The sequence below is a fragment of the Tamandua tetradactyla genome, chromosome X (assembly GCF_023851605.1).
Source record: "Tamandua tetradactyla isolate mTamTet1 chromosome X, mTamTet1.pri, whole genome shotgun sequence".
Classification (NCBI taxonomy): Eukaryota; Metazoa; Chordata; class Mammalia; order Pilosa; family Myrmecophagidae; genus Tamandua; species Tamandua tetradactyla.
Window position 1 is genome coordinate 5,001,766 of NC_135353.1, and position 144,179 is coordinate 5,145,944.

General features: G+C 41.1%; 3 protein-coding genes, 2 long non-coding RNA genes and 1 pseudogene across 7 annotated transcripts; 3 read left to right on the top strand and 3 right to left on the bottom strand.

Moving 5' to 3' along the window:
- Nucleotides 1–9,310: 9,310 nt before the first annotated feature.
- Nucleotides 9,311–12,771, bottom strand: LOC143670446 (PWWP domain-containing DNA repair factor 3B-like). The gene has a single exon (XM_077145244.1). It carries the CDS (start codon nt 12,663–12,665, stop codon nt 10,602–10,604), a length of 2,064 nt encoding a protein of 687 aa, XP_077001359.1. The 5' UTR covers nt 12,666–12,771; the 3' UTR covers nt 9,311–10,601.
- A 24-nt stretch (nt 12,772–12,795) lies between these two features.
- LOC143670447 (uncharacterized) lies at nt 12,796–18,056 on the bottom strand. The gene is made up of 4 exons (XR_013169360.1): nt 17,946–18,056; nt 14,975–15,045; nt 13,539–13,689; nt 12,796–12,886 (listed from the first exon to the last, which is right to left on the bottom strand). It is a non-coding gene; the product is annotated as an uncharacterized LOC143670447 (long non-coding RNA).
- A 6,586-nt stretch (nt 18,057–24,642) lies between these two features.
- Nucleotides 24,643–64,840, bottom strand: LOC143670290 (uncharacterized). The gene is made up of 3 exons (XR_013169318.1): nt 64,519–64,840; nt 25,363–25,512; nt 24,643–25,034 (listed from the first exon to the last, which is right to left on the bottom strand). It is a non-coding gene; the product is annotated as an uncharacterized LOC143670290 (long non-coding RNA).
- LOC143670289 (synaptonemal complex protein 3-like) lies at nt 64,699–76,360 on the top strand. 3 transcript variants are annotated; one of them, XM_077144990.1, is made up of 9 exons: nt 64,699–64,846; nt 66,132–66,382; nt 66,837–66,906; nt 67,083–67,117; nt 71,434–71,551; nt 72,433–72,532; nt 73,193–73,291; nt 75,698–75,802; nt 75,930–76,360. In XM_077144990.1, exons 2-9 carry the CDS (start codon nt 66,160–66,162, stop codon nt 75,981–75,983), a joined length of 804 nt encoding a protein of 267 aa, XP_077001105.1. In that variant the 5' UTR covers nt 64,699–64,846; nt 66,132–66,159; the 3' UTR covers nt 75,984–76,360. The 3 variants fall into 3 exon arrangements, with proteins under 3 accessions (XP_077001105.1, XP_077001107.1, XP_077001106.1); XM_077144992.1 differs by having other exon boundaries at nt 66,167–66,382; XM_077144991.1 differs by having other exon boundaries at nt 66,205–66,382; nt 75,930–76,359.
- Nucleotides 76,361–80,527: 4,167 nt separating this feature from the next.
- LOC143671079 (zinc finger protein 410-like) lies at nt 80,528–95,546 on the top strand. The gene is made up of 4 exons (XM_077146035.1): nt 80,528–80,770; nt 81,542–81,631; nt 83,975–84,217; nt 93,940–95,546. Exons 1-4 carry the CDS (start codon nt 80,528–80,530, stop codon nt 94,948–94,950), a joined length of 1,587 nt encoding a protein of 528 aa, XP_077002150.1. The 3' UTR covers nt 94,951–95,546.
- Nucleotides 95,547–118,069: 22,523 nt separating this feature from the next.
- LOC143671093 (histone-lysine N-methyltransferase SUV39H2 pseudogene) lies at nt 118,070–118,761 on the top strand (annotated as a pseudogene).
- The last annotated feature ends 25,418 nt before the right edge of the window (nt 118,762–144,179 follow it).

Sequence of the window (144,179 nt, forward strand, 5' to 3'; positions counted from 1 at the left end):
TACTTTTCAATTATCTGCTTAATGTACTCTGGGTTATATCTAGGCATTACATTAAACTATACAGGCTAAAAAGGCTTTCATTCATAATCTGGGCTCCGTGTGTTCAAATTGCTTAAATGAGCTATCCAGACAGGGTGAGTTAGTTTATATGCTACTGAAATTTAGGTTCTGGAGAAAATAAACCTTTCTTCCTTTGGTCTCAAAGAGTAGAGGAAGTTCTAAAATATAGACAATGTTTTCTTTATCCTGTTTTCTGAATTACTTTAATCCCGACCTGATTGGCTTCATTCTTATCTCTAAATACCAGGTTATACATAAATCAAATAGCTTCTGGAAATCCAGAAATGAGAATTACCACTCAGGACTAAATGTTACTGCTATAAGAGCTTACAGTGTAGGCCCCCGTTTTCTTGTAAGTATTTTCTAAATGAGACCAGACAATTTTGTTCTTTCGTTTCTGGCTTATTTTGCCTCACCAGATGTCCCCCAGGTTCATTTACAATGTTGCATGCCTTACAACTTTGTTCTTTTTTGTAGCAGCACAATATTCAATCATATGTATACACCATCATTTGCCAATCTACTTCTCAGTGCATCCTTCAACCCCCTGCATTCATTGGGCATCATGTACAATGTCCAAACTCAAAAGTCCATCAACACTCTCAATTTTAGATAATTTCATTGTTTCCAAGAGAAAAATAACCAATAAGCACACCCTCACCAAATAGAAAACCTAAACTTCCCCTTAACTTTTGTCCCTCTCCCCATTATTTACCCCTCATGTTGCCGTGGTACTGTTGATGTTTTCCTGTTAAATATATCCCATAGCATGCAAGGGCAGTTTTCCTCCTATACCCCGAACTTATACACTCTTTGTACAAGATTCATACATTTGCAGTAGTTCATGCAAGAACCTGTTTATATTTGTAGTGTTAATCAGTGGGACACATGGGTCTATACAACCCATTTCAATCATGTTTGCCTTCAATATGGTGATATTACTTATAGACCCACTAGTGAACTGCCTTCATTTCTATCTATTCCCTTACATTGGAGTTCAACCTCACTAGCTAACTGTTCAACCATCTCTAGCTTCTCTGTTTCTCTAGGTCCCCCTATATTTTATATTATAAGCTTCTGATGTTACCTTTACCATGGTCATAAAAGTGGAATCATACAGTATCTATCTTTTTGTGTCTGGCTTATTTCACTCAGCATTATGTCCTCAAGGCTCATCCATCTTGTCATGTTCTTCAGGTTTTACTGCTGCGTAATATACTGTCATATGTATAGACCACATTTTGTTAATCCACTCGTCTATTGATGGGCACTTGGATTTTTTACATCTTTTGGAAATTGTAAATAATGCTGCTATGAACATCAGTGTGCAAATGTCTGTTTGTGTCACTACTTTCAGCTCTTCCAGATATATACCAAGTAGTGGTATTGTTGGGTCACCACTTGATATTTAGTTTCCTATGGAACCATCAGACTGTGTTCCATAGTGGCTGCACCATTATACATTCCCACCAGCAGTGCATAAGTGTCCCAGTTTCTCCACATCCTCTCCAACATTTATAGTTTCCTGTTTGTTTAATAGCAGTCATTCTTATAGGTTTGAGGTGGTATCTCATTGTAGTCTTGATCTGCATTTCCCTTATAGCTGATGAAAATGAGCATCTCTTCATGTAGTTTTTAGCCACCTGTATTTGCTCTTCAGAAAAATGTCTATTCTTATCTTTAGCCCATTTTATAATTGGGTTGTTCAATCTTTTGTTGTTGAGTTGTGTGATTTCTTTATGTATACAGAATATCAGACCTTTATCCAATGTGTGATTTCCAAATATTTTCTCCCATTGAGTTGGCTGCCTCTTCACCTTTTTGACACAGTTTTTTGAGGAACAAAAACATTTGATTTTGAGAAGTTCCCATGTATCTGTTTTTCCTTTTGTGCTTGTGCTCTGGATGTAAAGTTTAGGAAGCTACCGCCCGTTATTAGGTCTTAATGATGTTTCCCTATATTTTCTTCTAGGAACTTTATGGTACTGGTTCTTATATTTAGGTTTTTGATCCACTTTGAGTTAATTTTTGTATAGGGTTAAGATAAGGGTCCTCTTTCATTCTTTTGGCTATTGATATCTAGTTCTCCCATGCCCATTTATTGAACAGACTATTTTATTCCAGTTCAGTGGATATGGGGGCCTTGTCAAAAATCAGTTGACCATAGATTTAGTGGTCTATGTCTGCACTTTCAATTCTATTCCATCGGTCAATACTTCTATCTTTGCGCCAATCACGTTGTTTGGACCACTGTGGCTTTATAATAAGTTTTAAAATGAGGAAGTCTTAATCCTTCCACATCGTTCTTCTTTTGAAAGATGGTTTTAGCTATTCGGGGTCTCTTTCCCTTGCAGATGAATTTGGTAACTAGCTTTTCTATGTCTTCAGGTAGGTTGCTGGAATTTTTATTTGTGATGTGTTTTATCTGTAGACCAATTTGGGGAGAATTGACATCTTAACTATATTTAGCCTTCCTATCCATGAGTAAGGAATGTCTTTCCACCTATTTAGATCTTCACTGATTTCTTTTAGCAATATGCAGTTTTCTGCATACAAGCCCTTTATGTCCCTAATTAAGCTCATTCCTAGATACTTGATTCTTTTAGTTGCTATTTTGAATAGAATTTCTTTCCTTAATTGACTCCTCAGCTAGATCATTGCTTGTGTATAGAAATGTTACTGATTTTTGTATATTAGTTTTATATCCCATCACCTTCCTGAATTTGTTTTTTAGTTCAAGTAATTTTGTTGTAGATTTCTTAGGATTTTCCAAGTATAGTATCGTGTCATCTGTAAATAGTGAAAGTTTTACTCCTTTCTTTCCAATTCGGATGACTTTTATTTCTTTCTCCTGCCTGATTGATCTAGCTAGAACTTTTAGCACAATGTTGAAGAATAGTGGGGCAGAGGGCATTCTTGTCTTGGATTTAAGCAGTTTTTAAAGTTATGTCCAGTAAACTTGTTGCCTAGGTACCAATAATTATATTTAGCATTAACATACTATTTGTGTAAGGAATAAGATGCTGGGTTTGATAAGAATGTACTTTCTACAGATAAGAGATATTAGTTATCTCTAGTCCTATAAGACTAACACATTATCCCAACAAGAATGTAATTTACCTTTCTTCTTTTCAACTATTTATTCTAATATTTTCTAATCATCTTTAATTAACTAGTTACTCATCTGTAGTATATAATAAGAAATTAGAACTCAGAGTTGAAAAGAATCCACTTTTTAGTGTACAGGCTTCAACTAGATCATTTGTTTATGTTCAGTTAGTTTATTTAAATCAAAAGAATGCAACTCTAGCTATGTATCATATTAACTAATATTCCAAAATGAAATAAGAATTTAGATTTGTGGTAAATATTTTGTACACCTGTTTGGAATAAATCATTCTTTCAAGTTGTTTCTACTGAACTAGATACAAAAGTACCACCAATATGAAGAGTACTAACACATTATTTCAACCAGAAATAAGGATCAAGAGTTGAAAATAATGCGTTTTCTAGTACCTGGTTTCAATTACTTAGCTGTCATATTCTCTAGCTAACTAATGACTTTAGTACCAGTATTCTTCTCTAGTACTAAGGCACTATCTCAAGAAGAAATTAAAAGTAGAGTTTAGGAAAATGTATTTACAACCTCCTTGACTCAACCTGTTCTACTTATCTCTCATAAACCAGTGACTGAAGTACCACTAGTTATCTACAGTACTTGCACATTATTCCTAAAAGAAATAAGAATTTGAAAGTCACAAGTAGTGTTTTTCACTTCTTGGCATCAACTATTGACACTACTTAACTCCAGTTACATTTTTTACCCAGCTATCAATAGCTATCTATAATACAAACTCATTATTCTTACATGAAATAGGATACAGAACAGCAGGATATTTTTCAATATTCCAGTCTCAAATGTTTATTCTAGTTACCTCTTCCCATCTCTAGCTAAATATTTACTTAAGTGCAATTTATCATCTATAAAACTAAGAATTTAGAGTTGAGATGTATGCATTTGTTTCTTTTTGCTCAGTTTTCAGTAATTCAATACACCAGCAATGGTTTGGCTTTTACTGTGGGGATTTAGTAGGTTACAAATTTACAGTTCTAAGGCCATAAAAATGTCCAAATGAAGGAATCAAGAGAAAGCTATGCTCTCTGTAGAAAGGCTGCTGATATCTGGAGTTCCTCTGTTACATGGAAAGGCAAATGGTCTGTGTCCTTTCTTAGCACCTCTGGGTGTTTCTAAGCTCTCACTCTCTTTTTCTGCCTTTTATCTTCTCACAAAGGGCTCCAGTAAAGGATTAAAGCCCATCTTGAATGGGGTGGGTCACATCTCAGTTGAAACAACCTAACCAATAGGACCCAGCCACAGTAGGTCTGCAGCTGCACGAATAGATTAGAAAGAATATGGCCTTTTTCTGGGTTACATAACAGCTTTAAACCAGCACATTGATTTTCAGCTCCCTGGCTTCAACTAGTGATTCTTGACATGTGGAGATATCTCTGTTTAAAACTTACCAGGGACATATAATTATCTATAGTACTAACTCACTATTCCCAAAAGAAATATGAATTTAAATTCGAAAAGAATTTGTTTTTCAAATTCCTGTATCAACCATTATTCCTATTAATCATTCGTTACGTCTACTAAATGTCTATACTAGGCACCCATTATCTCAAAAACAAATAGAAAGCTAGTGTTGAGAAAATGTATTCTTTTAGGTCCTGATTTCATCCAGTTCTCTCTATCTGGAGTTTACTAGCGACTTGAGTAACAATAGATATTTCTTGTCCTACTATTATTTCCAACCAGAGAAAAGAATTTTGAGTTGACGAAAATGGTCACCCAGCTTCCTGGATTCTCCCAGTTTTATTTAGCTTCCTGCTTCAACTATCTATATCTTCAGCTATCTCTAATTATCTCTAGTGTACTAATTACATAGTTATCAGAAGATAGCTGTGGTAATAATTCATTATTCCAAGAAAATAAAAGACTTTAGAGATGAAAAGTATGCGTTTTCCACTTCCTGTATCAAATAATTATTCTCTAGTTCTCTCTACTTAACAATTTACCTAGGAAAAACTAATCATCTGTAATATTAACTACTTATTCCAATAAGAGATAATTTATAGTTAAGAAGGATTGGGTTTTTAGCTTCCTGGCTTCAAACAAGCTATTCTAATTATGTTTAGCTGTTTTTATTTTTCTAGTTACCTAAAAACATCTAGTTATATAGAACTAACTCATCAATGCAGCAAGAAAAAGTAATTTGAGGTTGTGGATATGTTTTCTACTTGCTGGCTTCTACTTGTTATTCTGTTGTCACTGTTGTACAACTTACTTAGGTACCTTTTCTTATCCATTGTCATAATTAATTATTCCTATAATAAATAAGAAATGTTGAGAAGAAAGTAATTTTTAGATTTCTGGCTTCTACTAGTTTTAACTATATTAGTTATCTCTAATTCACTAATATCCTATGTACCTCTGATTTATATTTATATTTGTATAGATATATATATGTATTTGTATATATATATACACACAAATATACTCTATATGTATATTATGCATATATATAAATTATTACTGAGAAGAATCTAACATTTTGGCTTCTTGACCTCTTAGTTATTCTAATTATCTCTAGTTATGTCTGATTATCTACTTACCTAGGTCCCACAAGTTATATATAGCATTAACTCAATATTTCATCAAGAAATAAGAATTTGGGTTTTGGAAGTATGTGTTTCCACTTTCTCTCCTCACCTATTTATTTAAGTTGTTTCTAGTCATCTCTAGAAAACTAGTTGCATAGGTACCACTGATTATCTGTAGTACTAATTCAATGTTACAAGAAAGAAGAATTTTGAATGGGAGGAATTTTCAGCTTCCTGGTTTCAACTAGTCATTCTAGCTATGTTTATTTTTCTCTGTTTAAATCTTATATGGTTACTTTAGTCAGGGTTCTCCAGGCAAACGGGATCAATATATTTATTTATTTAAAGAAATTGGCGTAAATGACCATGGGAGTTGGTATGTCTGAGCTCCACAGGTAGACTACAAATTGGAAATTACGATAAAGGTAATGCTGAAGATGTTCGTCCGAAATCCCCAGGGAAAGCTGGCTGCTGGAAATTCTGGCAAGAACCAAGCAGAAATACTTCTTCTGCGGCCTCTGGAATCTTCAGTTCTGGGTTTGAAGACCTCCAGGTGATCGCATGTGAGACTCCCCACATAGCTGAGGGCAATTCTTTTTGTTGATTGTAGAAGCAATCAACTGAGCCTATATGCAAGCCCCATCTATGAAATATCTTCACAGTGACCATCAGGCAAATACTTAACCAGACCACTGAACACCATAACCTAGCCAAGCTGATACTTGAAATTAACCATCTCAGCAGGTAATTCCAGTTGTTTGTCATACTAATTCAAAAATCAAAAAGAAATTAGTTTTTTCCCACTGCCAGATAACCCATTTTTCAATTACATCTAGTAAACTAGTTAACAAGGTGCCACTAATATTTCAAAAAGAAATAAAAGCAGTTGAGAATATTGTGTTTTCCCCTAACTTGCTTTGACATGTGATCTCTGGTCATCTATAGTTCACTGATGCCTAAGTAACCGCATTTATCTTTTGTACTAATACACTATTCTAACGAGAGATAACAATTTAGAGTTGAGAAAAATGGATTTTTGACCTTCCGAATTCAACCTGTTTTCCTAGGTGTCACTAGTAAATTAGTTACTTACGTAACACAAGTTATCTATAGTACTTCTTATTTTCCATGTACATGAAATATCCCTACAGGCTAACCCATACAAATGCAAGGCAGATTAATTGTCGCCAACACCGGGGACATAGGGGAATGGGAAGTGACTGCCTAATGGATACAGGATTGTGATGGTTGCATATCATTGTGACTGTACTTAAATCCATGGAATCATCCAAGAAATGGATGGTATTGCTAATCTCGGGAATTTTTCAATATAGAATCAGTATTGCTTCTATTTTCCTATCTTGTCAGGAAAGAGAGCAGCTTCACAGGCTTCCATGTGTCCCTTCCTCTATCATGTCACTTAAACCAATATGAAGATTTTGGCAAATATTCCTAATAAATCATCTGTAATGAGGGTCTGGGGAAACAAACTACTGTTGGGTCCACAGAACCACAGGGTCTGCTGTGAAGTGAACTTGAGATAGAACTTCATTACATGGATTTCATAAGCCCCATTTTAACCTAGAAACACCATTCAATATTCTTTTAAAATTGCTTTTCAGTAATCGCATTAAAAGAGATTTATGCATGGTCTCCTGGACAGAGAGGCTCCTCTCCATTAGCAGCGGTTTGGGGGCTGGCTCTGAAGGGGAATTTAGGTATTTCGGATACTCATGCCATCACCTTTCTAGGTCTCAGGGTTCCACTCCTTATCAGGATCCATGTATTGATATGGACTCTAGTAAATGCTGGGCATGCGGTCTCAGTGCAGCTCTGCCCACCTTCCCATCAGAATGCGGGCCCGATATTTGGCAGCCTGCCATATGGCTGCAGGAGACAAGGTCTTTTTATCCAGTGGGTCAGGGTGGATGGCAGCTTGGGCTTTCCCAGCAGACACACACACACCTGTGTGAGAGGGTGAGCTAGGGCAATCTCTGAGGTGGCCTTAACAACTGCCCAGGGTCCACACACAGCCACAAGCCCGCCCCCACACCCCAAATGTCATTCAGTGACCCCAGATTCAAAGAGGAAGAGAATAGATGCATGTCTGAGGCACGTCTCCCTCTATTCAGTAAATTCCACAGACGTACAACATCCCAGAAGCGGTCAGATCCATCCCTTCCACCCTTAAGCTAACACTCTACCCACAATCTCACAGATACAGAGAAAGCTGGGGCTCTGGTTTTCAAATACAGACATCTCCTTCTTATGGAACCTGATATTCATCCTCAAAGCAGAGCCTTAAGCCACATTTCACTTGTTCTCCTGATGCACAAGGCTATGAATGAATGAGGAAGTCTCTGAGTGAGGTGGAGTAATGGTGATGTGCTGCTGTCAGCCTGGCCAGGTGAGGATGCCCAGGTGTCTGGTCTGACCATTGCTGCAAGGACATTCTAACTGGTTGATAAACAGGAAGGCTGGTGTATTAAGTCATGTCAGTTGATTGCACCTGTGGCTGATCACATCTGTGATCAAGTAAGGCGTGTCACCCACTGTGCTGGTTTGAAAGGATGACGTCCCCGAGAAAAGCCATGTTTTGATAGTGATCCAATCTTGTGGGATAAACCGTTTCTTTTAATCCCTATTCAGCTCTATAGGTTGGAAACTTGATTAGATCATCTCCATGGTGATGAGATCCGCCCAATTGTGGGTATTAACTTGGATTAGAGAGAGATGGACTCCATTCATTCCAGGTGGGTCTTGATTACTTTACTGGACTCCTTTAAAAGAGGAAGCATTTTGGAGAAAGCTTGAGAATGGCAAGAGCAGCAGAGACATGAGAATCAGAGTCTACCAGCCAGCGACCTTGGAGAATGAAGAAGGAACATGGCCTTGGGGGAGCGTCATGACACAAGAAGCCTGGAGAGAAAGCTAGAAGATGTCACCACGTTCACCATGTGCCTTTCCACTTGAGAGAGGAACCCTGAACTTCCTCGGCCTTTCTTGAGAGAAGGTAACCTCTTGTTGGTGCCTTCGTTTAGACATTTTTATGGACTTGCTTGAATTAAGATATATTCTTGGCCTTAGAACTGTAAACTGGCAATTTATTAAATTCCCCCTTTAAAAAGCCATTCTGTTTTTGGTATATTGTATTTCTGGCAGCTAGTAAAGTAGAACAGCCACCAATGAGATTATCCAATCAGTTGAAGACGGAAGTTTCTGTTGACTCTGTCATTTCTGAGGTTTCTCCAAAATGTTTCCCTTTTCAAAGACTCTAGTAAACGAATGGAGACCCACCTGGAATGGGAGGAGTCACCTCTCCAGCTAATCCAACTATCACACCCACAATTGAGCATGTCACAGCTCTGTGGAGATAATCTCATCAAAAGTTTCTGCCCTACAATATTGAATTAGGATTAAAATGCGGGGATGACTCCATAAGATGAATTCAAGATGAAAACATTGGCTTTTCTGGGGTACATAATATTTCCAAATCAGCACCCACATGAACACATAACTCAAGGCGATGAGTGACGGTTGACTCCTTCTAAGAAGTAAAAATGAAGTCAAGTCCATGTGAAATATTTAGACTTTATTTTTCACATCAAGCTTTAAAAATAAACCAGCTTTTAAAGCGTTTATTTTGAAAAAAATCCTTGTTTCAAGTAAGAATAACAATGAATTGGCTTTAGAATTTATTTGTGCATGTTTAATTATATCCCAACATTTGCTTAAGTATATTCCAACAATAGCTATACTTAGATGAAGCAGACTTTTCCTGTAACCCATTTCTGAATTCCCAGACCCTTTGTCCCTGACTCCTTCAATCAGCCGGGATGACTTACCGGTCTGCATGTGTACTGCTGGAACCTGTTGGAGTTACTTGAATGAGTCAAAAGCTAGAGCTCACATGGCTTGAGACAAGTGACAACCTTTGTGGTGATACAGGAAACAGAACCAAGAGCTTCTTTTCCTACATTTTATACCAAATTAGATGGGCTCCTAAGCAGTCAGCTTGGACTAGAATAGCTAACCTGTAAGCACAACGACTCTGGCTGCCTTTGGCAGGGGCACAGATGGCTCGATCAAGAAGATGCAGTCACTGTCAGTTATGAAGACAGACAGAAGAAACCACTCAGTCACTGAAGAAGAGACAGTCCCACAACGGAATTTCAGAGAACTGTAGCTTGAACATTTTTGTTCAAGGCTGAAGAAGCGTTTTTCTGCACACTGAGATACCATTCACTCACAGACGTAGATAATGCGTTAGCTTTATGTTTGAATTTCAGGTTGCATCTGAAGAAGGCTTTGGAAGTAGTGATAATATACAGGAATGCCTGTCAGAAATTGGGTTGGTGTCTCAGAAGTGTTTTTCCAAAAATAAATATGCATAGCACGGAAAACCTGGAATTATCTTAAGCAAAAATCTAATACCTAACGTTTCTTAAAAAAAAAAAATGGAAAAACGCATTTGAAGTTTCTGTAAAAATATATGCTAAAGTTTAAAATTATTGTAGCTTAATATCTGATACCAATGCCTTTTTATGTAAAGAGAAGAATGCAGTCTACATTAAAATATTAAACAGAATCACAATAAATGTTATGAAATACAATGGTATTTTCCTTTGAAAATATCTGGGGAATTACACATTCCGAAAAAAAAAAAAAATAGGTGATAGTATACTTGTTTGCAATATTTTAACAAGATCGCTTGTGACAAAATGTGGGAACAAGATGTGATGATGAATTTGGCCCTGACAAAAGCTAGAGATGGATCAAAAATGAATTAGGCACATTCCCCCAGTCTCCCATTTCCAGGTATACATTTGCACAGTATAGAGAACAGATCACGAATTTCACACAGATGGGTGTTATTATTAATCACGTAAATGTGAAATGAGCATGGGCCTGGGGCGAGATGTATAATTAGCTTCCCCCATTGCTAACTTCCGCCTCCTCTCTTTTATGACCTTTCTATCGAATAGTTCTTTTTCTCTGTAATGAACAGGCGGCCCTTCCAGGTACTTGGCTTCCGCTCTCTTGTAATCTAACCCGTCAAGGGCAGAAATCGAACAAATGATGGCTTCTGGCAGCAGGACCTCGAGAATAAAGTTTACTTTGTCATTTCTTATCAAGCTCAGCATTTTCTTGTCTATTTGCTTGTAGATTTCCTGCAAATGTTTGACCACAGCATCCAACTGCTCGTCATCTTCAAGGTACGTTTCGATGCAGACCATGTACTTATTGGAATCTAAAAATGATTTCAGCCAATGGGACGGTTTCCTGCCTTGTAAAATGTCCAGCAGGTGGTCGTCGGCCCCCTTTCTTTGCACGATGAACTCCACGAGCTTCTGGTTGGCTCGGGCCCAGGAGGCCCTCATCCGGTCGGGGAGAATCCTCTTGCAGCGCCTCTTCCCGTCCTGGGAAGTCTCCTCCTCGGACTCCTCCAGGTCGTCGTACGTCACCCTAGGAAAGGCGTCCCCCACGTCGCCCTCGGGAGCGGCTTTCCGAATTGGAAAACTGATGTCAGCCGCGTAATACTCGAGGAAAGAGCCCACGAAAGAACCACGGCCGACGCGGCCTCTGTAGTCAGAAATCAGGGAGCAGCACCAGTGAACACTCTCCTTGTGCCCCTTCTCGGCTCTCTTCACTAGTTTTTCTTTCTCTTTACAATCAAAACGCTTTAATCTTCGGAGGGGAACTCTCAAGCCACTCTCTTCACCGTTCATGTCTGCTTCGATCAAGAGCACCCTGGCAGTCTTCTCTGCGTCCTGAACGCTCGTTACCACTGCTGGCCAAAACGGATACTCCTGGTATTTAAACCAGACGATCATTCCTCTCGCAATGGAACGCGGCTCCTGCGCAAAAGCGATGCCTGCAGGTTGTCCCCTTTCTTTACCATCAACCATTGTAACGGCCTTGTTAGCATGAACAGCTTCTGAGTCATCCAAAGATTGAAGTGCCTGCAGCTGATTCTGAATATCTGGGACTTGGAGCTTCCTTCTTCTATTTGCAAGACGGAGTGAATAACGCAGGCCAAGTTGAGAGGAACTGGAGGATGTGGCTGCATCTTCAAAGCCTGGCTGTGGGCGACCCTCTCTAGGGCCCTCAGTATTCTGAGAGAAGGTAGAACATTTAGAAGAATTAGCCACGTTCCTTGGGCAGGAGCCCTGCGCCTCTTCTTTCAAAGTTTTGGTCCCGGAGAGGATGAAAGGTGAAGGCAACATTGGGGTGTCGTCTTCCTGGGGAGCGCCGGCCCCCTCCTCCGTGGCGGGGGGCTGCGTGGACATAACTGGCGAGGTGGCCACCTTTTCCTTGCCTTCTTTCTCAGCACTGTGTCGTGAAAGGGGAGGGGAATTTTGACACAGAAAGCAGATTTGGGACGGCTTTCCTTCCCTACGTCTTCGAGTAGGAGCAATGGTTGTGCGTCTCTGCGCGTTGTCACGGCACTGGGGAACATGGCTCTCCGAAGGTGCCACCAGGGATGTTGGATTTTCACTTTTGCCAAGATTCTTCGCCAAGTCCCCTTTGCATGTCTGACGGTTTGGATGACGGAGTGAAGCAGATCGCTTTGGTGGTGGATTTTGAGACAGTGTAGTGGTGACTTCTTCACCTGATGTGCCTTTCTGAATCAAATTTGCTCTTCCCCTTGCACTATTCCAGGCCGCTCTATGTGATCTTTTGTGGGCTGTTTTCTCTCTCCGTGGACCGCTGGTCGCTGACTGTGTCAGCAGAGAGGAGGCGAGGGCTTCCCTTCGAGACTTACTCAGGATCTTTATTTCTGTGCTCTTCACTTTAATTTTCTCATTGACTGAAAGTATTTGAACTTCTAGAAAAAGTGCTTTCCTTCTCTTATTTTTTGCTGAAGCTCCAGGTCTGGACAGCACCTTGGCTGGCCATAGCTGGCCTTTCCACTTGCATAGGACATAGTTGGTGTCCATGCTGGTTGAGGTATTTGTGCCAGGAGGTGACGATCAGAGGTGGAGGTGTCTGGCTGCCATCCCCACTGCGAAGGCAGGTGCTGCCGAAAGCAATGTTCTTTATGAAGCGCCTTTAGCCTTAGATCTACAGAGAGTTTACAGCTCGGGTGGCATGTGCTCCTCCTCCCCAATCTCTCGGGGATGCTTGGACTCTTGTTTTGAATGGACAATAATGGAGGATACTGGAATAAGGAAAAGGAAAAGAAGAAAAGTGTCAGGAAAAATCTCCTTTTGCCAAAGTAGAAATACAACGGTCAATGAGGACTTCCAAGAGTGACCACAAGGAAAAAGAGAGTGGGTGCCAGACGGAGGGAAGAGTTTCATAACCCCCCAACCCAAATCTTGTCCTTTTCATCATGATCACATATTAAAGAGCATCTCTGGGTGTGGTGGGGGTGGCTGGGTGTCGTGTCCGGGATCCCATGTCATTGGATAATTTGTACCTTTTGGGCTCCTCCAGGTTCAACCTAGAGGGTTGCTTCTTTTTCCTTTCCTAAACTCCCAGTGCTCACCCCAGGGAGCCAGAGGCCATATCATGCAGTGACTGGTGTCATCAACATGGTGTCCTGTTGAGGAGCGTGAGCCCAGGATTCAGGGGTTCGTGGTGAATGACTGCATATCATGGTCACAAAGACTGCTGGACGGGCAGGCCGCAGGGTAGGGCATGCCTTTCTCCATTTCCACGTTGTGCTTTAGACCTTTTGTTCCCCAACCCCAAATCTGTGGCTCTCGTGATAAAAGGAAGTGGCTTAGAGCAAGAGCAAAATAAATTGTTCCCCCAAACCCAGCAGATGGTGAGTGAAAGGAAGTGTCGTAAGACGGGAGCAGTCTCACCCAAGGGCACACGGACGGCGCCGGGTTGGCGCTGTGGCCTCACGCTCCGCCTGGAGGTCCAGCAGACCTGCCCTGCTTCGCGCTCCTCGCTGCGCTGCCCTCCCAGGGCGCGGACGTGGACGCTCAGGTGCTCTGCTCCTGCAGCGGGAATCTAGCCGACACAAAAGCACACAGGGATCAAACTCACTCGGTGGTGATGAAGAGTTTCTCCTTCCCTGCACTCTAGAGTGCAGCTCTTCTGAGACAGAAGTGGTGTCTTTCTCTCATCCAGATGGTGCAGGTCAGGTTTCTGTCCCCCTTCCGCTGCCTTTGGAAATGTGCCTATGTCGTGACGCTCACTTACGCTGGCCTCGCTCCTGTTTCAAAACACAGGGAACTATCGCTGTCGTGACAGCGGCTGTTCTGGGCACAGATTTCCCGGTAATGACCTTCGCGTCCGCGTGTGTGCACCTGGGCTTGTGATTGTAGGGTTGCGTGTGTGAAAAAATGGTGCCTTTAATGTTCATTTGTTTGCGTCTAATATGACATTGAATGGGCTTATGGAGAATGTAACTTATGTAGGAACACGTGTTCCTGTGCCTGTGTACGCTCACACACGACAGCGCTTATAGAAGTTCCCTGTGGATAGGAGGCGTGTGTTTCTAGCACATCGTGTCTGAGTCGGTGCTCACACACACGCACGGATTGCACACATTTGTGTTTCCTCACCAAGGAGCACATCTGAGCACTCTGTCTGGTAAATACATATTTTTTCTACATTGTTTTTGTGTATCTTTTTCCAATAAGATTTCATGAATGTTTCCCACTTTTATTTAAGGACATTTCAAGCATTATGCAAGTGAATAATGCAGAAAACGAAATTATTTTCCCATTTCCTTTCTTTCCAGCTTCCCATCTAGAAACACTCTGTTCACCTGTTGGCATACATTCCTCCAGTCCTGTATACATTGTACGAGTATGCATTGTAATTTGTGCGTGTGCCTTAGCGCATGCACTTTTAACTTCAAATTTTCTGTTTCATTCCATAAAACTTATTTTCCTAAGAAATGCATACATGTCAGTCTTTGATTGCACAGACTGTACATGTACTCTATAATACAAGACACATCACGATAATGAAACCTACGTATTTTCTTTTGTGACGCACAAAATAATTTTTCCTGGACCGGGGTGTATGATGACAGAGGTTCGGTGGCCTCTGCTTCAGAGCATCAGCCACTGCACGGCTCTCAAATCCTCTATTCTGAGGACACGGAACAAACGGGAGGTGGAGTAACAGGAGCCTCTGCCGCAAAATTGCAGGGATCCAGCCCCTCACCCCAGGCCGCATACCCACCCACATCCCCAGTTCACATGTGAACACTCACGGTTGCACGCGCACACGCTCACAGTCACGGCCGTGTTAGAAACCATGGAAACTCACGGCCTGCACCCACCTTGCAGGTGTTTCTGCTTCCAGTGGAAAGGTTATTTGCAGCTCACTTTTCTTCTATATTAAAAAATACACCTAGAAAACCGAGAAATGACGTCTAATTGATGAAATAGGAAATATAATAAGCATGAGTAATGAAACCACTCAGAAATGTTTACAGAAAATGTGTGAATTCACAGAGTCCAGAATTTTAATGTTTTATACATATAATCCGATATGATATTATCACCAATTCAAAAATTGTAGTACCGTCTATTTGAACACTCTTAGGTATTCCTATTTGCTTCCATCTTTTTAAGTGTGAAATATTTGAACAGCGAGTTCTCAACAGATAATCAAAACATCACTTACAATTATTTTACAGATTACCAAAACAATGTGTGCTTTCAGAGCAAGAACCAGAATAGAAATTATTAGAATAAAAATGTTGCATTGTCCTCTCGTTCCATACTTTGGCTTGTTGTCCAAATGGCCTATCTGAAAGGGTTTATAAATAATTCTGCCTAGAGTTTTCTTTTCATATTTTGTACTGATAGGAATACAACCTTTTTCCTCTAGTGAGCTAGATATGTAGAGGGACCACACACAGACAGGCAGAGATGCACAGAGAGAACACACGTCAATATTATTCCTCTCCTGCACGCGAATAGCATTGTCATGGTAACGGAACATTGAACAGCACCAAACCAATCTTTAAAATTACCCCAAATTACCGGTGGGCCTTGGGCATGGAAATGTACCCAGTATCCTGGTGAGAGTCAAATCAAACACTATGTGAAGAGTGAGGATACCCAACGGATTAAAACGAAAGAGAAATGCTGAGAATTAGCAAAGTCCATAATCTCTAACTTCAGAGCCCATTTCAGATCATCAAGAAATCAAATTGTCAAACGGAAGTCTTGGGAGGACTCTGGGTCAGTACGTTTTCTCTTTAGTTGAAGAATGAAAGAACAAGATGACAAGCAGCTTTTATTTCTCGAAACAGACATGATTTCTGAAGAATTAGTCTGGAATTTTTCTCTGTTTTTTCACTTCCTTCCCAAGTGAAGGCTTTATTTACTTCTGAGGAAAAAAGGATGATAATCCTCAGGCAGTTCTTCCAAAATAAGGGTACTTTTCTTGCGGCACATCGCACCGCACATTGCCCAGAAGCAGTGATCCGTTTTCTCTCGCCTTTATCCTGACACCACCTCCCTACAATTACTAGCTATTTACTGGACCCATTTTGTTTTTCTGAGATGCCCAATGAAATATGGGTCATAAGAGAAGGAAAATGAGGCAGAAATCGGAAAACGGCACCATACAAAAGAGAGAACATGATGAAAGTGCCTTTGAAAGGTGCTAAGAGGGATATTTTGTATGGATCAAAGGAAATAAATGTATATACATAACAACAAACGAGACCCTCAGTCGGAGTCCAGGAGAAGAGTCTGGAGAAGCAGAACATTGAAAGGCGTCATAGCTGAGACTTTTCCGAAGCAATGAAAAATCTCAAGTGGCAAATTCCAACGAGCTAATACACTCTAGAGAGCCCAAGTCCGAGGAAAACCCTTGAAGCAGAGTAGAGACAAGCTAAGATGATTAACACGATTGCCCAGATGTTAATGTCTGGGATTATTTGGGGCCTGCAAAAGGGGAGCAAAGATGTCCCAAGGAGAGATGTCCCAAGGAGGGAGCAGTGCTGGGCCGGAGCAGGCCCTTCTGGGGAAGCCAGGGCAGTTCTGAGACCCCATAAGCTTGGAGGAGTGCACCCTCAGGGTGGGGCGCTGGCCTCCAAAGAAAGGGCCTGGCCCCCGGTAGATGATGCTTCTGGAAAAGGTCAGGGGATAGGCCCCAGGTACCTGAGACCCCTCCCGCGGACGACGGTGAGTAGGACTGCTCAGCTCCCGCCACAGGGTCAGGAGCCCAGAGAGGGCCGCCCTCACAGGTGGGACACTGAGAGGACGGGCGTCCTCCCGTCTGCTGGCCATGGGTCTTCCTGAGGGGACACCGCGAGCAGTGTCCGTGCAGTCTGGAGACAATCGAACCTATGGACCGTTGGCTCCTCCTGTAATCCCAGGGCCCCGCTTGGGTGAAGGGCCTCTTCTGGGGCGACCCGGGGGAACAGGGATGGAGAGGAAGGAATGGACTGCTTTCCTTCCCTCCAGACCTCCTGTCTCCCTCTGGAGACCCGACTGGTAGCCCCTAACAGGGAACCAGTTGGTCAAGGCAGAATGGGGTGGCCGAGGCCCCATCTCAGTGTCACAGGGTGTGGGGGCCCGAGACTTGGGTTTACCTCCCCCCGTTTCTCCCTTGAAGCCCGGGTGCTGACAACGCAGCAGCAGGCCCATGAGGCACCATGCCTTCTCTTTGAAACATGAGGAAAACAGAAGTAAGTATCACTTCAGCAGCCTCCACTGGCAAACATACAACACAACTGTTGAGGAGCTTGTAGTGTCGGGTATGCAATAACGGAAGGCATTCACTGTTTTTAATGAAAGGCTTGATCACAGGGGGTTTAACTTTTAGAGAAGACGTTTCTTAGTTTGAGTCAGTTAATCAGGTTAACTGAAATATCCTCCCACGGTATCCAAAAAATTACATCTGAACCTCCATCCTACTCATTTCGTCTCATCATCTGACAACCTCAGAATCTCTCTAATAGCACACACATAAAATATTTTACTGTAAGTAGGTGGAAAGGCATAAAATTGTATGTTTAAAGATACACAGCAAAGTCTTTGTCAAGCAGAGCTGCGAGACTACGAAAAGTGTGGGGAAAAGCCTGCTTTAAAGAACTCAGGTAAGTCTGCCATCCAACAGGTGTCATCCCAGAGAAGAGGCGAGGCGGAGGAGAGAAAGGGGCTCCCTCGTCTCATGCCCCCGTCCCAAGGAGCTGCCTGCTTCTCTAACAAAACAGAAGGGATACAGCCCTCACGTTCAACTAGAGACCACGCTTCCAAAACACACACCCACACCCACACAGACACACTCACATGGTAGTAGACACCCACTAGTCCTGCTACTGCTGTGGTTAGTCCATCCTTCCACTCAGTAAATGTCCTCGTGAAATGTTTCTGCTGCCAGGAAAGAATGGTACGTCCCGGTTGTCATAGAAACCAGAGGGTCATCAACCGCTCTCCTCGATGCTAGCTTTCCATGGAAACCAGGAAGTACTAATACATCTGCAGAGGCAGAGCGTCAATCTTCATCTCAGCCATTTCTAGCCCACCCCATCCGATGAATAAATGAATGAATGAACTATTAGAGACCATACCCCAAGTTGTCATGGCATTTGTGGGCACAGGAGCCTTTCACACAACCGGCCATGGGGGAAGTAAACCGAAAGATGAGCAGGTTCTGTTGTCCCTTGAGACCCAGCGTCTGCATCTGGTTGTTCTGACTGGCCTTTCACCCAGCCATAGCACCCGAGGCAGGTACATTGTGCAGGTGGGAGCCCATAGACCCTCGGTCACTTTAAATGGTGGGCAGAGGAGAAAACCTGTGAGGATAAAGAATCCGCATGGCAAGGGGAAGCAGATTAGAAACTCAGGTTGTGCCAGGACCGAAGGGCCCTGGGTCTACATTTGGACAGCTGCGTATGACTAGGGTGAGGAAGATGGAATGGTTCCTGAGAAGGGAATGGACCCCCACACAGTGACCCAGGATGAGAGCGAGGAAAGGTTGAGCCTCACACGTTTGGGGTCCCTGTCCTGTTCCCAAGCAATGCTGAGGTCACACCGCCAGTGAGTATTAAGCTCAGAGACAGATCCCTTACAACAGGCTCAGATGTCAAAACCCAAACACTGAGTCCTGTTGGTGAGTTCCGCACACGCTCATCATGAGGGCACACACACACACAGTGCCACAGTCATTAACCATAACCACGTATCATAAACATTCATCATGTGGGCACACACACAGCAGGATGACACTCGGTCGTTCACCACAGACAGACGGACTTGCCATCTGATGTGGCTCTTCCGATTGACCGGCTTGGAGATGGCTGTCATCGGTCGGTCCTGGGCGCTGTTGCGTGGGAAACACACCCGCGGGTGGAGAGGGGTGTGGTTCTGGTTTCCAGGTTTCCCCATTTCCATGGTGCCAATCTCCCCCCATGGCCTGTTTCGAGCCCCCATCGTGAGGTGACAGAACACGGAGAGGGCAAGTGTTACTCAGAGTCAGCTCTCGGGCGCCAGTGCCCGCCAGCTCCCGCACTCCGTCAGGCCCGGGGACTCCACAGCAGGACAGTCATCCCGTCCCGTCAGTAAGCCACAGGGCAGGGCCGAGCTGGACTCGACGTGCCCCTGGAAACAGATATACACCTGTGTGCCAACTGAAACTGGTTCTTAGAGGGCAGGGAACAGAGGTAGGATCGAGACCCACTATCTAGCTTGTCTGGGTTCTCAGGGAGCACAGAGGGGGGTGTTTCCATGCTCAATCTTTTCAAATCAGACAGACTTCCAGAAAGACACATGTGGGTTCGAGTCTCGGCTCTGCCACTCATCAGCTGTGTGACTTTCATCAGAATAGTAACCTGTCTGTTCCCTAGTCCCCATTTTTGTCACATAAAGTAATAACCTTCAAAGGGTTGATAAAAAATCAGAAAAATAAATCTGTCCCTCAGCACTTCGAACATGGTCATTTTAAGATCTCTGAGGAGTAGATCCCCTTTTATGGGGCCAGTAAGGTCTTCCTTTTCCAACACAATATTTGGGAAAGCAGATTTCTTCATCTCCTTCCCCCAAACCCATAGTTTGCAAGAGATTGAATAAAGAAGCAAGGGAAATCTCCTCTTCAGTTGGATATTAAACAGATTTTCAAAAATGTAAAATAATGCCACTCATTTCACCATTGCAACTGTTGTTTTGGATAGTATAGTTAATTTTATAGAGTACATATTTTCATGCAAGCATGGAATGGGTTAGAAATTATTATTTTGAAAAATAAATATGTTTTTTATAAATAGCTTAATTTTAGCTTTTATTTTGATAACTATTGGGATATATGACTATGACAAAGAAACTTTTGGGGGTCTCCAGTGTAAAAAGTTCGAGAGTGGGTGTGATTATAGAGTCGAAGAAGGCAACTTTTACTCTGCTGACTTTGCAAACATCAAATCTCCATCTTGCAAGCTGACTCCATAAAGCACCAGACACTGATGCCGGAACTTCAAAGTGTAAAGTGCAGCCAGCCGGCAAGGTGGTGAGAATCAGAACAGGGCCTCCCATCCTCCACATGCCTGGCATCTGTATCCACTGACGGTACAGAGGATGTGCCCTCTGTAGCTACTGACAAGGAGGTCCATGTGGGAGCACCCTATTTAAGCAGCATTTTCTCCAGAAATCACGTCATTCAATGCATACCATCTTGAATTTTCTTTTCTCATGCAAACTGACCTCATTCCACATCACTACATGGAATTCTACCTCATTTTTATAAACCACATTATCATTCCTCTCTGTGAATGAATTGAACATATGCTCATATTGAGCCTTTCACAGTATCATAGGCATTCTTTGAAGAAATTGCTTATTTCTCTCCTCTGAGAAATCACAGACACCCACATAAGTGCCACCTGCTGGCCAGAGCTCGCTGTCTGCACAGTGAGATTCAACATGGAATATACCTGGACCCTCAAGCAACTACAGACAGGCTTCACAGGCAAGACTCTTCAGTCCATAGGTGTTTCCACCCTCATTTAAAGACATGGTGAGGCTGTGTGTCTGTGTGCCCTCCCTTAAAAAATGTTCTGTGTAACACAATGGGATGTAATGTTTTCAGCTGTTTTTTCTTCTCATGATAGGAACATACGTTTTTTTTTTTTTTTTTAACATGGGCAGGCTCCAGGAATCAAACCCAGGTCTCTAGCATGGCAGGTGACAATTCTGCCACTGAACCACTGTTGCCCGCCCTAGGAACATGCATTTTAAACTCAAACAGGTGGTTGGAAGTTTCTGTGTAAAGATGGGAGACAATTGACTGGACTAAGGGCATTAGATAGTGTAATTTCCATGGATTATCTGCTTCTCAAGGGGAATGGCTTTTCATTGCCTCCGATTGCTAAGCTACTTTAGCATTCTGTAAGGAACAGAAGTTAACTTGAGGATACTGATATGCCACTCTTTTGTGTCCATAACAGTGCAAATAACTATTGTTCATAGCAATGCACATATATTTTGTCCTATAGAAAATAATAAACTTACTCCATTTCTAATTTGAACAGCATTTAATACTTGACTGATCTCTCCATTGATTATTGAGATAAATAATGTCCTTGACAAGTGCTCATTTAATAATGGCATTACAATCATGATTTTTCTTTTTTGAGAATTAGACTTTATTGATTTCATCAGAACATGGCTGGGACACGGAAATCAAGTTTTTAACCACCTTTGACAGCGCACCTCAAATGGAAAACTATTATCTTGGTGCTTCCTATTGGATGTAGCCTTGGAAATTTAAACACACTCCAACACTCATAGTTCCGAGAAAAAAAAATCCCTTTAAAGCTATGTGTCCTTTACAAATATTACTGTATATGTAACAAACCTTCTTGCCTACCTGAAACATATCCATCCCCACTTGAGATTTTGAATAATCTGGACACAAATGTCTATATTGTATGTTTTCTTTATTTGAAATGCCCAGAATAGGCAAATATATAGAACCAGAAAGTAGATTAGTGGTTTCCAAGTTTTTGGAGGAGAAGGGAATAGGGAAACTAAAACACTCTAACTGGGTGTGGGTTTTCCTCTTGTAATGATGAAAAATTTGTGGAACTACATAGTACCGATGTTTGCAAATACATGAATATACTAAGTTTCAGGTTATTTCACACTGTAAAATGATTAAAAGTGTAAATTTTTTGCATCTTTTACCAGATAAAGAATAACAAAACGGAATGATTTGATGAGAGTCCATTAAACATTATTTTTCAAGAATAACTGAAATTATGACTAATAACACTACTATTCTCCAATATCAGGCAGATGAGTGCTGGGACATCTCACAGACAATGATGACCTTGATAAATCTCTAGGAACTTTGTACAATTTCTGAAATATTTACATTAATAACATTTTATCCTACAAATTTAACTAACAATGTTAGAGAATTGTTTTTAATTCGACACCACTTCCCATGCAACTCTTGTCAAAATAAATCTATTTCTAGAACCTCTCTATTTACAAGGTGAAAGAACAAATCCTTTGTGATTTTCTAGCATTCCTCTGGAAAAAATCCCCAAAACAATTTAAGATCAATAAGACGTCATTTAGGGTTTGATTGGGGGAAGGCAAAATGTCAAATTTAAGGAATGGGAAGTTAAGGCTTAAAATGTACAGTGTTCCTATCTGTAATGATGGAAATGTTTCCTTAGTGGAAACATTCACAACTTTGTGAATGCAATATATCCCCCCTCCAAACATTCAGAATCTGAAAGTTCCAGAAGCAAAATTTGAGGGAACATGTGCATGACCCGCTAGTAATAACTTGTAATAATAGTTTATCCAGTGAACAGAGCTAGGCTCCTTGCTCGCCTTCTAAGTCCCTCTTTTCTTTACTTTATCTAAGGCTTTATGTCAGTTTGCATCTGTTATGTACTCCAGAAAATGTCATATTTTTAAAATTCATTCCTGTGGGTGCAGACCTATTGTGCATGGGGAATTTTGATTGTGTTGTTTCAACTGAGATGTGCCCCCCGCCCCAAATTTAAGGTGCATCTTAATCTTTCACTGGAGTCATTTGTAAGGAATAAAAGAAAGAGCTCAGAGAGAAACAGCCCAAGAAGTTTGGAGAGAGCTTAAAGAAAAGGTCCCAGAGAGAGCTTACATGAAAAGCCCCAGAGAAGCTCAAAGAAAAGGCCTCTGAAACCAGGAGTTGAAAGCAATGAAATCTGGGAATGAAGGACAAGCAGACATCAGCCATATGCCTTCCCATGTGACAGAGAGACCCCGGATGCCAGCTGCCTTTCTTAGAGAAGGAATCGTCCTGTTCGTGCCTTAATTTGAACATTTTCATGGCCTTACAACTATAAATTTGTTCATTAATAAATCCCCATTGCAAAAGTCAACCCATTCCCAAGATACTGCATTCTGGTAGTTTTAGCAAACCAAAACAGGCTTGTACTCATTCAAACATATGAAAAGAGGCGTGATACCCAGGATGAGCAACTGATTAACACAGGAGTCCTCTATCATCCTGATTTATTATTATTATTTTTTTTTTTGCATGGGCAGGCACCAGGAGTCGAACCTGGGTCTCTGGCATGGCAGGCAAGAACTCTGCCACTGAGCCACTGTCGCACTGCCCCCAGATTTATTTTTAAAAGAACAGTTGCCCTCTGGTCCAGTTAAGATCACTATGTGTCTAACTTCCTTCCAAGTCACATTTGGATTAAACAGGAGGCCTCCATTTCTGCTGCATTTCAGTGTGACGCATCTTACTGCTTACAACCTCATAGAAGCTCCTCGTTGGGGATTGAGTTCCACAGTTCTCTATGTGTTCGGTAGCATGCAAAGTCAGGGACACTAGTGAAGCAGTGGCAGTTGGTAGTTTCCAGGTATTCTATTGCAAGAGCTTGGTTAGCCCTTATTTTGGGGAACACACTTTTCCTTCTCCTATAATTTCTCTTTTTGGTCCTCTTTTCTCTCCAGCAGTGACTCTTTCTTGCAGCAGGGCAATGTAAGTCCTCTTTCTCCCATGAATAGCACACTACTGAGTGATTCTCACTGCCTTGACACAGTCTCCCTGGTAACAAAGTTCCCTCTCAGTACTGCTGTCTTCCCTAAAAGGTTGCATGACCAATGTCTTCAGTCTTGGAAGTGCCATGGGCCGCACCAACACCTTTCCTCCTGGATGAGTGACCACCAGAGTGACTATTCATGGGTCACGTCTCCCTTCCTTCAAAATAATCCTCACTGTGTTGTGAGAGAGACGACTCATGCACCCCAGGAAGCCCAATCCTTTGAGCCAATAAGGATTTCTCTCCTGGCTGAAGTTCCAAATGGGCAAAAAACATCTATTAAAGGCATCCAGGTTGGACAGGAAGAAGTAAAACTGTTTCTATTCACAGATGACATGATTTTTTATAAAGAAAAATCTCAAAGAATCCACAATAAAAGTGTTAGAGCTAATAAATTCAGCAAAATTGCAGGGTACAGGAACAACATGCAAAAATTACTTGTGTTACTGTACACTAGCAATAAACAATGTGAAATGGAAATTACAAAAACAATTCCATTTACAATAGCACTCAAAAGAATAAAATATCTACGAATATATTTAACCAAGAAGGACAATGACTTTTGTAAAACTCTGCTGGAAAAACTACAAATCTCTGCTGAAAGAAATTTAACAAGACCTAAATCAATGGAGACTTAATATTAAGATGTTAATACTATCCAAAGGGATCGACAGAGTCAGCACAATCCCTATTAAAATTTTAACAGCTTTTTTCTCTTTGTTTTACAAAAAAGCTGAGCTTAAAATTTATATGAATTTGGAAGACTCATGCTTCCTGACTTTAAAACTTACTATAAGGCTACAGTAATCAAAAGAGTGTGGTACTGGCATGAGGATAGGCCTTTTGACTAACAGAATAGAATTAACACTTCAGAAACAAACCCACCCATTTAGGACAACTGACTTTTTCTTAAACTTTTTTTTTATTGTTAAATATAACAGATGCAAACCAAAAAAAAAGAAAAAGCAATGATTTTCAAAATACACTTCAAGAAGTAGTTACAGAACAGATTTCAGAGTTTGCTATGGATTACTATTCCACTATTTCATATTTTTTCCCATTAGAGGCAGGATCTCCACCTGACTCAGATTAGCCAGCTCTCAGTAGGGAAATCACTGCAGGTTGAACACACAGCTGTGAGGACTCTGGGATCGTTCTGCAGTTGATGCCTGCTCTGATAGTCACCTGAAGTGGAGGGCTCTGGGGTCTCCTGGGCCTCCTTGTGACAATCTTCAGATAGGGCTGACTGGCTAGCATCCTTAGGGGTGGCCATGTTCAGAGAGGCCTTTTTCATAGAACTCCTTGGAGGAGGTCTTTTTTCCATGGTTTTCTTCAGGAACTGGAAAGACAATAGGGAGAGCACAGAGAACATGGGGTTGGAGAAAGACATCAGGGCTGGATGGAAATGGGAGCGTCACAAGAAGAGGTATGAGCTGAAGAGAGGTTTGTGCCAGGCAAGGACAGGAAAGGAGTCTCTGGGGGTTCCATAGGGAAGAAGAAGGGGAACTTGGGCAGGGTCAACTCAGGTTAATGGGAGTGGGGGCTGCAGGAGAATTGGTGTGGAGTGAAGAGGGAGATTGTGCCAGGCAAGGACAGGGAAGGAGCCTTGGGGAAGTGTAGGGGAGTCAGTGGGGAGAAGAGGAGGAGCTTGGGTGGGGCCATCTCACACAGATGATGTCTCTGAGCTTGGGTTTACATGAGACCTTCCCCTTCTTCCTCACTTTACTGCTTGGATCCAGAGGCACTTCCTCTTTCCCTGTTGTCTTCACCATATTGAAGCCTCCTGGTGATCTACCTGAGACCTCCCTTTATATACCCTATGGGACAATAAGAAGCCACATTGTTAATCAAGGTGCTCCCCCCAGCCAATGGTAGCCTTTGTAGGCTGAGGTGTCACAAGGCACCATCCTGACACCTCGGGGGGAGGAGGAGCTGGGGAGGCCAAGATGTTCTGGTTGGAGAAAAGGAGCATTTCCTTAGGAACTTAAAGAGGCCTCCAAACTGAAGTGCCAGCCCTCCTCATCTCCCCGTGTTCAATTCTGGTGGTGCACATGGCAGGGGGAGGGTGACTCTTCCAAGCCTTTTCCCAAGACCTCCCCCACCGCCCAATTCAATGGTTCATTCTCTTCTCTCCCACCCTTCACTGTTACCTAGTTTGTCTTACCTAAAATCCTTCAAAGTAATGTGGCTGTATTTACATCTCCGTGGAAATGTCAATCATCCCTCTTCCTTCCTGCAAATTTCTCTTATGCATCTTGAAGTCCTTCGACTTCATACTTACTACTAGGAATGCTTCCCAGTCACCTCTTTTCACAATGTCCACATAGATCTTCTCAGATTTCTGCCTCCCAGGAGGAAGTCACTGCCTTCAGGCTGTCAGGACTTGAGGGAATAAACTTGCTTTATAGGGGAACCTAGTGGTGTTTCCAGTCTGGGGGTAGTGTGCATCCCAGTCAGTGGAGTGTCCACATGTGGGTTTCAACACAGTAGGGGGGATAATCTGTACATTGCACTACACAGAAGTATGATTCAAAAGGAATCACAAACCAGCATGTAATACTTAATCTTTCAGCCTCTAGAAGAAACACAGAAGAAATATTTAAGGCCTTAGACTGGTCAAGATTTGTATTAGATGAAACAAAGAAGTGCCCCCATAATGAAAAAAATTGATAAACTGCAGTTCATCTAAACTGTGGTCTTTGGCTCTTCCTAACCAGAGTTAAAGAGACTGAAAAGGCAAGCCACACATCAGGAGAAAGTATTTTCAAATCACCTATCTGACAAAGGTCATAGATCTAGAATATATAAAGAACTTTCAAAACTCAATAAGAAAGAATTGAAAAAACCATGTAAAAAGTGGGTAAAAGGTTAAACATACATTTCCCCTAGAAGACATACATATGGCAAATAATCACATGAATAGAAGCACGACATCATTAGTCACGAGGGAAAGGCATTCAAAACCAAAATGTGATTCAACTGCATATGAGACTGACTATCCCAAGTGTGGGCAAGGATGTGGCGCACTGGAACGTGACACTGTGCAACCATTTTCAAAAGTGTGTGGCAGTTTCCTAAAAAGTTAAACACACATCTGCCATATGATAGTTCTCCCACTCCTGGGTGTGTATGGATAGTGAGTATAAATATATACATACATGTACATACACATGCATATATATATAACTTTTTACACTTTGGAATAATCTTTCAGACAGAAATGAAATTGTTGGATGCTTGGGGGACAACATGCAGGGAGGGGGAAGCCACCATGGGCTTTGGGGGCTGATGGATTATTCACTATCTTGACTGTGGTTTCCTGCTATACACAGGTGTCAGAATTTATCAAATGGGGAAGTTTGTTGCACATCAGTTATTCCTCAAAAAAGCTGTTTTGTAAAAGGTATATTCTCTGCTAGAAAAAAAAAGTTTTGGAAACAACAGAGAAGGAAGACATGGGGAAGGGGAGCATTTTACTCCCAGGGCCATTCACAAGCCTCAGAAATGTAGTGGCATATTGGCCTTGCTTGCCTTACCCTAGTCCTTGCCCCCCTTCTAGAGCTTTCATCACCTGAAAGTTTGGAGGGTTTTACATTTTATGTACATTAGATAGGATGCTCCTTTACAAGAGCCCTGACTTTGTGCATTATACTTAAGAGCATAGCAAGCTCGCTGAAAAAGGAAAGGAGTTGATAAAAAGGAGATATACTGGATTTAAAACAAACCAGCCTACAGAAAGCATGATAAGAAATCTACATCATTGTCTTTTCCTTATATTCTTGCCACAACGAACTTTACTTTGTAGCGCCAAGGCAATTATAATCTGAATGATTTAAATAGGCAATGAACCATTTCTTTAGGTCTTCTTGACTCACTCAGGCATGGTCTTTTTTAGCTTAGCGTGTCAGCAGGAAAAAGCTACATGTTATTCAATGCTCTTTGGCACGGGGGAGGCTGGGGGCCGTCTGGCAGGGGCAGTGGCCATTGCAGTCCTGAGCACGCAGAGAGGCTCAGTTGCGGCCATTGCAGTCCTGAGCACGCAGAGAGGCTCAGTTGCGGCCATTGCAGTCCTGAGCACGCAGAGAGGCTCAGTTGCACGCGGGTTCCCCATGCACTGGATCCCGGCGTCCCCAGCAGCGCTACCGGAGTGTCCTGAGGCTGGGCTTGGCCTGGGGTGTGTCCAAGACGCTGACCTCGAGCAGGCAGACAGCAGGCTCTAGCTCCTTGGTGGCCTGGAGCAGGAAATGAACCCGAGCGTGGTGAGCAGGTGGACGGAGAGGCGCAAGAGAGTGGTGGAACTGGGTCCAGCAGCGCTGCTGCCAGGCGCAGCAGGGAGACCTCAGGGCTCTGTGGCGTCTCCCGCAGCTCCACACAGCGCTGCGCTCAGCACCGCGGCCAGTGCCTTCAGTCCGCGGGGCCCCTGCCTGCCCTGGCTGCTGGCACCTGAGCCTCCTGCAGTTCCCGCGGGTGCGAGCAAGGCGGCCTGAACCGGGCAGCTGGGCCTGGAAGAGGCTGAGTAAGGGGCTGCTTCAGCCTGGGTGGTGGCGTTCGCAGGTTTGCTCCCGCTCTGCCAGGTCCCAGTCATACCGAGTCGCCCTGGTTCTGTGGGAGGGGTCGAGGGTGAGCCCGGCGTGATGCCAGGCAGAGTTGGAGGGCTCTCACGGTGCACCAGGCCCCCGTTGGGGCCCCCAGCACTAACTTTCTCATTAGCACCTGAAGGTGCTTCTGAGGTCACAGTTCTTCCAGGTGAAGTCTCCTCGCTGGCTGTACAGTCCGGAAGCTACTGCTCTCTCTTACGCTCATGCACATAATTCAGTTTTCCTAGCGTGTGTAGGCTCTGGCCTCTGGCTAACCACTGCAGGACACGAGCTGCCTGCAGAACCCGGTGTGCTTTTGCCAGCCAGCCCCCGTCTCCCAGCTGTCCCCACTGCAGCCTCCTCCTGCAGCACACCATGAGGCCTCTCAGGTACACATGTGTGGACATGCCCGAGCTCTTGTCACATGCCCCACACCTCCACCCCCTGGCCAACAGGTGTCTCTCGGCCACCCCTTAGGTCACAGGACAAGTGCTGGCCACATGGGTCTTCCTTGGGGGTGAGGACCCAGGGAGAATGCCCACAGAGGCTCGAATAGTGGGTTTGAGTGCAGTCTCTAAGAGGGGAGAGGGACTGTGAGTTTCCCCGGAGTGAATCATCTTGGTTCCGTGTACTGTGTGCCTCCTTCAGGGAGATGTGGCTGGAAGAGGGCCTGAGTGAGGCTCTCTAAAGTGCAGGGGTCACTCTTGCCCAGGCATAAGGCTGGTTCCGAGTGGCAGAACTGTCTAATGTTCACAATTTTAAAAGTGGCAGCTGAGGAGCGAATCTGTAGCTTTGGAGCCTGAAAGACCTCAGGTCCACACTTGTCAGGGAAATGTCAGGGTCACCTGCCCTTGAGTGGAACATGCTGAGTTAGACCACAAGCATCTGGGAACTCACCAGGATAGACTGCGGTACAGAGTCCGTTGTGGTTTTGTTGTTATTGTTGTTGGTTTGTTTAGCTTAGCTCTGATTTTACTTTCTGGTATTCAAGGAAACCTCTAGAAAGTATGAGCTGAACACAAGCAAAAGCAATAGGTCACATCTGTGACCACATACGTGAAGAAATACAGTTTAGAAAAAAATAGTTTGTAGATGTCACTGAACAAGTGGACAAGTACAGGCTTCAAATATGGGTGTTACCAAATTACATGGACTCTTGAATAGGGCGTGAGATCTTGTTGGTTTGTACATGTTAATGCGATGCCCTAATACATCCCAGTGTAATTTGGGCAGAGAATAAAGAAGTATTTGCAAAGTCCCCTTGGGGACTGGGGATAAAGGAGGAAATATTAAACTTCCCTATCTGGAGAATTTCTGATATTCTCACAAAAAGTGGGGACAACCAATTCAATAGGCCGAGCCCTCAATCTTGGGGTTCTCCCCTATGAAACTTATTCCTTCAAAGGAGAAGCTAAGCCTATTGGTAATTATGCCAAAGGGTCACCCCCAGAGAACCTCTTGTTGCTCAGATGTGGCCTCTCTAAGCCAACTTGGCAGGTGAACTCACTGCCTTCCCTCCCCATGTGGGACATGATTCTCAGAGGTGTCACTCTCCTGGACAACATGGGACCTGACACTGGGGATAAATTGGGACCAAACATCCTAAGAATGAGAAAGCCTTATTGACCAAAAGGAGGAAGAGAGAAATGAGACAAAATTACTCAGTGGCTGAGAGATTTCAAACGGAGTCAGGAGGTTATCCTGGAGGTTATTCTTATGCATTCTATAGGTATCACTTTTTAGGTTTTGGTGTATTAGGGTGGCTAGAGGGAAGTACCTAAAACTGTTGGGCTGTGTTCCAGTAGCCTTGATTCTTGAAAAAGACTGAATATCTATATAACGTTTACAATGTGGCTGTGTAATTCTGAAAACCTTGTGTTCAATGATCTTTCTATCCAGGATATGGACAGATTATTTAAAAAAATAAGGTAAAAATAAATAAATAGCAGGGGGACATAAAGTACAAAAATTGGGTAGATTGAAATACAGTGGGTCAATGAGAGGGAGGGATAAGGGGTATGGGATGTATGTGTTCATTTTCTTAATTTCTTTTTCTGGAGAGATGCATATGCTCTAAAAAGGATCATGGTGAAAAATATACAACTATGTGATGATATTGTGAATCACTGATTGTAAAATATGGTTGGACTCAACATGCGTAGATATTTCTCAACAAAAATGTATTTTTTAAAATGGGTGTGAAAAAATCTCATACACTAGAGTAGGACCATAACCTGATTTTGAAAGTCACCACATTTTGATATTCTTATGTCCAGTTTTCAATGAAAAAATTACAAAGCATACAAAGATAGGAAAGGACAGTGTGAAAAAGGAACAAAATTGAGCTATAGAAACCAATCTTGAGAGGAACTACAGGTTGGACTTACTGGACAAAGACTTTAAATATTTTGCTTTTTTTTTTTTTTTTGCATGGGCAGGCTCTGAGAATCGAACCCAAGTCTCCAGCATGGGAGGTGGACAAAGACTTTGAAACAAATATCTTAAATATTTTTAATTGGCAAAAGAAAACCATGGAGAGACAAATGAAGGAAATCACGAAAATCATATATTAACAAAATGAGAATGTTCATAAAGAAATTGAAATGCTCAAAAGGAGCAAAACTGAAATTCTGGAGCTGAAATGTGCAATAAGTAAAAAAATCACTAGAGGTATTTGTTATGATTAATTCCAAATGTTAGCTTGGACAGTTTTGCCTGGTAGTTTGGTCAAGGAAGTACTAGCCTGATTATAACTAGCAGGATATTTCATGGACTTGAATCATCAGTAAGGTGATTGTATCTATGGCTGATGACACCTACAATCAACTGAGGAGATTATCTTCAACAATTAAGAGAAGTCTTTCAAATAAGTTGAAGACTTTAAAGGAGAAGTGATGATTTCAGCACTCAGAAGAGAAAATTTCCACCTCTATTTCAGCTGGCCATTTTCTCTGGGGGACTTGTGCTGGTTTGAAAGGATATATATCCCCTAGAAAAGCCATGTTTTGATCTAAATCTCATTTCATAAAGGCAGAATAATCCCTATTCAATACTGTATGTTTGAAACTGTAATCAGATCATCTCCCTAGAGACGTGATTTAATCAAGAGTGGTTGTTAAACTGGATTAGGTGACGCTGTGTCTCCACCCATTTGGGTGGGTCTTGATAGGTTTACTGGAGTCCTATAAAAGAGGAAACATTATGGAGAATGAGAGATTCAGAGAGAGCAGAGAATGCTGCAGCACCATGAAGCAGAAAGTCCATCAGCCAGCGCTTTGGAGATGAAGAAGGAAAATGCTTCCCAGGAAGCTTCATGAAAAAGGAAGCCAGGAGAAGAAGCTAGCAGATGACACCATGTTCGCCATGTGCCCTTCCAGCCGAGAGAGAAACCCTGACTGTGTTCACCACGTGCCTTTCCACATGACAGAGAAACACTGACTGTGTTCGCCAACTGCCTTTCCACTTGAGAGAGAAACCCTGAACTTCTTTGACCTTTTTGAACCAAGGTATCTTTCCCTGGATGCCTTTGATTGGACATTTCTATAGACTTGTTTTAATTGAGACATTTTCTCAGCCTTAGAACTGTAAACTAGCAATTTATTAAATTCCCTTCTTTAAAAGCCATTCTGTTTCTGGTATATTGCCATCCTGGCAGCTAGCAAACTAGAACAGGACTTCATCGAAAATCTTCATCGGAGTTCCCAGCTTGCAGTCTGCCCCATGCAATTGAACCTCACAGTAGCGTGAGGCAATTCTTATAAAAGTTGTATGTTATTATGGAGATACCTCTGTCAGTTCTGTTTCCCTAGAGATCCCTGACAAATAAAGTACTCAAAAACAGATGTAAAAAGATAGAACAAAGAATCACCAAAGTTGAAGAAAAGACCATTGTTATAATTGTCTGAGGATCAGAAAGAGAAAAGAAAGAAGAGTGCATAAAACCGAAAGAATCTGTGGGACTTCATCAACTGGAACAATGTATGCATTGTGGGAGTCCCAGAAGAGAGGTCCCAGAGAGAAAAGGAAAGGGGCAGAAAGTATATTTGAGGAATAAGGTCTGAAAAAACTCTCCAATATGACACAAGACAGTAATATACACCTTGGAGAAGCTCAAGGAATTCCAGAGAGAATCATCTCAAAGACATGCAAACCCTGACATATCATAATCACAGTACAGAAAGCCAAAGTCAAATATGGAATGTTGAAAGCAGCAGGAGAGAAATGAATCACCATGTCCAAGGGATCTTCAGGACAATTCAGAGCTGATTTCTCAGCAGAAAATATGGGAACCAGAAAGCTATGGGATGGCATGTTTAAGTTGCTGAATTGAAAAGTACTGCCCCAAAGAATTCACAAGAAATCTACTCCAGCTAACAAATGAATTTAAAAAAAGTTTGTGGAGCAGTGTGCACAACCAAAGCTATAGGCTAATCCCCCCAATCTTCGGGTTTGTTCATATGAAACTTAACCCCACAAAGGATAGGTCAAGCCTACTTAAAATTAGGCCTAGAGTCACCCCAAGAGAACCTCTTGTGTTGCTCAGATGTGGCCTCTCTCTCCAGCCAACACAACAAGCAAACTCACCACCCTCCCCCTGTCTACGTGGAACATGACTCCCAGGGGTATGGACCTTCCTGGCAACGTGGGACAGAAATCCTAGAATGAGCTGAGATTCAGTATCAAGGGATTGAGAAAACCCCTAGAATGAGTTGAGACTCAGCATCAGGGGATTGAGAAAACCTTCTCAACCGAAAGGAGGAAGAGTGAAATGAGACAAAATAAAGTGTCAATGCCTGAGAGATTCTAAACAGAGTTGAGAGGGTTTCCTGGAGGTTATTCCTATGCATTAAATAGATATCACCTTGTTAGTCAAGATATAGTGGAGATGCTGGAGGGAACTGGTTGAAAATGTGGAGTTGTGTTCCAGTAGCCATGTTTCTTGAAGATGATTGTATAATGATATAGCTTTCACAATGTGACTATGGGATTGTGAAAACCTTGTATCTGATCTCCTTTTATCTACCTTATCAACAGACGAGTAAAACATATGGAATGAATATGAATAATAGGGGGAACAAATGTTAAAATAAATTTAAGAGTGAAATGCTGGTGATCGGTAAGGGGGTATGGTATGTATAAATTTTTTTCTGTTTTCTTTTTATTTCTTTTTCTGAATAGATGCAAATGTTCCAAGAAATGATCACAATGATGAATATGTAATTATGTGATGATACTGTGAATTACTGATTATATATGTAGAACGGAGTGATCAAAAGTTACAAATGTTTGCATTTGTTTGGTGTTTTTTGGTATTTTATAAAAATTTAAAAATTAATAAAAAAAGAAAAAAAAGTTTGTGGGGTATACTAGCAATAAGCTGAAAAGAAAACCAGCTGTGTTTCTATAAATCACTAGTGAACAATCCAAAATGGAAATTAGGAAAACAATTCCATTTTCAGTAACGTCTAATAGAATAAAATCACTAGGATTATATTTAACAAGGGAGGTCAAAGATTTGCATGTTGAAAATTACAAAACATTGCTGGAAAAATTAAAGAAGTCTTAAATACATGTAAAGAGTCCATGTTCACAGATGCAAAGACTTAATATTGTTCAGATGACAATAAAACCCAAAGTAATCTACAGATTCAACAAAATCCTTATCAATATTCCAACAGCCTCTTTGCAGAAATGGAAAAGCCAAATCTCGAATTCATATGAATTACAAAGGGCCCTGAATAGTGAAAAAATACAAAAAAAAAAAGAAAGAAAAGAAAAAGAATTTTGGAGAACTCACACATCCTTATTTGAAAACATACTCTAAAGGTGCAGTAACCAAAAGAGCATGGCACTGGCATAAGGAGTGACATGTAGACCAGTAGAAAAGAATTCAGACTTAAGAAATAAACCAATACATCTATGGCCATGTGATGTTCCCCAAGGGTGGTCATGTGGTGGGGAAAGGTTAATCTCTTCAGTAAACCATGTTGATATCATCAGTTGTCCCCCCAAAATAAAAATAAATTAAAAATAAAATAAAAGAATGTACCCAGATACCTAGCTCATGCTATATATGAAATTAATTCAAAATAGGTCAATGACCTAAATAAAGAGTTAAAACAATAAAAGTCTTAGAAGAAACTTGGGGGAAAATGTTCATTGCCTTGGGATGGGTCATGGATTCTTACATAAGACACCAGAAGCACAAGGAACTGAAAGAAAAAATTGATAAATTGGAATTAGTCAAAATGAAAATGTCCAAGGGACAAAGACACTATCGTGAAAGTAAAAAGAAAACCCGGAAAACAGGAAAACACGATTACAAATCATATGCCCAATAAGGGTTTAATATTCAGAATATATAAAGGCCAGCTACAATTCAATGCTAGCTACAATTCAACACTAAAAGGCAAATGTCACTGATGAAAACTTTGACAAGGCACATCGTGCTGGTTTGAAAGTATTATGTATCATAAAAAAGCTGTTTTAATTCTGATCCAATCTTGTGGGAGTAGCCATTACTTTTAATCCTAATTCAACACTGTAGGTTGGAATCTCTTGATTCGATTATCTCCACAGAGATGCGCCACGCTCAACTGTGGGTGTGACCTATAATTAGAAACAGATGTGACCCCACCCACTCCAGGTGGGTCTTGATTAGTTTACTGGAATCCTTTAAAAGAGGAAACATTTTGGAGAGAGCAAGAAATGACAGAAGTCTCACAGCCAGTAGAGAGAGCAGATGTAGGTGCTTGGAGAATAGTTGCTTCAGAGAAAAGAGACACGGATTTTTGGAGATGCTTGGAGCCCAGCAGACATGACCATGAGATGTAAAGCAAGCCAAAACCTGGAGAGAGCCAAGGGAAGCCAAGAGATGAAAGCCAGCCCCAGAGAAGCAAAGTGAAGACTCTCCACAGGAGCAGAGGCTGAAAGCAACAGAGCCCAGGAGCAAGGGACCAGCAGATGCCAGCCACATGACTTCCCAGTAGACAGAGGTGTTCCTGACCCATCAACCTTCCTTGAGTTAAGGTATCTTTCCCTGGATGCTTTAGTTTGGATATTTTATAGGCTTAGATCTGTAAACGTGTAATTTATTAAACTCCCCTTTATAAAGTCATACCGTTTCTAGTATATTGCATTCCGGCAGCTTGCAACCTAACACAGATTTTGGTACCAGAAAAGTGGGGTGCTACTGTGGTTTGCAAATACCAAACATGTTGGAAGGGCTTTTTAAATGGATAAGGGGAAGATTCTAGAAGAGTTGTGAGAATCTTGATATAGGAAGCCTGAATTGCTTTGAAGAGACTGTTGGTAGAAATGTGGACCCTAAAAATACCTCTGACAAGGCCTTAGACACAAATGAGGCATGTGACATTGCAAATTGGAAGGAAGGCAACCCTTGTTTTAAAGTGGCACAGATCTTGCAAAATTGTGTACTGCTGTTGAATGGAAGTTAGAATTTAAAGGCGATAACTAAGGATACTCAGCTGAGGAGATTTCCAAATTAAATATGGAAACGAGTAGCCTGGTTTCTCCTTGCAGCTTATAGTGAAATGTGACATGAAAGAGATAATTAGAGAACTCAACTCTTGGGTACAAAGAAACTAGAAATAGGTGTTCTTGAAAATTCTGGATTTCCAGAAAGTTGAGACCCCAGTGACTAGGGCTCCACATGAGGATTTATCCAAGCATGCAAGTAGTCAGCCATTACAGGACAAGGGAGGATTGGAAAAGGAGTTATCCAGAAAGAATTTATGGAAAGTCCTTTGGTCTAATGGGCATGACCCCAGTATATTACATAAAAAAACAAGAGTGTTGTGGGATCTGTATAAACGAAAACTACCAGTCCGGAATAAAATGGACAGAAGGACAAAGTGAAGGAAAAATGACTTCAGAGGCAGAACCATGGAGGCTAAGGTCTGGAAACAGGAAACCTTGGGTAAGGAGAGCAGACCCACCAAAGCACTTGGAGAGGGTGTGTTTGCCCCAAAAGCAGAGGGTGTGCCTTCTGCTTTGTTGTTCAGGAAGAGTTGTGACACCCTAGGCATTGGAAAGGGCAGAGTGCATAAACCGGGGATTGGGGGTGCTGGTTGCCACCCCGTTATTCTGGAGGGGTTGAATGTATGTCCTGGAATTGGCAGAGAGCCCAGGTGTGCCCCAATGCTTGGAGAGGGTGGAGCCAAGAAAAAGATGGTCTCCTTAATGTACCCCAAGGGTGCAAACTCCACGCCAGCATTTGGGGTGAGCAAGGCCATTACATAGGCCCTTGGAAAGGGTGGGACTGCCACTTTCTAAAGCCCTGAGCATAAATGACTCTCAGACTTTGAAATCCAATGGAGTTTGCCCTGCAGGTTTTAGGAACTGTATGGGTCCGGTGACCCCTGTGTACCTTCCAATTTCTCTCTATGGAAATGGGAACATGTATCTTATGACTGTCCCTCCTTTGTATATTGGCAGCAGATAACTTGACTGAGTTTCGCAAGTCCAGAGCCAGAAGAAAAAACTTTGCCTTACAACAGACCATGCCGGTAGCTGACTTTGATGAGATTTTGTTTGGTTTTTAACTTTGTATTGTGTTTATATTGTTACTGAAATGTTTTAAGGCATTGTGATATTGTAATGGAGTGAACGTATATTGTATAAGGAAAAAAGATGTCTTTTGGGGGGAATCCAGAGGATGGAATGTGCCATATTGAAAGAATTATGTACCCCCCCCCAAAAAAAACCCATGCTTTAATCCAATCTTGTGGGAGTAGCCATTTCTTTTCATTTCATTCCTATTCAGTACTATAGGTTGGGGACTTGATTAGATTATCTCCACAATGATGCGACGCACCCATAGGCCCTGCTGCTTTCAGCCTCTGTGGGTGATAATTTTTTATTAGATGGAGATATGAATCCACCCATTCCAGGTGGGTCTTGATTACTTACCATAGACTTCAAAAGAGGAAACATTTTGGAGAAACTTCAGAAATGACAGAGCTGACAGAAATGACAGAGCCTATAGAAATGACAGAGCTGATAGAGAGAAAGAGATGACACAGATGTTTGGAGCCCAGAAGATGTCACCATGAGATGTTAAGCATGTCAGAACTTGGAGAAAGCCAAGGGAAGCCAAGAGATGAAAGCCAGCCCTGGAGAAGCAAAGTGAGGAACCCCCACAGGAACAGAGGCTGAAAGCAACGGAGCCCAGGAGCAAAGGACCAGAAGATGCCAGCCACATGACAACTTAGGTGACAGAGGTGTTTATGACCCACTGGCCTTTCTTGAGTAAAGCTAACCTCTTCTTGGTTCCTTAATTTGGACACTTTACTTCCTTGGAACTGTAAACTTGTAACTTATTAAATTCCCCTTTTTATAAGCCATTCCAGTTCTGGTGTATTGCATTCCGGCAGCTTGCAAACTAACACACACGTTTGGACTTTTCGCAAAGAACATATGCAATGGTCCATAAACTCGTGAAAATACACTCAACATTATTAGCCACTAGGGAAAAGCAAATCATAAATTCAATGAAATACCACTTCACACTGACAAAAACGGTGAGTATTTTAAAAGTACATAAAAGAACAAGTGTTGGAGGAAATATGAAGAAACCTGAATGCTTGCACATTATCAGATTTCTAAAATGGGGCAGCCAGGAGAAAAACAATTTGGTGGTTCAACAAAAACTTGAACATAGAATTACCATAAGTCCTGGAAATTCCCCTTCTAGGTACCATACAAAATTACTGAAAGTAATAACTCAGACACTGGTAGAGCAATGTCACAGCTACATTATTTGCCATACCCAAAAGGTGGAAACAACCCAAGTGTCTCCCAACAATCTGTGGTAAACCCACAGAATGGAATATTATTCAGCCATAAAAATTATTTAAGTTCTGGTACATGCTACAACATGGATGAACCTTGATAGAATTATGTGTGGGGTGAAGTATGCCAGATGAGAAAGGATAACTAAATGTATGGCTGCACTTATAGAAAACATCTGTTTTAGTTTGCTAATGCTGCCATAATGCCACACATGAGAGATGGGTCAGCTTTTAATAAGGCGATTTATTTCATTATAAACTTATAGTTCTTCAGAAGAAAGGCAGCTGGATTTCTCTGTCACATGGGAAGGCACACAGTGCATGTCTATTGGGCTTCCATCCTGGCTTCTGGGTTCAAACAACTTTCCCCAGTGTGATTCCTTTCTGCATCTCCAAATGTCTGGATCTGAATTCCAAGTGCTGAGATGAGGCATGCTGAGTTGCTGAGTTCTCTTCTGACCTCTCTCTTGTGAGCCTCCAGCTAACTAAATTAAACAGCACTCATTACAGACGGCACTCCCCTTAGCCACTGCGGATGTAATCAGCCATAATGAATTTCACATGCTGATGATTTACGACCATGGTAACAGAACAACAGGGCATCATCACCTGGCCAAGTTGACACCTGAATCTAACTATCACAACATCTAAAGTAAGCGAATGGATGGATCTGAATATAGATTAGAGATTACCAGGGACCAAATGAAAGGGGCATGGGACATTAGTGCTTAATAGGTACTGAGTTTCTGTTTGGGGTCATGAAAAAGCCTTGGTAATGGATGGTGATGATGGTAGACCAACATTGTGAATGTAATTCACGCTGCCAAAGGACGCAGAAAAATGGTTAGAATAAAAACACATTTAATGACCAATTCTAAGAGTTCAGTGTACAGTGTTTTCCACTTTCCTATAAATGTGAAAAAGTTCATAGTATGTTACAATAAACAAGGAGAGAGCAGTGCTGGGTCGGAGCAGGCCCTTCTAGGGAAGTCAGAGCGGTTCTGAGACCCCATAAGTCTGGAGAAGTGCACCCTCAGGGTGGGGCGCAGGCTTCATGTGGAAAGGGCCTGACCCCCAGTAGATGATGCTTCTGGAAAAGGTCATGGGTGGGACCCCAAAAACCTGAGACCCCTCCCGTGGAGGATGGTGAGTAGGACTGCTCAGCTCCCGCCACAGGGTCAGGATCCCAGAGAGGGCCGCCCTCACAGGTGGGACACTGAGAGGAGGGGCATTCTCCCGTCTGCTGGCCACAGGTCTTTCTGAGGAGACGCCATGAGGAGTGTCCTTACAGTTTGGTGACAATCAAGACTACGAACCGTAGGCTCCTCCTGCAATCCCATGGCCCCGGTTGTGTGAAGGGCCTCTTCTGGGATGACCCAGGGGAACAGGGATGGAGGGGAAGGAATGGGCTGCTTTCTTTCCCTCCAGACCCCCTGTCTTCCTCTGGAGACCCAACTGGTGGCCCCTAACAGGGACCCAGTTGGTCAAGGCAGGATGGGGTGGCCGAGGTCCCATCTCAGTGTCACAGGGCAGCTTCTATGATTTGAAACGAGAGATCTAGGTCTCCTTTACCTAGTCCTGCTCACCCCTAAACCACACATAATGCCTAAAGTGCAGTGTTACATCCTTTAGATGCTGGGCATTTTGTCTGAAACAGCAGAGAATCATAAATAATGCTGACATCAGAATCAACCATTCCCAGTCATCCAGTAACAAAAGTTAAAACTTTCACTAAGAACTGGCATTTTATGCTTATTTGATAAAGATTTTCTTTGATAAGTACCTCATCTGGGACTTAAAATTCCCTGTAACACTTCACATTTCTAAGTACTTCTTATCTTAGAATTGTTATATTTCCCATTCAAAACTCATATTCATTAGTACAACTTCAAATCTGATTCTTAGAAGATTTTGTTGTTTTTATGCTACTAAAGATGTCTTGAACTGTGAGCATTCATGTGCCAGCTAATCGGGGCAGAAAGAAATGTGGGTTTTATTTTTTTCTGGAGATGAGTAGCAGGGAGAGGCAATGCAGGGCTGGTATCTCAGCTGAAGGTCAGAGGCTGAAGAGGAGCCTGTTATAATAATACAGTACCATTGCAATGCTAATTAGGGAAGTTATAATATCCACAAACACTAACATTGTTATAATTTTAACAATATCCATGTTGGAGCTCTTGTTGTGTGTCACTGAATGCCAACAACATGTCCCATGCATTATTTAACTACATTTCATTCATGCTTCTGAGATGGATACCATCATGAAGTCTTTTGTGTCAGTGAAGAAAGACACTGAAGTTCTGAGAAGTCACCTAAATTCTTATTCTCTTCTTCCTGGGCCTCCAGCTAGGTGTTGTCCCTCCATGAGGTTAAGGGTGACCAGTGGCTGGGCTCCAGCCAACGGAACATGAGCGTAAAGAATGAGTGACACCTCCAGGCCTCGTCCAGAAGAAGCCCCTACCTGACAGTGCTCCACACTCTTTTGTTCTTCCAGCTGGCTGGAACAGAGACCACCTCCAGGGCAACCTTGGAACCACATGTTGTATGCAGTTGGCATGAATTGCGAGGACAATGGAATGCAATAGAAAGTCCAGAAGTAAACCCGTCTACCTAAGGACATCTCATGTGGCATACACAATTGAGTAGGGAGAGGTGGACTTTTTAGGAGATGTAGTTGGGATAACTGGATAGCCACTTGGAAAAAGGTGAAATTAGCTCTGTTCCTCACGCTGTCATCGATCCCATTTGCCTTTCAGAGTTGATATTCTAATGAGGAGGAGGGGAGACAACAAAGTAAATGCTTAAACAAAGTGTCATAACAGAGAGTGCTGAGTTCTTTGGAGAAAGGTTTGATGAGGAAGGGCATTAGGGGAAGTGAAGAAATATGGCCGAGAGTTGGCTATGACAATATTTAAAATTCTGGGCAGGAAAGGCCTCGCTGAGCTGGGAGTGATGTGTGACCAAAGTCTTGAAGTAGGCGATGGAGCAGGCCAAGTGCATGAGCTTGATTCCAAATCCTATAAAGACAGAATGAAAAGGCAAAATGACAGACCAATGTCGGTCATGAATATGACCACCAAAGTGCTGAAGAAACCAAACCCAGCAATACTTTAAAAACTTAAGCCACTGTGATCAAGCTGGGATTTTCACTGGAAGGTAAGTTCATTTTCACATTAGGTTACAGGACAAAGCAGTGGATTCTTTTGCCCGATGTGCTCAAATGACCAATTCCTGAGACACCGGGGATTTCAAAGGGAGAAAAAGGTTATTAATAGGCATATAACAGGAGAGCAGCACAAAATCTGTCTCCCCAAACTGCAGTAATTCTGATAGTTTTATAGTATCAAAAGATGGATAGGTTTTAGGATAATGCACACAGTGGCCCCAGATGATAAAATTAGAGGTGATTTAATCATTAGGTATGCATAGATTGATTATATTCTTAGTCACAGAACGTATGTAAGAAAATTACTGCCCTAATATGATGATGGACATGATTTTTAGAATTATGAAGTATAAGTCACTCATAGGTGAAAGTCTAAGGGAGTGTGTATGTCAGATGGGCCCATTTTAGTTAGATCCATCTTTGGCTATAAGGATAGCTTTGGACATGGGCTGGGTTGGTTCTGGGCTGACCCAAGGCCCTTCATTAATATAGATTAGGGGCTGTCTTTGTGATCATAGGACTCCAAAGTCAAAGAAGTGGATAAAATGGGTACAAGTGAAGGTCAGTCACAATGTTTTTACAATCACAAGTATGCAAGAGAAAGGCTACAATGACCATTGCAATAGTAAGTATACACAAGGGTGAGACTAGACAGGAATGACCATTACAATAGTAAGCAATGAAGTGTGAAGCTAGGCTAGAATGACCATTACAATAGTAAGTATAAACAAGCACGAGACTATGCTAGAATGGCCATTACTCTAGTAAGTGTACACAAGGGTGAGGTTAGGCTAGAATGAGCATTACAAACATAAGTATACAGAAGGGTGAGACTAGGCTAGAATGAGCATTACAACAGTGATGGCTTAGGACAGACCATGCCTGTAAGTGACTTTGATGAAATGTGTACTGTTTCTGACTTGTACTGTATTTGTGTTATTACTGAAACGGCTTAAGGCTTTCATGATATTGTGATGAAATGAATGTATTTTGTATAGGGAAAGAACATGTTTTTGGGGGGTCCAAAGGGTGGAATGCGACAGTTTGAAACTGTCATGTGCCCCAGAAAAGCCGTTTTCTTAATTTTTATTCAATATTGTAGGGTGTGACCTTTTAATTAGATTACTTCCATGGGTGATGTAGCACACCCAGTTGTGGGTGTGACATTTTGACAAGATGGAGATGTGACTCTGCCCATTCAAGGTGAGCCTTAATTAATTTACTGGCGTATTTAAGAAAGCTCATGGAAAGGGGAAGGGAAAGAGCTCAGAGCAAACATTAGACATTTAGAGATGCTTGGGGTGCCGACAGAGAAAAGATGCCTAAACACGGATGTTTGGAGATGCAGAATCCAGCAGATATCTCCATGTGCCTTCACATGAGATGCTAAGCAAGCCAGGACCCAAAGTTGTGTCCCAGAGGAGCTAGGTGAAGGCCCAAAGACACTTAAACAATAAACCACTGGCATTCAGAAGCTGGAAGCAAAGGAAGCAGGAACAAGGACCAGCAGATGTTAGCCACATGCCTTCCCATGTGAGAGACATCTGTCTTTCTTGAGTCAAGGGATCATTCTCTGGATGCCTTAGGTAGTAGGACACACCTCAGTGGAAACAACCTAATCAAAACTCCCCACCCAAAATCTAATCCAATCTGCATGTACACAACTGGATTAGAAGAACATGGCTTTTCTGGGGTAGAAGATCATGGTTTTTCTGGGGTTCTTAACAGTTTCAAACCAGCATATTCCACCCTCTGGAACCCAAAAAGACATTTTCTTTCCATACACAAAATACATTCTTTCCATCACAATATCACAAAAGCCTTAAACCATTCCATTAACAATATGTGGTAGTTAGATTCAGTTGTCAACTTGGCCAGGTGAAGGCACCTAGTTCTGCTGCTGCAGACACGAGCCAATGGTACGTGAACCTCATCTGTTGCTGATTTACATCTGCAGTTGGCTAGGAGGTGTGCCTGCTGCAATGAATGACGTTTGACTTAATTGGCTGAATGCTTAAATGAGAGAGCACAACGTAGCACAGCCAAGTAGCTTGGCATACCTCATCTCAGCACTCGCAGCTTAGCCCAGGCCTTTGGAGATGCAGAAAGGAATCACCCCAGGGAAAGTTGTTGGAACCCAGAGACCTGGAGAGAAGGCCAGCAGAGATTACCCTGAGCCTTCCCACGTGAGAAAGAACCTCAAATGAAAGTTAGCTGCCTTTCCTCTGAAGAACTAATGAAATAAATCCCCCTTTATTAAAAGCCAATCCATCTCAGGTGTGTTGCATTCTGGCAGAAGCAAACTAGAAGACAATACAAGTCTAGTACCAAGTCTAGGACAGTACAAAATCTCATCAAAATTATCTACAGGCATGTTTGACTTATGGGAAAATCCTTGTTCAATAACTCAGAACAAATGATCTGATTCCAATATACAAACTAGACACAGTCTTAGGATAAACATTCTTATTTCCATATGGAGAAATTGGAAGGAAAACAGGAGTCCATGTTCCCTAATAGTTCCTTAAAACCTGCGGGACAAATGCCATTAGACTTTAAGGTCTGAGGATCATTTATAGAATGATGTTTTAACCTTGGTGAGAGAGAAAGTGGCAGTCCCACCCTTTCCAAGGGCATAAACAGCAGCGCTTCTCTCTCTCCAAACACTGGAATGAGGGTTGAAACATTGGGGAGCATTGGAGAGACCACCTTGTTCTTGGCCCTACCCTGCTCAAACATCTGGGTGGCACCTGGACTCTCTGCCATCTCCTGAGCACACATTCAGACCCTCCAGAACAGTGGCCAGGCCCTCCCCAATCCCCCAGAAACGTGTTCTACCATCTCTGAGGCCTGAAAGGGCAACACTCTTCCCAAGCAATGAAGAGAAAGGCCCTTTCTCTGCCTCCAGGAAAAGTTCAGCACCTCCAAATGCATGGATGGATCCACTCTCCTCGCCCAAGATTTCCTGGCCCCAGATCTTAGCTTCCAAGGTTCTGCCTTTGAAGTAATTTTTCCTTCAATCCATCCATTTTCTGTCCCTTTTATTCCAGACTGGCAGTGGTTCCATTCATACAGATCTCACACAAAAAATTGTTGGCTTGGCATGCAGCACACAAGGGTCACAACCATTAGACAATAGGACTTTCCACAAATCCTTTCTGGATAACTGCATTTCCAATCCTGGCCTTTTCTGAAATGGCTGACTGGTTCCATGTTTGGTTATATCCACACATGAGGCACTAGTCTCTGGTGTCTCACTTTCCAAAAGCTCAGAATTTTCCAGACCACTGATTTCTGCTTTCTTTGTACCCAAGAGTTCAGTTCTCAGCTTATCCTTTTCCTGTCACATTTAACTATAAGCTGCAAGAAGACAGGCTCCATTTTACATATTTAGTTTAGAAATTTCCCCAGCTACATAGCCCATCCATCCAACACCAGAACTCAATTTTGCCAAATTCTCTGCCACTTTAAAAAAAGGGTCAACTTTCTTTCAGTTTGAAGTCACACATTCATCATTTCTGTCTAAGGCTTCATTGAAAGTACCTTTAGAGTCTACCAATAATTTTTTTAATAAATTGTTTTTTCTATCTAGCACCTCACAATCCTTCCCAAATCTTCTCCTTATCCATTTAAAAAGCTGCTCCAGCATTTTTTGTATGTTTGCAAATCACAGTACGCCACTTCTCTGGTATCAAATTCTGTTTTGGTTTGCTAAAGCTGCCAAAATGTCCTATACCAGTGTGTTAGTTAGATTCAGTTGTCAACTTGGCCAGGTGAGCATACCTAGTTCTATTGCTGCGGACACAAGCCAATGGTACGTGAATCTCATCTGTTGCTAATTACATCTGCAGTCGGCTAGGAGGCGTGTCTGCTGCAATGAGTGACATTTGACTTAAATGGCTGGTGCTTAAATGAGAGAGAGCAATTTAGCCCAGCCTAAGCAGCTCGGCATTCCTCATCTCAGCACTTGCAGCTCAGCCCAGGCCTTTGGAGATGCAGAAAGAAGTCACCCCGGGGAAAGTTGTTGGAACCCGGGGGCCTGGAGAGAAGACCAGCAGAGATCATCCTGTGCCTTCCACGTAAGAAAGAACCTCAGTGGAAAGTTAGCTGCCTTTCCTCTGAAGAACCAACAAAATAAATCCCCTTTTATTAAAAGCCAATCTGTCTCTGGTGTGTCGCATTCCAGCAGCTAGCAAACTGGAACAACCAGAAATAGATTCACTTTTACAAAAGGGCTTTATTAGGTTACAAATTTGTTGCTCCAAGGCCATAAATATGTGTGAATTAAGGCATGAATAAGATGGTACCTGCACTGTGAAGAAAGGCAGCTGGCATTTGAAATACCTCTGTCTGCTGTGAGGGCACGTAGCTAGCATCTGCTGGCCCTTGCTCATGGTTCCATTGCTTTTAGCTTCTGATTCTAGTGGCTTTCTCACTCTAAGCATCTGTGGGTCCTCACGGGGCTTCTATGAACAAATTCTGGACCTCATTTCAGCTTAGCATCTCCAAATGTCTGTGTTCCATTTTTATCTTTCTGCTTTCTGCACTGGTTCTAAGCTTTCTCTTATGTTTTTCTGCCTTTTATTCTCTTCTTAGAGGACTGCAGTAAAATGATTAAGACCCACCTTGAATTGGGTGGGTCACACTCCCATAGAAACAATCTAATCAAAGGTCCCACCCACAATTTCACAATTGGGAGGATCACTTCTCCATGGGAACACTCTTATCAAAAGTTCTCACCTACATTAAGTCTTCACTCACAAGATTGAATTAGAACATGGGTTTTCTGGGGTACAAAACAGTTTCAAACAGGACAACCCCCTTTGTAAAAGCAAATCTATTTCTGCTATATTAGATTCCAGGAGCTACTGCAAACTGAAACTGTCATCCAAGCCTGGTTTCTGCCCTTTGTATACTTACTACTATAATGGTTATTATAGTCTCTTCTCATCCCTTTGTATACTAGTTTTGCAACAATTATTCTAGACTAGTCTCATCCTTGTTTACAATTTCTATTATAATGGTCATTCTAGCCTAAACTCAGCACTATGTTTACTTACAACTGCAATGGTTATTTTAGCCTGGTCTCAGCCTATGTATCCTTACTACTGTAACGATTACTATAACATGTCCTAAGCCTGCTGAATACTTTTGTAATCATTATTATAGCACAGTCTCAGCCTTGATTGCAGTTATTATTGTAAAGTCCATTCTAGTCAGGTCTCAGCGCTATGTAGACTTACTATTTTAATAGTTAGTCTAGCCAGGTCTCAGCCTTGTGTAGACTTACAATTAACGTTAGTCCTAGTCCAGTCTCAGCCCTGTGCATACTCACTATTTTAATGTTCATTCTAGCCTGGTCTCAGCCCTGTGTATACTTACTATTGTAATGGTTTTTCCAGCCTGCACTCGGCCCTGCCTAAAATTACTTTTGTAATGTTTATCCTATCCTGGTCTCAGCCCTGTGTATACTTAATATTGCAATAACTATACTACACTTGACTCAGCCCTGTTTACAGTTACCATTTTTTCATCTATTTCTAGCCTGTGCCCAGCCCTTTTTAGACTTACTATTATAATGGTCAGTGTACTTGATTGAATCAGTTATGTACCCCAGAAAAGTCTATGTTCTTTTAATCCAATGTTGTGGTGGCAGACCTATTGTTAGTTGAAAGACCTTTTGGATTATGTTGTTTCCAGGGAGATATGACCTTACCCATTTAAAGTGGATCTTAATCCGCTGCTGGAGTCCTTTCAGGGAGAGGTATTTTGGAGAGAGCTCAGAGATGGAGAAGCTAAGAGAGGAGGAAAACACCCCAGGAGAAGCCAGAAAGACCCCAGGCAACTGGGAGTGCCAATTTGACACGAATCTAGGTGAGAGAGGCCATCAGATGTTGCCATGGGCCTTCCCTTGTGACAGAGGAACCCCAGACGCCATCAGCCTTTCTTCAGTGAAGGTTCTCTCTTGTTAATACCATAATTTGGACATTTTCTCAGCCTTAGAATTCTCTTGTAAATCAATAAATTTCCTTTGTAAAAGCCACTCCATTTCTGGTATATCAAATTCCAGCAGCATTAGCAAACCAAAAAAGTCATTCTAGCCTGGTCTCAGCACTGTGTATACTTACTACTGTAATGGTTATTGTGGCTTCCTCTCAGCCCTGTGTATATTTAGTATTATAACAGTTATTCTAGCCTAATCCCACCCTGTTTGCAATTTCTATTTTAATGGTTATTCTAACTTAGTCTCAGCCTTGCCTTTAGTTACCTTTTTCATGGTCATTCTAGTCTGGTCTCAAACCTGTGTATACTTACTATTGTAATGGTCATCCTATTCTGGTCCCAGCCTGGTGTTTACTCATTGCACTAATGATCTTTCTCAAACAGGATCAGCCCTGTACATGCATGCTTTTGTAATGGTCGTTCTAGCCTGGTCTCAGTCTTGTGTATACTTATTAGCTGAATGGTTATTATAGCCTAATATCATCCCTGTGTGTAACTCCTACTGCAATATTTATTCTAGCCTACTCTCAGCCCAAATACCATTACTATTGTCATGGGTATCCTATACTACTCTCAGCCCTGTGTGCACTTATTATTACTATGGTAATGGTCATTCTAGCCTGGTCTCAGGCTTGTGGATACTTAATTGTAATGGTCATTCTAGCCTGGTCTCAGCCTTGTGTATACTTTACTATCATAATGATTATTCCAGCTTAGATTCAGCCCTGTTTACAGTTACTACTGTAATACCCTTCTAGTCTGCCCTGAATCCTGTGTATACTTACTATAATAATGTTTATTCTACTGTATTATGAGCACTCCATATATGTACTATTATAATGGTCATGCTAAAGATTTCTCAGCCCTGAGTATATTTATTGTTGCAATGGTTATTCTACTAGCCTCAGCACTGTTACAGTTAAAATTGCAAAGGTTATTCTTCCTGGTTTCAGGTTTATGTATACTCACTATTTTAATCATTATTATTGTCTAGTTTTATCCGTGTTTGCAATTACAATTGTAATGTTTATTCTAGACTGGTCTCAAAACTGTGTATACGTATGTTTCAATTTGCTAAAGGTGACAGAATGCAATACAGCAGAAATGGACTGGCTTTTATAAAGCGGATTTATTAAGTTACAAGCTACAATTCTAAGGCCATGAAAATGTCCAAATTAATGCGCCAATAAGAGGATACTTCTCTCAAGAAAGGCCAATTGCATTTGGGGTCCTCTGTTACAAGCTGTAGTACTTTGAAAGTTGCCGGAATGCAGTATACCAGAAATGGAATGGCTCTTACAAAAGGGGAATTTAATAAGTTACAAGTTTACAGTTCTAAGGAAGTGAAAGTGTCCAAATTAAGGCACAATCAAGAGGTTACCTTCACTTAAGAAAGGCCAATGGGTCAGGAACATCTGTCAGCTGGGCGGTCACATGGCTGGCATCTGCTGGTCCCTTGCCCCTGGGCTCTGTTGCTTTCAGCTTCTGTTCCTGTGGGGGCTGCTCCACTTTACTTCCCCAGGGCTGGCTTTCCTCTCTTGGCCTCCCTTGGCTCTCTCCAGATTCTGGCCTGCTTAACATCACATGGCAAGGTCTGCTCGGCTCCAAGCATCTCCAAACATCTGTGTCTCTGTTCTCCCTGTGTCTGCATCTGTGTCAGCTCTGCTGTGACGTTTCTGTCGGCTCTGAGGCTTCTGTCATTTCTGACTCTCTTCAAAATGTTTTCTCTTTTGGAGGATTCCAGTAAACTAATCAAGACCTACCTGGAATGGGTGGAACCATGTCTCTATCTAATCAAAGATCACATCCATAATTTGGCCTGTCACATTTCTGGAGATAACCTAATCAAAAGTTATTGCCCTACAATATTGAATTAGGACTAAAAGAAACAGCTGCCTCCATGAGACTGAGTCAGGATTAAAACATGGCTTTTCTGGGGTACATAATATTTCCAAACCAGCACACAGGGGAAGGCACACGATGACATCTGCTGGCCCTCTCTCCTAGCTTTTGATTTCTTATTGCTCTCTCAGCTCCCATTTCCAGTGGCTTCTCTCTAAGCATCTATGGGTCTTCACTTAGCTTTTCTGGGGTGAACTCTGGATTACATCTCTTAGTTTAGCATCTTCAAATGTCTGTGTCTGGTTTTATCTTTGTATCAGCTCTCTGTTTCAGTTCTGAATGCGCTCTCTCTGTGATCTTTTAAGGACTCCAGTAAACTAATTAAAACCCACCTTGAATGGAAAGGGTCACATCTCCATGGAAACTCCCTAATCAAAATCTCCCACTCACATTAAGTCTGCCTCCTCTAGATTGGATTAGGACTAAAGGGATATGGTTTTTCTGGGGTACATAACAGTTTCAAACCAGTACATTCCACCTTCTGGACCCCACAAAGGCATGTTCATTCCATACACAAAATTCATTCACTCCATCACAATATCACAAAAGCCTTAAATCATTTCAGTAACAATACAAATACAATAAAAAGTCAGAAATGGTACAAATCTCATCAAAGTCAGTTACAGGCATGGTCTGTCCTAAAGCAAAATTCTCCCCTGTATGGGCCTGTGAAACTCAGAACAAGTTATCTGCTTCCAGTATACAAAGGAGGGACAGTCATAGGATACATGTTCCCATTTTCATAGTGTGAAATTGAAAGGAACACAGAACTCAATGGACCCAAACAATTCTCAAAAACTGCAGGGCAAACTCCATTAGATTTCAAAGTCTAAGAGACATTTTCCCGTGGAGCTTGAGAGAGTGGCAGTCTCACGCTTTCCAAGGGCATACACAGCAGCCTTTCTCACTTCCAACCCAGAGGTCAGAGTTTTAACATATCCAAGCACTGGGGAGACCACCTTGTTCTTGGTTCCAACCATCAGGTTCCTATCCAAGCATCAGGGCAGCACCCAGATTGCCTATCATCTTTGAGGCACATGCTCAACCACTTCAGAACTGGATGGTTGCCAGGTTCTCCCCAATTGCTGAAGAATGTGATCCACTCTTTCTGAGGGCCAGGGCCCCAACCTTTTCTGAATATTGAGGCAGAAGGCCCATCCTCTGCCTTCGGGGCAAACTCACCCTCTCCATGTGCATGGGTGGATATACTCTCCTAGCCTAATATTTCTTGGCTCCAAACCTTAGCTCCATGGTTCTTTTTGTGGAGGGCCAGGAGCAATCAATCAGGCCCAAGCAGGGAAAGTCACCAAGAGTTAAACAATAACCAATGTTAGGGACCTGAGAGAAACGGGATGTGTTTTGGCAACAGCTAATGGCATTTTTCTGCTTCTATGATTACACTTGCTTACTAGCAACTGCAAACCACAACAAGATTTTAGCCTTTATAAGCTCACCTTGAAAACCTCTGGGGGCTGCTCTCTGAATCTTCCTTCTTGGAGGTTTCAGAGGCAGTCGCTGGACAGCTAATAAAGACTCCCAATTGGCTTTCAGTTTTGAATTGTGTGGTCTCTCTTTCAGTGCGCCCCACCAAGATCATTTGGAGGCCCCAGAGAGATCAGCCCTAATGGGACATCTGGTGACCACAGGTCTTGGGGATCACCCCTGGAACCAAGGTCCAGCCTAGGGGAAGGCCTCGGAGAGACGTTCCTCTGCCCAAGGCAGGGACCAGGGACCGGGCCAGTTCTATAGGACCCTCTGAAATTATACAAAATCTGGTGGAGTCATCTGTTTCTGGAAAACTCACCGGTGAGTACAGGTCTGTTATTGGATCCAGTAAGGACCTCTGGAAGGCTGGACGCAGCATTACTTCCAAGGTCCAGTCCCGAGCAAGATGTTGCCCGGGATTCTGGTTAGGAATCAGTTAGGGATAATGCTTTGTTTGTCTTGGTTCGTTTTGTCCCTCCTCTCAATTGTTGGTCTTGTCGCATTCTATGTCGTTCTTGTTGTAATTGCCATGGGTCAGTGAAGTTAATCTGTCTCTACTCCCCTTCAATGTTTTTTAAAAAATTTCCAGGAATTTCAGTAGAGGGCCGGAAACTACAGAGCCCCTGTCAACGCCTTCAATTTGGAAAAATTCTGCTCACGGGAGTGGCCAACGTTTGGTTCTAGGTGGCCTCCTGAGGGAACCACAGACCTGTCTATAGCTTATAAAGTCCAAAGGATGATTTTTGGTAATCCAGGCCACCCTGACCAAATCTCCTATATACTAATTTGGATTGAAATCTTAACAGAAAAACCTAAGTGGTTACAGTCTTGCCTAGAGTCCCAAAAAGAAAGACCACCCAGAGCCAAAACAGCCCTCTTAATTAAAACCTCTCAAAAAGAAAGGACTAATGGGATCCCAGTATTGACAGGACCATTGGAAGATCCACTCTCGATGGACCCTCCCCCATACCCAACAGCCCCTCTGCCCCCTCTAAGGCCAGAGGGGAGAAACGGCCAAGAGGCAGCAACCAGCCCCTCTGATAGCCAGGAGGTGACCTTCAGTCCCCCCCATACCAGAAGAGGCTCTGCTTACCACCCTTCTTCTGGTTCACAATCACCAGATTCTTCCAGGGTCCCCATTTTACCCATGAGGCAGGTTGGCCCTGCCCTGGGGGACGACCGCCCACCTTTCATGGACTATGTCCCCTTTTCCTCCAGTGATCTGTATCATGGGAAAAACCAGAATCCTTCTTTCTCTGAAAAGTCCCAAGGGCTCACCTCCCTCTTGGAGACTGTCTTTTTTACCCACCAGCTCACCTGGGATGACTGCCAACAGCTCCTCCAGGCCCTCTTCACCTCCAAAGAACGAGCCCGAGTCAGGAGAGAGGTGAGGAAGTTAATTCTTGGACCTGATGGACAACCTACTACTGAATCAACCCGATTAGAGGCTGTGTTCCCCTCCACCCGTCCCGGATGGGACCCCAACACTGATAGAGGTAAGGAGGCTCTCGACTGGTATCGCCAGACTCTGCTCCGGGGAATATGAGTGGTGGCCAAGAAGTTGACCAACTTATCTTGGGTAAGCAAAACCGTACAAAAGCTGGATGAATCTCTGGCCACTTTCCTTGAGTGCCTCCTGGAGGCATACCGCTTCTACACCCCTATAGATCCAGAGGTGCCCGAAAATAGGCGAGCCATAAATATAGCATTTGACACCCAGTTGGCCCCAGATATAAGAAAAAAGTTACAGAAATTAGAAGGATTTGAGGGTAAAGTGCTGTCTGAACTGATAGAGATTGCCCAAAAGACTTTTAATAACAGAGATGACCCTGGGACCACGCAGTCCAAACAAATAGCCAGAATTTTAGTATCCGCAATGGCTGAACAGGAAAAACAAAAAGGTAAACGGAAAACCATTGAAAAAAGAAAGGGAAACCAAGGAAAAAGGTTGGGCCCAGGTGCAAACCAATGCGCCTACTGCAAAGAGAATGGACATTGGAAAAATGAATGCCCTAAAAGAGGACTTAAAGGACTGAAACCAGCCCCCGTTCTGGTTGAAGAGGTGAATTGACAGGACCAGGGCTCTATTCCGTTGAGCCCCCGGGAGCCCAAGGTCACCTTAGAAATCAGGGGCAAGCCTATAAAATTTCTTGTGGATACTGGGGTGACCTTCTCTGTCCTCCAGCAAGCAGAAGGGCCCATATCTAAGGAAAAAATCCCCATACGGGGAGCAACGGGGAAGACAAAGTCCTACCCATGGACTAAGACTAGGATCACTAACCTTGGGGAAGGAACTGTCACCCACTCGCTTCTTATAATGCCAGAGTGTCCATACCCCCTTTTGGGGAGAGACCTTCTCCAGAAACTACAAGCCACCATCTCTTTCAAAAACTATTCGGCCTAGCTCTCCTTCAATTCAAACCCCTCGGCAATCCTCCTCACTTGCCCCTTATCGGAAGAGTATTTACTTACTGCAGAAGTGGCGCTGCCGGCCCCAGGCCCATATTTCCAGGAATTAAAAAAAAAATACAGGTGTGCGGGCAGAAAGTAACCTACCAGGATTACGCGCCCACCGGCCCCCCACTGTTGTCCATCTGACTAGCACCACCACCCCAATCAGAGTCCAACAATACCCAATAAGCTTAAAGGCTAAAAAAGGCATTGCCTTTTTAAAAGACTCCTGGAGGCAGGTACTCTAGTCCCCTGCCATTCGGCCTGGAACAGCCCCCTTCTCCCGGCCCAAAAACCCGGGACCGATGACCCCTGGCCAGTGCAAGATCTCCGAGAGGTTAATAAAATAATTGAAACCATTCACCACACTGTGCCTAATCCATATATGCTCTTGAGCCTGTTACCTCCCAGCCAGCAGGTCTACACTGTTCTGGACTTAAAGGATGCCTTCTTTTTGCTTCCCCTGGCCGTGGTAGGTCAACCCATCTTTGCTTTTGAATGGACTGACCCAGAGGGGGTTTCTCTGGACAACTAACCTGGACTCGGTTGCCGCAGGGTTTCAAAAATTTTCCCACCCTGTTCGATGAGGCCTTAAGCCAGGATATGGCTCGTTTTAGATAAGAGCATCCAGAGATAACCCTCCTACAATACGTGGATGACCTCTTACTGGCAGCTAATAACCTGTCAGACTACAACAACGCAACCGAAAACTTAGTACAGGAACTAGCCCAGTTGGGCTATCAGGCCTCAGCCAAAAAGGCCCAACTCTGCACCAGTTCAGCAACAGATTTAGGGCATGAATTAGAAGGGGGAAAAAGAGCTGTATCTTCTAACAGGATTGAAGCTATCCTAAAAATACCCCAACCAAAAATGAAAAGACAAGTACGGGAGTTCTTAGGAGCAGTTGGATATCGACAGCTCTGGATTTCCGGGTTTGCAGAGATAGCAAAACCCCTGTACACTAGCACAGGGGGAAAGGAGGAAGCTCTAACCTGGACCGAGGCTGAACAAAAAGCTTTTAAAATGCTGTAACAGGTGCTTGTGAGCGCCCCTGCTTTAACCTTGCCTGAACTGCCCAAACCTTTCAACTACACACTGCTGAAACCCGAGGAATAGCAAAAGGAGTCCTTGCCCAAATGCTAGGACCATAGAAGAGGCCAGTTGTCTACCTGTCTAAAAGACTAGACTACGTGGCGGCTGGGTGGCCAAGCTGCCTCTGAGCCATTGTCACCACTGCCATTTTAGTAAAAGAAGCATCCAAATTAACTCTGGGACAGGTCTTACACATAGTGGCCCCACATTCAGTAGAAACATTACTAAAGAGCCTGCCCAAGAGATGGCTCTCAAATGCCTGGATAACCCACTATCAGGTATTGCTACTGGATCCCCCAAATACCCACTTCCTAAAAACGGCGGCTCTTAACCCCGCCACCTTGCTTCCAGATAATGACCCATCTGAGCCCACCCATGACTGTTATGAGATCTTGGAATCTCTCATGAACCTGAGTGCTGATCTCACTGACAACCCCTGGCCAAATCCTGATGAAGAATTATATACAAACGGGAGCAGTTACGTCTCAGAGGGAATCAGGTATGCAGGGGCAGCAGTGGTAACTGTGGACCGGGTCACCTGGGCTCAGGCCCTAAGACATGGGACTTCGGCCCAGAAGGCCAAACTAATAGTTCTGACCCAAGCTCTAAGATGGGAAAAAAGGAAGGTTGTCAACATCTACACGGATAGCAGATACTTGCCTTGCTAGAGGCTATCTGGTTGCCAAAGAGGGCAGCCGTTATACAGTGCAAAGGACATCAGACTGCCGAAACTCAAATTGCCAGAAGAAATGCCCTGGCTGATAAAACGGCAAAAGAAGTTGCCCCAAAACCAGTGGGGACGCTGCAGATATTTCCTGTTTTACCAGGGCGAGTGCTGCCGAGCCCTCCAAAATATACCAGGGAAGAAATGAGAATGGGCGAAACTCTGGGCACTAAAACAGATCCAGACGATTAGAAAATTCTCCCGGATGGGAAAATCCTAGTGCCAGAGCACCTGGGGAAAAATTTGGTTACCCAGGTTCACCAAAGCACACACCTGGGCAGTATGAAACTAACTGAACTCTTACAGAGAAATTACTACATTCCCCGATTGCAACAAGCCAGGCAGGTATCGTCCAGATGCCACATCTGTGCCCAGGTAAATTCCGGCTGAGGGAAAGAAATGCCCCAAGGAACCAGGCTGAGGGAACAAGCCCCAGGGAAACAATGGGAAATAGACTTCATGGAAATATTACCTGGTCCATATGGATACAAATGCCTGTTAGTCTTCATCGACACCTTCTCCGGATGGACTGAGGCATTTCCTACCAGAACTGAGACAGCACAAATAGTAATAAAAAACTATTTTCTGAAATTGTCCCCTGATTTGGCCTCCCGACTGCAATGGGGTCCGACAATGGGCCAGCGTTCATCGCCTAAATCATCCAATTGTTAGCAAAAATATTAAACATCAAATGGAAATTACATTGTATTTATAGGCCACAGAGTTCAGGGCAAGTTGAGAGAATGAATAGAACAATAAAAGAAACTTTGAATGAAGTAAAGCTCGAGACTGGTGAAAACTGGGTGAGTCTCCTTCCATTTGTCCTCCTAAGGACTAAATGTACTCCCTGTATTAAGGGAATTACCCCATATGAAATCATGTTCGGGTGACCACCCCCACTAATCCCTAAATTGGGGGAAGAGAAAATAGCTAAATTAAATAACCATTCTCTTCTAAAATCATTACAGGCCCTGCAATCTGCCACCCAGCACACCCGGGAACTGGTGAAGGCAGCCCATCCGGGACCAACAAATCCTGCCCCTAACAAAGATCTATTTCAGGTGCAGCCAGGTGGGAAGAGAAAATAGTTAAATTAAATAACCATTCTCTTCTAAAATCATCACAGGCCCTGCAATCTGCCACCCAGCACACCCAGGAACTGGTGAAGGACGCCCATCCAGGAACCAACAAATCCTGCCCCTAACAAAGATCTATTTTACGTGCAGCCCGGAGACCTGGTCTGGATAAAGAAACTTCAGACAGCCACCTTGGATGCCTGGTGGACGGGACCCCTGCCAGTGATCCTCTCAATTCCAATGGCAGTGAAAGTTCTGGGAAAAAGACACTGGATTCATCACACCCAGATAAAAAAAAAGGCCACCCCGGACCAGCTCCCTGGAAAATGGACCATCCAGCGAACTGAGGATCCACTAAAGATAAGACTTTCCAGAAATCCCTCTGGGTCCTCCTGATATCCCTGGTGGGGGTAGCAGAAAAAACCCTCACCAGGTTATAAACTATACCTGGGAACTCACTAAAACAGTGGATGGAGTACTGGTGGCTACAACCACCACTCCCTCCCAACCAACCCTCTACTGTGATCTCTGCCAACTGTTTGGACACCTAGGGAAGGGGAGTTATGGTAACATGATCAGATATGGGTGTACTATCCCCCACTGGGAAAAAAGGCTTATGGCATACCCAATACTATGCCCGTCCTGCAGAGGGAAATTTAAACTGCCAAGGGAAAGACCAATATTGGGGTGCAAAACAATCGCAGAATGGACTAACCGAAACCCGATCATGACCTTAACAAGGGCACCAGCCCATAACCCCAACAGTTGCACCTGAGGCGCCTGTAACCCAATGATTATTACTATCCTTTCCTGGCATAGCCAAACCTGGGCGAATGAAAAAACTTGGGAATTAAAGTTATATGTCTCGGGTTACAACCCAGGCACCAATTTCACAATTCAAAGGTTCCTTCCCCATAAAGCGGACAATCCCATAGGACCTAATCAAGCTTTCAACCCTGTCATAAAACCGGCACAACCCCCCAGACTCGAGTTCCTGCCTATGGTAGGCTCAAGTGTAAAATCTTATGCCACCCCAAACTCCCAAATAAATTCCTCTCCCTCCCCTAAAAAAACCTTGCTCGACATGTTAAATTCAGTTTTCCAGTTCATGAATCAAACCAATCTGCTTATTACTGAAGACTGTAGGCTTTGCTTAAACCCTGAACCCCCTTATTACATAGGAATAGGAGCTAATATCTCCCTAGGCCTCATGGATACCCATATCAGAAACCTCTCAGTCCAAGAAGCGCCAGGCCAACACCTATGCAGGTGGGGACAGGAATCAAAACTCACCCTAGGAGATCTCCAAGGGCAGGGAACCTGTATTTATTCTTAGAATTTTAATCTAGCTAAATCCCCCTATAGTGACTCCTGCGGTCTCATCATGTCACTAAAGGACATTTTAACTTCAACCCCAGGTGGATGGGACCGCCTCCTTGTAGCCCCTGACGGTACTTGGTTCGCCTGCACATCCGGTATTACCCCCTGCATAACTCCCCTAATAATGGCAGTCGAGGAGGAATTTTGTATTTTAGTTCACATTATCCCCCAAGTACATTATTATTCTGGGGAAGGAGGTAGGGAACATTTAGAAATCACTTACTGAGCCAAGCAAGCCCCAATCTTGGTGCCCTTCCTTGTCGGACTGGGCATCGCAGGATCAGCTGCAGTCAGAACTTCAGCCCTTATCATCGGGGACCAAAATTTTAAAACCCTTAGCAAACAAGTTGATCTGAATCTTAGTGAATTAGAAAGCTCTGTCAGTCGTTTGGAAAACTCCCTAAATCACTGGCCGAGGTCGTCCTCCAAAACCGCAGAGACTTAGACCTCCTATTTCTGAAACAAGGGGAGTTATACGTGGCCCTCGGAGAAACCTGCTGCTTCTATGCCAATCATTATGGAATAATTAGAAATAGTCTATCCCTAGTCCATAGCAGGTTATGAGAGCAGGAAGAACGCTGAAAAACTGAAACCAACTGATATGAAAACATATTTTCCTGGTCCCCATGGCTAAACATGCTCTTGTACACCATAGCAGGGCCCCTAATTCTCATATTATTAGGCTTAATGTTTGAACCCTATGTAATCAGCTGTCTGACCTCATATGTGCAAAAAATATACAAACTGTTAAATTATTAGCCCTTCAAACCCAATATCAACAGATTTATAAACAAAATAAAGAAACAATGATTTGATTCTCTCATAAAACCAGTGGGGAATGTGGAGGGCCAGGAGAAATCAATCAGGCCCGAGCAGGGAAAGTAAAGAAATTGAATCAGTCATTCAAAGTAAAGAAATTGAATCAGTCATTCAAAAGCTTCCCAAAAAGAAAAGTCCAGGACCAGACAGACGGCTTCACATGTGAATTCTACCAAACATTCCAGAAAGAATTAGTACCAACTCTGCTCAAACTCTTCAAAAAAATCGAAGTGGAGGGAAAGCTACCTAATTCATTCTATGAAGCCAACATCACCCTCATACCAAAAACCAGGCAAAGATATTACAAAAAAAGAAAACTACAGACCAATCTCTCTAATGAATATAGATGCAAAAATCCTCAACAGAATTCTAGCAAATCGAATCCAGCAACACATTAAAAGAATTATACATCATGACCAAGTAGGATTCATCCCAGATATGCAAGGATGGTTCAACATAAGAAAATCAATTAATGTAATACACCATATCAACAAATCAAAGCAGAAAAATCACATGATCATCTCAATTGATGCAGAGAAGGCATTTGACAAGATTCAACCTCCTTTCCTGTTGAAAACACTTCAAAGGATAAGAATACAAGGGAACTTCCTTAAAATGATAGAGGGAATATATGAAAAACCCACAGCTAACATCATCCTCAATGGGGAAAAATTGAAAACTTTCCCCCTAAGATCAGGAACAAGACAAGGATGTCCATTATCACCACTATTATTCAACATCGTGTTGGAGGTGCTAGCCAGAGCAATTAGACAAGAAAAAGAAATACAAGGCATCAAAATTGGAAAGGAAGAAGTAAAACTATCACTGTTTGCAGACGATATGATACTATACGGCGAAAACCCGGAAAAATCCACAACAAAACTACTAGAGCTAATAAATGAGTACAGCAAAGTAGCAGGTTACAAGATCAACATTCAAAAATCTGTAGTGTTTCTATACACTAGCAATGAACAAGCTGAGGAGGAAATCAAGAAATGAATTCCATTTACAATTGCAACTAAAAGAATAAAATACTTAGGAATAAATTTAACTAAAGAGACAAAAGACCTATACAAAGAAAACTACAAAAAACTGTTAAAAGAAATCACAGAAGACCTAAATAGATGGAAGGGCATACCGTGTTCATGGATTGGAAGACTAAATATAGTTAAGATGTCAATCCTACCTAAATTCATTTACAGATTCAATGCAATACCAATCAATATCCCAACAACTTATTTTTCGGGAATAGAAAAACCAATAAGCAAATTTATCTGGAAGGGCAGGGTGCCCCGAATTGCTAAAAGTATCTTGAGGAAAAAAAACCAAGCTGGAGGTCTCACGCTGCCGGACTTTAAGGCATATTATGAAGCCACAGTGGTCAAAACAGCATGGTATTGGCATAAAGATAGATATATCGACCAATGGAATCGAATAGAGTGCTCAGATATAGACCCTCTCATCTATGGACATTTGATCTTTGATAAGGCAGTCAAGCCAATTCACCTGGGACAGAACAGTCTCTTCAATAAATGGTGCCTAGAGAACTGGATATCCATATGCAAAAGAATGAAAGAGGACCCGTATCTCACACCCTATACAAAAGTTAACTCAAAATGGATCAAAGATCTAAACATTAGGTCTAAGACCATAAAACAGTTAGAGGAAAATGTAGGGAGATATCTTATGAAACTTATAATTGGAGGCGGTTTTATGGACCTTAAACCTAAAGCAAGAGCACTGAAGAAAGAAATAAATAAATGGGAGCTCCTCAAAATTAAACACTTTTGTGCATCAAAGAACTTCATCAAGAAAGTAGAAAGACAGCCTACCAATGGGAGACAATATTTGGAAACGACATATCAGATAAAGGTCTAGTATCCAGAATTTATAAAGAGATTGTTCAACTCAACAACAAAAAGACAGCCAACCCAATTACAAAATGGGAAAAAGGCTTGAACAGACACCTCTCAGAAGAGGAAATACAAATGGCCAAAAGGCACATGAAGAGATGCTCAATGTCCCTGGCCATTAGAGAAATGCAAATCAAAACCACAATGAGGTATCATCCCAAACCCACCAGAATGGCCATTCTCAACAAAACAAAAAATGACAAGTGCTGGAGAGGATGCGGAGAAAGAGGCACACTTATCCACTGTTGGTGGGAATGTCAAATGGTGCAACCACTGTGGAAGGCAGTTTGGCGGTTCCTCAAAAACTGAATATAGAATTGCCATACGACCCAGCAATACCATTGCTAGGTATCTACTCAAAGGACTTAAGGGCAAAGACACAAATGGACATTTGCACACCAATGTTTATAGCAGCATTATTTACAATTGCAAAGAGATGGAAACAGCCAAAATGTCCATCAACAGACGAGTGGCTAAACAAACTGTGGTATATACATACGATGGAATATTATGCAGCTTTAAGACAGGATAAACTTATGAAGCATGTAATAACATGGATGGACCTAGAGAACATTATGCTGACTGAGACTAGCCAAAAACTAAAGGACAAATACTGTATGGTCCCACTGATGTGAACCGACATTAGAGAATAAACCTGGAATATGTCATTGGTAACAGAGACCATCAGGAGTTAGAAACAGGGTAAGATAGTGGGTAATTGGAGCTGAAGGGATACAGACTGTGCAACAGGACTAGATACCAAAACTCAAAAATGGACAGCACAATACTACCTAATTGTAATGTAATTATGTTAAAACACTGAATGAAGCTGCATCTGAGCTATAGTTTTGTTTGTTTGTTTGTTTGTTTTTTTATATATATTTTTGTATTTTTTATTTTTATAAAAAATACAAAGAAAAAATCTCTGTATTATCATTTTATTTCTTTTTCTGTTGTCTTGCTATTTCTTTTTCTAAATCGATGCAAATGTACTAAGAAATGATGATCATACATCTATGTGATGATATTAAGAATTACTGATTGCATATGTAGAATGGAATGATTTCTAAATGTTGTGTTAGTTAATTTTTTTTAATTAATAAAAAAAATGTACTTTGAAAAAAAATTTATTTTCTAGTGCACCCTATCTCATTAATCTATGTGGTGTGGTCAGTCTATTTAAACAACCTAACTCAGCCTTATTTGACATAGAACCTAGAATAGGGAATGAGATCTTAGTATTCTCTAAAAATTGATCTAGTATCCCAATGCATTTCAGAGTGTTCTGGGCACAAAAGGAAAAAGTGTTTGCCAGGTTCCACAAGAGGCTCGGAAAAGAAGGTGTGGAACAATTTAACTTCCCCACCTGGGGAATTCCCACTATTTTCTCAAGCAATAGGGACTCGCAATTTACTCTACAATATTTGAGTCCTGCCTAATGTGACATAATGTTTGAGAGTCACTCTCTGAAAATAATCTCTGTGCTGCTCAAATATGGTCTCTCTCTAAGCCAAACTCTTCAAATAAACTCACTACCTCCCCCCATGTGGGGCACGACTTTCACAGATAAAGTCCCTGACACGCTGGGTATGACTTCCAGGGGTTAGCTCCTTGACACCAAAATGTATTCATGATCTAAAGGGGAGGAATAAATAAAGTTTCAGTGGCTAAAATAATTCAAATAAAGTTGAGAGATCATTCTGCAGGTTACTTTAATACAGGTCTCAGCCAGATATTGCCAACACTATTCCAGAAAACCCTAAGGAAAACCCCAGGTTCTATCTAAAATCTGTACTATGTTATATCCCCAATGTAACATACTTATGAATCACCCCTTTCTTCTCCCTTTATTTAAACCTATATTTTTAATTTACTCATTATTAAGATTATTTTCAGAAAGTTAAACCCTCAGGACGGTTTTAAGCCAATTAAGCACTGATACCCAGAGTTACCAATCTCTCCAAGAAGGACAACCAGCTTCATTCCTCTACCCCACAATGTCAACACCCCTTTTCAGCATGAAGAAGTTAGAATGGCCCTCACCCATATATCCCAGAAAATTGAGGAAGAAGCAAAAACAAAAGGGAGGAATTGTAATTAAGAAATTAAGAATTAAATGATCATGATTATTGAATCATTATATAGATGTTTTTCTCTTTATATATTTTAGAACAGGTAGAAGTAATACCCGAAATTACTGAAACTCAACTAGTTTCACCCTTGTCTATAATTACTACCGAAATGGTCATTCTAATCTGGTCTCAGCCTTGTGGACACTTACTATTGTCATGGTTATTCTAGTCTAGTCTAAGCCCCGTGCATATGTACCTTTGTAATGGTAATTCTACCTTACTCTCAGCTTTGTAAACTTACTATCGTCAAGGTTATTCTAGCTTAGTTTCACTCTTGTGGCCATTCTAGCCTGGCCTCAGCCCTGTGTACACTTACTATTGTAATGGTTATTCTAGTCTGGTCTCAGGCCTGGGAATAGTTAGGATTGTAATGGTAACGACTCTATACCCCACTGTTTGAATCCATAGAAACCTGACCTCCTTTGCCCTGGGCAGACAGATTTTTTGGCTAATAGGCCATCTAATCTCCTGCACAGCAATAAACCCTCTCTCTTTGAAGCCCACGTGTCATACATTGGCTGTTGTATGAATCCAGCTGAGAACACCGTATCTGTTTGGTACCAGGTCCACTAGAGAGCGGGTAAAATTCTCAGCATTTTCCAGCAGTGTTTTTTTGTTGTTCTCTTGGAACTCAGAAAGCTTATCCTGTGAATTCTCTGAAAAGCAAATGTTGAAGATCACCCAGGGTTACTCCAGAAGAAACTTAAGGCATGAGTTTTGCCATACCAGACACCAAAGTTTTAAAAAAGTTTTGGGGACAAAGATAAAAAATCAACCTGAGGAACAGGCTAGAGAAGCAGACTCGGGGACATCTGGAAATGTAAACACATGACAGAAATGGCATAATCAGGACAGCATTCATTATTTACTCAATGATCTTGGGATAACTGGTTTTCAACATGTGAAAAAGTGTGATGAGATCCCTGTTTTAGTTTTCGAGGCTGCTCGAGCAAATACAATGCAATGGGTTGGCTTAAAGAATAGGAATTTATTAGCTTACAGTTTGAGGCTAAAAGACAGTCCAAATCAAGATGTCATCAAGGTGGTGCTTTCTTTCCAAAGACCCACGTTCTGGGGCTGGTTTCCAGGGGATCCTCGGCCCCTCTGTTGTGGGGCACACGGTGGCCTGTTTTAGCCTCTACTTTCTCTTCTGGGCTCGCTGGTTTAAGCTTGGGGCAGCTCCCCATGTGGCTTCTGTTTCAGTCTGTCTGAATTACACTCTGCTGATAAAGGGCTCCAGTAACAGGAGCAAGACCCACCCGACTGAGGTGGGCCACAGCTTCTTCACTGAAAAAACCTCATCCAAAGATCCTACTTAAGATGGGTTCACACTCACAGGAATGGATTAGATTTAAGAACAGGTTTTTCTGGGACACATACCCCTTCAAACTAGCATAGTACCAAACTGAAACCAGGCACAAAAATGAAATCTAGTTGAAGAAACACCTAAATGAGAAGCAAGACATTTGTAAGGATACATAGAAGAAAATAATCATGACCTCAGTGTAAAGGTGAATTTGTTTTAAAACAGGCAGGAAATCCACAGTCATAAGGATAACTATTGGAACTATTTAAAGAGCTCCTATAAATCTGTAAGAAAGACATAGGGCCCCTCAGAAAAATGGGCAAGGGGACAAACAGCTCTTTTAAGGAGAAGGAAATTCAAAGACCCACCAGACTAGACAAATCCCGATCTTATTAGTGCTGGCAGAAATGTAAAGAAAGGTCTCACAGAAATATCGTTTGACACCCCGGAGAATGGCCAAAGTAAGAGTAAACCCTGTAGGGTGACGGTGAGTATACATCACAAAGGGAACCCAGTGTGCCAGTGTGAGTATAACTGGCAAACACACAGCCTGGGACCTAGCCAGTCGCCTCCGGGAGACTGAAGGACGTCAGCACACAGGCCACAGGTTGGACTGCCCACAGTCGCACTGTGTACCCAGGCCCTACACTGGGAAGGAAGGTCCCGGATGGCCGTGGGGCAGTCCCACCGTGGGATGGCACACAGCAGCGCAAACGAAGGGCCGGTGGCTGCGTGTGATAATACAGATTCCCTGGCCGGAGACAGTGAGCAGCTGAGTGCTACGGAAACGAAACAAAATGACACACACACAAATAATTTTTTAAAACTCAGAGGAAGGAGGCTATGCTATATCCGCTAAAATTCAGGCGAAGGGCTGTTTCTCTGACTGGCTGAAGGGGAGAGGGGAGTGTGGGAACAACACCACGCGAGGAGGGTCAGAGGCCTTGGGAAGCCTGGGCTCCCTGTTGGGCTGTTCCCCACTTACACTTTCTTTGGTGAGCTGCGGACGAATAAGATTGAGAACTTGACTTTGCCCAAGAAGCCGCCAAGCAACAGGTCCAGGTCAGCCGGCAGGTGGTCCCGGCAGCGGCCACTGTAGGGGGCAGGGCGATCCGGGTCCCGCCTCGCGCTTGCGTGCTGTGTCCACCAATCAGCGAAGGGCCCGCCTCAGCAAGGCCGGCTGCTTCAGCGCGCGGAGCTTGAGGCGCCTCAGAGGAACCTCGAGCCCGGACGGAGCAGTCGCCTCTGGTCGAGGACGCGTGAGGAGCGGGAGTGATCGCGGCGGTCCACGGCTCTGCGGTTCACCCTTCCAGGTGTGAGGAGGGGAGGAGCCCGCGCGGCGCGGGAGTGCGGTCAGGGCCGCCGGTGGCGGGCGACTGAGGGGAAGAGGCGGAGCCCCGAGGGCCGAGCGTGGGGCGCGGGGCCGGGGCGGGTGAGGGGCGGGTGAGGGGCGCATGTCTCCCTTCGGTGGCGGCTCGCGGCGGGGGGACGGGCCGGATGAGGGGCGCATGTCTCCGCTCGGTGGCGGCTCGCGGCGGGGCCGGGCCGGGTGAGGGGCGCATGTCACCCCCTCGGTGGCGGGTCGCGGCGGGGGGACTGGCCGGGTGAGGGGCGCATGTCTCCCTTCGGTGGCGGCTCGCGGCGGGGACAAGTCGGGTGAGGGGCGCATGTCACCCCCTCGGTGGCGGCACGCGGCGGGGGGACGGGCCGGGTGAGGGGCGCATGTCTCCCCCTCGGTGGCGGCTCGCGGCGGGGGGACTGGCCGGGTGAGGGGCGCATGTCTCCCTTCGGTGGCGGCTCGCGGCGGGGGGACGGGCCGGGTGAGGGGCGCATGTCTCCCCCTCGGTGGCGGCTCGCGGCGGGGGGACGGGCCGGGTGAGGGGCGCATGTCTCCCCCTCGATGGCGGGTCGCGGCGGGGGGCCGGGCCGGGTGAAGGGCGCATGTCTCCCCCTCGGTGGCAGGTCGCGGCGGGGGGACGGGCCGGGTGAGGGGCGCATGTCTCCCCCTCGATGGCGGGTCGCGGCGGGGGGACGGGCCGGGTGAAGGGCGCATGTCTCCCCCTCGGTGGCAGGTCGCGGCGGGGGGCCGGGCCGGGTGAGGGGCGCATGTCTCCGCTCGATGGCGGGTCGCGGCGGGTACAAGTCGGGTGAGGGGCGCATGTCTCCCCCTCGGTGGCGGGTCGCGGCGGGGGGCCTGGCCGTGTGAGGGGCGCATGTCTCCGCTCGATGGCGGGTCGCGGCGGGGGGCTGGGGCGGGCGTGGGCGCGGGGCGCCACCCCCCACCGCCCAGCCGGCCCCAGTCAGGGAGGAAGGGCTCGGGGCGCCCCTCGGGTCTGCAGCCGCGGGGTCCCTCAGGCCCGAAGTGCCCGGCCGGGCAGAGGGGGCGGACGGCCAGGGCGCGCCGCGGAGCGGGGAGGGAAACGCGGAAGAGGCCATGAACCCAGAGAACCCTGCCTCGAGGTCTCTGGTGTGAGCGCGGCGGATCCATCTGGACTTGGGTCGGGACTCAGAGGTCTCAGAGATCTCTCTTTTGTTGTTGTTGTTGTTGATGTTTCTTTGTTTGTTTGGCTGGTTGGTTCGTTGGGTTTGGGGGGCAAGGCCCGGGAATCGAACCCGGGTCTCCCTCATGGAAGGCGAGTATTCTACCACTGAACCGCCCGTGCACCCCAAGAGATCTCCTTTTAAGATGAGCCACCAACCCACGATGGCGCCCTCTGGGAGGAAGCATTCAAGGAAATCCTGGAGGTCTGCTGAGGAGGAGGAGGAGGAGGAGGTGTTGGCGGGAGCCCCGGACATGCGCAGAGCAGAGAGGCAAGATCCCACTCCTGCGGAGGAGGACAGCGCCGAAGGTACCCTGGGTCCCAGAGCTTTGCAAATAGTGACTTAATGGCAGTGACCCACGGTCCACAACCCATTCGTTTTGAACCCACAGTCTTTTAAACGGTAACAGACGCCTTATACTTGGATGGCGTTTTCATGCTCTGTGTTTCTCATTCCATCCTTGGGAGAGAAGCTCCTGAAGCGTCTGTTCCTGCCTTTGACAGGCGTGATTTCCCCAACGTCTGATGTATGATACATAGTTTACTAGGACATGAACCTTTCAATGATCTGCAGAACTGTCTCTCTAAAATGGTCCTGAACGTCACCTGACTGGCAGAGGAAGGACTGCATTTATAGGTCCGTTGGAAAACCTTTTGTTGGCAAAAGAAAAGAGACTCTGAAATGAAAATGTCCGCTTCATTATAAATTACAAAAATTGCTTACCTAAGTTAAAAATGTTCTTCTGTTTTATTCTCAATGCAGGAAAGACTCCAACAATTGATGAGCATGGGATAAGAACACCATCTGCAGGAACAATTGAGGAAGAACTGGGGTAATGTGTTTAAAGCAATTTTTGCCCATGCATTAAAGTACTTCGAGAAAGGTCTACTTTGGCTCACGTAAAGAGCATTGTACATAAAACACTTGGCAGGACTTTTATTTCTTCCAAAACACACAGGATATTTTACATGTCCCTAATTAAAATCTTTTAATGTGATTTCTTCACAGGGGTGAAGTACAGAATATGTTGGAAAAAGTGGGAGGTATGTTTTAGGAGATATTTACACTTAAGGAAAATAGTTTTAAACCATGTAACTTATATAATAGGAAATGTCAGTCGGTGGCCTACATGACTGTAATTTCATGCCTTGTTCTCACGTATAGGATTTTTGTCTAAGTATTTAATGCGATGTAGCTTCATAGATTTCCTTGCTTACCTTTTTACATTGTTAATGTGAAGAGTGAGAATGGCACTAACAATGGGGAGATAAGAATGCTGCTTTATTGTATGCTCGTGCGAATTTAATGGACTGTGGGATAGTAGAAGAAAAATGAATGGAAAAAGTTTCTTCGTCCTTTGTGTTCATAGAGTGATACATCTGTTTTCTTTTCCCCACCAGTTTTGTATTTTCTCAGTTTCGTTATTTTCCTGGACTTCCCAATGCTTTTTTCATTGGGAGAGGGTAGTGTAAATGTAAGCCTCTAAAATAACTCTTTATTGTTATTTTTCCATTAATAAAGTCTGTGGTATAGACAACTAAAGTCAGCTTTGTCGGTTAGTGACAGATGTATAATCATGTCCAAAAGCTCTTCAGTTTTCAAATGCCGTGCCAAATATCAGTTACACTTGCCTCGTTAGAAGACAATACTCTTAAGAAAATAAGAGTCAGGTTTTGGCTCCTCTATTTGGGTCAAGCAAGTATTTTTGAAAGCTTATGTATTTGGTGGTGAAAAGGCTGGATTTGGTGGGCTCTCTTGGAAATTGACTACTTTGAATGGATACTGGAAGTATAGCATATTTGGCTAAGAGTGTAGCTACTGGAAAGTAAGCATTGATGGACGATCCATGGACATACAATCATATTCTTAGCAAAGCATTTTTTTGAGAATTGAAAAATTTATGCAATTCCGTAAAAATGTGGTATAAAAAGGTCCAGTGCAAATCCCACATGGTCATGGTGTGTATAGTCATCTTCATATGCTGTTGGATGTGTTTTGTTAATATTTTGTCAAGGGTTTCTGTATCTGCATTGATGCTAGAAATTGGTCTGTACTTTTCTTTACTTGTGATGTCTATCTGACTTTGTTTAGCAGGGTAATATTGGCCTCATAGAATGAGTTAGTGTTCACGTCTCTCTAATTTTTCAGGAGAGTTTGAGAAGTACTGGTGTCAATTGTTCTTTGAATTTTGGGGATGTGTTCACAAGAGAAGCCATCTGTATCTCAGCTTTTCCTTGTTGGGAGGTTTTTGATTACTGGTTCAATCTCTTTACTTGTTATAGATCTGCTGAGATCTCTATTTCTTCTGAGTCAGAGTAGGAATTGGTCCACTTCACCCAACTTAGTCTAATTTGTTGGCATACAGTTAGTTGTTCATAGTGTAGTCTTACGATCCTTTTAATATCTGTAAACTCACTTTTGTTTCTGATGTTGGACATTTGTGTTTCCTCTTTCTCTTTTCTCTCTCCCCCACCCCTCTTTGTCAGTCTGGCTAAAAGCGTGTCATTTTATTAATCTCGAAGAACCAACTTTTGGTTACATTGATTGTCAGAACTGTTTCTGTATTCTCTCTTTCATTTATCTCCACTCTAATCTTTATCATTTTCTTTCTTCTGCTTAGTGCAGATTTAGTTTGCTCTTCTTTATCTGAAGATGTATTGGGAAGTGACTAATTTGAGATAGTTTTTCTGTTTTAATGTAGGCGTTTGCAGCTAGGAATGTCCCTCTGAGCACTACTACCTTTGCTGCATCCCATATGTTTGAGTATGTTCTGTTCTCATTTTCATTCATCTCTAAGAATTTTCCAGTTTCACTTCTGATATCGTCTATGACCTGTTGGTCACTTAATAGTGTTTTGTTTAGTTTCCATATATTTGTGAATTGTCCAGTTTTCCTCCCATGATGGAATTCTAGCTTCATTCCACTGCAGTCTGAGAATATGTATCTTATGAGTGCAGTCTTTTTCAATTTATCAAAACTTGTGTGATGTATTAGATGGCCTATCGTGGAGAATAATCCGTCTGTCCCTGAAAAGAATTTGTATTCTGCTGTTGTTCAGTGACATTTTATCTACCTATTAAGTCTGGTTGGCTTATACTGTTGTTCAGGTCCATGTAAATGCTCTGTCCAGAACTGAAAATGGTGTATTGAAGGCTCCAGCTTTTTTTGTAGAGCTCCTGATTTTCCCCTTAAGTTCTGCCATGTGTTTGCTTCAAGTATTTTGGGGCTCTGCTGTTAGGTGCACACACATTTAGAATTGTTATATCATCTTGATTGACCCTTTTATCAATGTAAAATATCCTTCTTTGTCTCTTGTGGCAGTTTTTGACATAAACTCTATTTTGTCTGATACTACTATAGCCACCCTAGTTCTCTTTGCTTACTGTTAGCGTGGAATATTTGCAACCACCACCCTCCCTTTTGCTTTCAGCTTATCTGTGTCTTTGTACCAAACGTGAATCTCTTGTAAACAGCATATAGTTGGTTCATGATTTTTTAAAAAATTCATTCTACCAATCTCTGCCCTTTGATTGGAGAGTTTAATCCATTTACATTCAAAGTAATTATTGATGTGGCAGAACTTATTTCAGCCATTTTGACATCTGCTTTGTATAAATTTTATACTTTTGTTGACCATCATTTATTCCTTTGCTACTTCTATTGTGTTTCGTTTATTTTTTGTAGTGAAACATCTTGGTTCCCTTGTCATTTCCTTCTCTGTATAATATTAAACATTTATTTCATGGTTACTTTGAGGTTTACATTTAACATCATAAATTTATAACAGTCTTTTCTGAAGTCTTGTCTGATATCAACCTAACTTTAAGAGCCAACACAGTCCCTGCTCCTACCCTTCCTTTCCACCTTTATGTTCTTCTTATAAGTTATATCTTTATATTCTGCATGCCTGTATATTATGTAGAATTATGGCTATTTTATACATATATGCTTGTATTTTAGGTCACATAAGAAAAATAGAGTTGCAAGTCAAGAATATAGTAATACTGGCATTTATGTTTACCCACACAGTTACCCTTTCATGCATGGTTTTTGTTTTCATGTGGCTGTAAGTTTTCTATCTAGTATACTTTCCTTTCTTCCCGAAGGGACTCCCTTTAGCATTTCTTGTAGGGCAGATGTGGTGGTACCAGACTCCCTCAACTTTGTGTGGCTAGGAATGTCTTGATCTCTCTTTCTTATCTGAAAGACGCTTTTGCCAGATATAGCAATCTTGGTTGGCAGGTTTTTTTTTTTCTTTCATCACTTTAAATATGTCCCCCCGTCCCCCCATTTTCTGGACTTCTTGGTTTTTGATGAGAGATGAGGATATCGTGCACACAGGTCACTTCTCTTTTGCTTATTTTAGGATGCTCACTTCATCTTTGGCCTTGACAGTTTGACTATTATGTGTCTCTATGTGATTCTCTCTTGAGTTGGTGTCCCTTAGGCTTTGTTTAAGGGTTTTCATTATTTTTTCTTTCTCGTCCTCAGATGGAAGCATTCCAATTATTCTATCTTCATGTTCACTGGCTCTTCTTTCTGTTCAAATCTGCTCTTGAATTTCTTTTATAATTCATCTGTTGTACTTCTCAGTGCTAGAATGTGTGTTTGGTTCCTTTTTAAAAATTTCTATCTCTTGCTACTTTTATTAATGTGTCATTTTCCTGATTTCCCTTAGTTCTTTGTCCATGTTTTCCTTTAGAGTGTCAGACTTATTTAGGAGAGCTGACTTAACATCTTTGATTTGTAATTCTAATATTTGGGCTCCCTTAGGAATAGTTCCTGTGACTTGATTTTGTTCCCTGAAATGTGCCAACTCTTCCTCTTTCTTTCTATGCCTTGTGATTTTTTAAAATTGAATTTTGGACATTTGAATATTCTGATGCATTATCTCTGGAAATTAGATTCTTCCTTGTTCCCAGTGTTAGCTGGTTTTGGTTTTTATTTGTTTGCTCGCTCTTTTTTCTTGATTGTTTCCTTTGATTATTAAAGGCTAGAGTGTAAATTGACTCTGTGTTGAAACTCTCCTTTAAAGCTTAACCCAGTTTATGCTGAGCCTATTGATCAGCTTGAGATAAGCATTTAGGGTCTTTCCAGATGTTTCTCAGCATACATTTTGTACTGGGCATGGATTAGCTTTCTAATCCCAGCATGAATGTATGCTCCTTATTTCTTTATTTCTCCTGTAAAAATAGAGTCTTCTGCTTCTCCTGCTCTTGGGCCTCAAGATGGTATTTTTTTTAAATATATGATCATTCCATTCTACATATATAATCAGTAATTCACCATGTCATCACATAGTTGCATATTCATCATCATGTCAAGATGGTATTTTGATGAATGTTTGTTTTCTATATAGATGAAATTACAAAATCTCTTCTTGCAAAGAGGAAGAGACTTGAAATGAATACCAATGCTTCACTGAATGCCAGTAATCAGAAAATGGAGCATGTGTGGAGAGCACAACATGAGGAAAGGTAAGGTTGCTGGGTTTTTTTTAGAGCCATAACATTTTTATCACTTCTTAGTATTTTTGGATGCAAGGAAAAATACCTTACCTTTTATTATATTGGAGCCTTTAGTGAAAAATATGTTTGACTTGATTTTTCTAAAAGCAAATAGCTCCTCTACTCTCTCATTCCTTGAAGTGATATACAGAGAGAGAGATAGAGGTCAGTCAATAAAATTACCTTCCCCCCCTTTTTAATAACAAGTGAGTTTTTTCACTATAAAAGCAATTTGAAAGCATTGCAGATAAAAAAGTTTTATATTTTAGACAGATTGGGTTCACTCTTCTTTTGTTCAAAATCTTTTGTCGTCCCAAAATGGGGGAAAAGTTAAGCAAAATATTCCTGTTTGGAAATCCTATATGATAAGTAGATACAATATCCTCAGCGAATCTGTTTATCATATCAAAACCTATATGCCATTCAGTAAGAGAAAATGAAAAACATAATCTACTCGTAGGTAAAATGAGTCTTTCCAGAACATTTTTACTTACAGTAAAACTTGTTTAGTTTTCAAGAGCTAAAGTTTAAAGTATGTGGGTTAGCTACTCTATTGGCCTCTTAAGAAAGATAGTGCTGGAGTCAGAGTAAATTATCCACTTGACTTCTCTTTTTTCCCTAAGCAGATTTAAGTTGCTGTTATTTCCTTCTTCTTTTTTTTTGGCATGGGCAGGCACTGGGAATGAAACCTGGGTCTCCAGCATGGCAGGCGAGAACTCTGCCACTGAACCACCATGGCCTGCCCTCCTTCTTCTTTTATACTATGAATCATATCAAATCAGCTTTGTTTTGCATGTGTTTACTTTTTCATATCATCATGAAATGACAGTGTTCACTCTTATGTTTTGCAGGAAGAATCTTAATTATGAATATTCTCAGCAGTTTGTGACTTTGTTTCAGCAGTGGGATGTAGATTTGCAGAAAACTGCGGAGCAAGAAGAAAAACTAAATGTTGGTATCAGCCTTAGCTTTATATTTAATCTCTTGTTATCAGTATCTCAAGTAAGCATGGAGAGCCTGGCCTTGTAGTAGACCCGTGGAACTGAACCAGGTCCACTTCTCATTATTGCCTCTATATTTCTGCCCTGATGACTGAAAGCCAGAGAAGCACAGACATATACCAGGGATATATGTAGCTGTTACAATCACCAAAAATTAGCATTTAATATTCTCAAGAAACAAACTTTCCTACTCAGTGAGTGGTAAATAGGATTATTATATTGGTTTTATGTTTGTGGTGAACAAAAATTATTTAAACTTAGTCCTAACAGTTCTTGAAATAAACAATATTAAATATGTTGGTTTAAAAACTATTCCTTTTAACCTTAATATAGAATTACTTTTGTTAAATTTTAAATTTTAAAATTGGTTATCACAACTTTGTGTGTGTGTGTGTGTGTATGTGCTGTATGTCGGGGTCACATTTCATTATTTTTCCATGTGAGTTTCTTGTTATTGCAGCACAATTTGTTGAATTTTTGTTTGTTTAGTTTCATTTGTTTGTTTGGGAAGTGCATGAACCAGGAATCGAACCTGGGTCCCCCTGATGGCAGGCAAGAATTCTACCACTGAAGTACCCTTGCAACCCACAACTTTGTTTTGTATTTGTAGGATGTGTTTCGGCTGCAACAAAGGATTTTTCAACAATGTAGAATTCTTCAGAGCCAGAGACTGAAGGCCATTAGAAAGTTGTATGAAGAATTCTTAAAGGTCTGTTGTATTTGGTTAACATGTTAATTTCTCTTAAATGTGTATGTGGAAGTAGAATTTACTTTTCTTCTTTCTGAATTTGTGGGGGGAAAATCTTGGCTATGCATTTTAGTTCTTGTTCTTATTATACATTTAGTTTTCTTGTTTGTATTCATTGTTCCTGATTTAACATAAATGTTATATTTTTATATTTGGGATTCATTAATGGTTACTCAAAAGAGGAAATGATGAATTGGCAGCTTTACTTACCAATATACATATCAAGTACAAATTGATATTTTGTTATCAGTTTAACTATAATTTTCTGCTCAGCATCTAGCTTTTTCAGAGAGTGGTGGTAATTACATAGTTAAAAATAGTAAGTCTATAACATTTCTCCACATCATTTGCCTGCTTTGTGTCCCCAGTGTTCATTAAATAGGAGATATGCAAAAGCAATGAATCAGTCTCTCTTATTTTCAAATGTATTGTATGAGTGTTTTATGTCACGTTTGCTTTTCAAATTATTACAGTGACTGTAAATGTCTGTATAAGTCAACTTAGAATCATGAGATGACCCAAGCTATAATAGTTAACAGAGGGTGGTTGGAAAAGCCAACAGAGGATTAAAAATTTGTGGCTTGAGAGTTATCTGCTGGCACATTTGTACATTAGCAAATTGTGATCAGTGACTGTGACCTCATGTTCATGCAGACATATAGTTATTTTTAGTGACAATTCAGAGAAGTCAGTGGGATCCTGTATATACCCCTTCTTTTTTTGCTGTTGGGGGCTTCTTTTAGATAATCTTGTCCGAATACATGTGGAAAATGTCACTCTTTTAACTAATTAGGAGGGTATAAACAAAGTAGCAAAATGGTTTTAAAAGACATATCTTTTAAATAGTTTTAAAATAATCATACACGCACACACACACTGGTTATTTTTATAGTGTTTTCAAGTAGAGAACTTGTTGGTTTGCTCCATTGCTCTCTGAGAAAGTTATTAATTGGTTATGATGTTTTGATAAAGTACTAGAAAAGATATATTCTAAGTGTTATTACTAAACACTACCTTGATTCCTCCGTTTCCCTTATCTGTCACATCCAACCACAGTAGGCCAGGTAATTTGTTATACTGCAGTGGTTCTTTTTGTGTGTGTGTGTATGTGTGTGTGTGTGTGTGTGTGTGCTGTATGGCAGGGGTCATATTTCATCCTTTTTCCACCTGAGTACCCCATTATTGCAGCACCATTTGTTGAAGTTTTTGTTTGTTTGCTTGTTTGTTTTTTTGGGAAAGTGCATTGGTCGGGAATCAAACCCAGTTATCCTGCATGGCAGGCTAGAATTCTGCCACTGAACTACCTTTGCACCCCCTCTGCGATGGTTGTTTAATTTCTTTTCATTCCCTCCTGCTTCTCGACTAGTTCAGGACCTCATCATTCCTTGACTGTACTATTAAACCCTTCTCTGATTTCTCTATTCTATAATCCATCTTTCATAGGTCTACCGTATTACCTTCCCCCCAAAATGTTTCTTCCTCCTATAAAAACTCTCAGTAACTTCACAGTGTAAATTCTTATGTTGCCAAGATCTTTTCCGTAACATGGCCCCCTTTTTAAGCTCCATTTACTACATTCTTACTTTACTCTCATACTTCCAGTTTAATTGCTTTCTCTGAAATGACTTACCAAGACTTCCTTGCTTTTTTGCCTATGCTGTTCTCCCCTTTTTTGTTTACCTATTATAATCATATTCCTTTGCCAACTAAATCAGAATTAATCTCTATCTTCCATCACATAGCCACAGCGAGTTGCATTGACATACCTATCATAAATTTTCATGTGATTTTTGGTCATATGTTTCTTTGTCTCACTGGAATAAGGAAGAGAGATCACATTTGCTTTTTTTAATCCCGCCACAGAACTTAACATGGTATATACTTTTTTATGTAATAGGCATAGGTCAGCATTTATTGAATGAATAGTAAACATTTAAAACTTAGTGTCTTTCATAACTTGAACTTGAAGAGCTCACTTTATTCCCTCTAAGGAAATCATATTATATTAACTGTTAGTTATAATAAGCAGGTTATTGCCTTGTGTTTAGAAAGCTTAATAGAGGTTTCCCAAATTGTGGCAGATTGTTTCCTCCATCTTGACCTTTGCAGTTCATTAACTCATTATTTCAAGCACAATACACTGCTGTTGGACTGATTATGATCTTTGGCCCAAATGTGACAGTTATCACTTCGCTAGTGGGTATTTCAGTCTTCAAGTATTATTTTTAGAACATTTTTATCTGGAAATAATAATGTGCATCATTTGAATATTTTTAAGGTTCTTGCTTTGGAAATTTAATTGAACACATTTAGAACTTGAGATGAAAAGAGGTGCTCAGTAACTAAAGTAGACTTTGTTTGTTTTAGTGTATTGAGGAGTTGGAGAGGAAGCATGAAAATCATCTTACTGAGGCACAACGGGAACTGAAAGAAGAACTGGCTTTGATGCAGAAAAAAATATTGATGGAAACTGTAAGTACATTTATTTTAAATTGAAAACTAAGGGTTAATGTAAACATTGAAATATTTTAGTTGCCAAAATACATATGATATATCTAAATATTAAACACATATTTTTATATCTCCTTTCATGTAACAGCACCAGCAAGAGGTGGCGATGGTTCGACAATCTCTTCAGTCCTTCTTACTCTAGAGATGACAGTTGTTCGAAAATTTCTTCAATCATCTTTATTCTGAACTCATTGAAGAAAGAAGTTGAACCTTAGTTACATGTTTATCTAAATAACATTAGCTATGTTAAACCACATTGCAGTGGTTTGAAAATTCTTCTTTAAAACATTGCATCTTGTTAACCTTTTCCTTCTTTGCTATTGTAGGATCTCCTTTCAGTTATACCCCAAATAATACCTAGACTGTTATGTAAGTGCAGCAACTCTAAAGTCTATACAGGTCAAGCTTTCAGCCCTTTGATAGTAATGGTAAATTTTTTCTCCCTAATATTGTCAAGTGACTTTTAGCAATAAAGATCATTTAATTTTAAGTTTTGGCCTCAGTGTATCTGTATGAATCCCAAGAGGTAAAAAGCACAAGCATGGAAGGTTACATTGACCTCCCAGTGAGGGTGGGGGCAAGAATACCAAATCTATCTTATATGTAATCCTTTTTTATATATGCATTGTTAGAAAGCCAATTTTAATAGAAGTAACACTTCAAAAGAAAATCTGTTTTATTGACTTATAAAAGTTACTACAAGCACGGGCGGGCCGCGGTGGCTCAGCGGGCAAAGTGCTTGCCTGCCATGCCGGAGGACCTCGGTTCGATTCCCGGCCCCAGCCCATGTAAAAAACAAACAAACAAACAAAATACAATAAAACAAGAAAATGTTTAAAGATGTTTCCCTTTCTTCCTCCCTTCCTTCCTTCCTTCTCTCTGTCTTTCCTTCCCTTCCTCCCTCTCTCTTTAAAAAAAAAAAAAAAAAAAAAAAAAAAGTTACTACAAGCAACTTAAGTTTTTGTTCTGAAAAATATTAGACTGATTGAAATTGTTAAGACAACTGAAGGAGATATAAAATTACCTGTTCTGAGGCAGATTCATGAATATGCATTTCTAATGTGATTTAATTGGGTTTGTGCTGCATATATTTGTAACTGTTGCCTCTTATCTGCCTTAACATGCCCTAACATATCCAGACATCTCTCGTTCTTGCAAGCCTTGCTATTCTAACCCCCTGCCTAGCAACTCCTGAGCATATATCGCACCACCTTTTCACCTCTTCTTCATTAGACCATGTACACTCCTCACCTCACCACCCATTATAATATTCAACACACCTCCTAACCAATCCACATCCTATACGACACCATACCAGCTGCCCATCAAAGTTTCTTCACCCCTAATTAACTCCCCCTCACCAACCCTATATATTCTTTGTGTTTCCTCCTGTCGGGGTCTTAGCCTGTAAGCCTTGCCAGCCAGCTAAGTCCCGCGAGCCCTATGCAATAAATTACTACTATTATTCTTTAGTCTCGGTTTATTGTGCTCGTGCGCCCTCCAAACCTTCAAGCCCCGTGGTCTCGGCTGACGCCGCTCTCCAGCCGAACCACATCCGAGGACGAGACCCCAGTGTGGTCGGGCTAGGCAAGCCCCAAGCCGCAATTGGTGCCCGAACAGGGACCTCTCTTCGTCTCCCCCTCTCCAGCCGCCGCTCGACAAGGTAAGGGCCCCCGCTCTCTCCGGCTGAGAGCCCCTCCAACCTTTCACTAGTATAAATGAATTATTAGCTCTTGTTAATATCTCTCTTAGCGTTAGTGTGGGCAGCAATATTAGCACAAATCGCCCCTAAAGATTTGAATTTAGTAAAAAGACTTTTGCTTGCCATAACATTTCTCTGCGCTGTAGGGTGTATTACCCTGCTACTTTTTCTCCCTTAATCCGTAGAACTCAGCCCCCATCCTCCTTCGGCTCACTGCTACAACTTACCTCTTATCATGGGCAATCGCATTTCAATACGCCAAGCGCCGCAGGTCCGTGCGCTGGCAGCCCTGTTAGACACTCATAAATGCAAGGTTTCAGTTCGCCAGCTCCAAGTTTATTGGGACCTCCTGCTCCCGTTCAACCCATGGCTTGTCAATTGCCACTTGTGGGACCCGGCTACCTATGACCAACTTATCGAACGGGTCACCCAAAAAATGGAGCATGAAAACAAACGTTTCCCCCCCGGGCTCCTGCCCACGCTTATTACCATCTGTTCTTGCCTACACGGTTCGCGGCCACCGTCCGATAGCGCCCCCCAGGAAGCCTTATCGGCAACAAATTCTGCTAATTCAGAGGAGTCTCATAATAACTCCGACCCGGACTCTGAATCCTTATTTGAGCAGCTAAATAACGAGCTCGAGCTCTGTCCTCCTAAACTTAACAATCTGGCGACAGACCAAGATGGCGAACTTCCTCCTTCTTGTTCGAGCAAAGACAAAGAAAACCGGAAGTGCCTATATCCCGCCCTTCCTAAAGATGGCGGTTTCACGCATCCCGCCCTTCCTAAGGATGGCGGTTTCGTGTATCCTGCCCTTCCTAAAGATGGCGGTTTCGCGCCATCCGGCGAGTCACTTCCTCCTTCTCCTTCAACCAAAAAGGAGAGGTGCCTCCCGGCTGCCCCCCCTCCACAGAGGGAGGAGCCTTGTCTGCCATCTTGTGCTCTAGCCCCACCCTGTCCGCCATCTTGTGCTCCGGCCTCCTTGCCGGCGGTGCCTTCCTGGCCGCCATCTTTTGCACCGGACAACTCTCCAAGCCCATTATTTTGCGCCTCCGCCCCTCAATCGGCAGCGTCATTATGGCCGCTCAACGCTGGCGCATCTAACGGCCCGGCTGCCCCTCAACCTATTTTGCCACCGCCGGTTGCTTGCTTCCCTATGAACGTTGCCCCTACACCGCAGCGCCCGCTCCCCTGGTACCCCTTGGAACCAGAGGACACCAAGCGGCTGCGCAAAGCGGTAAAGGAGGATGGATTTGCCAGTCCGTATGCAACCCACCTCCTTGAAGAAATCTCAACAAACCTGTGTACTCCCCATGATTGGACCTCCTTAGCACGGGCTATTCTTACACCTGGCCAGTACATTGACTGGAGGGCCCACTTTAATGCTGAGGCGGAAAAGCAAATCACACTCATGCACCAGTTTGAGCCCCCGGGTCTCGGTGTGCCTCTCGAAGCTTTCTTAGGGATGGGCCCCTATGTTAATCCTGCAGTATACCTGCAAGCCCCAAATGGATTCTGGATACAACTGAGGGAAGTCGCCATGCGGGCCTTCCGCTCCTGTTCCGCAGCTAAGCCCGAAAAATTCACTAAACTTACACAAGGCAAAGACGAAGACTTCGCCTCCTTCGTCTCACGGGTTACTGAGACATGTGAATGCAAAGTTCTGGGTGAACAAGCACAAACCGCCCTTGCCAAAGAGCTTATTTTTGAAGGAGCAAGTCCGGCCTGCAAACAGGCCATACTGCCCATCAAAGAAAAGGCCATGCATGACTGGGTGCTCGCTTGCAGTAATATAGACTCTAGTGCGGCCTCGTTAGCTCAGGCCATTGCCACTGCCATGGCCCTAACGTCTGGCTGCTTCAGGTGCGGAAAAACGGGGCATTTTGCAAAAAACTGTACCACCCCTAGCCCGCCGCCTACCAAGCCACAGTGGCAGCAGCGCAAGCCCCCTACGCCCTGCCCTCGCTGCAACAAGGGCTATCACTGGGCTCGAGACTGCCGCGCTAATAACAGAGCGCAGCCTTTAAACTTGAAAGGGGGCATGTCTCAGCCCCGCCCCCAAGAGACACAGACCCGGGCCAAGACCGGCCCCAAACCATAATGTGGTCAATCCCTATAACCCCCAACAAGCCCACCCGCGAAATTAAAATAAACAGTCGCTGGTACACAGGCACCGTTGATTCTGGGGCAGAAATCTCATGTCTGCCTACCCGCTTTATAGCCCAATGGAAAACAGAGGAGGGACCCTCCGTTATCGGAGCCACGGGCTCTGCTCCCTCCCTGCGCGCCGCCTCTCCCATTAAATGGGAAGATAATGAAGGTCACTCCGGTACCTTCCGGCCGCTCTTTCTAAACACCATTGACCAAATCTTATGGGGGCGAGACATTCTAGCAGCCTCGGGGGCATATATTACCACGCAGCCCCCCCAAGAATGCTTCCTAACCACCATTGGCCAAGCCCTCTGGGGATGAGCCATTCCCACAGCTACGGGGGCCAGTGTTACCACACAGCCCCCCCAATAATTTGCGCCACTGCTCGCATAACACCTCCAGCACCCACTCCTCTTCAATGGGATACAGAGGAGCCTATTTGGGTGGAGCAGTGGCCTTTACCTTCCCATAAATTAAATATACTCAAAACCCTCGTCCTAGAGCAACTAGAAGCGGGGCATATCGAACCTTCCACCAGCCCCTACAATTCGCCTGTTTTTGTTATTCACAAAAAGGCCGCAAACAAATTCAGACTCCTTCATGACCTTCGGGAGATTAATAAACACATACTCCCCATGGGCTCTCCACAGCCTGGGCTGCCACACCCGGTAGCCATCCCAGCACATCTTCACGTGGCCACAATAGACATCAAAGATTGTTTTTTCTCAATTCCATTACATGACTCTGACAAGCCAAAATTTGCCTTTACGGTTCCAGTCACCAACCACGCGGGGGCAGCGCAGCGTTATCAGTGGAAAGTGCTCCCCCAAGGCATGCGTAATAGTCCAGCTATCTGCCAGGCCTATGTCGACTCCGCAGTGTCTCCACTGCGCGACCAGGCCCTCATCATTCATTATATGGATAACATTCTCGTAGCAACCGAGGACTCCGAGCAGCTCAAGGAACTTGTTTCACAGTTACAAGTCAACTTACAAGGTCTAGGGCTTAAAGTTCAGCCAGACAAAATCCAACTCTGCGCACCATATACCTTCCTGGGGTTCACTATAGACCAAAAGGTAACCCCTACAAAATTTCAGTTCGCTATCCCCAACAAACTAACCTTACATGAACTGCAGCAACTGTGCGGGCAAATAAACTGGGTGCGCTCAGCCCTGCCAATAACCACAGCGGAGCTTCAGCCACTATTCAAACTCCTAAAAACTGGAGAGCAAACATCCAAAGCTATCACACAGCCCATTAAGTTAGACTTTTGGGCAAAACTGGCTCTCCAAACGTTCAACGAATATTTCTCCAAAAGCCAGCTCGATCGGTTTAAACCGGAGCTCCCCCTTCAGGGGCTAGTCCTAAATACATATTTTACCCCCACAGGGGTACTCTGGCAGGAAGGCCCCCTACTATGGGTCCACCCTGCCAAAAGTAAACTCAGAAAAATCTGCCCCCAAACAAAAATGTGGGTGTGCCTTGCCCTCGACTTAGTCAAAACAGCTATACACCTCTTTGGGCGTCCTCCCGACACCATAATCTGGCCTTTTGATGAGAAACAGACTACATGGCTCATCCAAAGTAATGTAGACATGCAACTTCTAATGGAGGGCTTTACTGGTAATTTTGACAACCATTACCCATCACACAAAATATTTCAGACGGTGCTTCACTTCCCACTGCCACCCAAATGTCCTTATTTCCCATTCCCATCTTCTTCCCCTATCCCAAATGAAACCACCGTCTTTACGGACGCGTCAAAAACCAAGTTCGCCCTTGTGGTGTACCTACCAGAACAAAAGGACCCCCTTTGTTTTACCCAGTTCCATCAATACTCTGTGCAGGTCGGCGAACTTCTCGCAGTAGAAGAAGCCTTCAGAAAGTTTCCTAGCACGCCACTCAACATCTTCACGGACAGTTTATACACCTACCAAGTCTGTAAAGTGTTGGCGCTAGCTACCTTCTTTCCAGATACTTCCAAGGCCATAGATAGAGCCTTAGTCTCATTAAAAAATCAGCTTGAAAAAAGACAGGCCCCCTGGTTCATCGCTCACATCCGCAGCCATTCCGGCCTCCCCGGACCGCTTGCGGCCGGCAATGAAGCAGCTGATAGAGCAGTCTCTGTCTCAGCTGCCAACACACTCGGTGACTCCATTAATATAGCCAAACAACTCCACTCCAGGTTTCACTTTTCAGCCAACTCCCTACATCATCTTTGCGGTCTGCCCAAGGAAACCTGCAAACACATAGTTCGCAGCTGCGCCACTTGCGCGCCCTTTGCGCCACTTGGGCCTCTACAACCGCAAGGAGTCAATCCCCGTGGCCTTAAGCCAAATGCCAGGTGGCAAATGGATGTTACCCACATCTCTTCCTTTGGGCGTCTTAAATATCTACATGTCATTATAGACACTTATTCAAGTATGTGCCATGCAGTCCCCCTACCGGGCGAAACTGCCAAACATTGCATCAAGGCACTTCGCCAAGGAATTCTCTTTATGGGCATTCCCTGGGACCTAAAAACAGACAATGGCCCTGCCTACCGCAGCGCCTCCTTCACAGCCTTCCTGCGCCTATATAACATCACCCACCACTTTGGAATCCCTTATAACCCACAGGGGCAGGCTATGGTAGAATCTTTAAATCGCAGGCTAAAAATCCAAATAGAAAAGGAGAAGAATAATCTTCCCCAAGCCTCACCAAGTGACCTTGTCACAGCTGCCCTCATACACCTTAACTTGCTTACATTCGATAAACAAGGGCTATCTCCCCTACATAAACACTGGGGACCTTCATACAGGCCTTCCCTAGTCCCTTCAGTTCACTGGCGTGATCCAGCCACCAATACATGGCAAGGACCCGCCCCTCTCCTTGCCCAGGGGCGCGGTTTTGCTTGTGTCTTTCCAGAAAATGAATCCCAGCCAATCTGGATCCCCGGAAGAAACGTCCGTCCGGCCACGGCGACCGAGCAGACGCCACAGACGCAGACTGAGACAACTGAAAAAGAGGCTAGACCGCCTCCACCTTGAGGAACCCCAATCATCACCCCAGCAACCCCCAACAGCTGCCAAAATCAGGCGCGTATGCCGACATGCTCGGTGCCTGGTTTGGCAGCTAACCCATGCAGATCTAAAATCTACAGAGCCTCTCTGCCACAACCCAAATAAGGAAATGAAACGACAACTTCTTCATCTCTATGATGAAGCTCGAAAACGTTGTGGTAACCCCCCTTCTAGCTTAAAGCAAATCCTTCTAATAATGCTCACGCTTCTTCCCACAGCATCCGCAACAACACCCAGGGAACTCTGGGCAGCCATTCAGCACCCCCCCGGAGTCCTGTTCCTCACACCCGACAGCCCTTTTTTTCCTCAACTGCAGCACTTCTCATGTAATCTCCAGCTCCCCTGTAACCCTCTTCACATAAAAAGTGAAAGTCCACTCAACATCTCCGTTAATCCGCCCCACTCAGCATTCCTTTTTATTAGCAACAAAACATCTAATCCAGGCCAATTTCCCTGCAAATCAAATTCTATTTGCCCTCCAACCTTCCCAAACTGCTTCCCCCTACTTTGTAATAACGGGTCGGAACTCTTCGTACAAGCCTTTTCTAATGAAAACTTCATAGAAAAATTCGTAAAAAACGCACTCCCCAACCTGAAACAAATGTCTGCATACTTTCTAAGCTCTGCATGGTGGCCAATTCCCCCTAAGCCTCAGGCAAACGTCACCTCCACCCACACAACTCCTCCGGGTCGGCCTTGTTCTAGCCCACATTCAAACAAAATGCATCCTCCGCGCTCTCTGCCAATCAACAAATTTACCTGGCTTGAGTGCCATCGCCCTGAGCCACTTATAGTCACACCCTCCTACGCACTTTACTCCCCAAACCTACCCATGGCTGCCCCTAATATCAGCTTTATCACTGTTAAAACCAATATCAGCATCCGGTTTCCTCTCCCTACTAACTCCAGAGACGTTTCCTCAGACCCCGTATACGGTGTACCCGTTTTTTCCTCCCATTATGCTTGTGGCAAATATGCATGCCTCGACCTCCGCCCCCTCACTTGCGTCCAAAACTGTCAGCTCTGCAACGGAACCACCATATATGATACAACACACCGGTGTGAGCCTAACTATACAAGCTGCATCAACATTACCACCTATATTTTTGTAAGCCCCCCCTTCTTTTTCTTTCTGTGCCCTGAAGCCCCCCCTCATCAAAATGCATACTAGCTAACTATTGGAACACTTCTTACCCTTATGCCTTTATCGTCTTGCAGCCTAGGTTACTCTGGATTCCGGTCAACGCCACCACCTGGATGGCCCCCCAACTCCCTTACATTCTAGGCACGGACAGCTTACCCGACTTAAAGCATACAAAACGAGACTTCGGTATCTCCGCCGCCATCGCCGCCGCCATCGTCGCCGCTGTAGCAGCCAGTACTGTTGCCGCCATAGCCCTCACTCAAACCTCTACCACTGCTGAAACCCTCCTCAACGTGTCCCAAACGGCCGCCCAAGCTGTTGGGACGCAAGAAAATATCAACCATCTAATGCATAGCGCTGTGTTCAACTTACAACAGGAAATAGACTTAATTGCTCTAGACATAGAAGCCCTTTATGAACTTGCCTCCTCCGCTTGTGATGGGCGATACCCCTTCACTAAGCTCTGTGTTACTCCTGTCCCGGTTAACCATTCCATGCCCCGTCTCTCCTTGCGAGACTGGATCTTCACCGCATACAACGACTCATACTGGAACCAAACACACAAACTACAAACACACATACTAAATCTTCAAAATACCATACTTCCCAAAGTTTCAGCCTCCATATTCACTGAACTAATAAACAAATTCGCCTCATTCTTTCAACCCTCAAATCTCATTTTCTATGGAATCCTATTGCTTGCCCTAATTATCGTTCTTATTATATTCAAATATATATGCAAACAGCTCTCTCGCCATAAACAGCAAACTAAACTTCTTGCCCTGGCAGCTCTTGAACTTCAAAATCCTTTTTTAGATGCGGGTCATCTGCAGCAAGCGCAGGTATGGTTAGCTAGTGTTGCCCACCCTCAGGACTGATCACCCTGTGGGAGCGTGGCGGGTGCAAATACCGGTTAATCCGCATTCCGCCCCTCGGGAGCTTAGTGGACCGCCTGCCACCCTGCTAAAACCCAAATGCATCTCTTCTACCTCCTTCTAAAAATAAAAACTACTCACCCTTGGGGAGCGTGGCTAAAGCAATACTAGTTAGTCCGCGTGAGCCCCTCGGAAACCTTGCGTACCAGCCTTCAATGATGCCCCTTCCTCTCCGCTCTTTAATTAAATACAAGGGAGGAATTGCTGCATATATTTGTAACTGTTGCCTCTTATCTGCCTTAACATGCCCTAACATATCCAGACATCTCTCGTTCTTGCAAGCCTTGCTATTCTAACCCCCTGCCTAGCAACTCCTGAGCATATATCGCACCACCTTTTCATCTCTTCTTCATTAGACCATGTACACTCCTCACCTCACCACCCATTATAATATTCAACACACCTCCTAACCAATCCACATCCTATACGACACCATACCAGCTGCCCATCAAAGTTTCTTCACCCCTAATTAACTCCCCCTCACCAACCCTATATATTCTTTGTGTTTCCTCCTGTCGGGGTCTTAGCCTGTAAGCCTTGCCAGCCAGCTAAGTCCCGCGAGCCCTATGCAATAAATTACTACTATTATTCTTTAGTCTCGGTTTATTGTGCTCGTGCGCCCTCCAAACCTTCGAGCCCCGTGGTCTCGGCTGACGCCGCTCTCCAGCCGAACCACATCCGAGGACGAGACCCCAGTGCGGTCGGGCTAGGCAAGCCCCAAGCCGCAGGTTTGGCCCACTATTTAATTGAGTTTGGTCCACTATTATACTACACATGCCCTTAGCATTAATTGAAAGCATTTCATTAGCATTGTATACACGTTATTGGTTATAGTTTAAATATTTCATATCTATCTGCAGAGGTAAATTACCTAGGATGTTTTGTTTTCCATGTTACTATTCAGTGTGTATATGAAGTTTCATTTTACATTCATCTCCAAAGTCAAGTAATTCTTATGCCTTGCCTTTTATAATGTGCTTTTTTTTTTACGTATTGCAGAATGAAATCTTCAGGTGGTGGCATTTGATTCAATATGAGATTGCTTAGCATTTGTGTGGAATGCCAACGAAATAATATTTTTCTGAGTTAATGGCTCTCAATTCATAATTTAAAACACACACACAAAAATATATATACCCATTAGGAGGAGAGGAGTGATTTTCTCTTCTTGTTCTGTATGTTTTAAATTGTAATTCTTACGCCTGTTAAGTAAAATAAAATGGCTGCCTGCATTGGGCATTGTCCAGAGGGACTGGTTTCCTAGAAAGTGTTTTCCAAAAGACAAGAGGCGCAATTGACCTGCAGTGGCTTTCCCAGAAAATGAAACAATGGGAAGTTGCAGAAAGTCAGTACCTGGTGATAAACCAGTTTTGATCCGGTAAAAATAGCTGATCAGAATGAACAAACACCATACTAATCAACGTGTACCTTCTCTCCACTTTGCAATCCCCTCCCTCCATGTAAAATGAAAACAACAGCCCATCAGAACACTTCCTCACTTGCTGCATTTGCCGTACATCAACTGCCCCTTTCCACCCCTTTGGTGGAGCTCCTTTCCACAAGTGGTTTGGATGCTGCCCGATTCGTGAATAGCAGACTGTTCAAATATACTCCCCAAGGTAATATATCGTACCTTATTTTATTTTTACACCCCTATATTGTACCCTTCTCATTTTAAGATTTTCCAAGTTATAAACAGGTCCACGTGAGTTCTGGTTTTCCAACTGTGATAACTTTTATGGGAAGAGGTTAGTCCTTTGTGGTGAATGAATATTTGACATTTATGAAACAGGTTACTTTTTAAACTTTGCATTGCCTAAAGTATTTTCTTTTTAAGCCAGAACATATATTGGTATATAAATATTAAGTAATTTTTAAACTTCTACATAGGTTCATATGAGAATTTTTCCAGTGGCTACAGAGGTAAAATTCATACTCTGGAATGTTTTCTGTGCATTTAATAATTGACATAAGTATATATATATATTTTTTTCTCTTTACAGGGAATATAAACTTTCACTTTTTGTTCGATACAACTTTTTCTTGCTTAAGATATATGTAGTACATGTTTGTGACTTCTTTATTTTTTCTGATTGTTGTATTATATGCCTATAATCTGTAGAAGTGTTTGATGAAATTTAAAATAGGATCAAAAGAGAATCTGTAGATTTGGATTACCAGTAATCCTTTGGATAGTTCTAGTACTCATAATTAACAATGAAGAAATTTTAAGAGTGGAGATACAAGGATTAGTACATAATGTACTTAGTAGTCAAAGAATTGATACTTGTTTTATCCTTACCACCTCAGATGGGTAAACACACACTTGAATTAACTGGCTGATATTCTAAAGGAAATTTTTTCCCCAGTCATGTCTATATGAGTTACTAATTTTCTTACTGGTCAATTGTTCCTTAATAGTATTTGTTTATATATTTGTTAAGATTTACAGTAGATAGTGTTTTATTTGTCACAAAAGGGATCATTTAATGTCTACTTTTTGTGACGATGAAATTTTAACTTAGATTATCAAGGAGAAAGTTACCCTAAAACAAATATAAATAATTTTCCCCCAAAATTAGTAAGACAGATTTCTTTTACTAAGTACAAATGATAGAAAATTCCAGTGAGTCCTTTAAAATTCTAGTTGGGGGTGCAGGGCCAAGATGGCGGCTTAGTAAGGTATGTGCGTCTTAGTTCCTCCTCCAGAGAAACTACTAGGTGAACAGAAACAGTGCAGAACAGCTCCCGGGGCGACGGTAGGGAATGGACACACAGCATACCCCAGTCTGGACTGGCTAGTCTGACTGCGAGACTCGGCTGCGGTGAGATCCCCGAGCGGCGAGCGACCCCCCGAGCAGCGGCAGCTGTGGTGACCGGAGCTCCTCCCTCCCTCCTTCCCGGGCCGGCTGAGAGTCTCAGAGAGGCAAGTTTCCCAAGCCGCGGCGGCCGGCGCCCCTCTTTTGCGGGCGGCTTCCTGGTCCGGCTACAAGTCTCGGATCAGAGGGCTACCCAAGTCGTGGTGGCCCCCCCCCCGCGGGCGGCTTTCTGGTCCGGTGACGAATTCCCCAGGCCGCGGCGGCCTGCGACCGACGCCCCTCCCCCGCGGGCGGCTTCCTGGTCCGGTAGCGAATTCCCCGGGCCCGCTGCGGCCGGAACCAATAGGGAAATTAATAAGGGAGCCACAGGGTCCCCTCAAGTCGCGGCGACTGACGCCCCCACCACGTGCGGCCCCCCGAACCAACTGACAGAATTGGATCGGAAATCCCCAGGCCACGGAGAACGGTGACCGGGGGGATCCCTTCCAAACACGTGAGACAAACGTGTGCCACGAGCGCCACCTACTGGGTAGTATAAGAAAAACAGAACCCAGAGATTTCACAGAAAAATCTTACAACCTTGTTGGGTCCGACACCCAGGGAAATCTGACTAAATGCCCAGACGCCAGCAGCAGAAGATAACAGTCCACGCTCAGAAGATTGAGAATATGGCCAAGTCAAAGGAACAAACCAATAGTTCAAATGAGATACAAGAGCTGAGACAACTAATGCTGAATATACGAACAGAAATGGAAAACCTCTTCAAAAACGAAATCGATAAATTGAGGGAGGACATGAAGAAGACATGGGCTGAACAAAAAGAAGAAATAGAAAAACTGAAAAAACAAATCACAGAACTTATGGAAGTGAAGGACAAAGTAGAAAAGATGGAAAAAACAACGGATACCTACAATGATAGATTTAAAGAGACAGAAGATAGAATTAGTGATTTGGAGCATGGAACATCTGAATTCCAAAAAGAAACAGAAACTATCGGGAAAAGAATGGAAAAATTTGAACAGGGTATCAGGGAAATCAAGGACAATATGAACCGCACAAATATACGTGTTGTGGGTGTCCCAGAAGGAGAAGAGAAGGGAAAAGGAGGAGAAAAACTAATGGAAGAAATTATCACTGAAAATTTCCCAACTCTTATGAAAGACCTAAAATTACAGATCCAAGAACTGCAGCGCACCCCAAAGAGAATAGACAGAAATAGGCATTCTCCAAGACACTTACTAGTTAGAATATCAGAGGTCAAAGAGAAAGAGAGGATCTTGAAAGCAGCAAGAGAAAAACAATCCATCACATACAAGGGAAACCCAATAAGACTATGTGTAGATTTCTCAGCAGAAACCATGGAAGCTAGAAGACAGTGGGATGATATATTTAAATTACTAAAAGAGAAAAACCGCCAACCAAGACTTCTAGATCCAGCAAAATTGTCCTTCAAAAATGAGGGAGAAATTAAAACATTTTCAGACAAAAAGTCACTGAGAGAATTTGTGACCAAGAGACCAGCTCTGCAAGAAATACTAAAGGGAGCACTAGAGTCAGATACGAAAAGACAGAAGAGAGAGGTGTGGAGAAGAGTGTAGAAAGAAGGAAAATCAGATATGATATATATATAATACAAAAGGCAAAATGGTAGAGGAAAGTATTACACAAACAGTAATAACACTAAATGTTAATAGACTGAACTCCCCAATCAAAAGACATAGACTGGCAGAATGGATTAAAAAACAGGATCCTTCTATATGCTGTCTACAGGAAACACATCTTAGACCCAAAGATAAACATAGGTTGAAAGTGAAAGGTTGGGAAAAAATATTTCATGCAAATAACAACCAGAAAAGAGCAGAAGTAGCTATACTAATATCCAACAAATTAGACTTCAAATGTAAAATAGTTAAAAGAGACAAAGAAGGATACTATCTACTAATAAAAGGAACAATTAAACAAGAAGACATAACAATCATAAATATTTACGCACTGAATCAGAATGCCCCAAAATACGTGAGGAATACACTGCAATTACTGAAAAGGAAAATAGACACATCTACCATAATAGTTGGAGAATTCAATTTCCCACTCTCATCAATGGACAGAACATCTAGACAGAGGATCAACAAAGAAACAGAGAATTTGAATATTACAATAAATGAGCTAGACTTAACAGACATTCATAGAACATTACACCCCACAACAGCAGGATACACCTTTTTCTCAAGTGCTCATGGATCATTCTCAAAGATAGACCATATGCTGGGTCACAAAGCAAGTCTTAACAAATTTAAAAAGATTGAAATCATACACAACACTTTCTCGGATCATAAAGGAATGAAGTTGGAAATCAATAATAGGCAGAGTGCCAGAAAATTCACAAATACGTGGAGGCTCAACAACACACTCTTAAACAACGAGTGGGTCAAAGAAGAAATTGCTAGAGAAATTAGCAAATACCTCGAGGCGAATGAAAATGAAAACACAACATTTCAAAACTTATGGGACGCAGCAAAGGCAGTGCTAAGAGGGAAATTTATTGCCCTAAATGCCTTTATCAGAAAAGAAGAAAAGGCAAAAATGCAGGAATTAACTGTCCACTTGGAAGAACTGGAGAAAGAACAGCAAACTAATCCCAAAGCAAGCAAAAGGAAAGAAATAACAAAGATTAGAGCAGAAATCAATGAAATTGAAAACATGAAAAAAATAGAGAAAATCAATAAGGCCAGAAGTTGGTTCTATGAGAAAATCAATAAGATTGATGGGCCCTTAGCAAGATTGACAAAAAGAAGAAGAGAGAGGATGCAAATAAATAAGATCAGAAATGGAAGAGGAGACATAACTACTGACCTCACAGAAATAAAGGAGGTAATAACAGGATACTATGAACAACTTTACGCTAATAAATACAACAATTTAGAGGAAATGGACGGGTTCCTGGAAAGACATGAACAACCAACTTTGACTCAAGAAGACATAGATGACCTCAACAAACCAATCACAAGTAAAGAAATTGAATCAGTCATTCAAAAGCTTCCTAAAAAGAAAAGTCCAGGACCAGACGGCTTCACATGTGAATTCTATCAAACATTCCAGAAAGAATTAGTACCAACTCTCCTCAAACTCTTCAAAAAAATCGAAGCGGAGGGAAAACTACCTAATTCATTCTATGAAGCCAACATCACCCTCATACCAAAACCAGGCAAAGATATTACAAAAAAAGAAAACTACAGGCCAATCTCTCTAATGAATATAGATGCAAAAATCCTCAATAAAATTCTAGCAAATCGTATCCAACAACACATTAAAAGAATTATACATCATGACCAAGTAGGATTCATCCCAGGTATGCAAGGATGGTTCAACATAAGAAAATCAATTAATGTAATACACCATATCAACAAATCAAAGCAGAAAAATCACATGATCATCTCAATTGATGCAGAGAAGGCATTTGACAAGATTCAACATCTTTTCCTGTTGAAAACACTTCAAAGGATCGGAATACAAGGGAACTTCCTTAAAATGATAGAGGGAATATATGAAAAACCCACAGCTAATATCATCCTCAATGGGGAAAAATTGAAAACTTTCCCCCTAAGATCAGGAACAAGACAAGGATGTCCACTATCACCACTATTATTCAACATTGTGTTGGAGGTTCTAGCCAGAGCAATTAGACAAGAAAAAGAAATACAAGGCATCAAAATTGGAAAGGAAGAAGTAAAACTATCACTGTTTGCAGACGATATGATACTATACGGCGAAAACCCGGAAAAATCCACAACAAAACTACTAGAGCTAATAAATGAGTACAGCAAAGTAGCAGGTTACAAGATCAACATTCAAAAATCTGTAGCATTTCTATACACTAGCAATGAACAAGCGGAGGGGGAAATCAAGAAACGAATCCCATTTACAATTGCAACTAAAAGAATAAAATACCTAGGAATAAATTTAACTAAAGAGACAAAAAACCTATATAAAGAAAACTACAAAAAACTGCTAAAAGAAATCACAGAAGACCTAAATAGATGGAAGGGCATACCGTGTTCATGGATTGGAAGACTAAATATAGTTAAGATGTCAATCCTACCTAAATTCATTTACAGATTCAATGCAATACCAATCAAAATCCCAACAACGTATTTTTCAGAAATAGAAAAACCAATAAGCAAATTTATCTGGAAGGGCAGGGTGCCCCGAATTGCTAAAAACATCTTGAGGAAAAAAAACGAAGCTGGAGGTCTTGCACTGCCTGACTTTAAGGCATATTATGAAGCCACAGTGGTCAAAACAGCATGGTATTGGCATAAAGATAGATATATCAACCAATGGAATCGAATAGAGTGCTCAGATATAGACCCTCTCATCTATGGACATTTGATCTTTGATAAGGCAGTCAAGCCAACTCACCTGGGACAGAGCAGTCTCTACAATAAATGGTGCCTAGAGAACTGGATATCCATATGCAAAAGAATGAAAGAAGACCCATCTCTCACACCCTATACAAAAGTTAACTCAAAATGGATCAAAGATCTAAACATTAGGTCTAAGACCATAAAACAGATAGAGGAAAATGTTGGGAGATATCTTATGGATCTTACAACTGGAGGCGGTTTTATGGACCTTAAACCTAAAGCAAGAGCACTGAAGAAGGAAATAAATAAATGGGAACTCCTCAAAATTAAACACTTTTGTGCATCAAAGAACTTCATCAAGAAAGTAGAAAGACAGCCTTCACAATGGGAGACAATATTTGGAAATGATATATCAGATAAAGGTCTAGTATCCAGAATTTATAAAGAGATTGTTCATCTCAACAACAAAAAGACAGCCAACCCAATTACAAAATGGGAAAAAGACTTGAACAGACACCTTTCAGAAGAGGAAATACAAATGGCCAAAAGGCACATGAAGAGATGCTCAATGTCCCTGGCCATTAGAGAAATGCAAATCAAAACCACAATGAGATATCATCTCACACCCACCAGAATGGCCATTATCAACAAAACAGAAAATGACAAGTGCTGGAGAGGATGCGGAGAAAGAGGCACACTTATCCACTGTTGGTGGGAATGTCAAATGGTGCAACCACTGTGGAAGGCAGTTTGGCGGTTCCTCAAAAAGCTGAATATAGAATTGCCATACGACCCAGCAGTACCACTGCTGGGAATATACTCAAAGGACTTAAGGGCAAAGACACAAACGGACATTTGCACACCAATGTTTATAGCAGCGTTATTTACAATTGCAAAGAGATGGAAACAGCCGAAATCTCCATCAACAGAAGAGTGGCTAAACAAACTGTGGTATATACATACGATGGAATACTATGCAGCTTTAAGACAGGATAAACTTATGAAGCATGTAATAACATGGATGGACCTAGAGAACATTATGCTGAGTGAGTCTAGCCAAAAACTAAAGGACAAATACTGTATGGTCCCACTGATGTGAACAGACATTCGAGAATAAATTTGGAATATGTTCTTGATAACAGAGTCCAGCAGGAGGTAGAAACAGGGTAAGATAATGGCCAATTGGAGTTGAAGGGATACAGACGGTATAACAGGACTAGATACAAAAACTCAAAAATGGACAGCACAATAATACCTAATTGTAAAGTAATCATGTTAAAACACTGAATGAAGCTGCATCTGAGCTATAGGTTTTTGTTTTGTTTTGTTTTGATTTTACGATTATTACCTTTATTTTTTTCTCTATATTAACATTCTATATCTTTTTCGGTTATGTTGCTAGTTCTTCTAAACCATTGCATATGTACTAAGAAATGATGATCATGCATCTATGTGATGATGTTAAGAATTAATGATTGCATATGTAGAATGGTATGATCTCTAAATGTTGGGTTAATTTCTTTTTTTCCGTTAATTAAAAAAAAAAAAGAGAGAAGGGATAATTGGAGCTGAAGGGATACAGACTGTACAACGGGACTGGATATAAAAACTCAGAAATGGACAGCACAATACTACCCAATTGTAATGCAATTATGTTAAAACTCTGAATGAAGCTGCATGTGAGGTATAGGTTTTTTGTTTTTGTTTTTGTTTTTTTTTTCTTTCTATTATTGTTTTAATTCTTATTCTGTTGTCTTTTTATTTCTTTTTCTAAATTGATGCAAATGTACTAAGAAATGATGAATATGCAACTATGTGATGTTATTAAGAATTACTGATTGTACATGTAGATTGGAATGATTTCTAATTGTTTTGTTAATTCTTTTTTTAATTAATAAAAAAAATAAAATAAAAAAAAAAGAAGTCCCCAGAGTTTTTGTCATCTTCAGAGTCGCCTAGCTTGTTGCAAGATCTACAACAAAGTGATAGCACTTCTTTTATTCTTCTTAATCTAACAAGAGCAGGTCTGGGCTCTTCAGCTGAGCACTTAGTATTTGTACAGGATGAGGCAGAGGATTCAGGGAATGATTTTCTCTCCAGTGAGAGCACGGATAGTAGCATTCCATGGTTCCTTCGGGTTCAGGAGTTGGCTCATGACAGTTTAATTGGTGCTACTCACGCACAGTTGGCAAAGAATGCAAAAACCAGCAGCAATGGGGAAAATGTCCACCTTGGTTCTGGTGATGGGCAGCCCAAAGACTCTGGATCCCTTCCTCAAGTAGAGAAGAAACTCAAGTGTACAGTTGAAGGCTGTGACCGAACATTTGTGTGGCCAGCTCACTTCAAGTACCACCTCAAAACTCATCGAAATGACTGCTCCTTCATCTGCCCTGCAGAAGGTTGTGGGAAAAGCTTCTATGTTCTGCAGAGACTGAAGGTGCACATGAGGACTCACAATGGAGAGAAGCCTTTTATGTGCCCTGAGTCTAGCTGTGGTAAGCAGTTCACTACAGCTGGAAACCTGAAGAACCACCTGCGCATTCATACAGGAGAGAAGCCTTTCCTTTGTGAAGCTCAAGGGTGTGGCCATTCCTTTGCTGAGTATTCTAGTCTGCGAAAACATCTGGTGGTTCACTCAGGAGAGAAGCCTCATCAATGCCAAGTCTGTGGGAAGACCTTCTCTCAGAGTGGGAGCAGGAATGTGCACATGAGAAAGCATCACTTGCAGATAGGAGCAGCTGGGAGTCAAGAGCAGGAGCAGACTGAGGTGCTTGCTGAAGGATCCCCTCGTCCCCTGTCTTCAGTGCCTGAGGTGACACATCACTTGGTGACTATGCAGTCAGGGAGGCAGTCATACGAGGTTTCTGTCTTAACTGCAGTAAATCCACAGGAGTTACTAAACCAAGGAGATTTAACTGAAGGACGGACATGATCGTGGTTGTTGACTCCTGGAAAAGCAGCTTTCTCTGACAGCAGAGCGCATATAGTGGGAACAGATTACATAAGGCTCAACATCTGCCAGATCCAAAATGAGACCCTGCTTTTGCCTCTGGTCATCATCCCTGGCATACAAGATGAATGTAGGAATGCTTTTCTTCAAACTACCATCTGATCCAGAGAAGGAACGAAACAGTGAATGTGGTAGGCTAGGTAACTACCTACCTGTCCTCCCACTGCAGAGTTTGAGAATGAACTGTCCCAAAGGTGAATTTGGATTATATGTTGGCTGAAGATTTTCATTATGACTGTTGAAGGGAGGTTTTCCTTTGAAGAGTTTTCATCCCTGACTCAGCTGTTTTTTCACATGGATAAACCTAAGTCCTTCCACCAACCACAAAACTGTACCAGAAAGCTGAGTTTTCAAGATGCCTTGTTGCTTTGGAGAAGGGAGTGATGTCTGTTCTGTCATGACATTCTCCCTTTAGCAACCTGAACAATAAGAGACTCTTTGCCACTGGGCTGCAAAAATAAATTACTTGAATCCCCCTTGGCTCAGGCTGAGGTACTATCTTCTTCTATACATCTCTACTTGGCCACTTTGCTTTCTTTGTTTATAGAACATTTAGTAGCATGTTAAGAAGGTTTTCTTCTTCTAATTTAAAAATCACATGATTAATAGCTACATTTGCTTTCCCTTTAAATAAACAAAACAGCCCAGGAAAAAAAAAAAACAATCATCAATTCTTATTAGTCTCCTCTACCCCAGTTCACCCTCTAGGTAAAGAGTTCCTTGGATTATTTCAATCACACATGAATTTCTCGCAAGGGGAGGGCAATTAATTTGAAACCCTTAGAAATGGATTCAACAGACCAGAATAAGTACTTAAACCCTATTGGTTTTCTTAAGCTGACAGAATGCGATATATCAGAAATGGATTGGCTTTGACAAAGGGGATTTATTCGGTTGCAAACTGACAGTTCTAAGGCCATGAAAATGTCCAAGGATTTTCCAGACCATCAGTTTCTGGTTTCTATGTATCCAAAACTTCAGTTCTCAGCTTATCCTTTCCTTGTCCCATTTTACTATAAACTACAATATCTGCTCTCAAATTCTCCCATCCAGCCTCAATTTTGTCAAATTCTCTGGCACTTTAAAACAAGGGTCACCTTCCTTCCAGTTTGCAATGACCCATTCATCATTTCTCTCTAAGGCCTCATTGGAAGCATCTTTAGACTTCATATTTCTAGCGACAGTCTCTTTACAGAAGTCTAGGCCTGGAGATGTTGGTCCGCTGGCCACCTGCTCTCCTAGTAATAAACTCTTTCTCTCTTTGAACCCTGGTGTCTCCGGAATTGGTTATTGAGCGCGTCAGGCAGAAGAATCCATGGCCTTTGTCTAGTAACAATTTGGCGATCCTCTGGGACAAATATCTGAATCTCTGGAACCCCAGCAGAGCAGGTCAGCCAGGTAACCAAGCCTTTTGCGGCCATTGGACTGAATTTAGTCTAGAAGCTCAGCCACTGGGGTTTCTCGGTTCTGCCGGCACTCCAGAGATTTTTGGTGCCTTAAGAAAACTTCAAAGAGAGAAACCATTTCCAGTTCCATGTCCAGACATCTGACTGGGTAAGTGGGTGATCAGCGTAAAAGTGGACCGGGGAGTAAATAGAAAGTTCGAGTCCCCTTGACCTAGGTCAGGGTCACACTTCCAGAATGATCCCCTTTGCTCTGACCTCTACACCTTCTGATTTGGGGCACCATACTGTACAGGGTTTGAAGCCCTGACCTAATCCAGCAATTTACTGGTGTTTAATGAAATTAAGTAGACCTGTTTAAGTGTTAGCCAGTGTATTATCTAGGTATTGGCTAATTGGTAAATTAGTGTGATAAGTGTTTTATGTCTGTTTAATTTTTAATTGTTAATTTGGTGTGTGTTCTCTATGGGGTTTGAGGCCCTGGCCTAAATTTGTTGACTATACTCCTAAAAAATAAGTAATCCAAAAAAAAAAAGAGTAATCCGACAATTAAGAACTTTTCCAATAGTCTTGGTCACAGCTTATAGTAAAAGTAAATTAAATCTAACAATTGGAAATAGTTAAAGAAGGGCATAGAAGCTCTCAAAATTCCACAGCCCTCACCTAAAACTTTCAAAACTAAAACTCAACAAGCCTGATAACTTTCCATGTGCGCAGCCTGCCCCTTCCCTAAGGCCCAAGCACCTAAAACAGTTATGGGGAAGGCCCTAGGCCCAGAAAGATATGGGGAGCTGTGGTTTAGAATTCTTTTTTACTGGGCCTGGAGATTAGAAATGGTAAGCATAAAAATGCAATAGACTAGACTATGTGTGTTACTATTATTTTTTCCAATAATACCTTTGCAGTGGCAATCAGATCATTATTAATATATAAATAGCTTTGGGATAGGAGTAACTGAATAAAATCTAATTATCAAATTTTGATATGTAAAATGAGAGATCTTTGAGAGATACGGAAAAGGTTTTCCTGAATTTAGGCTTGAGGCAAATTAAACGATTGCAATGTATTTTCCAGAACTTGATAGTCAATGTACTTTTAAAATTGTTGTAGGATGGGCCACGGTGGCTCAGCAGGCAAAGCTCTTGCCTGCCATGCCGGAGACCCAGGTTCGATTTCCGGTACTTGCCCATGCAAAAAAAAAAAAAAATTGTTTGCAATTTTAAGATATGAAAACAGAGAGATTTTTTGAACCTCTGATAAAAGGAATTTTATGATAAATTTTTAAGTGAACAAATATGATTTTATTCTGCTTTGGTGCATTCTCCCTAAATCTATATAAGCTTACTGATAAAATAAGCTAGTATTATAAATATATTCTCAAAATTCCTCTTAAAATAGCCTAACTAGATAGGCCAGGTTATATGAACAGAGCAATGTACCTTGTGATAAAACTTATATAAAGTATAATTAAGAATATGCTGATGCTTCAAATACACCTATTTAAGAAATTGGTTAAGTTTGGTAAGAAATGTAAGTGGATTTTTTTATAACCTTGATTACCTGGATTTCAAAGAATCTAGCTTTTCGTTACTTGGCCATTTGTTTCCTTAGTATGGGAAAGATTTGAATTTGTAGTGGCTTTGTTAATGTCAATCAGAATATTTCCATTAGTAAATGCTGTCATAAATAGAGAAAACCTTATTCTTAGCTTCAAAGAGTTTATATTCTAGTTAGAATATACCTGTGCAAGGGTGTTCTAGTTTGCTAGCTGCCGGAATGCAACACACCAGAGACAGATTGGCTTTTAATAAAAGGGGATTTATTTCGTTGGTTCTTCAGAGGAAAGGCAGCTAACATTCAACTGAGGTTCTTTCTTATGCGGGAAGGCACAGGGTGATCTCTGCTGGCCTTCTCTCTAGGCCTCTGGGTTCCAACACCTTTCCCTGGGGTGATTTCTTTCTGTCTCTCCAAAGGTCTGGGCTGAGCTGCGAGTGCTGAGATGAGGTATGCTGAGCTGCTTGGGCTGTGCTACATTGCATTCTCTCATTTAAGCACCAGCCAATTAAGTCAAACATCATTCATTGCAGCAGGCACGCCTCCTAGCCGACTGCAGATGTAATCAGCAACAGATGAGGTTCGTGTACCATTGGCTCATGTCCGCAGCAACAGAACTAGGTGCCTTCACCTGGCCAAGTTGACACCTGAATCTAACCACTACAAACGGCATAGTATAGACAGTGGTAACAAAGGAATAAAGGTGCTGGAAAAATTTAAAAAGCAAATAGATAAGGAATGATCTAAGAAGTCCTCATAGAAGAGATGACATTGTAAGACTTTTAAATAAGAAAATAGCATCTAAATAAATAGATCTCTGAACTAGTTTTTAGAAACCATAGCTTAATTTTGTAAACTAATATATTCCTGCTATTATTTGGCATTTGGAAATAATATTGAGAAAAATTTTGTTTTTTCTGATTATAAACCCCTTATGTGTAAAAAACTGATTATATTTCGAATTTGGGACTTTTTTGATCTCTGAAGGTAGTGCTGAATTGGACTGAAAGATTTTAGGCATATTGTAAAGTAATCATTTGTACGTTCTGAGTATAAAGTATATAAATGCCTGGATGTGTTCCAAACCAAGCATAAATTTCTTCTTTTGTTCCATTATTTTGTAGTATCTCTGTCTCTTTCCCTCTTCATGAATACTGTTATTGGAAGAAAGTACGCAGGTTCAAAAGCTTTGTGTATCATATATTTAAAAAAAGAAAGCTTTTGTGTTAACCTGAGTATTCATACAAAACTAAAGTTTAGTTTTCTCCCTGTTAAAATAACGTGGATTGTTAGTCTACTCTTAAAGTTTTTTTTAAAAAAAGTTTCTCCTAATCATCCAATTACTCTGTCTTCAAAACAAAGATCTTACATCAGAATAATATCCTTGGCCTTCTCCTCCTTTATTTTAGAAGACAGGCCTTCTCACTATTAAGGGAAAAACTATTACAAATAATTTGTTCTTTCACCTTGTATAAGTAAGGTGCTAAATTAGTTTCACCTATTGCATAGGAGGTGTTTGAGAAGTATTACAGTGGTTAAAAGGGATTTTCTATCCTGTTGCTGGTTAAATTTGTATAGGTAAAATATTATTCATATATTTAGAGATTGTATAAAATTCCTAAAAATTTGACAATATTCTCACCGATACTAATCTTATGCTGTTAAGCAGTGATATGGTGTTGTTAGTCATGGTTAGAAGGCTACAGATCATAGAAACAGCCAAATTGTCAGTTGCATTGCTTTGCTCTAATTCCTCCCTAAAAGCGTATGTTGTCAGCTATAGGTCAGAGCTCCGTCAGTAACAAGGAAAAACTTTAAAAGAAAGGCAGGACAAATATATATATATATAATAGTTTATTGTTAACACAAATCTGGTAAATGTGTAAAAGTGAAACAGAACAAGACCTCTGCTATGGTTTCTTAATATAAAAGACTGAATGTTTTTATTTCTGAAAGTAGCTTCATTTAAAGATGCTTATAAAAATTAAAGCTTGGGTGGTTCAGTTGTAGAATGCTCACCTTCCATGTGGGAGACCCGGGTTCAATTCCTGGGCCATGCAAACCTCCCCCCCCCAAAAAAAATTAAAGCTCAGATTGTAAGCTTTAACTCTTATCTTTAAATTCTGAAATGCTTTGCTCTTTATATAACCTAGTAGTTCCCTGGAACTTTAAGTATCTGTGTGACACTTGAGACTCAAATTTAGTTCTTCAGCTTTGAAAGTCAGCATAAATCCATATAGCAATTGTCTAAAAAAAACAACTGAAAATGATCTAACTTTGATTAAAGATGTGATGAAATTGATCTGGTTAAAACTAAGGTAAATCAATACACAAGGTAAAGAATAATACTGTCTGTATTTCAAAGCCTTAACTTTTATGTGAGATAAAAAGAAAAATGTTTATTTTGTCCAGAATGTACTATCTAATTTAATCTGTCCAGCCATTTAATGTAATTTTGCTTTATTTGATACAGTACCTGGAATAAGGAACAAAATCTTAATGTTATGTACAAGTTAATGTTATGCAATGATACATTTCAAAGTATTCTGGGAAGAAAATGAAAAAGTGTTTGCAAAGTCCCTTAAGGGACTGGGACAAATAGAACTATTAAGCTTCCCAACTTGGGGAATTCCTGACATTTTCTTAAGCAAGAGGGGCTCCCAATTTAATAAACCAAGGCCTCAATTTTGAGGCTTACCCTTATGAAACTTATTTCTGTAACAGTAAACTGAATCTACTTAGGATTAGTGCCTAAGACATCTCCAGAAAATCTCTGCTGTTACTCAAATGTGGTCTCTTTCTAAGCAGAATTTTGAGCTTCCTTTTGTGTGGGACATAATTTCCAGGGGTGTAAGCCTGGCACTGGCAGTGTGAAACATAACTAGCCCTGGCATCACAGGACATAACTGGCCCTGGCATCATAACACATAAGCTCCAAGGATAAGCCTGACCCTAGCATCATGGATTAACTGACCAAAACGGGAGAAGTAGAGTTTCGATTGCTAAGAGATTTCACATCAAGTTGGGAGGTCATTCTGGAGGTTTCAGCCAGATATTGCAAACTGCCACAATATGGCAAACTCCAACCAACCAATATTCCTAGAAACCCTGAAAGATATCCTGTGCTCTATAAAATTTTACATATTAAGCTTGTTTTACAGAGACTTGAAAACTCCAAATTGTTCCCATGCCAGAGATGCTCTGAAACCTAGAAATACTGGACTCTCCAGGAATAACAACTGGCTTCATCATTTCATCCCTTTTCCCCTTACTAACAATGCCCCTTTTCAGCCTTGAAGCAGTTAGAGTCATCGCCCAGATATCCCTCAAGTTTGAGAGATAATTATCAAAGGAGAGGGAAGAATTGTAACCAAGAAATCAGGATTTAAGGGTTTATTTTGATTACTGAATCATATAGATATTCCTTTTTGCTTTCTGGTATATTGGAGTAAACAGAGGGAACTCCTGAAATATCTAAATTGTAACCCAGCTGCCTTGACCTCTGATGAATGATTGTATAGCCTTTATCTTATCCCCTGTGATTTGTAAAAACTTTGTGATTAACCTTCATCAGTACCTAGTTGTCCAGTTTTTCAACTTTAGAATTTTGTAATCACTAAATATAGTCCCTAGTGTTTGTTAATGAGGATCTTGGGTCTTCCCAGAACTAACCTACCCCAAGCCCAAAATTGTCTGGAGGACTGAGACCAGATCTAACCAAAGTGGGCCCACCTGACATGTGCAGTAGCTTAGACTTTAACCTACAAGTCACCTATGCCTCATTCTGCCATTTTCTTTCATACATTCTGTGACTAGGCATGTAACCAATCTACACATTTTCAATAATCAAACCACCTCTAATCACATCATCTGGGATCACTGTGCTCATTATCCTAAACCATGCCCATCTTTTCTCTAATAAAACTATCTGAATTACTGCAGTTCAGGGAGACAAATTTGGGTTGCTAGGCCATCTGCTCTCCTACCAGCACCTGGTAATAAACTCTTTCTCCCTTTGAAAAAAAAGAATTCTAGGTCTTTTCTTTCAAGTATCTCACAATTCTTCCAGAATCTTCTCCTTACCCATTGTGTTAGGTTTCTCTAGAGAAACATAACCAGCAGAAGAGATCTGTAAATATGAGATTTATAAACCAAACCATGGAACTGGAAGAGTCCAAAATCCATAGGGCAGGTTGTGAAGCTGGCGGCTCTAATTAAGGGTTTGGACGAACTCCACAGGAGAGGCTCAGTGGCTGAAGAAGCAGTGAAAAAGTTTCTCTTCTTTCTTAAAAGTCTTCAACTGATCGGATTTTCTCATTGGTGAATGGCATTCGTTAGTTTATCTCAGATATAAACAGCCACAGATGCAATCAACTGACAGATGATTTAATACACTAGCCTTCTGGTTTATCAACCATCCATGAAATATCCTTGCAGCAATGGTCAGGCTAGTGCTTTCCTGACCAGAAAACTGGGCATCATCACTTGGCCAAGTTGACACCAGAATCCAACAATCACACCCATTTATAAAGCCATTCCAATATTGGTATTTGCATCAGTAGCACCCCACTTCTCTGGTACTAAAATCTCTTTCAGTTTCCTAAAGCTGCAGAATGCAGTATGCCAAAAATGGATTGGCTTTGGCAAAGCAGATTTATTCAGTTACAAATTTACAGTTCTAAGGCCATGAAAATATGAAAATTAAGGCATCAATAAGCAGATAACTTCACTCAAGAAAGGCTGATTGCATCTGGGTTCACAGGGAAAGGCACATGATGACATCTGGTGGCCCTCTCTCCTGGCTTATGGATTCAAACAGTTCTCTCAGCATCTGTGTCCCATGACTTTCTCTCTAAATGTCTGTGGGTTCTCACTTATCTTCACTGGGACAGACTCTTGGTGTCATCTCTTAGCCTTGCATCGCCAAATGTCTGTGTCTGGTTTCATCTCTCTGCTCTCTGTATTGGCTCTCCAAACATCTGTGCTTTCTCCAAAATGTCTTCCTCTTAAAGGACCCCAGTACACAGATTAGGACCCACCTTGAATGTTTGGGGTCTCAACTCCACGGAATCAACCTAATCAAAAGGTACCACCCACAATAGGTCTATACTCAAAAGATTGGAATAGAAGAACATGGCTTTGGTTGGTACAAAACAGTTTCAAACCAAGCACAAGTCCTATTCCGGTCTTTTTAGTCAATGAAATAAAATTTAACCACCCTCTTTTAGAGACTATTCCAATTCATTTAGCCACATTCTTTCTATTCCACCTATAACTGCCCCCAGGGCCTCCACATAGACTTTGATCAGACCCAAAGCATCCCAACTTTCCCTCCTCCCAATACCAAATGTCAACTAAGGGTTTTTAGGCTTTGCAGGACATTATAGAAATTAGATTAGTAATTTTTCTTTGATCACTCAACCTTTTATGCCTTGTTTAAAGTGAAACCAATTGGACCACTTATTTAGGATGAACCTAGTCAAAAATGCTTTAAAGAAATAAAGCATGCTTTGCTCAGTACTCCTGCTGTAACAGAGTAATGTTTTTGCATTTTCCAATATACCTAAACTCATCCAACTTTGTTCAGCAATTGTGCACATTCCTTCAGGTTTCTTCATTCAAACAGCTTTCCCCAGGGCAATTCCTTTCTACATCTCCAAACATCTGGGCCTGAGCTGCTGAGGTCTGAGTTGCTTGTGCTTGGCTGTGCTCGAGCTCCTTGGAGCTGCTCTGAGCTGTTTCTCTCTCTTCTGACTTCTTCTTTTTAGCCTCACCCATTGCAGAAGGCACTACCCTTAGCCAATCACAGATGTAATCACCCATAGATGAAATTCACATGTTAATGATTTAAGTTCACAGGAACACAACTGGGCACCATCACCTGGCCAAGTTGACACCTGAACCTAGCGACTACACCTGCAGAAAACTGTTTCGGAAATTATTCATAATAAACCTCACAGGAATATGGATAAAATGGTAAACTGAAAAAAGCAATGTTTCTGGAAAAAAGCCTGTAGAATAGCATTGAAAAATACATCACAATTATTCATTTTGTCCCAAGTATAATCCAGGGAAACCTCTCTGGTACATTTTCCCTAATAGATCTTTTGAAATTTGGCAATTGAACTTTATGCAATGACTTCTGTTCTAGTTTGCTAGCTGCCGGAATGCAACACACCAGAGACGGATTGGCTTTTAATAAAAGGGGATTTATTTTGTTAGTTCTTCAGAGGAAAGGCAGCTAACTTTCCACTGAGGTTCTTTCTTACGTGGAAGGCACAGGATGGTCTCTGCTGGTCTTCTCTCCAGGCCCCTGGGTTCCAACAACTTTCCCCGGGGTGACTTCTTTCTGCATCTCCAAAGGCCTGGGCTGAGCTGCAAGTGCTGAGATGAGGAATGCCAAGCTGCTTGGGCTGTGCTACATTGCATTCTCTCATTTAAGCACAAGCCAATTAAGTCAAATGTCACTCATTGCAGCAGACACACCTCCTAGCCGACTGCAGATAACAAATGAGGTTCATGTACCATTGGCTTATGTCCGCAGCAACCAGACTAGGTATTCTCACCTGGCCAAGTTGACAACCGAATCTAACTAACACAACTTCCATCCCAAGGCTATAAATATTATTCAATAATGTACTCTCAGTAGGCAAAATAATGTATGTACTCCCATTAGGCTAAAGCCTTTTCTCTGTAGACAAAGCTACTGGGGCCACTGTTGCAAAGGTATTAATAGGAAAAATAATCCCAGATTGGGAAATTCCCTTGGAACTTCACAGTGACAGAGTGTGCCAGTTTGAATCTCTTGTGGAACCCAGAAAAGCCATGTCCTTTAATTGTCATTCAATATTGCTGGGTGGGAGCTTTTTTTATTGTTCCCATGGAAATGTGACCCACCCAACTGTGGGTGGTAACTTTTGATTAGATGATTTCCATGGAGGTTTGTCTCCACCCATTCAAGGTGGGGTTGCTTATTGGAGCCTTTAAGAGGGAACTATTTTAGAAAGAGGTACAGAGCCTGTGCAGCCAGAGACCTTTGGAGATGAAGAAGGGAAACGTCCCGGGGGAGCTTCATGAAAGAAGAAGCCTGGAGAGAAAGCTAGCAGATGCTGCCATGTTCACCATGTGCCCTTTCAGTTGAGAGAGAAATTCTGAACTTCATTGGTGCCAGAGACTGGACATTTCTATAGACTTGCTTTAATTTTAACATTTTCTCTACTTTAGAACTGTAAACTTGCAACTTGATAAATTTCTCCCTTTAAAAGCTGTTCTGTTTCTGGTAATTGCGTTCTGGCAGCTAGCAAACTAGAACACAGAGGAACCCACTTTAAAGAACAAACTATAAAAACAATATACAAATTTGGCCTATTTTGCAACATTTTCATTGTGCCTATCTCCCCTAATCCTCAGGCTTACTGGAAAGAAAGACGGTGTAATTAAAACTCTCAATTTATGGGAAAGGTGGCATAACAGGCTAGGGAGAACCCATTCTTCCACCATGAAATAATGAGAGGACAGGCAGAAAATGACCAAAGAGCGGTTCAGGAGTCTTGGTGACCAGAAAAGGATGTCTGCATTATATAGGGAAGCAGAGAACCTATGACTGAGAAATTGCGGTGATTGTATTCACTTGCAACCAACACTAAGATCCACTGCAGCACAATAGCTGGGCCAGGCAGTCAAAAAGCAGCACATCCTGCTTCAGGGATGTGGAAGAGGCATTTCTCTTAGTCCTGCAGCCTAGCATTCCCAGAAGGAACCCAGGAGCCAGTAGCCTTATTTTACCCACATACAGAGACCCTGCTGCAGTGCCCAGTGACTATCCCCCATCCATGAGGTAATCCTTTGTAGATGCCTGGTCTTGGGAGAGACTGGGTGTCCTCTCTTCAGCGGGAGGGGGAGAAGAGCCAATCTGACAATTGGCCAGGGTCCCGTTGCCTTGATCCTTTATACACAGGGGCCCAGGGAGCTCACTGCAGACATGAGGAGAGAGCACTGCAATTCCAGGTGCCCTTCCCCCACCCCCAAGGCAGTCCTAATGTCCAATGAAAAGCAGAGCACTCATGGACCAGCTGCTGGCCGTTGAAGTTGAAACTTTCAGTCCTGCAACCCAGAGACTTTCCACATAGGAGTCTGGGAACCACAGACCCACTGCACCTACAAGCCTGAGGCTTTGCTGCGGGGCACAGTGCTCATCCCCCACACCCAGAGCCAGTAGCTTACAGTGTGCCTGGGGGCTTGTGGCCTTGACTAGATTTTCACCTTGTCTGGAACCTGCCCATGGCCTGCCACAGTCAGGGAGAGGCAGGGTTGTGGGGAAGAGGTAGTCCAGGAATAAAATCTGCTGGAAAAGGCAGAATGGCAGGCTGTTTCTTTGCTCAGCCTCCATCAGACTTCTAAAAAAGGCTGGAACCACTGATTTTGACCCCTTGCCTTGATCTGGCTGGGAATTGCTGACAAACCAAAGGACATCTTCAATGCAAAGTCAAGTGAAAACAAAGTATTAGATGAGTAAGGGAGACCAATTAACAAGATAATAAATACCAAGAAACCAGCAAATAATCACAAACCATATGAAGAAGAAAGATTTGGCCAAATCAAGTGATCAAGTTAAAAGGCCAGAGGAGACACAGAATTTGAAACAACTAATCAAATATGTTCAAATGAATCTCCTAAATAACTTCAATTAGTTGGCTTAAAGAGATGAAGGATATCAAGAAGATACTAGAAGAGCATAAAGAAGAATTTGAATGAAAAATAGAAAAATAGCAGAACTTACAGAAATGAAAGGTGCTGTAGTTCAAATAAAAACTATATGGAGGTCAGTGCAATGGTGGCTCAGTGGCAGAATTTTTGTCTGCTGGCTGGAGACCTGGGTTCAGTCCCCAAAGCCTGCCCATGTTTTTTTAAAAAAATACATACATATATATATATATATATGGAGACACACTGCCAATATAAGTGGGGAGAGGAAAGAATAAGTGAACTAGAGGACAGAGCAGCTGAATTCAAATGCACAAAAGAGAAACTGGTAAAATAGACAGAAAAATTTGAACTGGATCTCAGGGAAATGATGGACAACACGAAAACCATAAATATAACAATCATTGGGGTTTCAGAAAAAGAGGAATGTAAAGGGCTAGGAAGATTATTTGAGGAGATAATTTGGGGAAAATTCCCGACACTTATAAAAGACATAATTATGCAAATCAAAGAAGTGCAACGAACTCCAAATAGAATGAATACAAATAGACCCTCTCCAAGGCACATACTAATCAGACTGCAAATGCTAAAGGAGAGCATCCTGATAGCAGCAAGAGAAAAGTGATACACCATGTAAAAGGATAGCCACATAAGACTAAGTGCTGCCTATTCATTGGGCACCATGGAGGTGGAAAGGCAGTGGGATAATATATTTAATATTATGAAAGAGAAAAAATTCTAGCCAAGAATTCTTTATCCAGCAAAACTGTCCTTCAAAAGAGAGGGAGAGTTTAAAATTTTCACAGACAAACAAATGCTGAGAGAATTTGTTAACAAGGACCTCCCCTCCAAGAAATAATTAAGGAGTTCTGTCAGCTGAGAAAAAAGACAGGAAAGACACACTTGGAGGAGAGTATAGAAAAGATGATTATCGGTAAGGGTAACTAAAAGGATAAAAAGAGAGAAAAATACTAGGTTTGACAGATAAAAACCAAGGGATAAAATGTTTGAAGTAAGGAAGGCTTTTACAGTAAAACATTGAATGTTAATGGATTAAGCTCCCTAATAAAAAGACACAGATTGGAAGAATGGATTAAAAAATAATATCTATTTTTATATTGTTTACAAGAGACTCATTTTATACCCTAAATACAGATAGGTTGAAACTGAATAGATGGAAAACAGTATTCCATGCAAACAATAACCAAAAATAAATGGGAGTAGCTATACTAATATCAGAAAAAATAGAATTTAAGTGCAAATATGTTGGAGGACACCATATATTTTAAAAGGGGCAATTCACCAAGAAACAACAACCACAAATGTTTATGTACCCAATCAATGTTCTCCAAAGTACATGAGCAAACACTGGCAAAACTGAAGGGAGCAACAGACATTTCTACATTAATAGTAGGAGACTTCAACCAGTCTCTTCAATAGATAAAACAACTAGACAGAGGATCAATAAGGAAATAGTGAACCTAAATAATATGATAAATGAATTAGATCTTACAGATATATATATAGATAGATAGATATAGATAGATTGTTACATCTAAAAACAGCAGGTTATGCATTCTTCTCAAGCGCTCATGGAACATTCTCCCAGATCATATTCTGGGGTACAAAACAAGTCTTAACATTTTTTAAAAAACTGAAACTATTCAAAGCATATTCTCTGATCACAAAGGAATGAAGTTGGAAATCAATAACCACTGAAGAACTGCAACTTTCACAAACATATGGAGGTTAAACAACACACTCTTAAACAACCAGTGGGCGAAAGAATAAATTGCAAGAGAAATCAGTAAGTACCTGGAGATAAATATAAGTGAGAATACAACATTTCAAAATTTATGGGATGCAGTGAAGGCAGTGCTGGGGGGTAGATTTATAGCTCTAAATATCTACATTAAAAAATGAAGAGGGCAGGCCACAGTGGCTTAGCAGGCAGCCTGCCATGCTGGAGACTCGGGTTCAACTCCCGGTGCCTTCTATGCAAAAAAAGAGAGAAGAAGGAGGAGGAGGAGGAGGAGGAAGAGAAGGAGGAGGGGGAGGAGAAGGAGGAGAAGGAGGAAGAGGAAGGGGAAGAGGAAGAGGAAGAAGAAGAAGAAGAAGAAAGTGGTCACCATATGCAAACAATTATGAAAAGCTACATGGAAAACTCCATTAGATTTCCAAGTCTGAGAGTCATTTATCCTTGGGGTGTTCTAAAGCGGCAGTCCCACCCTTTCCAAGAGCCTATGAGGTGGCCTGCTCCTCTCTGAATGCAACCTTGGGGGACATTGGGGAGACCATCTTTTTCTTGGTTGTACCCTCTCCCAGCTTTGGGAAATTATTTCAAAGATTGTCATAGACACTAGAACTATTTTGTGGTGGAATCTTATAGAAGAGAGCTGCCTCCAGGACAGGAATGGTGTTTTGGTTGTTTAAATGCTGCCAGAATGCAGTATACCAGAAACGGGTTGGCTTTTATAATGGGAATTTATTAAGTTCAAGTTTACAGTTCTAAGGCCATAAAAATGTCCAAACTAAGGCATCCAGAGAAAGATAGCTTGACACAATAAAGGCAGATGTCTGTCACATGGGAAGGCTTGTGGCTGATATCTGCTGGTCCTTGTTCCCAGTCCCATTGCTTCCAGCTTCTGATGCCAGTGGTGTCCTCTCTAAGCATCTGTGGGCCATCACTTAGCTCCTCTGGGACACAACTTTGGGTTCTGGCTTGCTCAGCATCTCATAGGAAAACACATGGTGATGTCTGCTAGTCTCCAAACATCCCTGTCTAAGCATCTTCTCTCTATGATGGCACTCCAAGCATCTCCAAATGTCTGCATCTCTTTTGGCTCTGAAGCAACTGTCCTCCAAGTAACTGAGCTTTCTAAAAACTGTTTCCTCTTTTAAAGAACTCCAGCAAACTAATCAAGATCCACTTGAATTAGAAGAGTAACATCTCCATCTAATCAAAACAGCACACCCACAATTGGGTGTGTCACATCCCATTGGAAAGAATCCAATCAAAGTTTCCACCCTAGGCAATACGTCTGCCCCCACAAGAATCGATTAAGAAAAGAACATGGCTTTTCTGTATACGTAACACTTTAAAAACAGCACATCCCACCCTCTGGATCCCCCAAAGACATGTTTTTTCCATATAAAAAATGCATTCATTCCGTTACAATATCACAAAGCTTTAAACCATTTCAATAACAATACATATACAGTACAAAGTCAAAACACTAAAATCTCATAAAATTTAGTTATAGGCAATAGCTGTCCTAAGGCAAAAACATCCTCTTTTGGCTGTTGACTTGTGAACTCAGAACAAGTTAGCTGTTTCCAATACACAAATGGGGAACAGTCATAGAATCCATCTTCCTATTGCCATAGTGAGAAATTGAAAGGAAAACAGGGGTCAATGGACCCAAACAGTTTTGAAAATTTGCAGAGCAAACTCCATTGGATTTCAAATTCTGAGAGTCATTTATCATTGGGACTTTAGAAGGCAGCAGTCCCATCTTTTCAAGGGCTTATGCAGTGACCCTGCTCTCTGCAAATGCTGGGATGAGCACTAAAAAACTGGGGATTGTTTGGAAGACCGTCTTTTCCTTGTCTCCATCCTCTCCAAGCATTGTGACAGCAACTACGATGTCTGCCATCTCCATGGTACATGCTCAACCGCTTTAGAACAATGGTGCCATCACCAGGCTCCCCCCAATCCCCAGTTTATGTGCTCCAACCTCTCTGAGACCTGGGGCACCAAAACTCTTCCTGGCGCATGAAGCAGGACAGTCTTCTGCTTCCAGAGCAAACTCACCCTCTCCATGTGTGTGGGTGAGGCCAGTCTCCTGGACCAAGATTTCCTGGCTCCAGCAAAGTCCCTTTGGGGGAAGGGGGAGAAAGGGGAAAAAATTAAACTTCCCTGTTTGGAGAATTCCTGATATTCTCACAAGCAGTGGGGACAACCAAAGCAATAGGCTGAGTCCCCAGTCTTCGGGTTTGTTCATATGAAACTTAACCGTGCAAAGGATAGGCTAAACCTACCTAAAATTAAGCCTAAGAGTCACCCTCAGAGAGCATCTTTTGTTGCTCAGACGTGGTCTCTCTCTCTCTCAACCAACACAGCAAGCGATCTCACAGCCATCCCCCTCTATGTGGGACATGACTCCCAGGGGTATAAACCTCCCTGGCAACATGGGACAGAAATTCTATGATGAGCTGGGACTCAGCAGCAAGGGATTGAGAAAACCTTCTCGACCAAAAGGGGGAAGAGAGAAGTGAGACAAAATAAAGTGTCGGTGGCTGAGAGATTTCAAACAGAGTTGAGAGGTTATCCTGGAGGTTATGCATTATATATATATGCTCTTTTTAGTTTATGGTATATTAGAGTGGCTAGAGGGAAGTATCTGAAACTGTAGAGCTATGTTCCAGTAGTCATATTTCCTGAAGATGATTGTATAATGATATAGCTTTTGCAATGTGACTGTGTGATTGTGAAAACCTTCTGTCTGATGCTCCTTTTATCTACAGTATGGAGAGAAAAGTAAAAAACATGGATAAAGGATAAACAAGTAACAGGGGAACAAAGGTTAAAATAAATTGTGTAGATTGAAAAAAAAGATTTCCTGGCTCTAGAATTTAGTTTCCATGGTTCTGCCTTTGAAGTAATTTTTCCTTCAATATGTCTCTTTTCTGTCACTTTTAGTACAGACTGGCAGTGGTTCTGAATATACAGATCTCACAAAAAGTTTGTTGATTTTCCATGTAGCACACAGGGATCAAAACCATAAGACAATAGGACTTTCCACAAATCCTTTCTAGATAACTCCATTTCCAACCCTAGCTTTTTCTGAAATAGATAAATGGTTCCATTTTGGGTTAAATACTCACTTGAGGCCCTATTCTCTTGGGTCTCATCTTCCAGAAGCCGAGAATTTTTCAATTTCTTGTTTCTTTGTACCCAATAGTTCAGTTCTCAACTTATCTCTTTCCTACTGCATTCTACTATAAGGTGCAAGGAGAAGCCAGACTGCATGTTCCACATTTAGTATTGAAATTTCTTCAGCTATGTATCCAAGTTCATCACTCTCCAATTCTACCTTCCATCCACAAAGATCTCTTTCATTCCAGTTTGCAAAGGCACATTCATCACTTCTGACTAAAGCCTCATAGGAGGTAACTTTAGAGCATACATTTCTACCAACAGTCTCTTCAAAGCATTCTCAGCCTTCTCTTTCAAGACTCTCACAACTCTTCCAGAATCTTCACCTTATCCATTTAAAATGCCATTCCAACATGTTTGGTATTTACAAACCACAGCAGCACCCCGCTTTTCTGGTACCAAAATATTTTGGGTTTAATTGCTGCTGGAATGCAATATACCAGAAATGGGTTGGCTTTTATAAAGGGAATTTATTAAATTGCAAGTTTACAGTTCTAAGGCCATAAAAATGTACAAATTAAGGCATCCTGAGAAAGATATCTTGACTCAATAAAGTCCAATGTCTGTCACATGGGAAAGCACATGGCTGGCGTCTGTTAGTCCTTGTTCCTGGTTCCATTGCTTCCAGCTTCTGATGCCAGCGGTTTCTTTTCTAAGAATCTGTGGGCCTTCACTTAGCTCCTCTGGGACACAGAGGAGCTCTGAGCTCTGGCATCCTTAGCATCTCATGGGAAGCACATGGCGATGTCTGCTGTGCTCCAAGCATCCATGCCTAGGCATCTGCTCTCTCTGTCAGCTCTGAAACCATCTCCAAGTGTTTGCATTTTGTTGGCTCTGAAGAAACTGTCTTGCAAGAATCTGAGCTTTCTCAAAAATGTTTCTTCTCTTAATAGAGTCCAGTAAACTAATCAAGACCCACCTTGAATGGGAAGAGTAACTTCTCCATTTAATCAAAGGGTCACACCCACAACTGGGTGTATCACATCTCCATGGAAACCATCCAATAAAAAAGTTAGAATCACAATTGGGTGTGTCACATGTCTATGGAAAGAACACAGTCAAAGTCTCCTGCTAAACAATAGGTCCACTCCCACAAGATTGGGTTAGGAAAAAGAACATGGCTTTTCTATGGTACATAACAATTGAAAGCAAGAAGAGATGGCAAACAAGTTCTTCTGGGTGCGCTGATGCCAGGCAGCACAGGATGGACAGGCACAAACTGGAAAGATATCCAAGATGGAGAAGACTGGAGTCGACTCATGTAGAGTGATGTGGACGGGGGTTTCATGAGCAAAGAAATTTATAGCTGCTAAGACCCCAATTTGCTCATTATTAGATGTACCTATATTATAGAGACATACAGAGAGGGAATATTGAACCCAAGAGTGTGAAAATGAAGAGGGTCTTGTTCCCAGCCCTGGTTTCTACTTTTGGTGGATCCTGGAAGTTCTAACACTACTACATCATGGCCTGATTATAATCAAGCCCTGAAATTTCTAGTTATATCTTGTTTCAGGATTCTGTTCACCACCCGTCTTCCTTTCAATGTCTTTTGTCAAAAATTACGGTGATGGCATTTAGTGTATAAAGGGAATTTGCAGTAACTTTTGTGTTCCTAAATGAAAAAGTGCTTTAACAAACACTTATTATGTCGTGGGCTCTGTGACATGTGTTGTGGATAGCATGAGGAATGGAAGAGACATGGTCATTGATCTCATGGGATTACTTTCTATTAAGGAAAAGAGATAAGATAGAAATAAATCCATAGGCATAAAACAAATGTCTTAAAATAATAATACTCATGAAGACAAACTAGCAAAATGGCAATTGACTGGAGTGAGGGTGAGAGAAATAACCTTTGAGCTGAGAACTGAATGTTGAGAGGGAAGAAGCCAGGCAAAAGATCTGGGAAAAAATCCTTTGAGGCATAGGAGAGAGTAGGTAAAAATTCCTGAGGCAGGAATGAGCTTACATTGTCTGAGGAGCAGTAACGGGGGTCAATGCAGCTGCTTCAGAGTGAAAGAGGAGGACGGAGAGTAGTAGGAGATGAGATTAGAGAGGTAGACGGAAAGAGGTCACCTAGGGACTGGTGGTTCATGGTAATTGTTTGGGATTTAAATGTTCTGTGGCTTCTAGCCAAGGCACAAGATAAATGCCAAACCAATCCAATGCACCCTTTCTGGGGATTTTTCTTTTGATTGTATAGCAGCTTTATTGAGATATAATTCACATACTGTACAATTCACCCATTTAAAGTGTAAAATTAAATGGTTTTTTTTTAGTATATTCACAGAGTTGTGCAAATATCACTACAATTTTAGAACATTTTCAGCACTTCAAAGAGAAACCCTATACCCATTTGCAACCACTCCACATGCCTCTCTCAGCCCTGGGCAACCACCGATCTACTTTCTGTCTCTATTGGTCTGCATTTTCTCAACATTTCATATAAATGGAATCATACAATATGTGGCACTTTGTGGCTGGCTTCTTAGGTTTAACATAATGTTTTCAAGGTTTATCATGTAGCATGTGACAGAATATCACTCTTACTATGGCTGAATAATAGTCTATTGCAAGGATATACTACATTTTGTTTTCTAATCCTCACTTGATGAAGCTTTGGATTGTTTCCTCTTTGGCTATAATGGATAATGCCACCATAAAAATGCACTTACAAGATGTTTTTGTGGACATATATTTTCACTTTTCTTGGATATACTCAGGAATGGATTTGCTGTATCATATGGTAATTATGTTTAATGTTTTAATGAACTGCCAAAACTGTTCTTCATGGTGGCTGCACCATTTTAGACTCCCAAAAATCAAAGTATGAGAGGTCCAATTTCTCCACATCCTGACCAACACTTATTATCTTTCATATTAGTTATTGCCATCACAGTGTGTGTGAAGTGGTATCTCATTAGAGTTTTGATTTGCACTTCTCTGATGGATATTGATATTGTCATAGGTTGAGTTATGCACCCCACAAAAAGCATGTTCCTAATCATAATCCATTCCTGTGGGTGTGAATATCACTGGAGGCTAGATTAAGAAAAAGTCGTGAGGAGTAGAAGCCATAGGTAAACAGGACCCAGAAGAGAAAGGAGAGGGTATCACCATTAGGAAGGAAAGCCAAGGAATCCCAAGGATTAGCCAGCCAGCTAGAAGAATACTGGCCCTGGGAGGAAGTAAGCCTTCCAGCCTCTGAAACTGCAAGTCTATAGATTCCTGTTGTTTACCCCAACTCACTGTATGGTACTTGTCTTAGCAGCCTGGAAACCAAGGCAGTTTTTGATACAAATCTAGGGAGCTGCTATTATAAGTACCTAAAAATGTAGAGTCGATTTGGAATTGGGTAATGGGTAGAGGCAGGAGGAATTGTGAGGTTCTTGAAAAAAGGAGCCTAGATTGCTTCGAAGAGACTGTCATTAGAAATATGACCTCTAAAGTCCCTCCAGTAAGGCCTTAGAAGGAAATGATAAACATGATTTGGAAACTGAATAGAATGTGATCCTTGTTATAAAGTAGCAGAGAACTTGCTGAAATTTTGTCCTAATGTCATACCGAAAGTGGAACTTGTGAGCAATGAACTTGGATATTTAGATGAGGAGATTTCCCAGCTAAGTGTAGAAGGTGCTGCAGCCTGTTTTCACATTGATGCTCATAGTAAAATGCAAGAAGAAAGGGATACACTGAGAATTAATCTCTTAAGTACAAAGGAACCAGAAACTGATGGTTTTGAAAATTCTCAGCCTATCCAAATAGCATTCTCTGAAACTGGGCAGAAGCAGCTCTTGAGGGCCTTCCCTGAACTTCCAGGAAGAGAGTCCCAGAGACAAAGCTCCACATGAGGGTTTAACTGAATAAGTATTTACTAAAGAATGTGTGGCTAAACATGGATCCAATCAGCCATGTTAGTGAAAATCAGGATTTGAAATGCTGTTATCCAGGAAAGATCTGTGGAAATCCCTTTTGTCTGATGGTTTGGACCCCATTGAACTACACATAACACTGACAAGGGTTTCATGAAGTTTTATGACTAGAAGCACTTCCATTCTTGACTGAAAGAGACAGAATAGAGATGAACTGAAGGGAGAATGACTTGAAGGGCAGAACCATGGAAGCAGAGATCTGGAGCAAAAAGATATCCTTGGCCCAAGAGTGTGAACACACCCACATGTGTGGAAAGAGTGGATCCACACTTGTTCTTGGGTTAGGCAACGTATCTGGCTCAGTGCTTGGAGGGTACAGGGCTTCCTCCCTGATGTTTTAGGAGAGTTCAACCACCATGCCAAATGTTTAGAGCGGATGGGGCCTACACAGTTTTCTGGCAGAGCAAGGCTGCCACTCAAGTGCTTGGAGAAGGTGGAGCCTAGGACCCAGCATTTGGGTAGACCATGGCCACTGTGTGAATTCTTAGAAGGGGTGAGGTTGCCACTCCCAGCTCTGAAGGACCCAACTTTTCTCCATTCTCTCACACATGCCTCTTCCTTTCCTTCCTTCCCTACCTATGAAAAGAGACCTTGCAGAGAAACACACTAAATTGGAAGTAGGGGATTTTTAAATATTAATTTCATTTTAATCACAACCATCTCTGTGCCATTGATGCTGTTGTATCTTGTAGTGTTTTCATATGGCAAGGTCTCTTGAACCTGGCCTCAGTGCTTTTGGTTCCAGCTCCTATTCAGTTTTAGCTAATGGCCGAAATTTCTTAGGTTTTCTCCACTCACTTCACTTTCCTTGAAATTGTACTGGCATGAGAAGACTTTTTCTTTGCACTCTAGGAACAAGTCTTTTTATTCCCCTCTATATCTTCTTCAACTGTGAGGGAAACAGGATGATGCCTGAAAGATATTGAGGTAGAAGAAGAAAATGGGGGCTGAATGTTAAAAGGGGCTTAAGAGCACTGGATGAGTAGGGAAATTGAGTCAGGAAAGCATAAGATAGGAGTCTTGGGGCAGTGGGAATCAATGGGGAATAAAAGGAAGAGTTTGCATAAGGAGGTATCACCTTGCCACTCTTTCTGAACGTGGAGAATATCACTTAAAAAAACCTGTAAGCTGATTCCTGGCCCATGCACTTCCCAAAAACAAACCAACAAGCAAATGAAAGAAAAAGCAAATAAACAAAAATTCAACAAATGGTACTACAAGAACAGGGTACTCACATGGAAAAAGAATGAAATGTGACCCCCACCATACAGCATACAGAAAAAAACAACAAAAAAATCCAAGAAACTATAAGACTGAACAAAATGGAAATTATGGAATTGAAAAGTAGAGTAGTTGGAAAACAATTCATAAGCGAGGCACAACAGAAGATTTTAATTGAAAAATAAAAAAAGTCGCTGAGGGCAGTGCACTGGTGGCTCAGTGGCAGAATTTTTACCTGCTATGCTGAAGACCTGGCTTTGATTTCCAGAGCCTGCCCATGTAAATCAACAACAATAAAAAAAATTGCCAAGCATGAAGATTGATTGATAGAAATTATGCAATGAAAAGAAGAGATGAATAAAGAATAAATAAAAATTAACGGGGTTTGCACATCATAGTAAAAATGTTGAAAGGGAAAGATAAGGAGAAAATCTTGACAACAGCAAGGGAAAGATGGCTTGTCACTTACATGTGAAGATCAGTAAGATTAAGAGCAGATTTATCAGAAGAACAGTAGAAGCCAGAATGCAGTGGGATAACATATTCAAAGTACTCAAAGCAATGAACTGTCAACCATGATTCCTGTATCCAGCTAATTAAAATATTGTTGGATAAATAAAAGCAGAGAATTCATTGTTAGCAGAACAGCCTTTCAGGAAATACTAAAGGAAGGTCTTCAGACTGAAAGCAGGGAACCCAAGGTTGTAATCTGAAACTGCACTCACACACACAAACTCACATAATAAATAAAGGTATTATACCATTATAAATGACAATATAAATGCATATTTTCCTCCTCTTGATTGATTTAAAGAGAGATTGTCTAAAGCAATATTATATCATATATTGTTCAGCTTTAACAAACAGAAATGGAATATATTTCCCATAATATCACAAAGGAGGTGAATGGAAAGCAGTTTATTTGGGCTAAGGAAATGATCCAAATGTATCTCAAATAAACAAGAACAAATGACCAGAACCAGAAATGATAAATAAAAGGCTAATTTAGCAAGTGCTAGGAATAAATATTTCCTCCCCTTTTTTGCTTTGCTTTTTTAAAAGACATAAAATTATATTGAAATTTTAATAAAATTATATGAAATAATAATTGCAACTATCATTTATACATTTATAGATGTAATATGCTTTTAAATAAAACCATAAAAGGGGAGAAATGAATTTGAGCTGTGCAGGAGTAGCATATCAATATCTGACTGAAATTAATTTGGTATAAATAAGAAGCTGATTCTCACAAGTTAAAAAGTATATGGTGGGGAGTCTGCAAGATGGCGGCAGCCAGGCCTGATGCGCGTCGAGCTTGCTGTGTGCCTTGCCTAGTTTCACTTGATACGCTTCAGGAATTATGTAGAAAAGAAAAGCTCACATGTAAATCCATTGGAATCACCAAAAGGAATCTAAACAATTATGAGGTGGAATACTTGTGTGACTACAAGGTAGTAAAGGATATGGAATATTATCTCGTAAAATGGAAAGGATGGCCAGATTCTACAAATACTTGGGAACCTTTGCAAAATCTGAAATGTCCATTACTACTTCAGCAGTTCTCTAATGACAAGCAGAACTATTTATCTCAGGTAATTACAAGTGAAGAACTGAACGACAGGGGCAGCTATATGACAACAAAGGAATTACATACCACTTTGATCTGGACTATGAATCGGATGAATTCACAGTAGATGCAGCACCATATGGAAATGTATCTCATTTTGTGAATCACAGTTGTGACCCAAATCTTCAGGTGTTCAATGGTTTCATTGATAACCTTGATGCTCGTCTTCCCCGAATAGCATTATTTTCCACCAGAACCATAAATGCTGGAGAAAAGTTGACTTTTGATTATCAAATGAAAGGTTCTGGAGATATATCTTCAAATTCTATTGACCACAGCCCAGCCAAAAAGAGGGTCAGAACTGTGTGCGAATGTGGAGCTGTGACTTGCAGAGGCTACCTCAACTGAATTTTCAGGAAATAGAAATGATGATAATTGTAGTTTTTTTTAATGTGAATATTTTTTCATACTATCAAGATTATACCTGTGTTAATTTACAGTTCATATTTCAAAACTTATCCAAAAGCATTACTGACGTTTCTGAAGAGAGGAGTATCAGCCCACACAGAAGAATTTGAAGTGTGCATTTTTAATGGTTGGATGCCAAACATGGAAGGAAAACTATTTACAGATCAGCATATGTGTACTTAAAAAGTCTGTGTGAATAGAGAAATACCTCCTTCATTATATGAGAAGTGTTAACCTGATGATGTAGCAGTTGCCAAGATCAAACATTCAATTTGCCCTATACCTTGAGTTTGAAGATATAGTTATTTCAATTTGGGCAAATATACAAATTCTATTTTTGTTATTATATTGTCATTCTATTTACCTGCTTAATACTTGCTGTACTTGTATGTGAGACAAATAAGTGATTCTGAATTTTATATCTATTTTATACTTCTATCATTAAAACATTGGCATTTTAATGAAAAAAAAAGTATATGGTGGTTCTGGGAAAATGGCCAAATAGGGTAGCTCCGTGGAAAAGTTAGAGAAAGGATGGGGGGGACAACTGAGATGGTGATCCAAGAATGCAAATGACCTGGGAGAGCCTTCTGCACCACATAGGGTGGTCCTGGTTGCAGAGGCCGAGGAACTGAGAAGCAGAAAGCTGGAGCCTGGCACAAAGCCTACAGGAGTGCATGGACGGGGGGCCGGGGACTTGGAAGTAAGCCATGCTGCATTCCTTGAATGCCCTACCTTCACCAACACAGCACCATTACCCACCACTCACCCCACACCGCACGCACCTAAACCCCATCACCCACCCCCACTCCCTGCACTCCAAGCACCCCTGCCCCACCAACCCCCAGTGTGTGTACCTATCCCACACCGCACCCCAAGTGCAGCCCCATCCACCTCTCCTGCACCCCTCCCAAGCACTACCAACCTCATCCTGTTTCCTGCACACTGTTGCCAGTGCATAAAGGCTGCAGGCGCATACCTTTACATCCAGGTTACCCCCGCCCCTGCCCATAGTGTCACCAAGCTTCAACCCGCCCCCCCATGAGCTCTATGCATCAGTTTATGGCACACCTAGATTCGTGCATGCGCTTGGCCCTCAGCCACACTTTCCAGCTCTAAGAAAGCACTGACCTGCACAGCCAAGTCAGATCTTCCTCAATCGATGAAGGCATAAAGCCGACCTGCTGCCACAGCTCTATGCATACACACAAAGGACTCTGTGCTCTAGACCAGCACACACCAGGCTCATGCCCCCCAGACCTCTGTACCCACACAGCTACATCCACTGGGCACCCACGTTCACAAGCACCAGTGTAACATCCCCAACCTATGCCTATACCTGCCTTGCAATGAATTACTGCACTGTCGTACCCCGCCCTGTACCCTGCACCCTGCTGTATATCCATCCCACAAGCACAAGGGTTTAGACTACTGAAAGAAATCAACTCCCAAAGTAAATCAATCAAGATGTTTACATGCCACAAAGACAGCAGAAGATCACTAAGCATGTCACGATGTAGACAGATATAGTCCTGCCTAATGACTGAATAAAACACAAAAGGAGACATAGACATTGGAACAACTAATCAAAGATTTTCACATAAATCTACTTAATAAAATAAGTGGAATGGCAAACGACATAAAGGAGATTAAGAAGACAGTAGAAGAGCTTAAAGAGGAATTTGAAAAAATAAATTTAAAAACAGCAGATATCACAGAGATTAAAGACTCTGTTGACCAAATAAGAAAACATTCTACAGCCACACAATGGCAGATTTGAAGAGTCAGAAGAAAGAATAAATGATTATAGAGGACATGGGTAACTGACTTTGAAAACTCAATACAGCAAATGGCAAGAGAGATGGAAAATTTTGAATTGGATCTCAGGGAAATAATAGACAAAACAAAGCACAAATAAAAGAATCATTGGTGATCCAGAAGGAGCATAAAGGAGTAAAGGTCTAGGAAGAATAGTGGAGGATATAATGGGGGAAAACTTCCCAACCCTTATAAAGGACATAAATATATAAATCAAAGAAGCCCAATGAGCTCCAAACAGAATAAATCCAAATAGGCCTTCCCCAAGACACACACTAATCAGTCTGTCAAATGAAGAGAAGCAAAAAATTCTGAAAGTGGCAAGACAAATGCAATCTACTACATACAAAGGAAACCATAGAAGACTGAGTTCAGACTACTTAACTAGCACCATGGAGGGGAGAAGCAGTGGTATGATATATTTAAGATCCTGAAAGAGAAAGACTTCCAGCCAAGAATTCTGTACCCAGCCAAATTGGTCTTCAAAACTGCGGAGAGATTAAAGTTTTCACAGGCAAACAAGCCCTGAAAGAATTTGTCAACAAGAGACCAGCCCTACAAGGAATATTAATGGGAGTTCTGTTGGCTGAAGCAAAAAGACAGGAGAAGGAGGTCTGGAAGAGGGCACAGAGTTGAAGAGTACCAGTAAGGATAACTTAAATGATAAAAAGAGAAAGAGGGAAAATAATATATAGATCTGACTATTAAAATCCAAAAGAAAAGATGGTGGATTCAAGAAACGCCTTTTCAGTAATAACTTTGAATGTTAACGGACTAAACTTACCAATTAAAAGATACAGATTGACAGAATGGATTAAAATAATCCAGCTATATGTTGCTTACAAAGAGCCTCATCTTAGACACAAGGATACAAATAGATTGAAAGTGAAAGGATGGAAAAAGATTTTCCATGCAAGTTGTAACCAAAAGAAAGTAGGAATAGCTATACTGATATCGGACGAAATAGTCTTTAAATGTAAAGACATCATAAGAGACAAAGAAGAACAACATATACTAATTAAAGGGTCAATTAACCAAGAAGACATAACAATCACACATGTTTATGCTCCCAATCAGGGAGTTCCAAAGTACATGAGACAGACATTGGCAAAACTGAAGGGAGCAATAGTTGCTTCAACAATAATAGTAGGAGATTCCAATACACCACTCTCCTCTAAAGATAGAACAACAAGGCAAAAGACTAACAAGGAAATAGAGAAGTTAAATAACTTGATAAATGAATTAGACCTAACAGACATATATAGGTCATTGCACCCCAAAGCACAAGATTATACAGTCTTCTCTAGTGCTCATGGAACATTCTCCAGGATAGATCATATGCTGGGGCACAAAACAGGTCTTTATAAATTTAAAAATATTGAAATTATTCAAAGCAGCTTCTCTGATCATAATGTAATGCAGCTGGATCTCAACAATCACCAAAAAATGAGAACATTCACAAACATATGGAGATTAAATAACACACTCTTGAAAAATAGTGGATCAAAGAAGAAATTGTTAAAGAAATCAGTAGCTGTCTGGAGATGAATGAAAATGAGAATACAACATTTCAGAACTTATAGGATGTGGCAAAAGCTGTGCTGAGAGGGAAATTTATTGGTCTGAATGCCCATATTAAAAAACAAGAAAGGAGCCACGGTGACTCAGCAGGCAAGAATGCTCGCCTGCCATGCCAGAGGACCTGGGTTCAGTTCCCGGTGCCTGCCCACGTAAAAAATAAATAAATAAAAAAAATAAACAAGAAAGAACAAAAATTGGCGACTCAAAAGGACACCTGAAGGAACTTGAGAAACAACAGCAAACTAACCCCAAAGCAAATAGAATAAGAGAAAGAACAAAGATTAAAGCAGAGATAAATGAATGGAAGAACAAAAGAACAATAGAAAGAATCAATAAAATAAAAAGTTGATTCTTTGAGAAAATCAATAAAATTAATGGGCCACTAGCAAGACTGACAAAGAAAAAAGGAGAGAGGATGCAAAAATAAAAACAAAATCAGAAATGAGAAGGGGTGTGTTACCACAGACCCTGAAGAAATAAAAGAAACCATAAGAGGATACTATGAGCAACTATACACCAACAAACTATACAACTCAGATGAAATGGACAAATTCCTGTAGACACAGAAACAAGATACACTGACTCAGGAAGAAATAGAAGATCTCACAAACCAATCACAAGTAAAGAGATTCAATCAGTCATCAAAAATCTTCCTGCAAAGAAAAGCCCAAGGCCAGATGACTTCACAAGGGAATTTTATCAAACATCCCAAAAAGAAGTAACATTAATCTTGCTCAAGCTTTTCCAAAAAAACTGAGGGCAAAGGAACTCTACCTAACTCACTTTATGAAGCTAATACCATTTTAATACCAAAACCGGGCAAAGATGCTATAAGAAAGGAAAAATACAGGCCAATCTCCCTAATGAGCATGGATGCAAAAATTCTCAACAAAATATTAGCAAATCATATCCAACAACACATTAAAACAATAATATACCATGAACAAATGGGATTTACACCAGGAATGCATGGATGGCTCAACACAAGAAAATCAATTAATGTAATACAGCACATTAACAAATCAAAAGGGAAAAAATCACATTATCATCTCGATTGATGCTGTAAAAGCATTTGACAAAATTCAACATCCTTTTCTGATAAAAGCACTCCAAAAGATAAGAATCGGAGGTAACTACCTCAATTTGATAAAGGGAATATATGAAAAACCGATAGCTAGCATCGTACTCAATGGAGAGAGACTGAAAGCCTTCCCCCTAAGATCAGGAATGAGTCAAGGATGCCCACTGTCACCACTATTATTGAACATTGTGCTAAAAGTTTTAGCTTGAACAATCAGGCAGGGCAAAGAAATAAAAGACATTCAAATTGGAAAGGAAGAAATAAGGCTTTCATTACTTGCAGATGATATGAAAGTATACTTGGAAGACCCTGAGATATCTACAGCAAAGTTACTTGAGCTAATAAAAAAATTCGGCAAGGTGTTGGAATATAAAATTAATGTGCAAAAATCAGTAACATTTCTATACACAAGCAATGACCTAACTGAGGAGTCAGTTAAGGAAAAATTCCTTTCAAAATAGCAACTAAACAAATCAAGTACTAGGAATGAATTTAACTAGGGACGTAAAGAACTTATACACAGAAAACTAATTAACGTTGCTAAAAGAAATCAAAGAATATCTAAGTAGGTGGAAAGATTTTCCCTCCTCATGTATAGGAAGGCTAAATATAGTTAAAATGTCAATTTACCCAAATTAATCTACAGATTCCAAACAGTACCAATCGCAATTTCAACAACCTACTTTGAAGACTTGGAAAAGGTAGTTACCAAACTCACCTGGAAGGGAAAGAGACCCTGAATAGCTAAAAGCATCCGAAAAAAGAAGAATGAAGTGGGAGGATTAACATTCCCTGACTTTAAAACCAATTATAAAGCCACAGCGGTCAAAACAGCATGGTACTGGCACAAAAATAGAGAGTGCAGAAATAGACCACCAAATCTATGGTCAACAGATTTTTCACAAGACCCCTAAATCCTCTGAACTGGGACAAAATAGTCTTTTCAGTAATTGGACATGGAAGAACTGGATATCAATAGCCAAAAGAATGAAAGAGGACCCCTATCTTATACCCTACAGAAAAATTAACTCAAAGTGGATCAAACACCTAAATATAAGAACTAGCACCATAAAGCTTCTAGAAGAAAATGTAGGAAAACATCTTCAAGACCTAGTAATAGGAGGTAGCTTCCTAAACTTTTCACTGAAGACACAAGCAACAAAAGAAAAATAGATAAATAGGAACTCCCCAAAACCAAATGCTTCTGTACCTCAAAAGAGTTTCTCAAAAAGGTGAAGATGCAGCCAACTCAATGTAGAAAATATTTGGAAATCACATATCAGACAAAGGTTTGATATCTTGTATACACAAAGAAATCATACAACTCAACAACAACAAAAAAAGAAACACCCCACTTATAAAATGGGCTAAAGATATGAATAGGTACTTTTCTGAAGAGCAAATACAGATGGTTCAAAAGCACATGAAGTGATGCTCATTTTCATTGGCTATAATGGAAATGCAGATCAAGACTACAATGAGATACCACCTCACACCTATAAGAATGGCTGCTATTAAACAAATAGGAAACTATAAATATGGAGAGGATATGGAGAAATGGGACACTCATGCACTGCTGGTTGGAATGTACAGTGGTGCAGCCAGTATGGAAGACAGTTTGGCGGTTCCTTAGGAAACTAAATATCCCTATGACCCAGCAATAGCACTACTTGGTATATACCCAGAAGAGCTGAAAGCAATGACATAAACAGACATTTGCATGCAGATATTCATAGCAGCATTATTCACAATCACCAAAGGATGGAAACAAACCACATGCCTGTCAACAGACGAGTGGATCAACAAATTGTGGTATGTACATATGATGGAATATTATGCAGCAGTAAGATGAAATGATGTCCTGAAGCACATGACAAGATGGATAAGCCTTGAGGACATAATGCTGAGTGAATTAAGCCAGATGTAAAAGGATAGATACTAAATAATTCCACTTTAATGACCATCATAAAGGTATAATCAGAGACTTATAATACAGAATATAGGGGACTTAGAGATACATAGAAGCTAGAGATGGGTGAACGGTTAGGTAGTGAGGTTGAACTCCAATGTAAGGGAATAAATAGAAGTGAAGGTGGTTCTCTAGTGGGTCTATAAGTAATATTACCATACTAAAGATGAACAAGATCTAAAGGGATTGTATAGACCTACATGTCCCACTGAGTGACACTAGGAAATTGAATTAGTTCTTGCAAGAATTACTTCAAAGGTATGATTCATGTACAAAGTGTGTTTAAGTCCAGGGTACAGGGGGAAACTTCTATTGCATGATATGGGCTATGTTCAGAAGGAAACCATCAGCACTACCACAGCAAGAGCAGAGGTAGATAATGGTGATAGGGACAAGAGTTAACAAGAGTTAGATTTCCTATTTAGTAGGGATATGTTTATTTGTTTTCTTTCTCTTGGGAACAATGAAATTATCTAAAATTGAGAATGTTGATGGACTGCGGATCTTGGGCACTCTACATGAACAATTGAAGCACAGGGAGCCCAGAATAAGAAAGAGGTTCTTTAATCCAGTATAGATTAATGTAATGGCTGGATACATCCTAGAGTATATTAAGCAGGTAATCAAAAAATACTGGCAACATTCCTTGATAGATGGGGGAAAAATATGGAACTATTAACCCTTACCATCAGGGAATCCCCTGATACTGTGTCAAACTTTAGGGACACCCTAATCAATAGGCCATGCCCTTGATCCTGAGGCTTACTCTTGTGAAATTTATGTAGGTATCAGAGAAGCAAAGACCACCTATAAGTATGCCTAAGAGTTACTTCTGGAGGACATCTGTTGTTGCTGAGATGTGGCCTCACTCCCTCTAAGCCCAACTCTGCAAGTGAAATCATTGCCCTCTTCGCTTCGTGGGCTATAACATCCAGGGGTGAAATTCTCCCTGGTGACATGGGAGATGACTCCTAGGAAAAGATATGGCCCTGGCACTATGGAATCAACAATGCCATCCTGACCAAAAGGGGGAAAAGAAGTGTAACTAACAAAGTATCAGTGGAAGAGAGAGTTCAAATAGAGTCTAGAGGCTACTCTGGAGTTTGCTGTTATACAAGCTTCAGTTAGACCTTGCTACCTGTCATAACCTGCCAAATCCCAACCAGGACCATTCCAGCCAGTACTGAAGAATACCTAGGGCAATATATAAGATTTCACAAGGATTCTAGGCACTAGAGTACTTTCCAGAAACCTACAACCTCCAGATGGGTCCCTGGATCAGATAGGTCCTGAAACCTAGAGGGCCCAGCCTTTCCATCAGATAATTCCATCTCCCTACCCCATAATAGTGACAGCCCCTTCCAATATAAAAAAAATTAGAATGGCCATAGCCTAAACACCCCTAATGAGAGGGATAGAAAGATCAAAGATTATGGTGGAGTTATACAGAGAAGATCGGATTTAACAAATGAATATGATTGCTGTATCATTAACTTGCTATCTCTTTTAGACTCCATTATCTTATAGCAACTAGAAGTAAACACCTAAAACTGTGAAACTGTAACCCATGTCAAACTCTGAAATATGTCCTACTAATTGTGGTGCTGTGCTCTGAAATTTATTGCTTTTTGTATATGTTATTTTTCACAAAAAGAAAAGAGAAAATATTAATGCCTTCTAGCCTCCTATATTCTGGAGCAGCTAGAAGGAAAAAAATCTGAGAGGATGGTATGGTAGCTCATGACAAACTCTGGGATCTTTCCTGTAACTACTTGTTGAAGAGTCCTTTGAAAACTATTTTTTTTTCTTTCTTTGCTTTGTATATATATTATACTATACAATAAAAAAGTTTTTAAAAATTTCATTTGAACTTCTGCCCTCCTGAATGATTTCAAGTTACATTTTTTAAAATTATGTTTCTGATTCTCATGTTATAATTTATTTTAGTGCCCTTTTATTAAAATGGTAAGAAACTGCATTGTAATAACTTCCTCTCATTTTCCACAAACTTGAATATCTTATTAAAGGTCTTGTTTATTGCTAAAAGAAAAAACAATCAAGGTATCCTGGTAAATCACTTAGTCATGCCTTCACCACAATAATGTATATGAGGACATTTCCATTTCTTCAGCAAAGAATCCCACACCCCTCCCCCATATACTGAGTAATTGACATTTAGCTTTGGCATAATTACTTTATTACATTCAGTGAAAGCATATTACAATGTTACTGTTAACTATAGACCCTAGTTTGCATTGATTTTATTTTTCTCATATACCATCCATTTTCAGCATTTTGTGATTTTAGCCTTCATTCATTCTCCCTCATGCAAAAACATTCTTATATTTGTACATTTAATCACCATCATTGTCCATTTTAGTCATTGCTAAGTTATACCATCCCAGTCCTTATCTTCTCTCTTTTCTTCTGGTGCCATACATGCCCCAGCCCTCCTCCTTCAACCATACTCACGGTACTTACAATATTGTGCTACCATCAGGTAATATTGTGCTATCCATTTTTGGATCTTTACAATCAGTCCTGTTTCATATTCTCTACTCCTTCTGCATCAAATGCCCAATCTCTACCCTCTTTCTATCTTTTTTCATAACCTGTGTTCTTAGCTTTATCTCTTAAAGTTCATTCATTAATGTTTGCTCATATTGGTGAGAACATACAGTATTTTTTTTCTTTTTTTTTCTACCTAATTTTATTCAATAAAATTTCCTCAGGTTTCATCCATGTTGTTACATGCTTTTTTACTTTATTCTGTCTTACAGCTGCATAATATTCCACTGTGTTTTTATACCACAGTTTGTTTACCCCTTGTCCATTGATGGATGTTTGGGCTGTTTCCATCTCTTGGAATTCATGAATAATGATGCTATAAATATCGATGTGTAAATGTCCATTTGTGTCATTGCCTTCTGTTCCTCTTAATATATATCTAGTTATGGGATCACTGGATTATACAGCAATTCTACACTTAGCTTCCTGAGAAACCACCCAAAGGCCTTCTAAAGCAGTTGCACCATTCCATATTTCCACCGAAAGTGAGTGCCTCTTTCTACACTCATCTTCTCCAGCCCTTGTCATTTTCTACTCTTTTTCTTTTAATGGCCATTCTAGAAGGCTTGAGATGATATCTCAATGTGGTTTTGATTTGCATTTCCCTAATAGCAAGTGAGGTTGAGCATCTTTTCATGTGCCTTTTAAGCATTTGTATTTCTTCTTGTGAAGAGTGTCTGCTCATGTCTTTTGCCCATTTTTGAAATTGGGTAGCTTGCCTTTTTGTTGTTGGTTGTAGAATCTCTTTACATATTCTGGATATTAAACACTTGCTGATGTGTGGTTTCCTAATATTGTCTCTCATTGTTTAGGCTGCCTTTTTACTTTCCTGACAAAGTTCTTTGATGCACAGAAGTGTTTAGTTTTGATGAGATCCTATTTATCTATTTCTTTATTCATTGCTCATGCTTTGGGTGTAAGGTCTAGGAAACCACCTCCTGTCACAAGATTTATAAGATATTTCCCTATATTTTCTTCTAAAAGCTTTATGGTATCAGCCTTACCATTCAGGTCTTTGATCCATTTTGAGTTTTATTTTTGTATGGAGTGTGAGATACGGATCCTCTTTCATTCTTTTTCATATGGATAGCCAGTTCTCCAAGCACCATCTATTGAAGAGACTTCTCTGTGGCTTGGCTTGACTGCTATGTCAAAGATCAATTGTCCATAGATGAGAGGGACTATTTCTGAACACTCAATTCAATTCCATGCATCTGTATATCTATCTTTATGCCAATATCATGCTATTTTGACCACTGTAGCTTCGAAATATCTTTAAAGTCAGATAGTGTGGGACCTCCCACTTCATTTTTCTTTCTCAATATATTTTTAAGTGTTTGGGGCACCCTGCCCTTCCAAATAAATTTGGTTATTGGTTTTTATATTTCTGCAAAGGAAATTGTTGGGATTTTAATTGAGGTTACATTGAATCTGTAAATCAATTTAGGTAGAATTGACATCTTAACTATATTTAGTCTTCCAATCCATGAACAGAGTATGCCCTTCCATTTATTTAGGTATTCCATGATTTGTTTTAGCAATTTCTTGTAGCTCTCTGTGTATAGGTCTTTTGTATCTTTAGTTAAATTTACCCTTAAATATTTCATTCTTTTGGTTGCTATTGTAAATGGAATTTTTTTCTTGATTTCCTCCTCAGATTGCTGATTTTTGGGTGTTTACCTTGTACCCTGACACTTTGCTGTACTAATTTATTAGCTCTAGTAGCTCTGTTGTAGGGTTTTCAGGATTTTCAACATATAGTATTATGTCATCTGCAAACAATAAAGCTTTTACTTCTTCCTTTCCAATTTGGATGCCTTTATTTATTTTTCTTTTCTAATTGCTCTGGTTAGAACTTCCAGCATGATGTTGAATACCAACGGTGACAGTGGGCATCCTTGTCTTCTTCCTGATCTTAGAGGGAAAGCTTTCATTCTTTCCCCTTGATAATTATGTTACCTGTGGGTTTTTCATATATTCCCCTTATCGTGTTGAGGAAGTTCCCTTCTATTCCTATCCTTTGAAGCGTTTTCATCAAGAAAGGATGTTGAATTTTGTCAAATGCCTTTTCTGCATCAATCGAGATGATCATGTAGTTTTTCTGCTTTGACTTATTGCTATGGTGTGTTACATTAATTGATTTTCTTGTGTTCAAACAGCCTTGCATACCTGGAATAAATTCCACTTGGACATGGTGTATAATTCTTTTAATGTGCTGCTGAATTCGATTTGCAAGTACTTTGTTGAAGATTTTTTTTTTTTTTTTTTTATTTTTTTTTAAAGGAAAGACAGAGAGAAGGAAGGAAGGATAGAAGGAAGGAAGGAAGGAAGAAAGGGAAACATTTCCAAACATTTTCTTGCTTTATTGTATTTTGTTTTTCCGTTTTTGTTACATGGGCTGGGGCCGGGAATCGAACCGAGGTCCTCCGGCATAGCAGGCAAGCACTTTGCCCGCTGAGCCACCGCGGCCCACCCTGTTGAAGATTTTTGCACCTATATTCATTAAAGAGATTTGTTTGCAATTTTCTTTTCCTGTAGTATCTTTGTCTGGTTTGGGTATTAGGGTGATGATGGCTTCATGGAATGATTTAGGTAGCTTTCCCTCCCCTTCAACTTTTTTTTTATTAGTTTGAATAGGATTGGTATTAATTCTTTCTTGAATGCTTGATAGAATTCACATGTGACGTCATCTTGTCCTTGGCTTTTCTTTTTTTGGAGTTTCTTGATGGCTGATTCAGTCTCTTTACTTGTGATTGGTTTGTTGGGGTCATCTATTTTTCTCGAGACAATGTTGGTTGTTCATGCCTTTCTAGGAAATTGTCCATTTCATCTATGTTGTCTAGCTTATTAGCATATAATTGCTCATAGTATCCTCTCCGTATCCACTTTATTTGGGGGGGGGGCTAAAGTTGTGTCCCCCTTCCATTTTTTACTTTATTTATTTGTCTCCTGTACTTTTTTGTCAGTCTAGCTGAGGGTGCATTGATTTTATTGATTTTTTCAAAGAACCAACTTCTGGTTTTGTTGATTTTCTTGATTGTTTTTGTATTCTCAATTTCATTTATTTTTGTCTAATTTTCATTAAATCATTAATTTTGTTTACTTTGTGGTTAATTTTCTGTTCTTTCTCTGCTTCTTCCAAGTGAACATTTAATTCCTCAATTGCTAGTTCATCTTTTTTGATATAGGCATTTAAGGCAATCAATTTCTGTCTCAACACTGCCTTTCCTGCATCCTGTAAATTTTTTGGGGGGGGGCATGGGCAGGCACCAGAAACTGAACCCGGGTCTCTGGCATGGCAGGTGAGAACTCTGCCTATTGAGCCGCCGCATTGTCTGCCCTGCATCCCGTAAATTTTGATATGCTGTGTTTTTAATTTTCATTTGTCTCGAGATATCTACTGATTTCTCTTGTAATTTCTTCCTTGACCTACTGGTTGTTTAAGCATGGACTGTTTAGCCTCCATGTGTTTGTTAATTTTCTGCACCTCTGCCTGAAAATTGATTTCAGCTTCATTTCATTATGATCCAAGAAGGTGTTTTGTATGATTTCAATCTTTTCAAATTTAGGGAGACTTTTTTGTGACCTAGCCTAGTGTCTATCCTTGAGAATGATCATGAGTACTTGAGGAAATGTGTATCCTGCTATCGTGGAGTGTAATGTTCTGTAAATGTCTGCTAAGTCTAGTTCATTTATCATATTATTCAAAATCTCTGTTTCCTTATTAATCCTTTGCCTGGATGTTTTATCCATTGATAATAGCAGGGAATTGAAGTCTCCAACTATTACAGTAAGGGTGTCCACATCTCCCTTCAGTGTCGTCAATGTTTGCCTCATATATTTTGGTTCAGTGCATAAATATTTATGATTGCTGTATCTTCTTATTGAATTGTTCCTTTAATTAATTTATAGTGTCCTTCTTTTTCTCTTTTAATTGCTTTCCATTTGAAGTCTAATTTGTCAGATATTAGTTTAGCTACCTTGATCTTTTCTGGTTGTTGTTTGTGTGACATATCTGTTTCCAACCTTTCACATTCAACCTATTTTTGTCCTTGGGTCTAAACTGAGTCTCCTATAGATAGCATATAGATGAATTTTATTTTTAAAATCCATTCTGCCAGTCTATGTCTTTTGACTGGAGTATTATTCCATTAACATTTAATGTTTTACTGTAACAGCTGTGCTTTCTTCTACCATTTTGTCTTTTGGATTTTATATGTCATATCTAATTTTTTTCTCTTTTTACCTTTACTGATCCTCTTCATTTCTATACTCTTCTTCAGATCTCTCTCTCCTGTCTTTTCTTATCTGCCTTTAGTGCTCCCTTTAGTATTTCTTGCTGAGCCAGTCTCTTAGTTACAAATTCTCTCAGTGACCATTTGTCTGAAAATATTTTAATCTCCCCCTCTTTGTGAAGGACAGTTTTTCTGGGTATAGAATTCTTGGTTGGCAGTTTTTTTCTTTCAGAATCTTAAATATATCATACCAATGCCTTCTCACCTCCATGGTTTCTGCTGAGAAATCCACGTATAGTCTTATCAAATTTCCTTTGTATGTGATGGATTGCTTTTCTCTTGCTGTTTTCAAATTTTTCACTTTGTCTTTGACACTTGACAACCTGATTAATAAGTGTCTTGGAGTAAGTGTATTTGAATCTATTCTGCTTGGGGTACACTGCATTTCTTGGATCTTTAATTTTATGTCTTTCATAAGGGATGAGAAAATTTCAGTAATTACATACTTCATTAGTCTTTCTGCTCCTTTATCCTTTTTTTCTTCTCCTGGGACACCCATAAGCCATATATTCCTGTACTTTATGTTGTCATTCAATTCCCTGAGTCCCTACTCATATTTTTCCATTCTTTTCCCTATATTTTCTTTTTTTAAAAAAACTTCTTTATTGTATAGTATACATATATCAAAGCAAAGAAATAAAAAAGCAATAGTTTTCAAAGCACTCTTCAAAAAGTGGAATCTTATATATTGTCCTAAGTGTTCTTTTTTTTAGCCCAAAAAGAAGAGGCCAGAGGCAGCTGAAAAAACAGTAAGTCTTTCATGGGGGAAATTACTTACTCCAGTACTTTTCAGTTTTTTTTTTCCTACAATGAAGTTATGTAGGAACATGTCAGCATTTCTGAGACTGCCTTCATTGTATAGTCTACCCCAGGTCCCAGAATCAACTTCTGTTTCTCTCATTAGTCTGGGTTACTGGACTGCTTTAGTGTTGCAGCAGCAGCATTTTAATCCAAGATTCCCAGCTCAACACATAAAAGGATTCCTCATGTGTGTGGGCTCTTTCTTGAGGCAAATCCCCCTTCTTATATCTGATGAGCCCAAATAATCCAATTAATTTTCTTAAAAATAAAAATGTGCACAAATACCAAATACATGGATAAGTGTTCCAATACTTCTATTCTAGTTAACCAAGGAACAATTTTAGATTTGCTGCTCTTATTTTCATTTGTTTTTTGTGTTGGCATGGAATTTCACATTGTGGTTTCCATATGATTTCAATGCTGTAGTTCATAAGCCAGAGAATTTTCATTCTTGGGCCTAAATGAAATTATAACATAGATTATATATTGTTCATTATTTTCCTAAAGTTATTTTTAAGTACTAATTTAGTAAAAACATGGAGATTGGTTTTTGAGAAATAATTAAAAACATTTTTGAGGGTGTATGGATCTCTTTGGCAATCTGAATTCTAGAGGCTCTCTTAGAAAAATGTAGATATTTCAAACTACACCATCCGAGGGGTTCTTGTGTTAAAACAGTTGTCCATGACCCCTGTCAAAAGCCCCTGTTATATATATTTTCTGTCCTAAAATAGTAATAATCTCTAATAAGTGTTTAGCCTAAGTAAGGTAAGCAATTTTTAGTTTTCAAAAATCATTCCCTCATTTCCAAAATAGAGTAATACTTATCCTGCTTGTTATCCTAATTACAAGGTTATTAGAAAGTATGCTAAGATTTTGTGATAATTAATGTAGATTATTTAAAAACTTGAAATAATACTGTCCTGCCCAGAGTGTACTCAGTTTCATTTGTTTTAAATATGTATTAAGAGTTGGAGGAATAGTAACTAAGCAAACTTGCAAATCTTGGCATCTTAGAAGGCTTTTGTTCTACTCCATTCCCAGGGCCAGCTTGGGAAACTCTTCCTGCTTTACTGGTTTTATGGCCATATTGGGGCCTTTGCTGAAATGTTGTTCTTAACCACTCTTTAGAAAGTCCATACATGTTCTCTTTCCTCCACCATCTGGCTGCATTTTACTAGTCTCTTGAATGGGATTAAATGGTGCTGTGCTTGAAATCTTTGACTTTCTAATTTAATGGCCTTATCCATGTGTGCAGTAGTCAGCATTTATTTAGCCACTGTGTAATGTATCAGACTTACTCTGGTAACCAGCTTCTAGACTTAATTTCCTTCTCCTATAGTCCTTAGAGCTCCCCAAAGTCAGCAACCCTGAGAGAACTTCACGGCCCTTTCCCTGAATAGTGTCTGTTAGGTCCTTGCAGGGTGGGTTGTGTCTTCTCTGAACTCCTGCTTCCCCGGAGCTTTTCTTGAGGAACTTGTCAGGAGCTGAAGTAGCTCCCCTCCTGCTTGTGTATCTGGGCACTAGGCTAACCTTCCTTTCATTTTCTGGGCAGTTGGTGTATCCCGTGGACTTAACTGGGTGCTCTTCTCATGAGTTGGTTTTGATTTCTAAAAGAAGCTTGATCAAAGGAGGTCCTGCATTTGCCTAACACTCAGTGAAGTTGCAGGGCACAGCGCCACAGGGGCAGCTCTTTATGATCTGAGCTAGTATATCAGAACCTATTGGGTGGGCACAAGAGTTTCAGAATTGAGAGAGAGATTCACACAAAGGGGTAGAAATTTTGAAATTTTAAATTATGAAATATTGAATTATAAAATAGCATGTGCTATTTGTTTATTTTGCTGAAACTGCAGATTATACACACAGATTTCAGAGTTTTTAAAATGACTCTTTTTTAATAACTTTTTTCAAACTTTAGAAAAGTTGCAAGAATAAAACTAGTACAAATAACACATGTGTATCCAGTTTCACCTGCGGTTAACATTTTTGCCTGGTTTACTTTATAATTTGTGGGTGTATTCTCTTTTCTTTATTTATATATACACATATTTTTTTTCTGAAACATTTTAGAATGCTTCATACATCTTGGCCTTTTACCCCTAAATATTTAAGTGTATGTTTCCAAAGAATTAAAATATTTTCGTTCATAAGCACAGTACAGTAGTTTCAACTTAGGTTTAAAATTGGTAGAATACATTTGTATAATTCATATTCTAATTTATAAATTGACCTTATAATGTGTTTTCGCATATTTTCCCACTTCACTATAGAATTCAAGGTAAGATTAAGGTATTGAATCTAGTTATCATGTTTCTTTGATCTGGGGCACTTTCACAGCTTTTCTTTTTGCTGTTTTTGAAAAATGCAGTCTTCAAAGGGACTTTGTTCTCATGAGAGTTATAAAGAGACTAATCGCCTCACCATGGCATAATATGTGTTAGAATGTATATTAGCATTTTAAAAGCTTACACAGGTTATATAGCCCCATTATCCTGTGCAATGTTTAGACTTTTTTGAAGTAGTTGCTAACACTGAAAAATTGAGAGATATCATATAAGAATTTTGATTTCTAACTCCTTTTTTAGGGTACCTGGTTTTTAAATAGACAAATCTCACAATTCTAACTCCTTTTGACAAAAATCTGTCAGTGCTGGCCCACACCACAGTGGCCTAGGACTCTGTATGGTCTTTCACTTTTGGAGAGGACTTGAGTTATTTTGCCCCACTTATAGTACTTATGTGACCCCTGTGGGTATTTGAAATTGGAATCCCTGACATAGAATCAAACAAAGAAACAAAACCTTGAGTTTAATTTAACCCATTCATGCTGTTTTGATATTGTCTTTTTATGTGTGTCCAATACATAGCAATACCCACATTTTGGTTATGTTACATAAGATTTCTGCTGACTCATAGTCCCACTTATAATGTATCCAGAAGCCTTTCTCCCATCTTTAATTTTAAAATATCTTAGCCATAATCACATGGAATTTTTGTCCTGGATGGAATTTTTGTCCTGGGATCATAATTTCCACCTATCCACTGTTTTGAATTAGAGGTTTATAACAAAGCTGATACAGTAGAAGAGAATCTCTGTTAGCCACCAATTTCCCTTTTCGGTTGGAACTTTTTCATGAAAATCATCCTCTTTGGGAAAATCTTCAGCCCTTTACTTCTCTCTTTTCTTTGCTCACAGGAACCTGAAGGAGCACAAATCAAACCAAGGTGTTTTTTAGGATTGGTTCTGGCTGGGGATCGGCAGGTTATGATAGGTAGCAAGGTCTACCGGAAGCTTGTGTAAGAGCAACCTCCAGAGTAGCCTCTATTATTTCTCTCTGCCACTGATACTTTATTAATTACACTGTTCCCCTTTTTGGTCAGGATGTAATTGTTGATCCCATGGTGCCAGGTCTGGATTCATCCCTGGGAGTCATCTCCCATGTCGCCAGGGAGACTTTCACCCCTGGATGCCATATCCCACCTAGGGGGGAGGGTAATGCTTTCACTTGCAGAATTGGGCTTAGAGAGACTGAGGCCACATCTGAGCAACAGAGGTCCTCCAGAAGTAACTCTCAGGCATGCCTATAGGTAGTCTAAGCTTCTCTGCTACCTACATAAGCTTCGCAAGAGTAAGCCTCATGATCGAGGGAATGGCCTCTTGATTTTGGTGTCCCTAAAGTTTGACACAGTCTCAGGGGGTTCCCTGATGATAAGGTTTAATAGTTCTATATTCTTTATCCCATCCCTCAGTGAACTTTGCTACTTAATATACTCTAGGATGTTTCCAGGCATTACAATAATCTACACAGGATTAGAGGACCTCTTTCTTAATCTGTGCTTCCTGTGTTTCAGTCGTTCAAAAGAGCTATACACATAGCTTGAATTAGATTATGCACTACAGAAAACTTCAGTTCCAGACCAAATAAACCTTTCTTCCATTGGTCTCAAAGAGTATGTGTGGTTCTAAAACACAGACACTATCTTCTTACCCCTATGTTCTGAATTACTTTAACCCCAACCTGTTCGCCTTCACTCTTATCTCTAAATATTAGGTTATATATATAAAACAGCCTCTCAAAATCCAGAAATAATAATCACCATTCCAGATGTAATGTGTCTGCTCTAAAAGCTTACACTCTAGACCCCTGTTTTCTTATAAGCATTTTCTAAAGGTGACCATAGCATTGTTGTTCTTTTGTTTCTGGCTTATTTTGTCTCATCAAATGTCTCACATGTTCATTCACATCATTGCATGCCTCATGACATTGTTGCTTTTTGTAGCAGCACAACCTTTGTTCATAAGTATACACCATCATTTGCCAATCTACTTCTCTGCCAGTGCATCCTTCAGCCACCTGCATTCATTGGGCATCATGTACAGGGCCTAAAGTCCACAGTCTATCAACATTCTCAATTTTAGATAATTTCATTGTTCCCAAGAGACAGAAAACCAATAAACACACCCTTGCCAAATAGGAAATCTAAACCTCCTCTTAACTCTTGTCCCTCCCCCAATTATTTACCTCTGCTGTTGCTGTGGTAGTGCTGATGGTTTCCTTTTGAACATAGCTCATAGCATGCAATAGCATTTTTCCCCCTGTACTTTGGACTTAAACACTCTTTATACAAGAATCATATCTTTAAATTAATTCTTATGAGAACTCATTCATATTTCTAGTGTGAGTCTATAGACCTATAGACGTAGGTCTACACAACCCCTTCCAATCTTGTTCATCTTAATTGTGGTAATGTTACTTCTAGACCCACTAGAGAATCACCTTCGCTCCTATCTATTCCCTTACATTGAAACTTAACCTCATCACCTAACTGTTCACCCATCTCTAGCCTCTATGTATCTCTAAGTCCCCTATATTCTGTATTATAAGCCTCTGAATATACCTTTATGCTGGTCATAAAAGTGGAATCAAACAATAGCTGTCGTTTTGTGTCTGGCTAATTTTGCTCAGCATTATGTCCTCAAGGCTCATCCATCTTGTCATGTGCTTCAGGACATCTTTTTATCTTATGCTGCATAATATTCTATCGTATGTATATACCACATTTTGTTGATCCACTCATCTGTTGATGGGCAATTAGTTTATTTCCATCTTTTGGCGATTGTGAATAATGCTATGAACATCGGTGTGCAAATGTCTGTTGGTGTCGTTGCTTTCAGATTTTTTGGGTATATGCCAAGTAGTGCTATTGCTGGGTCATAGGACAACTCAATATTTAGTTCCATGAGGAACCGCCAAACAGTTTTCCATAGTGGCTGCACCATTATACATTCCCACCAGCAGTGCGTAAGTGTCCCAGTTTCTCCACATCCTCTCCAACGTTTATAGTTTCCTGATTGTTTAATAGCTGCCATTCTTATAGGTGTGAGGTGGCATCTTATTGTAGTCTTTTTTTTTATTAATTAAATAAAATTAACTAACAACATTTAGAAATCATTCCATTCTACATATGCAATCAGTAATTCTTAATATCATCACATAGATGTATGATCATCATTTCTTAGTACATATGCATCGATTTAGAAAAAGAAATAGTAAGACAACAGAAAAAGAAATAAAATTATAATATAGAGAAAAAATAAAAATAAAAATAAAAAATACAAAAATATATAAGAAAAAAACTATAGCTCAGATGCAGCTTCATTCAGTGTTTTAATATAATTACATCATAATTAGGTAGTATTGTGCTGTCCTTTTTTTTTTTTTTTAGAAATCATACCATTCTACATATGCAATCAGTAATTCTTAACATCATCACATAGATGCATGATCATCGTTTCTTAGTACATTTGCATTGGTTTAGAAGAATTAGCAATATAACCGAAAAAGATATAGAATGTTAATATAGAGAAAAAAAATAAAAGTAATAATAGTAAGAACAAAACAAAACAAAACAAAACAAAACAAAAACCTATAGCTCCGATGCAGCTTCATTCAGTGTTTTAACATGATTACTTTACAATTAGGTATTATTGTGCTGTCCATTTTTGTTTTTGTATCTAGTCCTATTGCACAGTCTGTATCCCATCAGCTCCAATTACCCATTATCTTACCCTGTTTCTAACTCCTGCTGAACTCTGTTACCAATGACATATTCCAAGTTTATTCTCGAGTGTCGATTCACATCATTGGGACCATACAGTATTTGTCTTTTAGTTTTTGGCTAGACTCACTCAGCATAATGTTCTCTAGGTCCATCCATGTTATTACATGCTTCATAAGTTTATCCTGTCTTAAAGCTGCATAATATTCCATCGTATGTATATACCACAGTTTGTTTAGCCACTCGCCTGTTGATGGACATTTTGGCTGTTTCCATCTCTTTGCAATTGTAAATAACGCTGCTATAAACATTGGTGTGCAAATGTCCGTTTGAGTTTTTGCCCTTAATTCCTTTGAGTAGATTCCCAGCAATGGTATTGCTGGGTCGTATGGCAATTCTATATTCAGCTTTTTGAGGAACCGCCAAACTGCCTTCCACAGTGGTTGCACCATTTGACATTTCCACCAACTGTGGATAAGTGTGCCTCTTACACCGCATCCTCTCCAGCACTTGTCATTTTCTGTTTTGTTGATAATGGCCATTCTGGTGGGTGTGAGATGATATCTCATTGTGGTTTTGATTTGCATTTCTCTAATGGCTAGGGACATTGAGCATCTCTTCATGTGCCTTTTGGCCATTTGTATTTCCTCTTCTGAGAGGTGTCTATTCAAGTCTTTTTCCCATTTTGTAATTGGGTTGGCTGTCTTTTTGTTGTTGAGTTGAACAATCTCATTATAAATTCTGGATACTAGACCTTTATCTGATATGTTGTTTCCAAATATTGATTCCCATTGTGTAGGCTGTCTTTCTACTTTCTTGATGAAGTTCTTTGATGCGCGAAAGTGTTTAATTTTGAGGAGTTCCCATTTATTTATTTCCTTCTTCAGTGCTCTTGCTTTAGGTTTAAGGTCCATAAAACTGCCTCCAATTGTAGGATTCATAAGATATCTCCCTACATTTTCCTCTAACTGTTTTATGGTCTTAGATCTCATGTTTAGATCTTTGATCCATTTTGAGTTAACTTTTGTGTAGGGTGTGAGATATGGGTCTTCTTTCATTCTTTTGCATATGGATATCCAGTTCTCTAGGCACCATTTATTGAAGAGACTGCTCTGTCCCAGGTGAGTTGGCTTGACTGCCTTATCAAAGATGAAATGTCCATAGATGAGAGGGTCTATATCTGAGCACTCTATTCGATTCCGTTGGTCGATATATCTATCTTTATGCCAATACCATGCTGTTTTGACCACTGTGGCTTCATAATATGCCTTAAAGTCAGGCAGTGCAAGACCTCCAGCTTCGTTTTTTTTCCTCAAGATGTTTTTAGCAATTCGGGGCACCCTGCCCTTCCAGATAAATTTGCTTATTGGTTTTTCTATTTCTGAAAAATACGTTGTTGGGATTTTGATTGGTATTGCATTGAATCTGTAAATGAATTTAGGTAGGATTGACATCTTAACTATATTTAGTCTTCCAATCCATGAACACGGTATGCCCTTCCATCTATTTAGGTCTTCTGTGATTTCTTTTAGCAGTTTTTTGTAGTTTTCTTTATATAGGTTTTTTGTCTCTTTAGTTAAATTTATTCCTAGGTATTTTATTCTTTTAGTTGCAATTGTAAATGGGATTCGTTTCTTGATTTCCCCCTCAGCTTGTTCATTACTAGTGTATAGAAATGCTACAGATTTTTGAATGTTGATCTTGTAACCTGCTACTTTGCTGTACTCATTTATTAGCTCTAGTAGTTTTGTTGTGGATTTTTCTGGGTTTTCGACGTATAGTATCATATCGTCTGCAAACAGTGATAGTTTTACTTCTTCCTTTCCAATTTTGATGCTTTGTATTTCTTTTTCTTGTCTAATTGCTCTGGCTAGAACCTCCAACACAATGTTGAATAATAGTGGTGATAGTGGACATCCTTGTCTTGTTCCTGATCTTAGGGGGAAAGTTTTCAATTTTTCCCCATTGAGGATGATATTAGCTGTGGGTTTTTCATATATTCCCTCTATCATTTTAAGGAAGTTCCCTTGTATTCCTATCCTTTGAAGTGTTTTCAACAGGAAAGGATGTTGAATCTTGTCAAATGCCTTCTCTGCATCAATTGAGATGATCATGTGATTTTTCTGCTTTGATTTGTTGATATGGTGTATTACATTAATTGATTTTCTTATGTTGAACCATCCTTGCATACCTGGGATGAATCCTACTTGGTCATGATGTATAATTCTTTTAATGTGTTGTTGGATACGATTTGCTAGAATTTTATTGAGGATTTTTGCATCTATATTCATTAGAGAGATTGGCCTGTAGTTTTCTTTTTTTGTAATATCTTTGCCTGGTTTTGGTATGAGGGTGATGTTGGCTTCATAGAATGAATTAGGTAGTTTTCCCTCCGCTTCGATTTTTTTGAAGAGTTTGAGGAGAGTTGGTACTAATTCTTTCTGGAATGTTTGATAAAATTCATATGTGAAGCCGTCTGGTCCTGGACTTTTCTTTTTAGGAAGCTTTTGAATGACTGATTCAATTTCTTTACTTGTGATTGGTTTGTTGAGGTCATCTATGTCTTCTTGAGTCAAAGTTGGTTGTTCATGTCTTTCCAGGAACCCGTCCATTTCATCTAAATTGTTGTATTTATTAGCGTAAAGTTGTTCATAGTATCCTGTTATTACCTCCTTTATTTCTGTGAGGTCAGTAGTTATGTCTCCTCTTCCATTTCTGATCTTATTTATTTGCACCCTCTCTCTTCTTCTTTTTGTCAATCTTGCTAAGGGCCCATCAATCTTATTGATTTTCTCATAGAACCAACTTCTGGCCTTATTGATTTTCTCTATTGTTTTCATGTTTTCAATTTCATTGATTTCTGCTCTAATCTTTGTTATTTCTTTCCTTTTGCTTGCTTTGGGATTAGTTTGCTCTTCTTTCTCCAGTTCTTCCAAGTGGACAGTTAATTTCTGCATTTTTGCCTTTTCTTCTTTTCTGATATAGGCATTTAGGGCAATAATTTTCCCTCTTAGCACTGCCTTTGCTGCGTCCCATAAGTTTTGAAATGTTGTGTTTTCATTTTCATTCGCCTCGAGGTATTTGCTAATTTCTCTAGCAATTTCTTCTTTGACCCACTCGTTGTTTAAGAGTGTGTTGTTGAGCCTCCACGTATTTGTGAATTTTCTGGCACTCTGCCTATTATTGATTTCCAACTTCATTCCTTTATGATCCGAGAAAGTGTTGTGTATGATTTCAATCTTTTTAAATTTGTTAAGACTTGCTTTGTGACCCAGCATATGGTCTATCTTTGAGAATGATCCATGAGCACTTGAGAAAAAGGTGTATCCTGCTGTTGTGGGGTGTAATGTCCTATAAATGTCTGTTAAGTCTAGCTCATTTATAGTAATATTCAGATTCTCTATTTCTTTGTTGATCCTCTGTCTAAATGTTCTGTCCATTGATGAGAGTGGTGAATTGAAGTCTCCAACTATTATGGTATATGAGTCTATTTCCCTTTTCAGTGTTTGTAGTGTATTCCTCACGTATTTTGGGGCATTCTGGTTCGGTGCGTAAATATTTATGATTGTTTTGTTTTCTTGTTTAATTGTTCCTTTTATTAGTATATAGTGTCGTTCTTTGTCTCTTTTAACTGCTTTACATTTGAAGTCTAATTTGTTGGATATTAGTGTAGCCACTCCTGCTATTTTCTGGTTGTTATTTGCATGAAATATCTTTTCCCAACCTTTCACTTTCAACCTATGTTTATCTTTGGGTCTAAGATGTGTTTCCTGTAGACAGCATATAGAAAGATCCTGTTTTTTAATCCATTCTGCCAGTCTATGTCTTTTGATTGGGGAATTCAGTCCATTAACATTTAGTGTTATTACTGTTTGGATAATATTTTCCTCTACCATTTTGCCTTTTGTATTATGTATATCATATCTGATTTTCCTTCTTTCTACACTCTTCTCCATACCTCTCTCTTTTGTCTTTTTGTATCTGACTCTAGTGCTCCCTTTAGTATTTCTTGCAGAGCTGGTCTCTTGGTCACAAATTCTTTCAGTGACTTTTTGTCTGAGAATGTTTTAATTTCTCCCTCATTTTTGAAGGATAATTTTGCTGGATATAGGAGTCTTGGTTGGCAGTTTTTCTCTTTTAGTAATTTAAATATATCATCCCACTGTCTTCTAGCTTCCATGGTTTCTGCTGAGAAATCTACACATAGTCTTATTGGGTTTCCCTTGTATGTGATGGATTGTTTTTCTCTTGCTGCTTTCAAGATCCTCTCTTTCTCTTTGACCTCTGACATTCTAACTAGTAAGTGTCTTGGAGAACGCCTATTTGGGTCTAATCTCTTTGGGGTGCGCTGCACTTCTTGGATCTGTAATTTTAGGTCTTTCATAAGAGTTGGGAAATTTTCAGTGATAATTTCTTCCATTAGTTTTTCTCCTCCTTTTCCCTTCTCTTCTCCTTCTGGGACACCCACAACACGTATATTTGTGCGGTTCATATTGTCCTTGAGTTCCCTGATACCCTGTTCAAATTTTTCCATTCTTTTCCCGATAGTTTCTGTTTGTTTTTGGAATTCAGATGTTCCATGCTCCAAATCACTAATTCTATCTTCTGTCTCTTTAAATCTATCATTGTAGGTATTCATTGTTTTTTCCATCTTTTCTACTTTATCCTTCACTTCCATAAGTTCTGTGATTTGTTTTTTCAGTTTTTCTATTTCTTCTTTATGTTCAGCCCATGTCCTCTTCATGTCCTCCCTCAATTTATCGATTTCGTTTTTGAAGAGGTTTTCCATTTCTGTTCGTATATTCAGCATTAGTTGTCTCAGCTCTTGTATCTCATTTGAACTATTGGTTTGTTCCTTTGACTGGGCCATATTCTCAATCTTCTGAGCGTGGACAGTTATCTTCTGCTGCTGGTCTCTGGGCATTTAGTCAGATTTCCCTGGGTGTCGGACCCAACAAGGTTGTAAGATTTTTCTGTGCAATCTCTGGGTTCTGTTTTTCTTATCCTGCCCAGTAGATCGCGCTCGTGGCACACGTTTGTCTGCGGGTCCCACCAGTAAAAGGTGCTGTGGGTCCTTTAACTTTGGAAAACTCTCACCATCCGGGAGGTTCGCTAGCCGAAGCGGCTTGGAAGAGTGCCAGCCGGCCCGGGGTCTGAACGTGGGGATGGCCGCTCGCCACCG

Excerpts from the sequence above, each read along its gene's own strand:
- LOC143670289 (XM_077144990.1), top strand. The coding sequence starts at position 66,160 with ATGGAAGGCGAGTATTCTACCACTGAACCGCCCGTGCACCCCAAGAGA. Across the intron at positions 66,907-67,082 it reads ACAATTGAGGAAGAACTGGG|GGGTGAAGTACAGAATATGT; the intron begins GTAATGTGTTTA and ends ATTTCTTCACAG. Across the intron at positions 72,533-73,192 it reads AGCAAGAAGAAAAACTAAAT|GATGTGTTTCGGCTGCAACA; the intron begins GTTGGTATCAGC and ends TTGTATTTGTAG.
- LOC143670446 (XM_077145244.1), bottom strand. The coding sequence starts at position 12,665 with ATGGACACCAACTATGTCCTATGCAAGTGGAAAGGCCAGCTATGGCCA.
- LOC143671079 (XM_077146035.1), top strand. The coding sequence starts at position 80,528 with ATGCGTAATAGTCCAGCTATCTGCCAGGCCTATGTCGACTCCGCAGTG. Across the intron at positions 80,771-81,541 it reads GGTTCACTATAGACCAAAAG|GTCGGCGAACTTCTCGCAGT; the intron begins GTAACCCCTACA and ends TACTCTGTGCAG. Across the intron at positions 81,632-83,974 it reads ACAGTTTATACACCTACCAA|CCTAGGTTACTCTGGATTCC; the intron begins GTCTGTAAAGTG and ends ATCGTCTTGCAG.